Genomic DNA, 144,179 nt, shown 5'->3' with positions numbered 1-144,179 from the left:
GGGTGATAAAAGGCGCGGGAAAGTCTACGAGACGATGGACACGAATGTCTACAATACAGGGTTCTCGGAATTAGGTTACTCGGCTGATATTTTCATTCGAGCGTTTGTTAATTTTGTTGTTGGTTCATTTGTTAGTTCTAGACGCTTCGACGATTTATTTATCGATAGTTTCGGAAGATATACTTTCTGATTGATACCCAAAAGTGACTGATTTCTACCTTTGGGGTTGATTAACTCTTTAAACTCGAGGCTTCTTTGTTATTAGAAATCGTTGCCTTGAGAAAATCCTTTAAGTCGTAAAATTAATCTGAAATGGAACATTTTTATATACTTCGAGTACATGTGTTTATGTACTACAGGAATGGAAGATTTCAATTCCAATTTGAATTCCAAACCGCGAAGTTTTCCTGGATTGAAAATAGTACATTGAATTAGGTGACGACCGAGGATCTTCTATCGAGTCCAAAGGGTTAAAGGGTCAAGAATTTTGGAGCGATTAAAGGAGAGTATATAATTTCCAGGTATAGCTAGGAAATTAGGAATATTTCCTCGTTTGAATTTGGCTCGTGAACAGAGGCGTTTATTCTATATTTTATTTGCTGAAATAACACCTGTTTTTGATGCACAGATGTAGTATTGTTGCAAGACAATAATTGTAGAAACACTTCAAGTAAGCGAAAGAACAGAAAAGATTCGCTGCAGTTACTTACATTAGCGAGAGTCCTGTTTATAAAATTTCACAGGCTATGGATAATTTTACGAAATTCCTTTCGTTTCCAATTTGATGCAAGAATAAATTCCGCGATGTTAAATTAGCAAAAGTTCTATTTAGAGAATTTCAATGACTATAGATAATTCTAAGAAATTTCTCCAATTTCCAATCTGCCATATTTTCGATTCGACGCGATAAAGAGTTATTAAGCGCGATTGTGTCATGATTAGTGAAATAAAAATTCTACTTGAATAATTTCCTAGAGCACGAATAATGTTACAAAATTCCCCCAATTTTCAATTGTTGAGAATTGAAGGTGTCAAAATTAGTGAAAGTTCTATTTGAACAATTTCCTAGAGAACGAATAATGTTACAAATTCCCCAATTTCCAGTTGTTGAAAATAGAAGTTCTATTTAAACAATTTCAGAGACGGTATATAATTTTACAAAATTTCTCCAATGTCATTCACGAAGTTTTCAATTCGATGCGATAAAGAATTATCAGATGTGAAGGTGTCAAGATGAGTACAAATTCTACTACAACAATTTCCTAGAGTCCAAATAACGTTACAAAATTCCCGAATTTCCAATTGTCGAATATTTTTTACAAAATTGCTCCAACCTAATCCACAAAGTTTTCGATTCGACTCTATAAGAAGTTGTCAGGCGCGAATATGTCAAGATTAGTAAAAATTCTACTTCAATAATTCTCTAGAGTACAAATAACGTTACAAAATTCCCCAATTTCAAATTGTTGAAAATTTTGTACAAAATTGCTGCAACCTAATCCACAAAGTTTTCGATTCGACTCTATAAAGAGTCATGAGGCACGAATATGTCAAGATGAGTAAAAATTCTACTTAAATAATTTCCTAGAGCACAAACAACGTTAAAAAATTCTCCAATTTCCAATTGTTAAAAATTTTGTACAAAATTGCTGCAACCTAATCTACAAAGTTTTCGATTCGACTCTATAAAGAGTCATCAGACGCGAATATATCAAGATGAGTAAAAATTCTACTTAAATAATTCCCTAGAGTCCAAATAACGTTACAAAATTCCCGAATTTCCAATTGTTGAAAATTTTGTACAAAATTGCACCAACGTCAACCACTAAGTTTTCGATTCGACTCTCTAGAAACTCGTTCTACGCGGTGTTAAAATCACTTTCGAGATCCATGCTAGCAGGGAGGTAAATCGCACCATGTGCGTGATCGCGCGATCGTTGTCACGATCTAGGCGGGACTATCGTGAACAACGTCCGCGAAGCGCGAGACGAGTCGATCCCGTGGAAGGTTCTTGACAAAAAAAAAAAAAAAAAGACGCGGTTGGGTTGGAAGGAAGGAAACAATACAATTTACCGTCCGCGTAACCGGGCCAGCGGCGCTGAGGGCTGCACTCGCGCGTAGAGGCCGCGGCCGAGAAAGTGTCCCGAGGAAAAAGGCGCGCGGAAGAAGTTACTCGGGGAAAACTTAAAATGCCCGGGCGTCGCCAGACGCGGGACGAAGCCTCGCCGAGTGGTAGGAAAAAGGGCGGAGAGGGTGTCGGTAGGGAGCTGCCCCCTCCCCCTCTCACGACACAGCGTCTCTCGCCTCGCCTCAGCGGCGTTTTCATTCATAATTAGAGAAAAAACAGGAGGCGCCACGGCGGAAGGAGACGCGGCGCGAAATAAGACGGCGGAACGACGGAGAGCCGAAGAGAGAGAAAGAAAGAAAGACAGAGACAGAAAGTGTGTGTGTGTGTGAGAGAGAGAGAGAGAGTGTGTGTGTACGTGTACGCGAGAGCGAGCGAGAGAGAAGCGCGTCGGAGCGAGGGAGCGGGAAACGTAGTACGCTCGCGTAGTGGAAAGAAAGAGTCAATGAAGAAACTTCAGCGACCCCGGTTGCCAGAGGGGAAGGGCGACGGGTGGAAGGGGCCGGGGGAGGTAGGGAGGATGGCGGACGGCTCCTCAATGAATAAGAGAGCAAGAGAGGAAGAACGGTGGAGAAAACGTCGTAGACGACGGGCGAATGGAAGAAGAAAGAGGAAGAACACCGCCGTAGGCGAGGAGGGGGTCGGTGAGCCCACGGTGAGGACCAAAGAGAGGGTGAGAACAGCCGCGCGAACCGGAACGCGGAACCGAGACGCGGCACGGGAGGGGGAACGGAGAAACCGAGTTGCGGAGAATCTTAAAGACTTTCGCCATTCTGTTAATTTTCTTCTTAAAGTGGGTTAAATTATTTTACGACTTCCGCCATTACCCCCGCGAGTCATCCACCCGACACCCCCACGTACCGCCTCGTTCTCCCTCCTCTCTCGTACCGAGGCCGATTCGCGCGTACCCGCCCGCGAAAGGCTTATTTTCCCTCCTTCGTTCGCCCGGTTCTCTCCCTCGGCTGCCACCTGTACCCTCACCCCCTCCCCTTCGCGACCACCGCCACCCTTTTCTTACAGACTTCTCTCTGCAACTCCCGGAGTATCAGCCGCGTCTTTTCTCGCCAACCCACACCCTCCATCTACCCTCCCGTTCACTCCCCACGGCCACCCACCGCCACTCTTTGCGAACTGCACGGAAACTTTCCGCGTCCTCTTCGCCCTCGCCCCGAGACCCTCGCGGTCCCGACCTCGTCTCGTCAGCTGATCATTTCATTTTCTACGCCGCGCTTTCGATATCGGCCCGAGCCCCGCTACCCACACCCCACACCCCACCCCATACCCTCTACTCGGGCTCGTTAATTTCATTCATCCGCGAATTTTATCGCCGCGCACCGTCGTCCTCCCGCTCGATCTTTAAACGAGGGTTTGGATCGCGACGAATCGCGAAACTACAACGCGGGGATTTCATTCGGTTTTATTCGGAGATCGTTGCAGAGTCGATCAGATTCCATCGGTGGAGTTTGGTTCGATGGAACCGTCCAACCCTGTAGATGATTATTATTATTTATTTGTAAACGGACCGAAGTCCTTTACACAAAATGTAGCTGTTGTCTTTCGAAGGTATGGAAAGATCCATGGAAAGAATTATAGGTATAATTATAGAAAGTACGATTATATAGAGGGTTAGAGTCATTAAAGATACAATTAGTGTGTAATTAGTGTGTAAAGATTCACGGAAAAAATCTATACGATTATAGAGGGTTAGAGTCAGTAACGATACGATTAGTATGTAAAGATTCACGGATTATAGAGGGAATTGTAGAGGGATTATAGAGGGAGATTATACGATTGTAGGGGGTTAGAGTCATTAAAGATACAATTAGTGTGATAAGATCCACGGAAAAAATCTATACGATTATAGAAAGTTAGAGTCAGTAACGATACAATTATTATGTAAAGATCCACCGAAAAAATCTATAAAATTATAGAGGGTTAGAGTCAGTAACGATACAATTATTATGTAAAGATCCACCGAAAAAATCTATAAAATTATAGAGGGTTAGAGTCATCAAAGATACAATTATTATGTAAAGATCGATGGAAAAAATCTATGAAATTATAAAGGGTTAGAGTCATCAAAGATACAATTATTATGTAAAGATCTACGGAAAAAATCTATAAAATTATAAAGGGTTAGAGTCAGTAACGATACAATTATTATGTAAAGATCTATGGAAAAAATTTATAAAATTATAGAGGGTTAGAGTCAGTATCGATACTATTGATCGAATTCTTCGATCCATACGCAGATCTGGATTTATACATACAAAAACCAGCTCTAGATCTCGGTACACGTTCTGGTTCATGGAGATTGATTTGTGTATAAAGAGAGGAACAATCGATGCAATTATTGATTAAATTAAAAATAAAACTATACTCAGGTGTTCTTCTACGCGCAGACAACGTATTCAAGTTGATACAATATTTAGTATATTAGTGTAATCACGATCAAGAATAGACATCGGGTACCTTGTATGAATAAAACCGGAAAAATATATGCTGGATTCTCTGTAATACTATATGATTTCGTGATTGGAGGTTTTCGGAGATCGTATAATTGAAACGTATTCTAATAGTGGACGAACAGGGGTAATATGTAGCAATTTTGTAACATGGATTGAACGAAAATCTGAGAAAAAACGTAGAATGAAAAAATAATTCTTTTCGGGTAACCTTGATAAATAGAAACCGATGAAGAAATTATTTTTCGAGGAATCGATTGGTATAAGTATTTCGTTACACTTGGAAGATAAAAATCTCCCCAAAATCGTTCTCGACCCTGTTTTGAGTCGCTCGGAACAAACAATGTTCGGACAAAGATTATTATTCATAACCTTACAATTTCGATCCAGTGTATTTTTCTACCAAAGTTACTCCTTTAATTGCGATTAATTTCTCGCGAAATCGACACGTTCGACGTTTGAACACCGTGTCCCGATTTTTGCTTCAATTTCAAGCGCGACGCGAGCGTTCCGCCTCCTTTTTAACCGAGACGATCGGCGCGGAGAGCTTCTGGTATTTCCGCCCCGTGGAGAAACTTGGCCGATGCTGCAAACTTTACAAAGTTTCCCCATTTACGCGAGGGCAAAACCGAGGAAACTGGCGCGCGAGCAAACAAAATCATGGTTCGAAAAGTACCCTCCGACCTTCGACATCTTTCTGGAGTTAACGGACGCGATTATTGCTTTACACCGCGGCTCTTACTTTTCACTTTCGACGTTGTTCGTTTCCAAACACTTTTACCTAACCGCGGTTTACCCTTCGATTCGCAGTTTCCGCGCGCGGAACAAAGAAAAAGTGTACCGAAGATTTCCTGCCCCGATTTCTCGAAACGGGTTTGTTTCTTGCACCCTCGAAGTACAAGTTACGTCGAAACCCTGCGTAAGATGCTACTAGGAGTTAGTAGCGACACACTGCTAAGGAAAGACTAGAAAAATTCTTGACCAATGATCGAGGAAAAAATATCCTCCACCGATCACCGAGAAAAGTGTACTTTCGAGCAAACATATCCAAACTGGTATCTCTCGAGGTTGCATTTTCCATTGAACGTCAAAGTGGACGCACAAAATGTGGACCGTTCGTTTTTCGATAACGTAATTAAAAATGGAAACAAGAATCGCTGGTAGCGAGTTCTCGATACCTCGAAATCTCGTCTCGGAAAATCGAGAGCCGAATAACTTCGAAACCCCCTGCGTACCAAAAGTACGCAGAACTTTTTTCTTGGAATTCGGTTTCTCCGTTATCCGTTTAGTAGCGACGACCTAATTCGTGTTATCGCGCGATCGAATAATTCTGCAACTTTCCCCGCGACTTTTCCGATTCGATGGAAATCTCGACCGGTGACAGAACCCGGTGAAACAGCGTCCTGGGGAATCCTGCTCCGGAGGAGTAATTATTCTTTCGCGACGCGTCGGCCGTGATAAACAACCCACCTGTAAGTCGTGTCTCCAGATGCAACGGAGGACCGGGGACGGGGTGCTCGGAAAGAAGAGCGAAACAAGGCGTTAGCCGAGAGGAGATCGTCGAGGAAGAATTATCGACCCCTCGGCGTCGCCGCGTGCCACCCTTCGGGCGGGAAGGTCAACCGATTGGCGCGAAACTCGGGAATAACGACTCCAAACGAATTTTTCTCTCTTTCGCTCTCTATTACGTTCACTCTCTCTTTCTGACATGTTCTCTCATTCTCTCTCTCTCTCTGACATACTCATTATCTGTCTCTGACACACTTTCTCATTCTCTCTGACACACTCTCTCTCATTCTCTCTCTGACACAATCTCCCTCATTCTTTGACACAATCTCCATCATTCTTTCTTTGATACACTCTCTCTCATTCTCTCTCTGACACATTCTCTCTTCTTATTCTCTCTCTCTTTCTGACACACTCTCCCTCATTCTCTCTCTGACCCAATCTCTCTCATTCTCTCTCTCTGACACACTCTCCCTCATTCTCTCTCTGACACAATCTCTCTTATTCTCTCTCTCTGACACACTCTCCCTCATTCTCTCTCTAACACACTCTCTTTCATTCTCTCTCTGACACAATCTCTCTCATTCTCTCTCTCTGACATACTCTCCCTCATTCTCTCTCTGACACACTCTCCCTCATTCTCTCTCCGACACAATCTCTCTTATTCTCTCTCCGACACACTCTCTCTCATTCTTTCTCTCTGATACATTCTCTCTCATTCTTTCTCTCTGATACATTCTCTCTTATGCTCTCTCTCCGACACAATCTCTCTTATTCTCTCTCCGACACACTCTCCCTCATTCTTTCCCTCTGATACATTCTCTCTTATTCTCTCTCCGAGCCACTCTCCCTCATTCTCTCACCGACCCACTCTCTCTCGTTCTCTCTCGGAATGTTCCTCTCCGACTCTCTCGATGTCTCTTTTATGTCTCTCTCTCCGTCTCGCGCGGGCGAGAGGGGTCGACAGCCCTGCCGCGAAAGATCGGCGCTGGTCTTAACCGTTGGAAAGAGCGCAAACGACGCGGATGGACACCGGCTAGAGAAAGCGAACTCGAACTCGAACTCAAACGCGAACGCGTTTCGCCCACGGCCGAGAGAATCGGGCTCTCAGGGGGGGGCATACGTAGACGCCGATACAAAGACAGAGACAGGGGTGGGCCGCGATCGGTCGAGACCCTGCGCCGGCCAATGGCGTTTCACCCCCGTGGCGAGGGTGGGTTGCTATGGTAACCCCTCGCCATACACGTACGTGCACGTAAAGGCACGTACACGTGTACGCGTGATGCTCACTCTCGGGGTTCGCCAGCCCGACGGGGGGAAGAGGAGGAGGAGGAGGTGGAGGAGGTGGAGGAGGTGGTGCGACAGCGCGGGGGTAGTGTGGCAGCAGGGGGCAGGTGGGCGCGGAGGGACGAGAAACCGGAGGCTGGGCTGGTCTCGGTGCGCAGCGGGGGGAGGTAAGGCCGAGCGGGCGGTGTGCAGAGGGGAGACGGGATACCTCTTCCACCCTTGGACAAGCCCAATCGATCGAGGTGTGCTTCGGCCGGACGAAACTCACCCTCTGTCAGCCCGCCCTCCGATCTACCAGCCTCGTACCACCGTTACCATCGGCACCACCGCCACCATCGCCACCACCATCCACTGCTCCAAAGCAACGGTGCCTGTTATTTGAATGGGGCGGGGGCCGGGGGTGAAGTAGAGAGGACGAGAACGGGAACGGGAACGGGAACAGGGACGGGCGAGAGACAGGGGAGACAGGGGGTGGCGGACTGACGACGGTGGTCGGGGGTTGAATGTGACAGAGTGCCACCCCCGAGGGCCTCTCCCGTAGAAAGTGCGGCGAGAGGGTCTTCTCCGTCTCTCCGTGTCCCTCCCTTCTCCCTCTCTCTCTCTCGTGCGCGCTCTCTCTCTCTCGCTGGTTGGTTCGTGGCAGCATTCCGTTCCCTCGGTTCGGTTCCCGTGTCTCTCGCGCTCTGTTTCTCCTTGGAGCCCCCACACCTGCTGCCGGCGTTGCCTCCTGCTCGGGCGGTAGGGTGGCTCGCAGGGGTTGTGGAGGCCCGGCGGGGGTGGCGTGGACAGAAATCAATATAAGACGGGCCTCCACGTATTCCTGTCCTCTCGCTCGCACGCGCGGGCGCGCGCGCGGCCACCCTCCCTGTGTTTGTCTCTACGCGCGCGACGGTGGTCCTCCTCGCTCCCTCCGCGTGGTTCGCGCGCGTCTTTGTTCCGCCCGGGCGTTTCTCCACGCGGCTGTCTCGCTCCCCCGTCCTCTCTTCCGCTCTCTATCCGGGTCTGGCCTCCACCCTCCTCTTCCGACGGTTTCCATCCCTCGTCCTCTCTCCCACACCACCGGTTCCCTCGAGGGTGGACTAACTAACACACACGCGCCCGGCCCGCGCGCACATGCAAACGCGTTGCGAAGAGCCGTCCGCCCGTCCGCCCGTCCGCCCGTCCGCCCGTCCGCCCGTCCGCCCGTCCGCCCGCCTCGGCAAACCAAGCGTTTCTGTACAGGGTGTGTTTCGACATGTAACGGGTGGCCCGCGAACACCGCTCGAACCACGCGCGAAATATTCATCGACGAGGGGGGAGATCCGCGAACCGGTTCGCCGATAACGGCTCGCGAGAGAGGAGTCCTCCTCTAAGAGGAGGGGGGGGGGGAGAAAACGAAGGCGAAATTAGCGGGGCTGCGCGGACCAATTACGTACCCAACGGCGCGGATTCGCGCGGGCGCGCCTCCGCGAATCCGCGCGGAGTTCTCGCGCTCCGACGAGGATAAGAAGTTCCCGCGGCGACGAAACTCTCTCCATAAATTCAGCGAAGAAAAAGGAGAACGGAGAAGTTCGAAGTAGAAGAAGAAGAAGAAGAAGAAGAAGAAGAAGAAGAAGAAGAAGAAGAAGAAGCCACCGAGCGAGCCGTGGCACGGTGGTGGGAGAAGGAAAAGCCCCGCGCTTGAGGCAAAGGAGAAAGCGAACTGAAAAATCTGAATTACAAATGCCGCCGTCTCGCTTCCGCTCCTCAATTAACTTTCGCTTTCCGCGTGCCGCGAGATTCCGCGGGCACCGTTCCTCGGCTCCGTGGCACCGGTCCGCGAATTACGAGGTACGCGTGCACCATCCGAAACGGACGCGAACGACGCGGTTACGATACTTCGCGGACACCCGTTTCGTCGCGGTATATAGGATCGATAGAAGGACAGCAAACGTGTGGGGAGAGTGGAGTTCGTATCCTGCGGATAAGGGAACGGCATCCATAAATTACGACGCAACTCTGCAGGGTAAAAGTCCTGTACAAGAGACCTCCTATGTACGGCTCGAGGTCTCTCCTCTACCTACACACCCCCTCGCTCGCCCGTTTGGCCGTCCTCCTCGCTTCGTTTCCTTCCTCCGGATCGTAGCCTCCCCCGCTCGCCCCGCCGACAAAGCCCCGAGAGAGGGCTAAGGGTAGGCGTGCTGTGGAACTATAAATTTTATCGTTAAGTTGTTTAGAATCGCGGTCCGTGAACCGTTCGACTATCCCGCCCCTCCGCGCCCACCACCCCCCGCCCTCTCCGCACCAATACCTCTCTTTCTCGCTCTTCGGTAGCGCGGCGCGTCCCTCGACGGCCTCCGAGCCGCGGGGGTTGATTCCGAGGACTCACTTTCTACCAATTTCTCGCCGTCCCATTCCTCTTCGCCGGATACGGGGCGCGCAACTGGAACGACAGGGAAATCGTATCTGCTCCCCGCCCGCGCGTACGCCATTCCATCGGGCAGGAAGCTTCTCCGCGGAGAGATCCTCGAATTCCTCCACCGATCGCTTGGGGAGAGTCGCGGAAAGGACGAGGGGGACCTCTGGACGCCACCTTATGGATGCCAGTTGATACTACGATGGAAATTAACGTCGAGAACTTCTCGAGATTTTCAATGCGCGGGAATTTTAACGCAGTTTCTTTCCCAAGATGGATAGACACTGTCCAGAATAAGTGGATTGACCAATTTCGGGAGAACTTGGGTGTAGTCTCGTCGCAACGGACCTTCCAGACCTTCTAACTCTGCTTGGACGTTAATGGCTGAGAATTTAGGTGCAAGTTCGTCCCGGGAAGATATCACGAGGGTATAGTAAGCGATCGAGACATCTGGAAGATGGTCGTTGATATTCCCTGGGAATGAAATCGAATCGTGCAGTCGACCAATGCGCGAGAATTTAGGCACAGTGTCGTATCGAGAGGAAACCACGCGCGAAGGTACAACAAAGGTTCCAGACACCAGTTTCTAAGTAGTCGTTGATGCTCTGCGCGGTCGACGAACGTGTAGGTTACGAATCTTCTAGGTCGGGACTCCGTTCTGGGCGTCGATACTCCGTTAGAAATGATAGTCGAGGACCGTTCGAGCAGATAAATCGACAAATGCAACGGAATTCGCGCGTAATTTCGTTCGAGGAGAAACAACGCGCGAGGTGTACAACAGGCTGAACGTTCCAGACGCCACCTTACGGGGACTTGGCAGTCCGGGAATTAAAGCGGAGGATCCCTTGGCTCGTGATTGATAAATCGTGCATGCGCGGGAATTTTCTCCGGATTGGTTCGGTGTTTTTCAAAGTGGAGATCGTGAGGCAGAGGGGGTTTCAAAGTTCACTGGGGTGGTGGGAGAAAATTTTTCAACGAATACGAACAACGAACGACTCGTCGCGGAGGACCCCTCGCTGTTGAACGTTCGAAAATGAATCCAATAAAGGCTCTCGTGTTTACTTTTATTTTTTATTTTCTTCTCAAGAGGAAAATACAATTTATAGCGTTGTTGGAAGTCGAGCCAACGTTACGTCTTGTACTCAACGGCAGCTGGCAATAATGGACTCGGCAATTTCTCTCTTAATAAACGGAACAACGACTGGTGATAATAGTGATTCACGTTAGCAATCTTAGTCAACGATTCTAACGATCGTGCCAATTCCGCGCCGAGCAGCTTATCACTCTCGATATCTTCGAGCAAGGGGGAACGTGGAACCGAGAAACGGATCGTCGTGGCTCGCGATTAATACCTAATCTCGTACAAACAGTAGACGATAGCGATACAAGTCCATGGAGATACTTTATTTCGTTCCTGCGTCTATGGAGTTAATTCTGAAGTTACTAACCATTGTCGTGCAACGTCTGGGTCTTCTCAGACCCGGAGGGACCGTTGCATTATTTATTCATAGCGTTAAAAAATTAGAAACTAAGAAAGATACGACAACGTAACGGAATCTTCCTCCAGTCGAATTACGGGTCCGTTTGGACCCAGGCGTGGTCCCTCCCGTCGTCTCTGAACCGCTGGTATTTCAAGGGTTGATTCTCGGACCATTTACTCGTTGTATCGTTGCACAATCTCGGTTCTTGTTTCCGTTTTTCTATCAAATTTATTCACGCTTAAAATTTGACTCCGATTCGACGCACCCGGTGACATCACGGCTGACATTTTTACACGGTAAAAGTGAACGCGAGGGGAGAGAATTTGCAGCTCGCGCGAGATACGACGACGAAGGACGAGATACTGTTGCGCGCGTTGCCTCGCGTGATTACGTTTTGAAAAATGTATCGTAGCGGAACTTAATTTTTCAAGCAACGGTTACTTTTTACGCCCCGGTCCGTCGTTATCCCGGATGTAACCGGCACCGTGACGTAGTGGATGTCCTGGAAACTTCGGTTCCGCTCGACTTCGCGTTGAAAAATGATCCCAGGGTGTACCGACGCACGGAAAATGGCAACTGGGACCACCTCGGTCTCTCAACATTCTCGTAAATTCGACCCGAAAGGAGAACGGTAGTCACAACTCGGAGTGTTTCCAGATACTGGAAACTCCTTTCGTCGTGTAAATGATTCTGGGAAATATTACCGGGAATCCTCGAGTAGATACGATCCTCTTTCAACGGGAAAGAATGACATTGCGCGTGGTCGTTAACTGGTAAATTTTATGTCCTCAACACGTTTCGTTTCGAGGCCAGTTTCGTAGGAAGTTAACATCGTCTACGAAAAATGAGAGTGGAGTCCACATTAGTAGGTTCGAGTATACTTTCTTGAAAATATTAGAAAGGAACTCTTGCGCAATGTTTTTAAAAACAAATTTTACTTTTATGAGGACAGTGAAGAAGAATGATATCGCGCGTGGTCGTTAACCGGTAAATTTTATATTCTCAAAGGCGTTTTGTTTCGAGCCAGTTTTGTAGGAGGTTAGATTTGAGTTAGGTCTGGGTTAGGTCTAGGTTTGCTCTGGGTTAGGTCTGGGTTAGGTCTAGGTTTGGTCTGGGTTAGGTCTGGGTTAGGTCTGGGTTAGGCCTAGGTTAGGTCTGGGTTAGGTCTGGGTTAGGTGAAAGAACCACGGGTGAAGTTCACATTCGTACATTGGAGTACACTTTCTTGAAAATATTATAAAGAAACTGTTGCACGAGATGAAGAAAAAACCTTTTCTCGAAAAGAAAATTCACCGTTTGCAAGAACAGTGAAAGCTACGAACAATGTTGTTCCTTATCTCGTTACCGTAGCTTAAATCTTAAGAGATTAACTCGTCGACTCGAAATCGTTGCGACAATGTCTCTCGTAGAAACGCTGAAAAGAATTCTCCTCTCGATGACCAGCGTCCTCCTACACATAACACTTGTCGATCCAATGGAATCGGTATCACCTAGATGGTTCACGGACTCGTGATTCGCACCAGGTTCCTCGAACTAACCGATTCCTGGGTTCAGGAGAGGGTTAGGTTGTGGATGTGACTCGCGAGACCCGCGACGACGACGATGACGACGAGGAGGACGACGAGGAGGACGACGAGGAGGACGACGCCTCTTGGAATAAAGGCGCTCCACGTGGCGAGCGTGACAGAATGAAACAAAGAAGCTTCCGTGGTGATCGTCGGTCCTCGAGGGTGGCAAACCGAACCAAGGGGGGTGAGACGAAGCTGGTAGGGGTCAGGTCGAGCGAAGGAGAAGGGCGACTGCGGGTGTATGGACGAAAACGTGGGTGTCGGCGATGCTCTCGACCGTTCGAGGGGTGAAAAGCTGGGAACGGTTCCGAGGAAGGGGGGAAACGAGCACGGGGGAGAGGGGACGGATTCGATTCCTCGAAAAACTGTACGTTTTTCTCGCCGATAGAATGGCCGGGACGTCACCTGAATACATTATGTGTTTTCCACCCCTGGGGCTAGGATATTGAAATTTTTAATATCGAGGGGCTGGGGGCCGAGGGGGTTGGCCGGGTGGCGGACGAGGGCGGATGGATGGAGAGCAGTCGAACGTCTATGGCTTCGCGAAGCATCCCTCGTGTAGCCCACCCTACCCTCCCACGGCGATCCCTTATTTTGCTGTCGATATAGACCCCTACCACCCTCCCCCTGTCCCTGCTCGCCACCCTATCCACCACCGCCACCTCCCCCTCCCCTGGTACCTCTGCGCGACTTCGATGTACGTGCACATATATTTACATCCTGTGCGCGATGTACAAACGCGGGAAAGAGAACGCGGGACCGACCGCGCGTATACTACAACCCGAAACCCCACGGAGCCTGTTACATTATCGTTAGCCGTTACTTCTTCCGTAGAGTTCCGCGGGAAAGATCGATAGTACGCCTTTCTAATTACGGGAAGATTCTACCCGTTCTCGGCTCGGACCCACCGACGACAACGTTCAGCTCGATGCCGATAAATCGACGCGAGAGGGACCGCGTGCTTCGCGACTCGTACCACGAGAGTTTCTTTCTCGTGAATCGGGTCTTCGAGGCGTCTTCGCTCGGTTCTCGAGGCAATTTTAACCAACGTTGTTGCTTCTAAATCCGTTTCGATTGCTTTTCGAGGTGGATCGGTCTTGGAACCGGTGCTCCGGGTCGTTTGTGACCCATAGGGTTTTCGAATTTTCGGTCGATAAAGTATTGCTCGATTTAGAGGAAGGTATAAAGGATTTTATGGAATTAACTCTAGTCGAGAAGTTAGACCTAACCCAAACCTAACGATCTTGAAACGAAGATCCGGGTCGTTTCTGACCCATAGGGTTTTCGAATTTTCGGTCGATAAAGTATTGCTCGATTTGTAGGAAGGTATACAAGATTGTATGGAATTAACTGTAGTCGAGAAGCTATACCTAACCCAAACCTAACGATCTTGAAACGAAGATCCGGGTCGTTTTTGACCCATAGGGTTTTCGAATTTTCAGTCGATAAAGTATTGCTCGATTTGTAGAAAGATACGAAAGATTGTGTGGAATTTAACAGTCGAAAAGTTGGACCTAACGATCTTGAAACCGGTGCTCCGGGTCGTTTGTGACCCATATGATCTTCGAATTTTCGTTCGATGAAATATTGCTCGATTTGTAGGAAGATACGAAGGATTGTATGGAATTTAACAGTCGAAAAGTTAGATCTAACAATTTTTAAACCGGTGCTCCGGGTCGTTTGTGACCCATACGATCTTCGAATTTTCGTTCGATGAAATATTGCTCGATTAATAAAAAGATACGAAGAATTGTATAGAATTTAACAGTCGAGAAGTCGGAACAAAAAAATGAGATCGACAAGAGATTTACACGTATCGCAAAAACAAACAATTCTTGTATTTTTTGTAAAAATGGATAAAAACCATTTTGGGAAAATATTTTCATCGATAATATGAATTTTTCCATATAATCTTCTTTGATATTATTTTCAAGGATTCGAACTACGGATTAAAACGTTAGTTTATGTAGAAATTCGTTTCAACTGGTCCATGGGAAATAATTACCCACTGCTTTCACGATGTAAACTACCAAATGGGAGAATATTCCTTCGGTAGGTCTGTAACAGTTTTAGATTCACTTACGATAAGTGTCTCGATACTTCTGAAGGGGGACGTATATTTAAGTAACGACCAATATCGTGAAAAGATTGCCTGTATTCGAACGAAAGTGAACCACAATGTGTGGATAATTTTGCTTTCGGTTAATTGTTTTCGTATAAAAAAAAAAAAGAAATGTGGTCAGTTAAAGTGAAACTGGATAATCCTGGGAGTCTACCATTATTTTTAAGGGACCAGCGAACCGTAACGCGTTCGTTCGTGAATTTCTTTGAATTTGGTATTGTGAAAAAATATCGAAGAATATATAAACGAGGAATCTCTGAAAAAGAAAAATAGTGAAATATTTGCAAAATTTGTTTTCTCTTTCTGTGATGAAACTTGCCTTTCGATGGTACCGATTGATACATCGCGAATAACCAATAAGGGATGGAAGCGAATAACCAATAAGGTAACCAATAAGGGATGGAAGCATTTCGCTCGTAAGGTGTTCGTACGCGTGCTTCGATCTGCTAATGCAGCTGTAATTGGTAGAGTATTTTTTCTTTTTTCTTTCTTTCGATAGCTATTTCTCGCAAGGTTTGGCGATGGCGTGGAATGCTTTGATATTCTCCGAGCTCCGTTGAACGCTACAAATACCGGGCATGTGCGGAATCGGAACAGGAAAATTGAATTAAACGGCGGATCCAGTTCAACAAAGAGCCGATGTAATCTCGCGACAAGTACGCACGGTACTCCACGGACTTGTAATGGAACTCCGGGAGGAATGAAAGTGGATGCCCTTATTGAAGCAAAGGGCATCGTATATACTTCTTTTCCCTTTCATATTTGTTTTCGTGGCAGTAAATCATCGCGAACAGTCGGAGAGACGCGAGCCTCGGTGACTTTATCGTTAATTGCGCGCACTTTCTTTACATGACACCCCCTTGCGCGGTACTTACGCTTTACTCGCGAATTACACGAACCGAAAAGTCCGCTGCAATTACACGGCTCGTGTATTCACCGGCTGGAAGTTTTCTCAGAGTTTTCAATACTTTCTTCGATCGTTTGAACGTTTGCTTTTCCAACCGGGGAAACATTAATTGTACATATATAACGTTCGATGTATTTTTTAACGTTACGGAGCAAACGGTGGATGAAATTTTTATCGTAATCTAGACGAGAAGGTCGTTTCTGGCGTCTCCCGTTTATTTTATTTTCCACTCCGTGACCGTATCGGGCCGACGGTTTCATAATTCGCGGGTATCACTCGCGCGTCAATTACAGCGAATTGTTAAAACGGCCACGGATCGAAAACGGAAACGTAAATTACCGAGTGTTTCAATTTCGATTCTACTCGAAACGATAATCGCGTTACAGCGTTAATTCGGGGCTCGTGGTAATAGTCTACTTTGAGATGCACCCCGGGAGAATGTAAAATTGTATATCACCGGCAACTGACTGCTCGTTACACACCGATACGGTAACAAGGTTCCTCGATAAGTAGAGGAGGAAAAATAAAAGAACATCGAGATGCAATTTTAATCGGTGGTTCTCGATGCATAATTCCAGCAGGACAGACTTTGTCCCAATTTGTGAATTCGATTATCCTCCCTAAGTAGCTTCTTCGATTCGTCTTCGAACAAGTTCTAACCCTCTCTTATTTCAAATTCTTGCTATTGGCTACCGTTGCCTCTTTCTAGCGATTTGAATTCTCGTAGAAATAGTTCTTTTAAATTTTGCAAAATCATCCGATCCCTGGAATTCAAAATCTAGATTTCCGTTTAGAAGATAATGAAATTGAAGCATGGTCGGTAGGTACGGTTATTAAGAGGACAAGGATCGGAGCTCCCTTTCTGAACTTAAAATCATCGGATCCTGAAATCAAAAATTCATAGTTTTTCAACAATTCGTATGGGTAAAAAATTATATCAGAGAAAGATTACGGTACACGAGTACCTTTTGCATCCACGGTATCCTTTTCTCCAATTTTCTAAAATGATCGGGTCTCCGAAATTAAAAGTCTAAATTTCTCTTTGGAGGGTAATAGGAATGAACAAAATTCAATCAGAACATTTATGAAGGTACTCCTGTCGAAAAGATTAACGATCAACCAGTACCACTCTCCCAAATTTTCCAAAATCGTCAGCTTCTCAAAATAAAAAAACCCAAAAACCTTCTACAACGTAACGAAAAATTAGATCAAAATGCTCGGAAGATATTATCATCGAAAAGATTACCGATCAACCAGTACCACTCTCCCAAATTTTCTAAAATCGTCAGACTCACAAAATAAAAAAACCCAAAAACCTTCTACAACGTAACGAAAAGTTAGATCAAAATACTCGGAAGATACCACCATCCAAAAAACCAACAATGTACATGTATCACTGAACCGGTACTCTTCTCCCGAATTATCCAAAATCGTCAAATTCTCAAAATAAAAAGACCCTAAAACCTTCTACAACGTAACGAAAAATTAGATCAGAATACTCGGAACATACCACCATCCAAAAAACCAACAATGTACATGTATCACCCAACCGGTACCCCTCTCCCGACTGATCCAAAATCGTCGAATCCCCGAAATCCGAAGTCCCCGAAACGTTGTACAAAGTAACGAAAAATTAGGTCGGAACGGTCGGAAGGTATCCCCATTGAAAAAGCAACGATGGATCGTTGCTCAAGGATCGACCTAACCCCCCCTTCGATACTCCTCGGATCCAGTTTCGCGAAATACGGAGCGCAGGTGATGGGGCACGCCACGTTCCGCACTCGACAATGTTCGTGTACCCGTACGGACAAGATCGTTGAAAACGTACTTTCGACCGCGACCCATATTTCAGAAGGCGATGTCCTCGGGGGACACAGTGGGCCGCGGTATACCTGGCCGAGTGGACACTCCGCGTTAATTTGGAGTTCTGTAACCGGTGTGTGCGTGTGCGCGACCCCTGAGCCCCCGAAAGGTCCGTTCCGGTCAGCCAGGGTACGGGCGCGTGCTGCACGGGCCCCGTTACCAGACTCCAGGGTCAAAGGATGGCCCACGGACGGGTCATCCCTGTGAACCTGGGCGTGCTGTCCAGCCTCAACCCCCCTTGGTGGTCAAAACAGGCGGAAACACGGCCCGACCCTCGTAGATCAACTTGGGGCCACCCGAAGCGCCTCTTCCGTCGAGCGTACTCGCTGGACAGGCGTTCGGCCACGCTCGCCAATTAAAAGTAAATTCGTTTCGTCCCCGACGTGCACCAAAGGCGAAAATTATTGAGAAGGGTGACCGGAATAGGGCGGTCGAAACACGTTGGAAGATCGAGCCGTGCCCGTGGATGAAATATTGCTCGCCCGATTAAGCCGTGAATTATTTATCGCGCGATGAGTTGCGTTTACGAGCCGCCTTCGAAGTTACGCGACGAAGAAATAGGTGGACGAGTCTCGGGAAAATTCATTCTTCCGTGGGGGACCAGGCGGGACGGGACGAAGCCATCGAAGGATTAGCGGGGATACCGAAGAAGCGAGACTTTGCCACGAAGCGTGGGTAGTCGCGAAAATCGTACCACTTTAGTGTAATATTTTACCTCGTATTTCAACGGTGGTGATTATCCAGCGTTGGTTTTAAGGTGGATACAATTTTGTTGTAATTTATCATGGTTGCACGCGTAGAGGGAGTGAGAAGTATGGATTTCGAGCGATGAGGAGTTGCAACGAGTCGATAATGAAATGTTTTAACTTTCAATGGTAAAGAATTGGGTAAGTGAGATGTGTAACGAGTTGAGGGTAGTCGCGAAAATCGTACCACTTAAGTGTAATATTTCTTAAGTGAATACATTTTGTTGTAATTTATTATAGTTGCACGTAGAGGAAATGAGAAGCATGGATTCGTTTGATGAAGATTTGCAACGAGTCGATGCTGAAATATATTAACTTTCAGTGATAAAAAGATTGTATAAGTGGGACGTTCAAACGAGTTGGAGACTCACGAAAATCGTACCACTTAAGTATAATATTTCTAGATTGGTGTTTATCCAACATTAATTTAAAAGTAAATATATTTACTTGTAATTTTGTGTAGTTTCACACGCGGAGGGAATGAGAAGTATCGAATCATGCAACGAGAAGTTGCAACGAGTCGACGCTGAAATGTTTTAACTTCCAACGATAAAAGATTGTTGATAAAAAATATGGTAGCCATTAGACAATTGTGTGGAATAGAAATAGGACACACAGACATGAAATTTTGTATCCAATTTCAAGTAACTCCGATAATTTATGTAGAATATTTTTCGCTGTGAATGATTCTATAACGTGTTTATTATTATCAAGATTATAGCGTAACGTGGAAATACGTACTCCAGGACTCTATTTCTTCGGTTGAATGAGTTTATAATATAAGCGACGTGCCGCTATAGCTGTTTGACGATGATATTCCATGTCTTTCGTTCGCTCGAAAACAGCAACAATTCTTCAAAAATTAAATTTCACCCTTAGGGACAGGGAGAATTATAATCGCTCATTATTTATCGCGAGAGTCTAGTACCTCGAGCGGTTTCTATATTTAAATATTCTACATCTGATCCATCTGGGTATTACGAGCTAATGTTTAATGCTGTGTTGAAAATTTTATACTCGTTACTTATATCCATAACTCCTCTTTGAAATAACGATTACGATACTAAACGCGATCCAAGTAAGAAAAAGGTCATCGTCGAAGCTCGATACCTTCAACGATCATTTTTTTTTGCATCACCAATTATCCTCGACTGTAAATGTTTTTTTTTTCTTTTTATATATCTCCACGTCTTTCATTCGATGAAATTTACACCGTGTTACGAGTTGCTTAACATTTACGAACTGCTGTCGTCGTCCGGCGTGTTTCGAGCCGGAAATCGTGAAAATATTATGCGGAAACGGTTGCAGGTATTTTCACGGTTTCGTGTATCGCATAAAGTAATCGATTTTATACCCCGCGAGTGGAAAGTACGTTTCGCATCCACTTGCGTCGACGAGGCATAAAACCGCGGGTAGAAAATTCCGACCATGCTTGTACAATGGCGCCGCCGTACATATGTATATAACCGTACATACTTCAACTTCCTTTTTTTTCCATTTTTTTTTTTTTTTTTCCCCCTCCTTTTTCTTTCTCTTCTTCTTTTTTCGCCACCGCGTCACGTTACCCCGAAACCGGGGAAATTTTTATTCGCGAAACTGGCACAGCGTTGACCTAACTTCGGGCCGAAGCTACTCGTCGCGCTAACCCCACTTTGTCTTGAGTGAAATCCAAGGTAATTTCGAGATCAAGCCGCATAATTCATGACCTCCAGGCAGCTGCATTTAGCAAGGTGGATAAAAATATTTCGATTCTCACGAGTAGCTTATTCGGTGCACCGGCGAAATATTTAGTTCTGGATTTTACTATTCCGCTCGCTTTAATGGTGCAGCGAACGACGTTATTTTATCCGTCTCTGCAGGCACGCATAAGAATTTCATCATTCTCGAAAAATCAACCATTGCTATCGTTTTCGAGCGAGACTTAACGTGCACTCTCGAGCATTACTTTGGATATTTTGTACGGTATAAAAATATTTAAAAATGTATCTTTTTCTCGAGGTTCACGTCGCATAGATACATGGAGTCATTAGACTCTTGAGTCAGTTGCGACTCTTAGATAACTAAGATTGTTTTTAATATTTGTTCTGCAATGTCAATGTTTTCACGATGCTGCGAAACTTTGCTAAATAGAAAATAAAATCAAATCAAATAGACGGTAAATATTGATGACTCTGAGAGACACAGGGTGTAAAAAAGAAAATGAAAAATTCAAGTCAATGTGTATCTTCTCAATGGGATGGAATCCTATTTTACCTACAATAATAAGAGAAAAGGTCTCTGCGATACTACAATATTTTGCAAAATCCAAATAAAATAAACACCTACAACCTACAATAACAATAGAAAACATCTCCACGATACTAAAAAATATTGCAAAATCCAAACAAAATAAAACCGTACACATGTAAAACTTCGATGGCTCCTTAAGACACAAGGAGTCCATCAACAGCCAAAAAACTCTAGTCAACGCATTTCCTCGATGCAATCGAGTCCTCTCGACCTACAATAACAATAGAAAACATCTCCACGATACTAAAAAATATTGCAAAATCCAAACAAAATAAAACCGTACACATGTAAAACTTCGATGGCTCCTTAAGACACAAGGAGTCCACCAACAGCCAAAAAATTCTAGTCAACGCGTTTCCTCGACGCAATTGAACCCTCCTCGACCTACAATAATAATAGAAAAGGTCTCCGCGATACTAAAAAATATTGCAAAATCCAAACAAAACAAAACCGTACATGCGGAAAACTTCGATGGCTCCGAAAGACATAAGGAGTCCATCAACAGCCAAAAAACTCTAATCAACGCGTTTCCTCGACGCAATTGAATCCTCCTCGACCTACAATAACAATAGAAAATATCTCCGCGATACTAAAAAATATTGCAAAATCCAAACAAAATAAAACCGTACACATAGAAAACTTCGATGGCTCCTTAAGACACAAGGAGTCCACCAACAGCCAAAAAATTCTAGTCAACGCGTTTCCTCGACGCAATTGAACCCTCCTCGACCTACAATAATAATAGAAAAGGTCTCCACGATACTAAAAAACTTTGTAAAATCCAAGTAAAATCGAATACTCAGCAAACCTCGATGCCTCCAAGAGACACAAGGAGTCCACCAAAAGCTAAAAACTCGAGCCAACGCGTTTCCTCGACGCAATCGAGTCCTCTCGACCTACAATAACAATAGAAAACATCTCCACGATATGAAAAAATTTTGCAAAATCCAAATAAAATAAAATCGAACGTACAGAAAACTTCGATGGCTCCTTAAGACAGAAGGAGTCCACCGAAAACCCCCAAAAAGCTCTATATCAACGCGTTTCCTGAACGGGATCGTATCCCACCATTCGACCTACGATCCAGGCAGCAAGATTCTCGCGTATCCCGGGCGGTGGTCCCCTCTCTATCACCTGGTGTCTTCGTGGAAGCAGATTATTTGGTTCGCGAGCTGCGTCGCCGAGGGTACAAGGACGTACGTCGGGGTCGGCGGTGCGCTCGTTACAGCGCCTCCACTCTGCGAGATTCAATATTCTAACCAAAATCCCCGGGGCTAGGGGGGGGACCTCGCGGGGGAGGACACGGGCGAGAGGGGGTGTGTGGGTACGGTAGGGAAGGGCGGTACACGGGCAAAAGTTTCCAGGCGTGCGGCCGCGTCTCGACGCGCTCGAGAACCGGCGCATCCGGGGCTGTCTGGTCTAAAGTTTCGCCGTCGACGGAGCCCTCTCGTCGTCTTCGTTCCCGTCGTCGACGGCAAACTCGCAGTCCACACACGAGCTACGCGCGGGGGCAGGACGAGACGAGAGGCGGAGGTAGGGGGACGTTCGCGAGCAGAGTTACTTGACGGACTCGACGTTCCTGACGTCGTACAGTTAGGCTAGGCGCATGCTATCGACTTTCCGTCGCACGACAGTTTGGTCGACGCTGTGAAGGACACTATACGATGGACTATAGCGGACGAGATACCAATGTTTATATTAACGTCTGCACGATCGGTAAATAGCGATGATTTCATCCATGAGTCTTGGTGTATTTTCTTGAGCACCAGAAACGACTCTCAGTTACAGAGATTTCTTTTCTCTGGTCAGAATGAACAGAAAAGTTTGAAAGAACTTTCGGAATTCATTGAGTGTCTTCGTACAGTTAGGCTAGACACCTGCTATCAACTTTTCGTCGCACGACAGTTTGGTCGACGCTGTGAAGGCCACTATACGATGGACTATAGCGGACGAGATACCAATGTTTATATTAACGTCTGCGTGATCGGTAAATAGCGATGATTTCATCCATGAGTCTTGGTGTATTTTCTTGAGCACCAGAAACGACTCTCAGTTACAGAGATTTCTTTTCTCTGGTCAGAATGAACAGGAGAGTTTGAAAGAACTTTCGGAATTCATACTACGTGCCTTGGTACAGTTAGGCTAGACACGTGCTATCAACTTTTTGTCGCACGACAGTTTGGTCGACGCTGTGAAGGGCACTATACGATGGACTATAGCGGACGAGATACCAATGTTTATATTAACGTCTGCACGATCGGTAAAAGATGATTTCATCCATGAGTCTTGGTGTATTTTCTTGAGTTCCAGGAACAACTCTCGCTCAGTTAGAGAGGTCTTTTTTCTCTGGTCAGAGTGAACAGAAGAGTTTGAAAGAACTTTTGGAGTTCATATTGCGTGTCTTCCTACAGTTTAGCTAGATGTATTCTACCGATCTTCCGCCGCAGGACAGTTTGGTCGACGCGGTGAAGGGCACTATAGGATGGACTATAGCGGCCGAGATACCAATGTTTATATTAACGCCTACACGATCGGTAAATAGCGATGATTTCATCCATGAGTCTTGGTGTATTTTCTTGAGTTCCAGGAACGACTCTCGCTCAGTTACACAGATCTTTTTTCTCTGATCAGAACGAACAGAAAAGTTTGGAAGAATTTTCGGAATTCGTATTATGTGTCTTCGTACAGTTAGGCTAGGCACATGCTATTGACTTTCCCCTGCAGGACAGTTTGGTCGACGAGGTGGAGGGCACTATAGTCCATCCAAGGAGACGAGATACCAATGTTTATATTAACGCCTTCGTGATCAGTAAATAGCTCATGACTCTTGATGTATTTTCTTGAGCTCCAGAAACGACCCTCGCTCCGTTATAGAAGCCTTTTTTCTCTGTTCAGAATGAACAAAAAAGTTTGAAAGAACTTTTAGAATTCATTGAGTGTCTTCGTACAGTTAGGCTAGACACATGCTATCAACTTTTCGTGGCACGATAGTTTGGTCAACGAGGTGAAGGGCACTATAATCCATCCAAGGAGACGAGATACCAATGTTTACATTAATGTCTGCATGATCAGTAAATAGCGATGGTTTGATCCATGACTCTTGGTGTATTTTCTTGAGCTCCAGAAACGACTCTCGCTCAGTTACAGAGATCTTGCATCTTGTGAATCTTATGTTTCTTTAAGAAGTGATTGTTCGAAAAAAAGTGTTCTATATAATTATTGGATGCGAGAATTTTGAAGTAGGCTCTGATCTGATCACGCTCTTGTCACGTGCAGTTGTCGTATCTGGTAACTCGTTGGACGAACTATAGACCGAAACGGTGACCAATCCTCTCGACTCGACGAAACACTCAGAGTGGGACTGAACTCTCGAGGAAAGGTTGCACGATATCTACAAACCGATCGATTCTAGATTGTTTCATCTCTTTTGGTAAACTTGGCAAACCATCGAGAAATGTACAGACAGTGGTGTCTACCAAGTTAGATTCTGGAAGGCTAAGTACGAAGCAATAAATAGTACAGAAAACTGCTGTTACAAACATTATTCTTTTTCTAAACTTGGCTATGTTTCAGAAGTTTACAAACACTGGTGCCTAATACTTCCACGAAGTAACAAGGAAAAAGAAGTATAATTTTCAATTCTGCTTGTAAAGTTCTGGAACGTTTATTAAATCCGTGAAATAACGAGTTTTATAAATTTTGTAACACGGTTGCAAAATTTACAAAACGAATAAATCTGACTTTCGCGAGGATTGTACGGAAACACTATCGAGTAAATAATCGAGATACTGTTTTCTTTCGAAGCTGATCTTTAACACGTCTTCGGTGACAATAATCGACAACCTATTGCTGTAAAATTAAATTTCGTAATTTTACTCACTCCTATCGATAGTTTATTGTTTCGACTTGCAAGAATACAGGAAGTGTGTAAATTCAAGGGAAATTTAAACGGAAACAAGCTTCGTGAATTTTTCGGGGGATGATCGTTGCCAGTGACGCGTATCGGGGGATGTTATTCGCGGACGATTGGGGGCCGTTCAATCGGCAGGGGGTAGGGGGTTGGTGGAGGAATCGCGTGACTAGTCGGAGAAGCGCAATTAGATTTGTTTCTGATGATCGACGCGTCGGTTTGTTTGCATTGCGCGCCGGTTTCGAGGTATTTGGGTTATTGGTTTCGGGGTTCGAGCGTGGGAAGTCGATGGTACCGGCGCGGGACAATTCGTCGTTGATATGCTCGCTACGTTCCACTATTTACATTCTCAGCCAACGGGATAAGCGTAACGAAGTGTTTGTTACGGATCGTCGTCTAATCTGAACTACATCCGCGCGAGAATCTTTATTTCTTGTCGTACGCGAAACCTGAAATCTAGCCATCGAAACGGAGAAATTGTAGAATGGTGTAAAATACGATGTGAAATAGAAATTTCAAAGTAACGCTCGCCCATTGAAAACACCAAATTCTTCTTCTTCTTATTTAACGGTATTATTGTTTCAATTCTATAAAAAGGTTTAACTTTTTGACTGAAATGCACTCTAGGAGAGTTGTCAATGCAGATAGTCGCATTTCGGTCGCTGCGACTGGTTGTCCACTGACTGTTCACCAAAACGGTACTTGGAATACGTTTACGATTGATAAAGAAAGTAAAGGTGTTACGGTAAAGAAAAATTTTGAAGGTGTATATATACGCCTTTTGTATATATCGATAGACTTGTTACGACGTAGATATACGCCTTTCGTATATATTGATGAACTTGTAATAGCGTAAATATACGTCCTTCGTATATATATATATATATATATATATATATATATATATATATATATATATATATATATAGACTTGTGAAGCCGTATATATACGCCTTTCGTGTATATTTATAAACTTGTAATAGCGTAAACATACGCCTTTCATGTATATTGATAAACTTGTAATGCCGTAGATATCCGTCTTTCGTATATATAGAGATTTGTGAAAGGATTTATATACGCCGTTCTTATATATTGATAGACTTGAAAAACCGTATATATACGCCTCTTGTATATATCAATGAACTTGCAAAGCCGTAGATATACGTCTTTTGTATATATCTATATATAGACTTGTTAAGGCGTATATATACGTATTTTGTATATGTTGATAGACTTGTAAAGCCGTATATATAAGCATTTCGTATATATCGATAAACTTGCAAAGGCGTAGATATACGTCTTTCGTATATATATATAGACTTATTAAGGTGTATATAACTTCCATACGTCTTTCGTACATATATATAGACTTGTTAAGGTGTATATATACGTCTTTTGTATATGTTGATAGACTCGTAAAGCCGTATATATACGCCTCTCATATATATCGATAAACTTGCAAAGACATAGATATACGTCTTTCGTATATATATAGACTTGTTAAAGCGTATATAACTTCCATACGTCTTTCGTATATATATAGACTTGTAAAGCCGTATATATACGCCTTCCGTATATATCGTTAAACTTGCAAAGACATAGATATACGTCTTTCGTATATACATAGACTTGTTGAGGCATATAATACGTCTTTTGTATATATTGATAGACTTGTCAAGCCGCATATATAAGCCTTTCGTATATATCCATAAACTTGCAAAGGCATAAATATACGTCTTTCGTCTATATATAGACTTGTAAAGCCGTATATATACGTCTTTCGTCTATATATAGACTTGTAAAGCCGTATATATACGTCTTTCCTATACATCGATAAACTTGCAAAGCCGTATATATACACCTTTCCTATACATCGATAACCTTGCAAAACCGTGTACATACGCCTATCGCAACCAAAGTGTTAAGAAACCATCGAATCGCCAACCGACATCATCTGTGTTACCAACGTGTCCAAAACAGTCCTGTCCTCGCTACAAGTTCCAGACTCGTATCTCTCGGTGGTAGACACCCGGGGAAGAATCCGCGCACCGTAGCCAGAGAGAGCGCTTTCGACACTTATCGAGCATGAACCGGGACGCGCTGAAAGTAGCAAAACTCGGGGACGATACCTACAACGTGCTCCCGCGCGCGAACGTAAAGAATTCCTGAACGCCCAGTTATATTTCTCGCGTCGCGAGGGACCGAGGTGTGCCGAGCCACGATAAAAGTCTCCCCACTCCGGTGCTCCGCGTTCCATCCACCGCGGCCCTCTATCCGCGTCTGAGGGTCTCCCCTCGTCCACACGCGCATACGTGTGCGTATTTATACGCGGCTACCCCGGTCGCCTCGGACCAATCGAAGATCCTCGGGTTTTATCGACGGAAACGGGGACCGGGTAGGTGGTGTTATTTTCGTGAACGTAGCCGGTCCTGCGTACCCGAGGCCACGCACCGAGTTTTATCAAACACGCGAGGGTGGTTCGCGAACATTGGGGATGGACGACGTCGATTCCACGGACTGTACGCCCCTCGGTAAAGTACAGGGCGGCTTCCAACGCAGAAGGAAAGGCCGCCGGCTATGGCTTCTCATCTTATCCTTCGTGCAACCACCGTCCCGTACCACCCCGCCTTTAACAACCTACCTTCTTTCTTCGCAACATCGTCGTTCCTCGCTCGACGATGTTCGTCCATCTCCGCGTGTTTGCGCGTGCACAACGCGCGATACGGGTAACAGAGTGCATCGATGATGCCCGTAAACTCGGCTCGTTGTGTATCCAATGACGCGGAGCGAAGCTTTCACCAGCCGAAGGGAACACGACGGCGGTGGACCGGTACCGCTAAACCTACGCAGATTGTACTTTCGGTGCAAGCTTACCGCCTTCGATACCAATCGCTGGAAAAAATTCTGCGAAACGAGTGGTAATTTTCCCCGTTTTTCTCTTGTTTTTTTTTTATCCTTGGACGCGGTGAGAATACAGAGCACTCTTTATGAGAGGTTTTGGTTTAAGTAGTGATTGTAGGGTGAGGGTTTGAACGGTGTGCAATGTAAGGAATTGTAAGAAACGTGCAGTAGAGAATTTTCTTGATTATCGTAGACTGAATCACAAACTGAATCATTGTATCGTAGACTGAATCATTGTAGTCCCTGAACAGATGATCTAAGCGTTGAGAAATTAATATTGTTATTTGCTTAACATTGTGGTCTTAGCGAAGAATCTTTTACTCTAGAGCGATCCATTTCTTGAAGCATTAAAATTCAGAATATCTCATCCATTTTTTATTTTTTTGTTTATCATGGAGATAGTGAGAATAAAGCACACTTTTTGAAAAGTTGTAATTAAAGTAGTGATTGTAACGTGAGGTTTAAACGGTCTGCAATGTAAAGAATTGCAAGAAACACGCAGTAGAGAATTTTCTTGATTATCGTAGAGTAAATCCCAAGAATAATAATCATTGTAATCCCTGAATAGATGATCTAAGCGTTGAGAAGTTAATATTGTTATTTGCTTAACATTGTGGTCTTCTCGAAGAATCTTTTACTCTAGAGGGATCCATTTCTTGAAGCATTAAAATTCAGAATATCTCATCCATTTATAATTTTTCTTTGATCCTAAAAGATGGTGATAATAGAGCACACTTTTTGAAAAGTTGTAATTAAAGTAGTGATTGTAACGTGAGCTTTCGAACGGTGTGCAATGTAACGAATTGCAAGAAACACGCAGTAGAGAATTTCCTTCTTAATTATCGAAACTAGGTTTCATCCTGAATCCCTTAATAATAATCATTGCATTCTTCGAGAAGGGCCAGCAGATGCTCCAAGCGTTGAGAAATAAATATTATTATTCGCGTAACATTGCCCTCTTATCGAAGAATCTTTTACTCCATAGCGTACGATATTTTGCAGAATTAAAATAAAAAATATCTCATCGAGAATCCCGCGAACATTTTCTTCGGTTTTCCGAGAGATCGACTTAAACTGCACGTTTCGTTCGTACGATACCGTAACCAACGTCTAGGGAAATTGAACGATCCGTTGGCGACGATTTCCAATCGGAAATGAATAAAACATTTTTAAAACTCGTATAAAACAACTCGGTCTACTTAATCCGATATTACCGGGGGGAATTAAATTATAACGAGTCCCTCAAAGGCTGACAGCACGGGACACCACATCGTTCCGAGTAAGTCGTCGTTGTCATTCAATACGACGCATCTCGCTCTTTGAGGACCGGAATCAAAGAGACCTCCCTGAATACAAACTACAGCTCGCAACCGCATTTAGCATACTATAGTTTTCACATTTCCGTTTACGATTTTCCAAGACGCGAAAAGACGGCTCGTATTCTTCGTATTCTACGTACACGGTAAATAATTATGAAAATTATATCTCGTAATGGTCTCTCTCGAACGATCACGAGCAACCGTTTACCTCCTCTATTTTTATCAATACGTACCATTCGGTTGTTCGTAAAGTAATTTCGTTTTCCAAAATGGAGAATGTATGATTCAATAAAATGTTTGTACACTCTGAAAAAATCGTGTTTCATTTTCACCAAAAAAGAAATGAAACGACATTCCAAAAAATACAAGGAACTGTTAAGTTCTTAATTCCCTCTAATCTGTTTAATCTCCGCATAATTAAAATTCTTGCAAACTATAATTGTTCCGTTGTACCACCGAATCGGAGCTCCTTCAGCATCTGCGCGTTTATCAGCTCCCAACGATACAATACTCGAGTATTCGTTTCATAAATCTTACGGACCAACACTTCCTAAACAATCTATTCCAGCATACTTTGTTTATTCGTTCGTCTGACGATTACCACAAAAATCCCCCTTCCAAAACCCATCCATACCCAAAAACCTAATCGAATCACCTTCGCGAAATTCAGTTTCCTATCGTCGATCGTCTAAACAGATCTTCGAACGTTCGTGGTTTCAATCTCACCCTTCTTATGTCCGTCCTCCACCATCTTCGGGAATTCCGGAGCGTTTTCCGTATACGCGGGCGACGCGGACTCGCGATAAGCCTCTCGTCTCTAATTCAGCGAGCGGGCGGTCGGGCGGGCGGGTGCGCGGCGTCGCGCGTGTTATTCTCGCGCGCGTACCACCAGCGACACCTTTAGAATCCGTTGTACGTCCAATGACGCGCGAAGGGAGAAAGCTACCCCCGGCGCATCGGATTTAACGTTCAACGCGGCTCTAATGAGGTGCGCCGCGTTCACGATTTCCCCGGCGTTCCTTTTTCTGTTCGCCAGGTAGTCGCGGCGGATTTTTAATGGGGCACCGCGTGCTCTCCTTTTTCTTTTTTCTTTTTTTTTTTTCTCTCTTTTTCCACCGCCTCTGCTCCCCCCGTTACCCACCGTATCGTCGCGCGCGCACACACACCCCAAGCGGCACTCTCCCTCTCCTCCTCGCGGGGAGCAACCCCTTCGGCCGATGGTTACCTGAGAGAATCCGTAGGTAGGCAGATACCGTGTGCCTAGGGCCCACGAGGGGCGGAGTGGGGGCAAGCGCGGGGTGGTGGGGCACGGTTAAGGCGAGGTGAAAGCGTCGAGAGAGGAAAACTGTCCGCGCGAGCGAGATTGAAATTCAAATGAGACCGCGAGGATATTCTAATTCCGTGCGGCAACCCCTTTTTTGCATATCGGGACCCACGCAGCTGCCGCGCCGGGGACCCAAATTATATACATCTTTTCTCTCCCTTTCTCCGGCTCGGTGTTTTCCGTGGCGTTCGATAACGTGACGGTGTCCCTCTCTCTTTTTCTTTCTTTATTTCTCTTTCTCCGCTCGGGTACGTCTGTCTTCGGTGGCTACGAACCGTTCTTTTTGGCAGCGGCGCGCGTGATCCGCAACAATTGAGAATCGACAGTATTCAAATCCGAGGCGATGTACCCAGCTACCTAAGCCCGAGGCTTACCGGCTGCCTTCCACGGATTCGATCGATTTTATGTTCCGGAAAGACGGCCGGGGGAAAGAGGGCGCAAACCGAGCCCCGATACCTCAGTGCTACGCGATTATCGCTAGACTCGATAACGCACGGTTTTGGACTCACCGAGGGTAGGCTGCTCGACCGGCTGCACGACGTTTAAATTACGAACCACATTGGTACACGTTTCGAGACCGTCTGTAAATCGAACCAGACGCGATTCTAGCTATTTGTCGATTGCAATTGATAAATGTTTCTCTATACACTCGCTGAAACTTATCAATTGGGAATTATTTCGATTATTCGTGGTTTCGATGTACTTGGTACGTACACGTGTTTGTTGTTTCGATATTTACAGATATTACAGATCAATGACTCTCACTGCAGATTTATGCAAGTATTTTTTACTTTACAAGTACAATTTATACATTTATACCCACACACACAAACACGTTTCGAGAACGTCTATAAATTGGAGCAGACGTAGTCATTTGTCGGTTGCAATTGATAAGTAGTGTTCTATACCTTCGCTGAAACTTATCAATTGAGAATTATTTCAATTATTTGTAGTTTCGATGTACTTGGCACGTACAGGTATTTGTTGATCCGATATTTACAGATATTACAGATTAATGACTCACACTGCAGATTCACACAAGGCTTTCTTATCCATATATACACACACGTACTCGTATTTTTGTAGATGATACGTAGATAACAAAGACAAAGATGTTATCGACTTATGGTTGATAATTCTAGTTGTGTTTCTTCGTTGCAATAACTCGAGAATAATACAATATGGCGGTATCGTATCGATTACCTCTTCTCGTCTATCGATTCGGATGAAAGTTGTTCTGAATATCGTTCTCTGTAAGACTTCAAAATCATTTAGATACTGTGGTTTTTTTAAAGTTTATGTTTTTTCGTCAAGAAAGTAGCAAAAACACACTTTCTTCGGCAATGTTAAAATACAACCTTTTTTCAAAGAACCGGGAAAAAATAAACAAATTTAAGGCGAAGTTATTGAATCGTAGGAGGATCGACGATACTTTGCGGGAGTCTGCGGATTTTATGCATTTATGGCGCATGTTAATATGAAAACACATGGAAAATGTATGCGGAATATATTTCAGAAATTAATGTATCGCACGAGCACGTGTATTATTCACGCGTCTAGCATTATTTAAAATTTACCGTCTACGTAATATATTTACTTTTACGGTTGTACCTCGCTTAAAGATCGAAAATCGGAATAGTCCGTTATGCCTCGCTTAAAGTTCGAAAATCGGAAAAGTCGGTTGTGCCTCGCTTAAAGATAAAAAATTGGAATAGTCGGTTGTGTCTCGCTTAAAGTTCGAAAATCAAAATGGTCGGTTGTACCTCGCTTAAAGTTCGAAAATCGGAATGGTCGGTTGTGCCTCGCTTAAAGATCGAAAATCGGAATAGTCAATTGTGCCTCGCTTAAAGATAAAAAATCGAAATAGTCGATTGTGCCTCGCTTAAAGTTTGAAAATCGGAATGGTCAGTTGTGCCTCGCTTAAAGATAAAAAATCGAAATAGTCGGTTGTGCCTCGCTTAAAGTTTGAAAATTGGAATGGTCAGTTGTGCTTCGTTTAAAGGTCAGAAATCGAAATAGTTGGTTGTGCCTCGCTTAATGATCGAAAATCGGAATGGTCGGTTGTCTATGGTCAGAGGTCGATGAAAAATTTTTTCACGTTGATGAAAAATCGTCGAACTGAAAAAGGCCGGTGTCAATACAACACCGAGAACGAGAGAGACAGAGCAATCAACGAACGAATGACCGAAACTTCAAGGCGATGCTGAACGCGTATCGGTGTGTCAACACTAATGCGAATTAAGTCGACGGGTCGCTCGAGCCGAAGAAACATAAACAGCGGTGGAGATGATTCCCAATCTGGTATCGTTGAGCAACTTTGATCTTTAAACGAGGTATAACTGTACAACTTTGAACTCGTCCGTATCTTATCTCGCGTACACTGTTTCAGATCGAACTACAAGTACTAGATGAGCAATACTCTTCGACTTTGGAGTGGTCTAGCTAAAAATTGTAAGGCAGTTGGTTTACCGAACCCAGAAAATACTTTTTTGTCGATATATGTTGATATATATACACACATATATACATATAATATATTACAAATAGAAAAAGTATCTTTTTATACTTTGCTTTAGAATAGTGGACCACATTGTCTCTTTACTTTCCAATGTAAATAATCTACTGACTCGAAATACTTTGGTAATGCGTTGATACTTGCATATGAATTAGTTAGAAGATAGAAGCTAGCGCAACAGGCATATTTTTATTAATTATAAATCGATATTTGTCGACCAAGGACTATCAGACTCCTTTAGACCACTCCAGAATTAAGTAATAGATTGTATTCGTCAAATATTTGAATCATCTCGGCAGAGGAGTATCGAACCTCGTCGGAATACTCTAGAGTTAAATAATAGTTATATTCGTTACATATTTGAATCGTTTCGACCGAGAACTATCGGACTCTATCGGACTACTTCAGGTTTAAATAACAGATTGCTTGAATATTTGAATCATGTCGATCAAATACCTTATATCTCAGAATCTCAGAAAGATATCAGACTTTGTTATTTAGGGTTAAATAATATTGTATATTTGAATCACCTTGACCGAGAATTCTCAGATATTGTCAAACTACTCCAGGAATAAAGAACGATACTGAATATTATGTTGAATATTCGAATTACCTCGATAAAGGAACACCAGGCCCATATCGTACTAATTCAAAATTAAAGAATAGATCTTGTTCGTCGAATATTTAAAGTTTTCGAACTTTAACCAAGAACTATCAGACGCCATTAAATTACTCCAGGGTTGGAGTAATCGAATATTCGAATAACCTCGATAAAATACCATCAGGCCCATATCGTACTAGTCCAAAATTAAGGAATAGATCATGTTTGTCGAATATCCAAAGTTTTCGATTCTTAACCGAGAACTATGAAACGCCATTAAATTACTCCAGGGTTGGAGTAGTTGAATATTCGAATCACCTCGATAAAAGACCATCAGGCCCATATCGTACTACTCCAAAATTAAAGAATAGGTCATATTCGTCGAATACCCAAAGTCTTCGAACTTTAACTGAAAACTATCCAACTCCAGGCTCGTAGTAGTCGAATATTCGAATCACCTCGATAAAAGTCCATCAGGCCCAAACCGTACAATCCCGTAGTTAAAAAATAGATCATGTTCGTCGAGTATCCAAAGGTCTTCCAACTTAAATTAAAAACAATCCAACTCCAGGCTCGTAGTAGTCGAATATTCAAATCACCTCGATAAAAGACCATTAGACCCACATCGTACAATCCCTTAATTAAAATATAGATCATGTTCGTCGAGTATCCAAAGTCTTCCAACTTAAATTAAAAACAATCCAACTCCAGGCTCGTAGCAGTCGAATATTCGAATCACCTCGATAAAAGACCATTAGACCCACACCGTACAATCCCGTAGTTAAAAAATAAATCATATTCGTCGAGTATCCAAAGGTCTTCCAACTTAAATTAAAAACGATCCAACTCCAGGCTCGTAGTAGTCGAATATTCGAATCACCTCGATAAAAGACCATTAGACCCACACCGTACAATCCCGTAGTTAAAAAATAGATCGTGTTCATCTGGTATCGAGAGTCTTCGCGCATTCTCGCGCGGAAAAATTTCGTCGAAGCGGTTCCCCCGTTCCCCGGTAGCGAGCCTTCGAGGTAAAGGAGAGCCGGGGACCGCGCAGGTCCGACGTATTCAATTTTCATAAACGGGCGGAATAATCCGAGGGAAAATCCGCAGGTGAGGTGGCCGGGACGCGGTTCCGTCGCGCTGAAAGTCAGCCGAGCTCGATGTGCCGCCTACGTGTCCGGAGCGAGGAAGAAAGGAGCCGCGGTCGCAGGAAAGAGAGGAAGGAGTGCAAACGGCCTAAGGGGGGCCGCCGCTTTGCATAATCAAATCCGGCGACGATGTAGCAGAATGCGAAGTACCCGAATGCCTGGCGAATGGGACGAGATGGTGTGGGTGGGGGCCGAGGTGAGAAAGAGAGAGACAGATAGTAAAAGAGAGACGAATCCCGCGGGCACGCGAGGACTCCGAAAAATGCACTTCCTCCCTTCTGCTGTTGCCTTTCGGCCGGTCATAAGGGGTTCCCGTGTCTCGCAGCCACCCCTCGCGGAATTCCGGGAATAAACCGGAAACACCTACTCGTTTCGCGCGAGGGCCGCGAATTCTTGGGTAAGAAGGGTCGACGCCAATGGGGTGCCTCGCCCCAACGATCGAAATGGAGACTACGGATTGACTGCGCGACATTTTTCGAGCTTCCTCGCGATACTGCACCGCGTACCAGCCAAGGCCAAAGGTTACTTCGGGGGGCGCGCATTGTCGTCGCGGTTTCTTTTTTTTTCTCTCTTTTTCTTCTTTTTCAGGCCCGACGTAGACACGCGCGATCTTTTTCATCAAGACCATCACGATCCTGGGTTTGTTTTCGGTTGTTTTTAATTGGAAAATTTGCAAAGAATATCTCCCGGTGAAACGTCGCGTACGTTCTCGACGAGCCGACAGGTCTCGCTCGATGAGACGTAAAATGTTGAATAGGAAACTTTGGGTACTGGTTTTTTTTCAGTGTAGAATGTTGTCTCGTATGTTTCGAGGGTAAGCGTCGTAATTGCGATTCATTGGTCGAGAGTCCAATCTCGTGGTTAGGGACTATTTTAGACCAGTGTCGGACCAACATGGATACTATGGATGTTCGTATGTGTCTTTCTGTTTCTTTTCGGCTAAAAAGAAAAAAGAACTCGACTCAATTTTCAATGACTGTTCACTTTTGTTCGTTTTATTCCCACGATGGAGGAATTTTAACGAGATTTCTAGGTCGATGTAATTCTGTTATTCGTTGGAATGTCGCAACCGGTTCAGAGTTCGATGGCATTACAAAATCAGCTGTAAGTATTTCAAATCGAATTTCTACATTACTATATTTATTTTCGTTTAATCGTATCTATAATATTTCCAGGTGGATGACAGATGTAATTATGCTTCTCGTTGAAACGACACTGGATACATTATCAAAGCCTACCGATGCCGTGGAGCAACATTGTTCCACGTTCGACATTTCGTTCGTAAGTTGAACTCTGAGCACGTTAAATCGAATCACTACGCGAATTATTTTCATTAATTTTCCTCCATAGATTCTACCGAGAAGTTGTGCTCATTTTCAGGTTGATGTAATTATCTACTTCCTTGGAATTTTACCGGATGAAGTCTAACGTTACCTCGGAGAAACTTGGCGACTTTTGTGCGAGAAAAGTTGAGAAAAATAGTCTACGAATACACCTCGCTTAATTTTGTAAGCGCATTGTACCGATTTATTTCACTTTGTTGTTCAAAGAATTCTATTTATATTCAGGTCGACGATGGACGCATTTATACCTTCCTCTACAATTTCCCCGGACGAATCACTCTTCCAACGTCGCTGAACAAATATTCTTACTTTTTCCACGAGCAAAAGAAAATAACAACGAAGATCCATTTCTCTCGATTTCACGATCTACGGCGTCGTTAAATTATCTCGATCATCGAAACGAACTTACGTACTGTACACGGTTCGCAAGATGACATTCGAGAAGGCAGACGTCTCGTCTTCTAAAAGACACGTGCCTCGTCCAATAACACGCAGCGCTGGAAAACATACACGAGACTGGGCGTGTCCTCCGCATCGGACCAATTGTACCCGCGTTCCTTCCGCCTGACTTCTCGTTGATAGTGCACAGTACATCCGCTTCGTTCGTGAGTCACTTTCTATCCGAATGTTGGATTGTCTGGAAAGTAATTTCTTTTTTTTTTGGTGGAAATGAAACACCGATTTTTTTAGAGCGTAGAAACATTTTATTAAATTATATATTCTCCATTTTGGAAAACGAAATTATATACTCTCCATTTTGAAAAATGAAATTATATATTCCCCATTTCAGAAACCGAAATTATATATTCTCCATTTTGGAAAACAAAATTATATACTCTCCATTTTGAAAAATGAAATTATATATTCTCCATTTTGGAAAACGAAATTACGAAACGACGTTTTCCAAAATGGAGAATATATAATTTAACAAAACGTTTATACGCTCTAAAAAAAATCGTGTTTCATTTTCATCAAAATAAAAAAAACGAAACGACATTCCGAACGACCCAATACAAAAGTTTATCGTCGGAGACACACATAGAGGTCTAATAGTATCGTTCACTGGTATTTAGAAAACGGACAGTGCACGTTCTTTCCGCGTGACTTCTTGTCGATCGTGCACAGTACATTGTCCGCTTCGTCCCATTCTATCCAATTATTGGATTGTTCGGAGAGTCATTTCGTTTTTTTTGGTGAAAATGAAACACGATTTTTTTAGAGCGTATAAACATTTTATTAAATTATATATTCTCCATTTTGGAAAACGAAATTATATACTCTCCATTTTGGAAAACAAAATTACGAAACAACGTTTTCCAAAATGGAGAATTTGATAAAATGTTTGTTAAATTCTCTAAAAAAATCGTGTTTCATTTTCATCAAAAAAAGAACCGAACCAATTTTCCGAACAACCCAATAGAAAAGTTCATCGTCGAAGACAGACACCGAGGTCTACGAGTGACGTTCACCGGTATTTAGAAAACGGGCAGCGGTGCGTCGTTCGTTTGAAAAAAAGCCCCAGGAAATTCCAGAAGAGGTAAAGAAAGAGGGTGGCTGGTTCGCAGGGGTGGCACGTACCCCCTCGTCAAAATGGACGGGCTAAGCCCGTATAAGTCTAACGGGATTTTCGATCGTGGGCGGGCGGGTGAGTGCAGGCCACAGTTCGGGGGTGGCTGGCAGGGGAGAGAGCCACGGGGGTTGAGCGATGGTAAGGGCACGGTGGAAGGGGGTGGTGGCTGGGAGTCCTTCAAGATGGCGGCTATAAGGGATGGTTTAGGGCGCGTGAGGGTTGCGGGCGAGGCAATATATCAGAGTGAGAGAGGGAGGGTTGGTTCGCCCCCGATGGTGGCCGTTACCACCAAACCCATCCCTCCTCGTCCTCCTCCTCCTCCTCCACCCGATTCGCGTCCTTTCCACCCGTCCTATTTCTCTCTCGAGCGGCGTTCCTCATCCAGTTCTCTTTCTTGTCCCACCGGTACGTCCGCGTATCGTCTTTTCCGCCTTTGCTCACCCTCGCGATCAAGACCACCCCCTTAACTCGTCCCCGCGGAGCCCTCGGGTCCGTTCACGAAAGTATAAACGTCGGAGGAGACTGATGGAAATGGACGAGACGACGAGGGTGGAAGAACGGACGATCGGAAAATAGTGGAAAATCGAATGGCTCGGGGTGGAAACTGGAAAGCACGGGGGAGCGACGGGAGTGAACCGGGGGTCGCTCGGAGGACCTAGAGGAAGAGGAGGAGCTGCTGCTGCTGGAGGAGGAGGAGGAGGAGGAGGACAATTCGTTGCTTCCAGGGATTGAAGGCCTTTCGCTACGGCCCGGGGTTTCTCTCTTTACCTTCCGCCGCGGTGATATCGTCGGGGGACGATGGAAATATGCCAACGGAAATTGTCGAAACCGGTGGTCGTTCGATGGTTGTCGATGGATTCGTGTAAACGGGCCGTAAGGCTTCTCGCGGACTGTAGTGGAGAAACGCGAACCTCTCGACGATCGACGTACCAGCCACCGTGAACCCTTTGTTTCGCGGAATCGCGGAAATATCGATGCGGTGAACACCGAGAACGGGCGAGCCGCCCGCTCGTGCGAAACGTTCGCGCTTGGCTTTTAAATAAATTAGTCGCGCGGACAGAGACGACGGGGGGAGGATCGTGGCGATGCCGGGCTCGTCTCTGTTATCCTTTGTTATCGCTTTACCGGTGAACCGTGCGCGCGATCCAAGCTTTTATTTCTCCACTATGTACGCGGGAATTCGCGCAGACGTTACTCGCCTAACGCACGCTGGAACGAACACGCGAACGGAAAACGGTATCTCTGTTGCGGATACGGACCATTCGGACCGGTCGTGCTCTCGTCGGGAGAAATCGGTCAGAGGGAATATCGAGGAACGCGAATTACGCTTATTAATTTCATTTTGTCGTTCGCGAGAACATTCCCCCCGTCTCTCGATATCTCCATTGTTCTTTTCCGATGCGGTCTTCTTTGTTCACGAGCGGAAGGACAAGGGAGAAACGTACGACCAGGGATCGTGTTCTAACGTTGTGATTCGATCGATCGACACGATGGGAATGTGTTTTTCAAATTGTAATTGGTAAGAGAATGTATCTGTATTCTATCGATGGTGATATCTGCGTGTATAGGTAAGAAGCAAAAGACGAAAGAAGGTCTAGACTGTTGTATGGCGAGCATGAGTGTGTCCACGTGCAAAAAGTAACAAAATATAATATACATATAAAACCACACTGCATATTTTCCTTCAATAATATTTAGTTTATTGCAATGCACCGGGATCTCGCGTGGCTAGAAGTATACTAGGTTGTTCGATAAGTTTTGTCGCTCGATAAGATTTATTGAACAGTATAGTATTAGGTTGCTCAATAAGATTCTGTGTACATTTCTCGACTTTATATTCTTGTGTTGACGATTAATAGATTGTTTAATAAGTTTTGTCATTCGATAGATTGTTTAATAAGATTTGTCATTCGATAAAACTTATTGAACAATCTATTAATTGTCACCATAAGAATATAAAATCGAGAAATGTATACAGAAACTTATTGAGCAACCTAATACTATACTGTTATCGAATGACAAAATTTATTGAACAATCAATTAATTGTCAACACAAGAATATAAAATCGAGAAATGTACAGCAATACAATTTAGTACAGACTACGATAGTATCGTGTGGCCTCTCTGAAAAACCTACAGCAAAGATATAAATATTGAAACCTCTGACCGTGTAACAGACGATCCTTCGGCACCGATAAAATAGTAGTCCTTAAAATTAACATCGGCCATTGGTTAAAAACATCTAACACGCTTGAACATCGTCGTTGCGTTCGTTCCAACGAAAAGAAAGAAAGTAATCGAATGAATTACAGTCGTGTCGAGATCGGCAAAGATTCGACATCTCTCGTCCATTTTCATTTTCTCTCGTAATCGGTCGAATTAAGCAACTATTTTCTCGTTGTACGATCCTAATTAGGACACAGCCTCGACGCAGACGCGTGACTTCTCGCCGACCGTACGTTTCTTTTTCTCTTATTCATCCAATCGAACGAACAGAGAGAAAATCAACGTCGACCCTTACCGTGCCCGCGGTACTGGGTGTGCTCGTGACCGAAGAAAAGGTTCGCGCGACGTCAGTTGCGTCCGCAACGTGCCAAATTCGCGCTCACGCGTTTAATCGTCCCCGTTTAAAAGGCGGCCTGATAAATTCGCGTGGAATTTATCGGCCGGTCGGTATCGCGAAGACTCCCACGGCCCCGGCGTAGGAAACGACGGAAAAGAAACCGTGAAAAAGGAACACGAAGGAACGAACGAACACGCGCATAAAGGTTTCGACTCGCATCCAGCGTCCCCTTGGCGTGTCTGAAAAGAGGAGCGGTAATGAGCTTCAAATTTGTTCCCCTTAGCGTGTACTTTAACCGCGTTTCGCTGCGTTTTTCCGCGGCGAAGGTATCGCGGTCGTAGCCGAGCCGCGAAACAGGGGAGAGAAAGTTAAAGGAAAAACAGACCGACCGCGCGGGGCCGGGTACGGTGGGGTGAAAAAAACGGACGGAAACAGAGGAAAGTAGGGAGGGGGAGGGGGTAGAAAGGGGCAAGAACACGCGGATCCGGGTCTCAATGGCTGGCTCGTTAATCGACGTCGGCCTGGAAAACGGCGGGGCGAGGAAATCGTGTGTCTCAAAGTGGCGAGAGAGAAAGAAAGAGAGAGAGAGAGAGGGAGTGCCGTAAGAAATTCTCGATAAAGGGAAAGAAAAACGAGCGGCGTCGAAATCTCGCGGCATGGAATCACCCGGGAGTTTTTCACCTGCCAATCGTTCCTCGTGGCTTATAAGGCCCTCGAGAAATTCGTTCGACTCGGTGATCTCGGTCGTTTTCGAACACGCCCGAATCTTTCGAGAAAGAAACCGCAAACGCGCCAACAGAGCGACACGAGAACGTCCGAGTCGGTGGTTCAATTCACACGTTCGATGACCGTGGAAGGGACAACGATATCGAACCGAATTCTAAGTCCTGGTAAATTTTAATCCGCTATTGAAGCGAGTATCGACCGAATCGATATTCATTCGAGACTTCTGCAAAACTGTACACAGTACGATACTTGACGCTCTCTCTGAGAGAATACAACCCGACCGATCAAAGTATCCAAAGAAGGTCAACGATGAATAAGTTTCCAGTAGTCTAGACCAGTAATTTTCATTGTTGTATTCTCGGAGCGCCGACAAAAGTCTTCAGTTTCCAAAGGTCACTCGAATACCGAAACGCTCGAAAGGTTCTACGATGAATAAATAAACATCGAGTCTACGTAATTTGACATTGTACGCTCATTTCTTCGATTTCCAACGAGCAATCCCCCGAAACTCGCAGGGTTGGAAAGATTTGCGAGAGAGTGGAGACAGTTTCGAAGCGTCGTTCTTTCGATCGTTTATCGTTTCTCGGGTTCGTGGTACGCGATTCGGTGGAGGTCGAGGGTTCGATAAACGCCATCTATCGCGGAGAGAAGGATCGTTTGTCGCGGAACGATCGAGGCCGCGACACTACGTTGGATAGCTAGGCAGCGTTCGCGGCGTAAAAGAAGTCGCGGACCGCCGGTTATTTTCCCGTGGTGTACCGAACGAAGCCAACGACGAGGAGGGTGCGAGCGATCGAGAAGGAGGGACGAAGCGGCGCGAGTGGGGGTAAAAAGGAGAGCGGGACGAATGAAAAGCTTCGAGCTTGCGGTAAACATCGAGCGTGTAATTCGCTCTTTAAAGAACACTTGGACGATAATTAAGCCGGCGTGGGGTGCGCCAGAGACAGGGGGAGGGGACCGGTAGGGAACGGGGTGGGACGGAGACGGAGATCACTGGGAGCGAGAGGGACAGGGTGGAGAGGAACGGTGGGTTTAGGGGCACCGTTGAAAAGATCTTTTTCCGTTTATTTTTCGTGACCATGGCTCGGAAAGACACGTGGTCTGATTTTAATTAGCACCGGGGCGCACTTCCAGCGCGCGCAGCCACGGATGGGAGAATCTCGGGCTTAGAATTCACCTGCCGCCGATCCCCACACCCCCGAACCTCGTTTTGCTTCCTTTTCTCGTGGTCGGTATCCTCCCCGTGTCCCACCCGACCGCAACGTTACCCTTTCTTCGGCTGTATTCTCGCGCTCGGTCAAGAGGGTTAATCCGACAGCGAAATTCTCGTTTCCCAGTCGAGAGAGGGATGCGAGCAGTTTTCGACCGACGTTAATTCGTTCGAGCTCGTCGTTACGGATTACCGACGTTCACGATGGAATCTCCGAATATTTCTTCGAGCAACCAGATTTATTTCAATTGAATACAGATTACACTATTTTTTAAATTGTAGAATATCTAAGATATCCATTCGAGTCAAAAGACATTTCCTCGTTGGTTCTTAGAACACATTTCTTTTTTCTTTTTTTTTTGGAAAATTGTTTCGCGTTAGCCGATGGAATCTCCGAATATTTCTTCGAGCAACGATATTTATTTCGATCGAGTACAGATCGCGTAATTTTTCTGTTTAAATTGTAGAATACTTAAGATAACCATTGGACTCGAAAGACACTTTCTCGTTGGTTCTTAGAAGACATTTCTTTTTTCTTTCTTTGGAAAATTATTTCGCGTTAGCCGATGGAATCTCCGAATATTTCTTCGAGCATCGATATTTATTTCCATCGAGTACAGATTACACCATTTTTGAAATTGTAGAACATCTAAGATGTCTATTGAACTCGAAAGACACTTTTTCATTGGTTCTTAGAACACATTTCTTTTTTCTTTCTTTGGAAAATTGTTTCGCGTTAACAGTGGATACTGGTAAGTATCAGGGTTTAAAAATGTTTGAATCGAGATTTTAGAATGAATTTCACGAGAAATGTCTCGCGTTTTAACCAACCTCCACCCCTTCGGCCGATTAATAAGTAATATTACAGGTTGGCTCGCGACACGCTAAAAGCGATTTGTCTTTGCTACGGAGAACTTGGCACACTTGCCAGCGGAAAGTCGAGGCCAATGGAGAGAAAAAAGCCTCAAATATTGAACTTCCGTTACCCCGTGTGCCCCGGCTGTTCGTGTCTCCCTAAAGAGTTTGCCTCATTAATTAATACCGCGGGGAAATATCGTAATTTCTCGGATCTTGCTCGAAATTTCTCGGTCACTCCGCTACTTTCTGTTCAAAGCGGTGTGCACACTGCTGGAGGAAACATCTTTTTCAGGGAAATCTCTACAAACGGAAACAATTGTAACGATCTTGAATCTCTTCCTCCTCTTGGAAAATTCTTAATATCTGTATCAACTGTATCGATCTCGGGAGATGTACGATAAAAAGGAAAGCGAGAATTTCTATTCGTAGAATTTTCTTAAGAAATCGACTCTCGTTTTACGAATACGTCGAGAAAAATTACCCTGACGATCGAAATAATTTCCATTCATGTGAACGAAATAGCGATTAAACGAATTTAATTGAGAACACTCTATTAAAAGAAAAAAATATATAGGGTTTGGATTAAGTTTAATTCAGGTTCGACAAATATTCTGATAAAACTGATCACGGTGTTAAAAATATCTTGCGTCCACTTCGTCGAGATTGTTAAATAAATTTAACGAAGAATCACCCGTGAAGATCCAAGAAAAAATACAGAGGTCCAGGTTAGATTTGAATTAGAATCTTCGTTAGAATTTTCCATCCACGTAGACGAAATAGCGATTAAACGAATTTAATTGAGAACACTCTATTAAAAGAAAAAAATATACAAGGTTTGGATTAAGTTTAATTCAGGTTCGACAAATATTGTGATAAAACTGATCGCGTTGTAAAAAATATCTTGCGTCCACTTAGTCGAGATGGTTAAATAAATTTAACGAAGAATCACCCGTGAAGATCCAAGAAAAAATACAGAGGTCTAGGTTAGGTCTGGGTTAGAATGTTCGCTCGACAAACATTTCCAGGGACCTCGACGTCTGTCGCGGTTAAATAAATTTAATTAAAAGCACCCCTATCCATCGCGATCAGCCGCGAAGAAAAAAAGAAAAAAGGAAAAAAAAGAAAAAAAAGCACGAAGGCGGGGGTGGGGTGGAAACACCACCGAGAACAGGGATCCGCGAACAGAAATCGACACCGTATTCAGAATCGAATAACGTCGAGTATCAAAGTGCGTGAGTAAATTGCATCCGTCTCGTTCCCTCGGCGAGGTGAAAAGGAAAACAAAAGGGTGACGACTCCCGGTGGCTTTTCTTCCCCCTTTTCCAACCGGGGGTGGCCGTAGTGACGGCAGGGGTTGGAATCGTCGCGCTCACCGACGTTTTATACGTCGTCGGGTTTCATGCGGCGGCGGTAATTTTTTTATTAGCTTGAAAACCACTCGACTCGTCGTCGTCGACGTCGTCGGCGTCGTCGTCGTCGTCGTCGTCGTCGTCGTCGTCGTGGTCGTGGTCGTGGTCGTCGTCGTCGTCGACGACGTCGTCATCGTTGGGTAGTCTGTGAGACTCGCCACCCCCGTAGGGGCTAAAAAAAAAAAATCGTTCATCCCTCTCGGTCCACGTTACGCTTCTCTCTCTCCAATTCTCCCTCTTTCTTCTCTCCCTCTTTCTCTCTCTTTCTCTTTCTCTGGCGTGCGCGCGCTAGTCGTTTTCCGGCGTCCCTTCGCCCTTCAGAACCGACCACCCCCAACCACCGCTCTCAGCCGTCGAACAGTCAAAAGAACCACGCGTTCATTTGCCTTATTAAGTAGTTTTGTACGAATTAAGAGCGTGTCGCTTTGTCGAGGCTCGCCCTCGCCATTGTTCCGTTCTCGCGAGCTTATTCCGCTTGGTTCTGGCAAGAAGTGCCGGTGACGGTCTGAGAAACCTTGGGAAAGTCTCCGACGGGACGGCTTCTTTCTTCAGAGCACCGCTGTACGCGTGCTTCAAGGGTTGCTCGCGAGCTTGATCGTTTGTGCCGGTGACTTTGTTAATGCGGAGGGTGTTCAGGGGCAATATAACGTTGGGCGTTTTAATGGTGCCCGATTAAATGGCGGATGATTAAATATTAGGGCGCACCGAGAGCTCGCGCGTTTCGAAATTTTAATTCGTTATGTTGCGTAACTACGAATTAAGTGATATCGAGAACGGGGATTTCCTCGATTATAGAAAAGTAAGTCTAATTAGTCTAAGTAAGTCTAAAAGTAAATAATATATTGTAGATATGCTATAAAATAAGATTAATTCAATACCGATTCGTTTATCGTTGACGATTTGAGGTAACAGTTCGATGCACGTGGAAAGATTTTTAATTCGTGTTCGTATAATTAAGTAATATCGAGAACGGGGATTTCCTCGATTATAGAAAAGTAAGTTTAATTAGTCTAAGTAAGTCTAAAAGTAAATAATATATTGTAGATCTGCTATAAAATAAGATTAGTTCAATACCGATTCGTTTATCGTTGACGATTTGAGGTAACAGTTCGATGCACGTGGAAAGATTTTTAATTCGTGTTCGTATAATTAAGTAATATCGAGAACAGGGATTTCCTCGATTATGGAAAAGTAAATCTAATTAGTCTAAATAAGTCTAAAAGTAGATAATATATTGTAGATCTGCTATAAAATAAGATTAGTTCAATACCGATTCGTTTATCGTTGACGATTTGAGGTAACGGTTCGATGCACGTGGAAAGATTTTTAATTCGTGTTCGTATAATTAAGTAATATCGAGAACAGGGATTTCCTCGATTATGGAAAAGTAAATCTAATTAGTCTAAATAAGTCTAAAAGTAGATAATATATTGTAGATCTGCTATAAAATAAGATTAGTTCAATACCGATTCGTTTATCGTTGACGATTTGAGGTAACGGTTCGATGCACGTGGAAAGATTTTTAATTCGTGTTCGTATAATTAAGTAATATCGAGAACGGGGATTTCCTCGATTATGGAAAAGTAAATCTAATTAGTCTAAATAAGTCTAAAAGTAAATAATATATTGTAGATCTGTTATAAAATAAGATTAGTTCAATACCGATTCGTTTATCGTTGAAGATTTGAGGTAACAGTTCGATGCACGTGGAAAGATTTTTAATTCGTGTTCGTATAACGTAGAATTGGTATATTTAAATTTTGTAGAATACGTCGGGAAGATTATTCAATCGTTGGTGGAATTTTTTATTTTCGAACGAACGACGTTGCAATCGATTCTTCGCAATGAATGTAAACGCGTTCCATCCGCCGTAATTCCCGCGCGTCGACTTTCGTCGAGTCAAAGTAGAATTGAAATACTTTTACGTACAGGTGACGGCATTAAGAACTTGGAGCAACCCCCTTTCCGGTTCCAGGGGTGCTCGGAAACTCTTAAAGGGCAATAAACTTGTTTCACGTGCACGCGCCGCTCATTATAATGAACTGCGGAAACGCGTGCACTGTAGGCATAGTATTCTTCCCGTTGACAAAGTGCACGGTTATGAATACACGAGAACGGTTAAATCACGGCCGAGCGTATCTCGAAGAAAGGAAATGTGCAAAATGCTGTGCTTTCTGATTAGTATCCCGCATTGTGTATTTACAATCCCGAGCGTTTCGAATTGAAGAGCATTATATTTATCAACAGCTTCCAGAGAACGGATTCGAGCTCGGTGATTCGGTAACCGTGGCTTCGACTTCGTTTGCGAAAGAATTGCAGCGGGAAAGATACAGCTCGCTGATCGAAAGTAAAATAAAAACTAAGATCTAGCAACAAGTGTGACATAAATTTTAGACTCGATCGGTTTCAATGAAATATGTACGTTCAAACTGGCTGTTTCGTAGCCATTGAAAATAAACTTGGCTCTACGAACTTCTAAATTAAACGTTCCGGAATGTTTGAAAACCGAATCTCTCGAAAACGATCAATTAGAAGATTCCACATTGATTAGAATTTTCCACTTTTTCATCTCGAGTTCCATTCATCGGTTATAGTCGATAGAATTTTTGTCGACTTTTTTCGCGTATCTTTTTCAAATTTAAATAATCATCGATTCCACGAAATTTTCCATTTCTCTCTCTCGAGTTACATAGTTTACCGATTAAAGTTTTACGCCAATGGTTTCAAAATAGTCAGAATTTTTATCCCCTCTTTCCGTGTATCTTTTCTAAATTTAAATAATCATGAATTCCACGAAATTTTTCATTTCTCTCTCTCCCGTTACATAGTTTACCAGTGAAAATTTTACGCCAATGGTTTCAAAATAGTCCATAGAATTTTTATCGATTCTCCGTGTATCTTTTCTAAATTTAAATAATCATGAATTCCACGAAATTTTCTATTTCTATCTCTCGAGTTACATAGTTTACCGATTAAGTTTTACGCCAATGGTTTCAAAATAGTCGATACAATTTTTATCAACTCTCCTTGTACCTTTTCTAAATTTAAATAATTATGGATTCCACGAAATTTTCCATTTCTCTCTCTCCCGTTACATAGTTTACCAGTGAAAATTTTACGCCAATGGTTTCAAAATAGTCCATAGAATTTTTATCGATTCTCCGTGTATCTTTTCTAAATTTAAATAATCATGGATTCCACGAAATTTTCCATTTCTCTCTCTCTCTCTCTCAAGTTACATAGTTTACCGATTAAAGTTTTACGCCAATGGTTTCAAAATAGTCAGAATTTTTATCCCCTCTTTCCGTGTATCTTTTCTAAATTTAAATAATCATGAATTCCACGAAATTTTCTATTTCTATCTCTCGAGTTACATAGTTTACCGATTAAAGTTTTACGCCAATGGTTTGAAAATAGTCGACAGAATTTTTATCCACTCCTTCCGTGTATCTTTTTCAAAACTCGGATAATATTTAACGATAAATGAATATCCCCGGAGAAAGAAGCTTCCGTTGGTTTGACTCGATGGAAGGTCGTTGGAAAATTTGTTTAAGCCTCGATATTTAAAGTGAACGATAACGTATCGCCGTATCGGAACGACAGGCACAGAAGCCACCCTCGGGCTCGTTCGGCATTAATGCAAAAGAAGCCCTTACCTCCCGGACTCGCAATCACCGACATAAATAAATCGACTCACCGTCTATTTCTCCCCGTCGGCCCAGAATCCCTGTATTCGATCAGGCATCGAAATACGTCGGCATAAAAAGGAGAAGGAGAGCGATCGAGAAGGACCGATTGTTCCACTCCTGCAGATCGGATCTGTCGTTAAGCCACGCTTACTCTCTGCCAATCCCACGGACGATCTGTAATCAGAACGACGTCCGCGATTTATTCGAGGCGATTCCGTCCCTTGATACACCATCGCGCAATATGGCGAACCGTTATTAACCACACGGAATTTAGACATCTAATTTTTACGATTTAACCCTTGGATCGAACGATCGAAAACGAAACATCGCTTTCGCCTTATTTTAAAATACTTGTACACTTTTGTCGTCCGTTTCGCGTTATTCCAAGACGTGGAACGTAATACGTGGAAAATATTTAATTTGTGGGAGATTCTACGAGTTAAGGTTTCGGAAAATGTTTCTCCAGTACAAGGGAATGTAGAAACAATATTAGAAGGGGTTTATCGAGAAGATGTAATAAAGTTCGAAAGGAAAATATTAGGGGAAGATCGTGATCTGCTTTCGTAGTGAGAATAAACGGGGTGTACGGACATAATCAGCGAGAAGTAGCCATTTTTGTAGTCGTGACGGTTTACTTATTCGGGCAGGATTCTTTAACTGTTTTTCAATTGCACTGAACCATTTGTCTGTATTATTGTTTAGAATTATACTACTTGGAACTAGATTATACACGTATTAAAGTATCGAACAAAAATATACGATCAGGGACGACTTTGGATCACAACAATAAATATTACGACGCGAACTATCGATCGATTGATCGAACGAACGCTTCGCGCCTCTGGTGGCGGTCCTACGAACTACTCTTGATCTCCGCGAGTCGCTACAGTCAGTCAACAAACGAGAAACTTATCTTTCGAGTGTCTGAAAATGTTCATGTAACGATTAGAGAAGTTATTCTTTAGTATACTCGGTTTGTGGTAATCGCTCGATATTTATTTCTAGATCCTATTGGGTGTGTATTGATGTAATGAAAATTGTACAAAAATGAAAAAATAGGTCAGAGAAAAGAATCTTGTACAAAGTGAATTACGAAAGGAACGTTCCGTTTCAAATACATAGATCATACTACGAACCATCGTTCCCCGTATTTCCAAAATGTTGTCCGTTGGACCGGGCGTACGCAGCTGGCCAATAAAATTGTTATCAATTTTCCAACCACCGTTCTTTATTTTCTTTTCAAGGGAGAAGAAAGGGATCGATTGTCCCGCGCGAAAGCGAGAGTATCGGATGGAGCCCGGAGCGATAATTCATCGGAAGGCGCGAGGCCAAAGTAACGAACATAAATTTTTGTCCAAGGGTGCTTCGCGGGGAAAACTTGGCAACTCTTACCAACGGGGGCAGGGGGTGGTTCACGGCGGACGCTTAAACACTGGCTCCGTCGTTAGTCTACGAGCCATTAACTAAATTATGTAAGCCTCTGCGAAGACCTCCGGAGCGGAGGTAGCGTAAACTTTAACCGTCTGCTCTTGAATCAGGGCCGATCAAATTGTTTTTCACCTCTTTCATGGCCTCCGCCATCGAGGAGCACCCTTTCGAACTTTTATTACCGCGCTTTCAATTTTCCCGACGAAACTACGGAACGTGGTGTAACCGGTGGGGTATCGGTGCGTCTAGTGGCACTCGGTACAAACATTCAACGAGGTAAAAAGAGCCTCGATCGAGTCGAATCCGAACCGTAATAGAAAATAAATTATTAATACTCGACGTTTAACACCCAGTACCCGACTGCTAGGTTCGTCCTCGCGAGAACCGGCCGACAGCCAATAGAATTTGGATTCTCGTTGGTATCGAGACGTTGCCTCTTACACGTCTGTCTATCACCGAGGATTCCAAGACACCCTGGTCAACGAACGGACCACCCTCGCGAACACCAGCACCGGGTATCAGGGTCGTTATCGTAGCCTCGCAACTGTAACTCCCGGCAATTAATCTCCCCGGCGCTAATTATTTAGCCGGTTAGCGGGAGTTCCGTGCGGCCGAACGTAGTTCCGTTATCAGATGTAGTAGAGCTGGTTCGAGAGGGATCGCGGAACGGGTCCGGGAGGAAGCTACGAGAGGATGGTAGCTCGACGCGGAATGGGGTGGCGGGAGAGCGCGCGCGGTTGAGGTTCAGTCGTGCTCAGGAGGATACACGAGGGGTTGAGGCTCGCGCAAGAGTAAATTGATTAGAATTAAAGGGTTGGCTGGCAGGTGCTGCTGCCGGGTTACTACGGACCATAAGAGAGAAAGCTCGCGTTTCCTCTCTCTCTCTCTCTCACTCTCTCTCTCTCTCTCTCTCCATCCTTCTCTCTTTCGCGCGACAGAGAGGGTGAGAGCCAGAGGAACCGTACAGAGAACACGAGAACAGAGTGACGAGGGAGGAAGGGAGCGAGGGTACAACGGTGACCACAGCCTCGACGCTGATTGGTCGAGTCAAGTTTGTGGCAAGATGGCTGGCTGCCGCCGCCGCTGCCGCCGCCGCCGCCGCCACCGCCGCCGCCGTTGCCGCTGCCGTTGCCGCTGCTGGTGCCGGTGCTTCTCTACCCCCGTCTCTCTCTCTTTCTCTAACCCTCTCTCGTCCTTCAGCATCCCGTACTCCAGGCTTCTTCTCCAGTTCACCTCAACCTCTTGCCTCGTCCTCAGGCTCTCTCCCGTCGTAGTTCCCTTCTACGCGGTCTCTAAGATGCTTTATCTATGTGCCAAATAGATGTATGTACGTGTACACGCCTGTTCGAAACAATGCCGGGCGTGCAACCACCCTCCACCCACCGCCACCCCACGCCAGCAGCCACCCTTTCTGCGAGCACCGCACCATCTACCTCTTACCTCCCACGGATCGCCTCCCTGCCCTCCCCCCTGGTGCCCCCTGTCCTTCTCCTTGCCCTATCATCCCTTGCGTGCTCTCTCGCCTCAACCCTTACCACCACCTACGTTCCACGTCGACCACCCCACCCCACCCGATCCAACCCAACCCGACTAAAACTCCCCCCGTCGACATCGTCACCGTTTCTGCCAACGTTCTCCGGGCCCATCCTCCCGCTCTACCCCCCGCCCCACCCATCCCGGTTCGCATGTCCCAACATCGTCGTTCGTCTTCGTTCGTTCCTCGCGTACCTTTCGTTCGTCCCTCTTCGTCCAACCCCTGTCACCGTCGCGTCCTATTTCCATCGTCGTCGTCGTTCTCCTCTCGCTTCCACCACCCGCTCCTCCCCTCGGTAACCCGCTGGATGCTCGGCCCGTGTCCCCCCCATTCCAACCACCACCACTACCACCAGCACCACCACCACCACCACCCCGTTCCCCCCTGAAGCCCACGGATACGAGAATACCGGAGCCGGCCTCAAAGAGAATGCGATAATACGAAGAACTTCGACTAATGAGTTAATAGTTGGTGCCTCGCGTTACCGTCACACCGCGAGTACTTTATTCGACGTCGCCCCGAGCAACGAGATTATAACGCGACGCTAGAGGAGGGGAGGTGAGGGACGCGGCGGAGGGACCGTGCGCGTAGGCGGTGGGCCGAGCACGAAGGGTGCGCGCGAGCGCCACGTATACAGGTGTCGGCCACGGCGAACCACCACCCGTGAACATCGCCACCGCACCGCCTAAGAAAAGTAATTTGCCGTGGATAATCGGGAAACCCTATCCCCACCACCGTCACCGCCACCGCGGACGTTTTTACTTTCACCGGGCGCGGAGTGGGGGAAACGAGGGTATCTGCGCGCGGAGCGGTCACTCTTGCTCGTCGCGGCCTCGGTGACGCTTGTCGCTCGACCGAGAGAGAGAGAGAGTGGGGGTTATTCGCTGTTCGCTCCGTTCGTTGAATTTTATCTCCGCTATCGGGAAATTCATTTGCGGCCCGCCGTGGCTCCGAGGTCGATATTAAAATTGAGGTAAGAGAGCCGGATACCCAGCGAGGATTATCTGCCATCGAGTCGTCGTCGCTAGGAGCGTGTTTTATTGGGAAATGGGGATGATTTAACAAGGCTCTCGACGCGGGATGCTTAAGGTTGTTATACCGGAGGTAGGGTTGAATTGGCCGCGAAGCATTTGTATCGTTCCTACCCGGCCCGTATTTGGACGGACGATTTCCTCGACGGATCGGTATTCCTTTCCAGCGTTTCTTGAATTCTTTCTACTCTTCTTTCTCTCTCGTTGACAAGACCATCTTTCGGGACCCTCTCTGTCAGCGATATCGTACCGGCGAGTCTCGCAAGGTTTCCCAACCAGTGGGTCTGAGATACGGAATATTTTCCGGGACATTTTTAACCCTTTCCACTCGAAGCTTTTTTGTTATCGGAAACTGGCACCTCGATGAAATCCTTCACATTTCATTTCAACGTTTCGTATATGTATGTTTACATCTTACAAGAAAGGAGTAATTGAATTTTAATTTCAATTCCAAACCACGATGGTTTTCCGAATCGGAGAAAGTACACCGAATTAAGTAGCGATCGAGGATCGTCTATCGAGTGGAAAGGGTTAAACGCCCGTAAGTATATTATTGGGTTGTTCGGAAGGTTATTTCGTTTTCCACTATGAAGAATAATTGAATAAAATGTTTAGACATTCTAAAAAAATCGTGTCTCATTTTCACCAAAAAGATGAAATGACTTTTCGAACAACTCAATAGCTTTGAAACGGTATCCGGGAAATACGTCAGCTCACAAACGAGGTAGATTAGGGAACATTTATCGAGGAGGACAAAAATTCGTGTATCTTCGTAGCAGTCCTCTATCGATTGTTGACTATTCTGCTATATTAACTAATTTTAAGCTTCTACCTATAGTCGATCAATGTTTGGCTTATGGTTACCCATGAAGTTTCAAACAATACCGTTACCTGCCCTGAAATTGTTTCTTATTTCAATCACTTCGATCTCTCGAACACTCTATTTTACATTAAGAACTTTATGAGACTCTTTATGATGAAATTATTCACATTCACAGAGTTTCTACTTCAAAATTCTTACTTCAAAATTTAAGTCATTCAAGTAAGACTTTTTATACAGACCTAATACATCAGTTTGCAAGAATCGAATCGCATTCTTCAATAAATAGCGATATACACAATCCGCGTATACATTCTACATCAATTTTCCTTTTCTCCCCATATTAAGTTTCTTCTCCGGATACGCGAAACGTTAAAGTACAACATCTTGGCTTTAACGATTCGAAATCGCGACAGTCGCGTAATATAAATTCTCGGAAGCGTGGTTAATAAAAGAGAGAGAGAGAATAAAGTAGAATGGTGGTCGCGCGGCACGTTGAAAGGGCGAAGTTCAGCGAGTTCTGGTTCGCGACTCGATTTAAATATTTATCAATATTCATATTCTATTGTGGCGCCATTGAGCCGTCTTAATACCACCCCGTTGGCTTCGCGACAATTATACATCCACCGTCCGAGGTAGCGATAATTCTTCCCCAAGATGGGCTGGAAGAAAGAAAAAGAAAAGAGAAAAAAGAAAAAAGAAAAAATATTTACAGAAAGCTCGCCACGAAGATACCGATAGCATCCGTGGCCGGGGTGAAAACCGCTCGCGGCCACAAACGAGTTAATCCTCACGGTGGCAGGTTCACTCGGCGGCCCTGTTGGCTCTCAGCTTCCGTTGGCGGTAGGTGACGCGACGCTTTTTAAAACAACTGGCACCGATAGCTGCGCGAAGGGTCGTTCTCGAATTTACATTTCTAATCGCGACTAAGAAACGGCGCGTTATGGAAATTGGAAAAATAAACGGCGCGATATCAGCATATCAAACGGCCTCTTTGAGCGCGGCGCCAGCGGGGTGAGCGTGTCCCCGACAGCCGCGGGCCGCTTTTTAAACGCGCCGCGGAGAAATCACGGGGTTTCAAGTGTGTCGATTCGTTGGCCGCAGCGTCCTCGGCCGTAGCCGCGACCGCGATAAAAAGAACCGCGGAGACCGCCACCGCCGCCGTAGAGCCACCGTCGTCGAGAGAAAAGTGCAACCAATAATTTTATTTTCCGCGATAAAGCACGGCCTCGCCGCTACAGCGTCGAAGGGAACCGCGGGAGGGACTTTAAGGTAGGGGAACGGGGGGTGGTTGGTCGCAGGCCCGCGTATCTTTAGTAAGTAAACAGAGCGCCTTATGAATTTTAAGCAGCGCGACGAGGAAAGTACCCCCTGTTTCTTCCGCTTCTTCTTCTTCTTCTTCCTCTTCTTCCTCCTTCTCTTCTCCTTACCTGACCTCCTTTCCTCTCCTTCTTTTCCCGCCTCTTTCGTCAACGTTGGCCTCCAGTTCAAACCCCCACGCGAGCTCGTTTCCTCTTTCGCGCAGTGCACCGACTAATTCGATGCAGGGGGCGAGAAAAAAAAAAGTGTAAAGTAATTTCGGCGAGTGAATACGCCCGGTGTTTCGCCACCCCGTAACCACGAGCTGAACTCTTTTTTAAATAACCACGGAACGATTTATCGACTACCAGAGCGACGTATCGAGTAGAAAAGTTCGAGGGTGGTTTAAGAATTATTCTTAACTACTCTCGAGAACTATTTCGCGCGTCGAAGAGGACTAATTCGACGCAGAGAAAGGTGTAACGCAATTTCGGAACCCGGTGCACCCGTAAGTGCGATATAATTCTTTTAAAATCGTCTACCTCGCGTACGGAACGTCCGTGAGTCGAAGTCGCTAAAGATACTCGGCTGTCGTCTTCGTTTACGAGCCTTTGGACGTCTCGTGACTAACGGGCTCCCGTTTTAGCGACTTTTGATACGATTTTAAAGAGGTCGGCAACCTCGAACAATGTTTTCGCAAACCGTCCAGCGACCAATTCTTTAGAATTCTTGAGATCGGTGACGCGATCGATGTACCATGTACACGTTATTCCGAGAGGGTGACGGCGTTCCAAGTGCCCCGGTAATTTATTCAAGATCCGGTCCAGGTTCCCCGTAATGAATTTTTCCAGTCAACTTCGCGATTCTCGCGATCCACGAAACGAACTTTCAAATATTACCAAAGCTTTATCCGTCGAGACTTTCGAGAATCGTGGATATCGACAATATTCCCCGGATCGAACGCGAAAGTTTGTATTTTCTCAGATTTCCGATGGATGTGTTTCAAAAATGTCCGTCTTCGAGAATTGTTTACAAATTAACTACCAAAGTTAATACATTCTCTTAAATTTTGCAAACTAGAGACCGAAGCGTTTACATTTCAATAAATTTCCAATAGTGGAATTATTCAATCCCAAAAAAATACCTTCTTTAATAGTCTAAACGTCGTTCTATTTAGTCTAATAGTCTAAACATCGTTCTATTTAATCTAATTGTTGTAAAGTCCAGATCATAATATCTAGTTTATTATAATATGCAGGGATCTCGCGTATCTAGTAGTATAGTTAATGCATATATAAGAATACAAAGTTCGAAGAAATGCGTATAGAGTGATACGTCTTGATATGAACGACGAGACAGTGTGTGGTCTTTCTAACTCTGGATTTGGAACTCGACTAAAAAGAAAAACCAAAAGGAAAACGGCCAAACCATTGACCACATGGCGGACGACCCTTTCGTGCCAATACGGAGACAGTTCTTAAAACTGACATCGACATCTGGCACCCTTAAGATCGTTGTTGCATTCATTCCAACACTAATAGTCTAAACATAATTCTATTTAGTCTAATAATCCAAATAGATCCAAACGTCCCTCCAAATCGAAAGAAAGTTCACTCCCCAGCCATCCTTAATACTTTTTAAATTTCGCGAACTAGGAGAGGTAGAAGAATAAAAAAAAGCAACAAACTTTTCGTACGAGAAACGAAGAGGGAACGTGTAAAAACGTGAGAAAATAGGGGAAAGAATAACAACGCAGGGAATCGAGAAGCAGGCGCAAACGCGGGTTCAGAAATCGTCGTCCGCGCCGAGTCTCCGCGGATTTTCCGTCAGAGTGGGCGGTCATGCGGCGTTGTTTTGATATTGATCTCCGGATACAACACCGTCTAAGCATTCTAATGGCAAGGGACCAGGATTCTGCGCGGTGGATGGCGCACGTGTTTCTAATGATTTTAGTGGTACCGAGGTATACCTCCGCAAGGTATAGTTATAGCCGGCTAGGAACACGTATTACACCCACTATGCCGGGGCACCGTGTAATATGTCGGAATTGCGGAAAGGGGTAACGTGGGGCTTGGAGAGGGCCCGCGAGGACGGTCTTGTGGGATTCTTAATGGCGAGAGGCCTCCGAGGTAACACTACGGCTATTAAACGCAGACCCCGCTAGTCTGTCTTCCGTTCTTCGTCGCGCTTCCGGCGCCTACTATGGCTCGTTCGCTCGCTCTTACCGCCGCTCTTGCGTAAATGGGGTAGTTTCTTACTTTCGCGGTGCGCATTGAAATTTAATGGCGCGCGGTCCGCGAAACGTGTCGATTCCCGCGGTAAATAGATATTTTTACACGCGTACTGGTAAATACCCAGCGTGGACGATAATGTTACAATTGGGAGTTACGAGGAGAATTGTTCTTTGTCTTTTTTTATTTTTTTATTTTTTTTTTTCGATAAACGCGAATCGAAATTATAAGGTGCGATCGTACCGGTGCGAATTTGGTGAAAATTTGTACAATTGCGAGGCTTGGATTTGTAAATGCATTTGGTATGTGGAAGAATGAATAATAGGAAGATTCTAAAGACGATTTAGAAACTACAAATGTATTTCTCGGTGGGAAAATTGGAATGCTTCTTGAACTTTGATCTCAAATTTTATTTACAAACTGGCGCCATTTTTTTGTGATTTAGTGAAAAAATAAAGAATAGAAAGATTCTAAAGACGATTTAGAGACTACAAATGTATTTCTCGGTGAGAAAATTGGAATGCTTCTTGAAATTTTATCTCAAATTTTATTTACAAACTGGCGCCATTTTTTTTTTGATTTAGTGATAAAACAGATACGAGGCTAGAAATTCTAAATACACGTGATATGTGAAAGAATGAAGAATAGAAAGATTCTAAAGACGATTTAGAAACTACAAATGTATTTCTCGATGGAAAAATTGGAGTGTTTCTTGAACGTTAACCTCAAATTTCACCTACAAACTGACCCCACTTTTTTTCAATTTGATAATAGAATGGATACGAGGCTAGAAATTGTAAATGCACGTGATACATGAAAAAATGAATAGTATAAAGATTCTAAAGACGCTTTAAAAATTACAAATGTATTTCTCGGTGGAAAAATTGCAATGTTTCTTGAACGTTAACCTCAAATTTCTTCTACAAATTGACCCCACTTTTTTTCAATTTGGCAATAAAACGAATACGAGGCTAGAAAATATGAATGCACGTGATACATAAAAAAAATGAACAATAGAAAGATCCTAAGGACGCATTAAAAACTACAAATATACTTCTCGATGGAAAAATTCGAATACTTGAACGTTAACCTCAAATTTCACCTGCAAACTGGCCCCACTTTTTTCTAAATCCGGTGATAAAAAAGGAAGGATCGACGTTAAAATTCGCAAAAACACGCTCGCCGGTAATTAATCGCAATTAAAGGGTCGCGTTTAAGAAAAAAATGGGCGGCGTGGCGGGGTTGAGAGAAAAAGAAGCGGTAGGAAAACGTACACGGAAGCGGAAGATCCCGTGCGCGGGATAAGTAACGAAAATGTAAGCCCCGGATCAACCGCGCTCATCCCCTTTGGCGTTGGCGTTTGACGCGACCGCTGAAATTTTTACTTGGTTCGATTTGGTCTTTCGGGGATTCCCCGCCCTCTGATTGGTGGACTCTGGCCACGCCCTGCATATAAGGGTGGCTTGCCCGCCCGAGCACTATCAACCCTTATGTATGCCCGTTGCGAGTACACTTACCCTACGGTACATATGTAACTATGCAGATTTCGCGAGTGCGTATTTACGTATGTATATACATATACGTATATATGCATCTATACGTACGTGAGTGCGTGCGTGTGTGCGTGTGTACGTGCGTGTGTGTCTATATACGTATTATTTTGTGTGTGTGTGCGTGCACGCGCGCTTGTGTGCTTTACACGTATTATTTGTGTGTGTGTGTGTGTGTGTGTGCGCGCGCGCGCGTGTGTGTCTATACACATATTATTGTGTGTGTGTCTATACACGTATTATTGCGTGTGTGTCTATATACGTATTATTGTGTGTGTGTGCGTGTGTGTCTATACACGTATTATTGTGTGTGTGTCTATACACGTATTATTGTGTGTGTGTCTATACACGTATTATTGTGTGTGTGTCTATACACATATTATTGTATGTGTACGTGTGTGTGTCTATACACGTATTATTGTTTATGTGTCTATACACGTATTATTGTGTGTGTCTATACACGTATTATTGTGTGTGTGTCTATACACGTATTATTGTGTGCGTGTGTCTATACACGTATTATTGTGTGCGTGTGTCTATACACGTATTATTGTGTGTGGGTGCGGGTGTGCGTGTGCGCGTATGTGTGCGTGTGTACATATATATGTGTATATATATACTATCAACCCTAATGTATACCCGATGCGAGTACACTTACGCCACGGTACATATATATATATATATATATATATATATATATATATATGTATATAAATGTATATATATGTATGTATATACATCCACGAGGTAGGTGCACATAGGCGTAGAAGCGTGTGTAGCGGGTGGGGCTCGCAGGACCGCGTGAACGCCAGCGTACGAAACCCTCGATACGACACGGTCGATCGAACACCCCCGTCGTAATTTCAGTATCGCCCCGTTGTCCAAAAATGAAAGTCTCGTGTCGTTGTTTCTTTCCGCGTATCCTGTGAAAGATCCACCGAGCCCGGATCGCGTAACCGTGAAAGCGAAACGCACGATTTCGTTACCGCGACTGCTGCTCGTCGAACCCTCCGATCGAGAAACATTCTCCCAACCACGTGGAATTAAAAACGTCACATCTCGATCGAGGTTCGCGAATAATATCACCACCTCGACCACGACACCCGTTGGGAATTCAATCTCGGCACGATGGACGAACGGACCAGCGATATTATCGGATTTCCACGGTACAGAACTCTGTCATCGTTGCAATAAGCATCGTCGCTCGGGGATGACGCGTTTCGAAATATTGCGTAACTCTACTTCCGTTTGTCGGTTACACCGAGTCAGATCTATGAAAGTTACGTGGAACGCGGAAGCTTTCGTTAGCAAATCGTGGGCAATAATCGATACCTATTATAATATTACTACGATAATATTACTATGATAATATTACTACGATTATCCGTAAATAAATGTATAATGTGCGCTGTGTGACTGGAACGTCACGATTCTTTGTCTCTGAACTTTCCAATGTGCACGATGTTGCCAGAACGTGAAACAAAGTGTTTTTATTTTTTTGTATACAACACCGGTGATTGTACAGTGTTTCGAGTTCGTAAACGCATCAGAGCTCGGATAGACGAGGATTGCGTAATCTCTCGACGCTGGACTTGAATAGAGTAACGCGTCACTTCCGAGGGAAGGAATATTTCTATGCGGGGAACATTTCTTACGAAATGCGCGCTTCGGGTTGAAACGCGGAAAGAAACTTACAGCCCGTGTACAGATATTACTATTTTATACTAGAATGGAGTAGAATAAGATGTCACCTAAAATTGTCTCGGTGGTAACTAAAATAGCTTTACGTTACAAACCTTAAAAGCACGATGACGGAGACAGTAACCTGGAAACTACGTGAAATACACACGGGAGCGACGTTACATTAAATTCACATCGTTCGAAACGATACGGGTTTCAGGATTAATTGCGCCCAAGTGCGATCACCTTTCTGGGCATGTCGCGTAGCCCTAGTTCTCCGACTCTGTCTTTGAATTATTCTTAATTAATTACATCGCGCACTGTACTCGACGTCCTATCGTATTACCGAAGGGAAATTTTCTTTGATGTCGTGTACTTACCAGCGTGATCTTGTATCTGGTTTCTCCTCGGTATCCGTCTCTTTCGTTTAATAAATTGCAAACAATTTCGATCGTGTAATTCTGTACGCGATAATTCTTCTTGGGAGTGCGACAGGTTTTTCTCCGATAATGTACGAAATCTATCGTTTGCCAAAGATGATACAGTAGTTGCGCAAAGTCGTTGAATCGTTGTCGTAACGTACAGAGAAAGGATGGAAAGTCGAGGCGTGTTCGGAGCGATTCTTTCTTATTTCACGAGTCGCGTTCAAAACGAATTTCGCGGGTACCGCGACTAGTTCGATACTCGAGCCTTGTCCGTCGATATAGTTGTTTCGATAGTGCGGGAAGCTGTTTGAATTAGTTCCTCGCAAATGCATGCGAGCGGTGGGGCGCTCGCGTCAGTGTCGTGAGAGCTTCAAAACAAAATTGTGTTTGGTGGCAAGTTTCTTGATTTGTGATTGATATGATCGAGGAACACGACGAACGCGAAACAATATGCGACTCAGTGGTAAGTGATACGACGCGCTGAACGTAACGGCGTTAACACTTTTCGAGAATGACGCCAGCAAGTACGATTACGAGAGCATTGTCAAATTCTAACCTCACTTTCAGAATTCATTGGTGGAAGGCTGCCGTTTACCGGTTAGAATGCATAGCACGGACGATTGGCGTAAGTAATGCGTTCGCTTTTGCAATTATTTTACTTTGGACCGAACCATGATTTTTTTTCTCGAAATTACGTATACGATCTTGTACTAGAAAAATCGTCTGATAAGTGTGTCACTGAATCCCATTATTTAACCGTTCTACGGGTGCACAGACTTTTCATTCGAGTAGTATTGTTACGATCACGTTAGAGATACGAAAAATGCAATCTATCGAATATTCTTCTAGCTCATTATCCATGTTTTCTGATCAACTTAGTTTTAGGTTATGCTTAGGTAATTTGGACAGCGATAATATGCGTACATACTTTCTACCCGTGTGTCTCGAGAGTTGATAATGTTTAACGTAGGTATCTAGGAGCGATAAGGGTTTATCAAACGTTTCCTTTTATCATCCACAGCTCTTGCTGAAATCATCAGTGTTAAAGACGTACACGGTGTCAAGTGTTATTATGTTCACTATGTAGATTGTAAGTATATTGCGACTCGCTTCGGAAGAAAGGAGTTATGTACGTACATAAGCACTCATTTAATTAAATGTACAACATTTTAGTCAATAAACGATTAGATGAATGGGTTACGGAAGATTGTTTGGACACTAGGAAGGTCCAGTACCCTCGCCGAGACGGAACCACACCAGGTACTGGTGCAGCCACCCCGAAAAAGCAAGCGCCTAGTAGACCTCCTAGCCCTAGCAGCCTTAGCAATGAACTGGTTAACGGTTCCGCGGTGTTACAAGCGGCGTTACAAAAGAAAATGTCTAGAAAAAGAAAGTCGACGTTTATAGAGAACGAAGACTCTCAGGACGGTCCGCCCCAAACGCCAGGTCCGAGGCCAACCGGCTCGCTGGTGGCGCATCATCACGACGATATCGTTACAAGAATGAAAAATGTCGAGTTGATAGAGTTGGGCCGGCATAGAATAAGACCTTGGTATTTTAGTCCATATCCGCAAGAAATGGTGAACTTACCGTGTATATATATTTGTGAATTTTGCCTAAAGTATAGGAAAAGTCGAAAGTGTTTGGAGAGGCATCTCGTAAAGTGCAATTTGCGACATCCTCCTGGCAACGAAATATATAGAAAAGGATCGATATCGTTTTTCGAAATTGACGGCCGAAAAAACAAAAATTACGCACAAAATCTGTGTCTACTGGCTAAATTATTTTTGGATCATAAAACTCTTTACTACGACACAGACCCTTTTTTATTCTACGTAATGACAGATTTCGATAGTAGAGGGTTTCACATAGTTGGTTACTTTTCAAAAGAGAAGGAATCAACGGAGGATCATAACGTAGCATGCATCCTTACACTGCCACCCTATCAAAGAAGAGGTTACGGGAAACTGTTAATAGAATTTTCTTACGAACTTTCCAAATTCGAGGGTAAAACAGGTTCGCCTGAGAAGCCATTGTCCGATTTGGGATTGCTATCGTATCGAAGTTACTGGGCGCACACGATACTGGACATTTTATTGAATATAAAACCATTAGTAGAAAACGAGAAACCCCAGATCACGATAAGTGAAATATGTGAACTGACGTCGATTAAGAAAGAAGACGTGATATCGACGCTTCAGAATTTGAATCTCATTAATTACTACAAAGGACAATATATTGTGACATTAAATAGGTAATTGGCTAAATAGTCAATGCATCGTTAGGGAACGAATCGAGCAGAATTTATACAGAGATTTAGCTTCTTTCTGTACAAAGGATTTCCTCAGAACCTCACTGACAAACGTATTTATTCACAGGGATATTATCGAGCAACACGCAGCCGCAATGGAAAAGAGGCAGATCAGAATAGATCCTAAGTGTCTTCATTGGACACCAAAAGACTGGAGTGTTAGGGCAAAATGGTGAAGTGACGTTAAAGTTGACAATAAGACGATGCTAATTTGTCTTGAAATTATTTTCAGGAACCCTGGAAGTGACTACGTACGATTAGCGAGTGTACAAAGCTGTACATAATATTTCGACCGTTATGGTCTGCGTTTTAATAAGACTGTGTCGGGCTTTGCACGTAACTGCAATGGTCTAAAAAAAACAAGTTCATGAAAAACACGCGTATCTCGGTTACGCAACGCATCGAAGAACCGTGATTAGCGAGTTTTATGTGAGAATGTATCCGTTACGCTGGCTTACGACTAGAGTCAGAAGCGATGTTTTACTATGGTGACTAGGATTTTTTATTAAGTACGCATACGTCTTTGCGATTAACACGATTTGTACAGGAACTACTAAAAACTACGGTCTTGTAGAATTGTAAATAAATCTGATTTTATAACGTGCGCATCATTCTACGCAAACACGAACGCGATCTAGTTTTAAGATAGTATTCCGACCTCGAGTGACAGCTTGTAAAGATTCGTGTCGTTTTTTTACATTCGACAAAGGTAATCTGACACTTCCGAAAGGAATTAGTACAACGTAGAAGTTGTGTGCACGCAAATGTTCGCACAACTGTGCACACACCTTTACCGCATTAGCCATTATTCAAATTCGCGTGTACGCGTACCGAAAGACGGATTGTAATCGAGAGACATCGGTGAACAGGAACAAAAAAAAAAAAAAAGAAAAAAAAAAGAATCGGAGCAATGGGGGGAAAAAAAAGTATGTTAAAATAATCAGGATATACTTATCATCGCATTAAGAAAAAACACGGAGCTTTCGTTTGGGCGTTCTGTTATCAGCGGCTGTGCTTAATCAAGCTCGAAACGCTCGATAGAAATTAATCCGTCAACCAGATTCACGATTGTTCAACCAAAATGAAGAGTTACCTATGAAACTGCGAAATAAAATTGATATTTTTCTCTGAAAGTGTGTATTTTTGATAGCGCCGCACGTATAATACCGTCAGTATCGCGAGTGTCTCGAGTCTTAACTTGAATCGGGGGAAAAAAAAAGAAAAAGAAAAAAAGAAACAAACAATTACGTACAATTAAGATCTAAAATTCATCGAAATTCCGTTCACGCGTTCTCCTCGCCTCAAGAAGAGATAAATGAAGAAACTCTCGAGACGATTTTCAAATACAGCATCTTTTATGTATATATATATATATATTTTTTTTTTTTTTTATATTCAACAGTAACATCACAGTAGCTTCATATACAATAAATTTTTTTTTTTTTTTTTTTTTTTTCTTCTTTTCCTCTTGTTCATAATTTCATCTGTCTTTTGTATCCGTTGCCACGGGAGCGTGACACGGCGAGTCCCGAATTTCTTCGTTCGTTAATTTACAAAAATTCGCTAGTGTTCACGCGCGTCAGCGGGACGAAGGAGAGAGAGCCGTGCACACGTTGCGCACGAACGTGCACATAGGGTACTCGTGTATCGCCGCGCGCGAATCGGTACCGCGAATATCATTCGGATCCACGCAGGTGTACGCGCGTGTACACTCGCGAACGTTTCCGATATTTTCAAACGGGTACGATCCGCAAATAATGCGAGCGCAGCGAAAATACGTCCGCGTAGCGAGGACAGATTTGCGAGAATGCACGGGCTGGATCCGAACGATATCCGCTGACTCGTCGCGTAGCTGTCGTTGCTCGCGAAACGGCACGCGATTACGCGGACGATCGACCCGACGAAGTTAATCGGGTGCCTCTTTACGACCATATCGAAACACCCACTCGATTCTTTGAGTATTACCTTATCGACGATAACGGTCAACGGTACCGATCGTTAAACTCCGCGAGTTACTTTTCACACGCACACGCACAACACGAGAAACGAAAGAAAGAAAGAAAGAAAGTAAGAAAAAGAAACGAACACGCCTATGCATGCATACACTACGCACATGTACACACAGTGCGGTCACTATCGGCCACTGTTGATTGTATTCGTGTTCCGCAGACACAACGAGTATCCGGGTGCTTGAGAAACACTCGGTGAACATTAGGCGAGGACTCGGATACCACCCGAAAATGGTAGTTGAACCGCAGCTACGAATCGTGAGTATTATATAAATCATGAACGACTTGATACAATACTCGGAACATGTAACGCGAAAAGTATTACGAATAAAGACTGATACCTGATGTTGTGTGTTGGTTGTGATTATTTGAAAACGTTTCTTCGGTTTGGGTGTTCATTATACGGGGCATCTCGAAATACGTAAATCAAAAATAGTTGTTCGATCGTTCGAATAAACGAATCGAATTTATCGAATTTTTCTCGACTCTTTCGAGTATGATAAAGAGATCGAGAGTTCTCGACAATGCGATATTACTCGACAAAATGGAAAATAATTTAAAGATCTCGACGTATAGTCGACATCGATTTTAAAAAAAAAAAAAGAAAAGAATTTGCATCTCATGTTTCCCGTTCACTTCTTCGAGCGGAGTTTATCCTCTTCCCCGTTTCGCCGCGCATTTTGAGGCACCTTGTATAAAGAATAAAAATCGACGAACAATCGCGAACGTTTCGCGGACAGAATTTTGTTCGCGAGTACTCGAGAGCTCGATTGATCTTCGTTGCTCGAGTGTGCACGCTCAAGACCAACGATCGCGAACGGATACCTGCGAACCGATTAACAATAACAACAACAATGACAATGAGAGACCAATGTCGACGAAGGTCGTCGTCGAAGCTGGCCTTAACAGTGATCAACACAGGCGGATGACAGTATGGGCATCGAACGATGATACAAATATTTAACCCTTTTGCACTTTCGACTCTGTTTTTTGTTCGCATTACGCGAGTTTCGAGTTCGAGATCATCGGTGACCTTGAACGGCCGTTTTATTCTCCCCCGACTGTAGAAACGTTCGATACGTACGCCTGACTCGAAGTGAATGGACCAAAACGATTCGCGGGACAGTATAAAAGTATTAACAAATGAAAGTAGACGAGATGAGATTCCGAGTGTAAATAGAGAATAGATTTAATTACAATATCAAAAATATATATACAGATTCTCGATGGCGCGTTATTCGGTGCACCATCGATCACCCATTACTGTTCATCTCTGTTAAATAAATCGGAGAAAGCAACGTGGCTTTACGGGGGCAAATATTTATATTTCTTTTTTTTTCCTTTTTTAGAAAATTCGGTCACGATCGATTTGCAACCAACATTATCGAAACACCGAGAACGTTCGCGAATCGGGAATAATTGTTGGATTATTTTTCTGTACCGAGTCGCAACACAATGGGTTGCAACGTTTTATTTATTTATTTTTTTTCGTAAAACACCCTGTAGAATAAATCCTCTCTCTCTCTCTCTTTCTCTTTCTCTTTTTCTCTCGGGGCAAGTCTTTTACGTTACGGATATGAAAGTGTACCAACATCGAACAAAGCGAGTTTCGATGAACTGCATCTTCGTAGTCGGTCGACTCGAAAATGGAACTTGATATGTCCACGATTTGATATCTCATTTCGACGTAAGAATGGAAAGTGCAAAGGGTTGAAGATTCTTCGTGCCCGCGACGACGCGTACCCCGTATCGATAACCACGCGAGGATATACGATAGGGGCGTTCTACCCTACGTTATTACAAACACGCGCGCCATTAATCGAATTCCACGACACGGAATCCCGCGATGTACACTCTATACTCGCCGCAGTCCGCCCACGTGGCTCCCAATGGTATTCGTTATAATAATCCTCGTCTTTCTGTGTTGCATTAGTTGTGCACGTGGTATGTGTGTGTCTCTCTCTCTCTCTCTGTGTGTGTGTGTTTGTGTTTGTGTGTAATCGTGTTACGTACGCGCGAGTGTGTACGCCATATATATGTATATATATTTATATACACTACCGTTCGTAAATATTCGACAAGCCCACTATATCAAAAATATACAAAACATCGTTGAAGTAAGATTGTCCGATGTAGCTTCTACCGCTACTTTTTATCTCACACCCTCGTATACAAACAATAATTAACAAAATGCGTATAACGTTCAGTACAGATCGATGTGAATGAGAAAATAATAATTAAAGTAGAGGAAAAATCAACGATTGAGAAATTATAAAAAAAAAAATCTAAAAGCAATGATCTAAAAAACAATTCTATACAGAAACAGTATAGTGAAAATATAGACGAACGAAATATTGAATAATTTTCATCCCTTGGTATCGTTACCGATAGTAATAAATAAATAGTCGTTCCACAGGAACTGCTTAAACCGTTTCAATCCGATTCCAGCAAGTGTCAATGTACTTATGCACGAATGGTAGTGTATATACGTTATATATTTTATATATATATATATTTATATAATCATTTTCTCTGTTTTGTCTTTGCCTAAGGTAGGTCTCTTTTTTTTTTGTTTATATCTCTGTGTGAGTACATCTACGGTTGAACAGTAGTCGGCAATGGCTGGACAGAATCGCGTTCGATGAAAGTTCTCTTTTACGTTCTTCCCTCCTCCTGTCGGTGCAAAGGTGTCGCGAGCCTCGCGATTCGTGTCTTCCTTCAATTTCGATCACGCGTTTCGTAATCCATCGTTGTTTCCCTCTTGCTCGCCTCCTTCGGTGTCGAACAACGCAACTGGACTGTCATCGAGCGTGGACAAAAGAACTCGCTTTGTACATCGGTGCGCACGCATCCGACCGCGACGAGGGGCGGGGCGAGGGTTTGGGTGGGGGTGGACACCACAGGCGTAAGTTTGTACTGACTCGTGGCGTTTCTGTGAATTAAAGTACAGGTTCGCCGCGGGCAGCGTGCACTTTGAGATCGTTCTTGGGAAGTCCGAAGAAAGAATCAATTCGAGAACGAGTGATCTCTCGTCAGAGTTTTTCATTCTCGAGAAATAGACGTTGCAATTGAACCGAGGAAAAAATCGACTCGAGAACGAGTGACCTCTGGACAGAGTTTCTCGTTGCGATCGAACTGGAGAAAAAATCGACTCAAGAACGAGTGACCTCTGGACAGAGTTTTTCATTCTCAAAAAATAGACGTTGCGATCGAACCAAAGAAAAAATCGACTCGAGAACGAGTGACCTCTGAACAGAATTTCTCGAACACCCTGTCGATGGTGTAGTAACAGGTTCGAGCGTATCGCGAGTAACAGTGTTCGTGAAATGAAAAAAAACCTCTGAATTTACATACAATCGTAGGAAACAAAAATCGTGAAACCTTCTTGAGTATTCTTTCCATGGATCGAAGTTCGCAGCTCCTCGATATTACAGGATGTATATCCGAACGTGGTTGCGTGGAAAAATAAAAGCGCGTGTAATTTTAAAAATAACTCTATTAGCGATTTGGTGTATATAATTCATATGATAGGTGTCCGACCCGGGTAAAAAGTATTGATTCCCAAAGTACCGGTTATCGAGTTTCAAATTCCATTATAAATGGAATATAATTTCAAAACTGTAATCTTATCGAAATTACTCGTTGAATTTATCGATGATCCATACAAGATTACAAAAAACACTTGAGAAATCATAGAAATCGATGTTGACTTATTTTCGTTAAAATTTATACAATTATTGAAATTACACCTATCGTAAAATAAAATTCATTCGATAAATCGAATTCGATGATCGGTACTTTGGAAATCGACGAACCGCTTAAAATAATTAAAAAATCTTTGTCCGGTGGATCGAGGAACAACGTTGCGATATTTGTCCAGTTTTGTTAAAATTGCACGCGAGCCTCGTACTCGCGATCCTGTACTTAATTACGCCCCTAAGGTTGCAACGCGCTGCGACATATTGTTTCTCCAGCGTTCCACGGAACCCCGGAAGCGTCTTATAAATCGATACAGCGATCAATCGATTACACTTCGATCACACACTAAAAACATCTACGCTTACACACTGAGTTGGTAGAATTTCGTAGCTACACGCGATCCACGAATCCATTCGTTGCGCGAGCGTGTTTTCCGAAGCTCGTGTACGAACCGGCCGCGATGAAGATCGTTTCGACGATCGAGCGATACTCATCGATCTTCGTTGATCGTGGAGAACACGTGTCGCGGGAAATCTACCGTGGTTCGCACTTACGAAGATGAACGACAACGCGAGAGCACAGCGACGAGAAGATCGAACGTTGATCGTGTCGCGTTCGACGCTCGTCGAGCGTTGCGAAACGCGTGACGTTGCATTCTTCGATCTGTCAACGAATAGTATAGCAGAGACGAGCAAACATTTCGTTGGAACAACGAATGAAAGATTTATTTCGATGGAACCGTCGCGTAGATAAATTTTCAAACGATCGATTGAAATTCTAATTTTTTATTCAACTCTTAACAAATATAAAAGACACGAACGAAATAAAATTCATCGATCGTTGCGAAACGCGTGACGTTACTTTCTTCGATCTGTCAACGAATCGTATAGCAGAGACGAGCAAACATTTCGTTGGAACAACGAATGAAAGACACCGTACGGTGATTTATTTCAATGGAACCGTCACGTAGATAAATTTTCAAACGATCGATTGAAATTCTAATTTTTGATTCAACTTTTAACAAATATAAAAGACACGAACGAAATAAAATTCGTCGATCGTTGCGAAACGCGTGACGTTACTTTCTTCGATCTGTCAACGAATCGTATAGCAGAGACGAGCAAACATTTCGTTGGAACAACGAATGAAAGATTTATTTCGATGGAACTGTCACGTAGATAAATTTTCAAACGATCGATTGAAATTCTAATTTTGTATTCAACTCTTAACAAATATAAAAGACACGAACGAAATAAAATTCGTCGATAGTTTCTGGAAGACTCCCCTCTCTTCAACGATGGAAATTCATATTTTATTCTTCGTTGTGAATTTTTACTCGGATAAGAATTTCAGCCCATTTCTACTGCTTTCGACTAACCTCGATAATGCTACTTCCATCGACCAGCGATGAATTATGCGGTGTCTTGACCATAAACTGCGGATCGCACACAAATAGTGTATCTTTTGAAACTTAACGCTAATAGGTTATAGTTCACGTGGAATTGCATGTACCAGAGAAAAAGTCGTTTCGAAGTGACACGTTATCGTGGATCTATATTGAATTCATAGAAGTAAAATTGAAATACTAAGCACATTGGCAAACGATTACTCGATAATAAGAGCGACGAATTTTCGTACAACAATTTCCACGAAAATAAAATTAAAATCGTCATTGCTGGGTACAGTGTTCTCTCTAAAAGCGAGGGTCGGTAGCGTTCACCGAATAGCGCATTAGGATCGGAGCTGGGCAACATTTTTATCCGGATAAAAGATCCAAATAACGAATGTTCGTTCGTCGAACATAAAAAATATTTCACAATACAGACGCGTGAAAATTGAACCGTCTCGAACGTCATTCGTTCGAATAAAATTTTGCCCGATCGAACATTCCACGTTCGAGTCGCGACAGATCATCGTCCAATCGTTCTCGACGCGATTTCTTTACAAACGTTCATATACAACGACATGTTTTTTTGTTTTTTTTTTTTTGTTTTAAATAATTGTTTTGCTTACGTTTCTTTTACAGCTACACACACGGTTGCAATATTTATTTACCTATTTACTTTGTTAGTTTTTTTCTCTCGTCTCGCGACTCTGCTCGTACGTCACACGGTTTTGTACCTCTCGATTCTACAGGTTCTGTAAAAATATTACAAATAGCCTCTCTCTGTGGTTTTCTCGGTCTAAATCGAGTACGTCGATCCGATTTCGAGCGCTGGCCCGCGGATAGAGGCACAAACATGTATCCGGGTTCACGGAGTGGCATCGAGCGTCGATCTTGCGAGCGACGAGTCTCGGTTGGGGCCGAATGGGATATTGGCGGAGGGGTGGGGGTGGAGTCGGTGGAGGGGGGCGCTTTGTTTCGTCGACTGCGAGACAGTGCGAGAAAAGATCTACTTTTTTCGTCCAGCCGCTTGCCTGAACAATAAGACACTTAACAGTTGGACGATTCCCCGCGACGCGCTCGGGGAATCGACGAGTGTATTTTTATTTATTTACTTATTCGTTAATTTATTTTCATTTTTTTTTCTTTTTCTTCTCCTTTCTTTCTTTCCTTTCTTTTTTTTTTTATTCTTAATCGTTTTATTTCCCTTGTCGAGTGGTCGTCTCGCGTTCGCTTGCTGTCCAATGAACGCGCGGCGTCTCCACGACAGGTCCAGCGTGTACAACGGAACGCAAATACGATCGAGGGGTACCGGAAACGCGCGTCGTGTCGCCGATGGACGATCGTGTAAAAAATATCTCTTTATCTTGGAACTTTCGAGAAGAGTCGTTTCGAAGGTGGATTGATGGAGAGGGCCGTAGAGTAAAGACGAGCGACAGTGAAAAGCGACAGAGGGTAAAAGACAGTGGTGGACGAAAATCAGCCTCTTCAGTGTGTGTGTGTTTACGACGAGATCGCGTTAGTATTTCTTTTTTTTTTGTTTCTTCGTTAGTTTTTGGTTTTCGTTCTGTTTTTTTTTTTTTTTTTTTGCCGTGAAAATGCAGTCAATGAAACTCGGGAGCCAGGCCAGTCTGAATCGTCGAGGCGAGCTCGATCGTGTTGCGGAGAGAACGAGCTTGTCCCGATAAAATACGCGTCGATTCCAATTCCGTGCACGATCTACGGGCGTTGAGTTTTGTTTTTTGGTTTTTCTTCTTTCTTTTCTTTTCGTAGAAATTGCAAACACGCCGCGTAGATGCGAGTTCCCGCGGCGAACAGAGGAAACATCAAATCATATCATCCGAATCGATCGAACGAAACTGTTCGCTTCCGTTTGTTCGTTCTCGTTTATGCTCCGTTTATACCTTTCCTTTCGTAATGATCTTTTAAAAACGAGGATACCCCTGTCGGGAGAAAATGTCATCTTCCTTCTTCTTTTTTTTTTGCTTCTTCTTATTCTTCTTCCCTTCGTCGTGACAATAATCCCGTTCCAGCCTGTTCTCGTGAATTTTTAGAATTTCTGCCTTAGAGTATTGAAGATACAAAAACTACGATAGAAAACAGAACAGACTTCGAATACTTATTTTTTTTCATTTTTGTTTGTTTCAGTTTGTCTCGCCCACTTCGTCGTTTAAATTCCACATTCAACATCAACATCATTTTTTGTTATTATTATTACTATCGTTTATTTATTATCCTTACGCGCCTAATTTATTTAGTATTATTGTTATTATTAGCGTCGCCCTTACACGTATATGTATATGTATAGTTAAATTCATTTCAAGCTTACCAAGTAGTTAATCTTTACGTTTATCGTATTTATTATTAGCGTTTCTCTTTCTTCATATTTGTTTTTTTTTTTTCCTTTTTTTTTTTTTACTTTTGTTCTTCTTTATGATACAGATTGTCATGTTCGGCATCTTCGTTGCCGTGAAAATTCCTCAGCCTCGGATACAAGCTACTTCTCCCTCTCTCTTTCTCTTTAGTTTCTCTTAAACGCGACTCACGATGGATCTTCTCTCTCTTTCTCTCTCTTTTTTTCTTTTTTTTCCTCATACTCCTGACCACGACAAAATAACAGCGATTACGCGCCTTCTTTCCGGTGCACCGATTGGTTGGACACTGTTTCAGCATCGACCTGCAATCCTCGATTCGTTCTCTTCGTCCAATCTACTCGAATCCCTTCGAAATCTCGATGTCTCACTTCAGAGAACGATCCACACGTTTCTCCCTCTTATTTTTAGAACGATATGAAATTTGTGCATTACTTTTCCCATGTTGGTGTTCTTCTTACCGACGAACGAAACTAAGAGTCCAATCCCGCGTTCAATACTCTGAAAATCGATACAATTCCCCTGATCGATCGAACCTCTCTTCGTATCTAACTCTCTCTCTCTCTCTTCAATCGTACAGAATCTTCGAAGCATCGAAGTCACCTAAATCCTTCATCTTTTACGTCTTTCAAAGGAAACCGATCACCTTTCTTCTCCACCTGTTTCTCGATCCTCGTCCAGAGTCTCCGGACCGATGTAACCGAGTACAGGTTGCTCTTATCGTAGAGATTCTTCTATCACGAACTAGACGTTTCTATCTCGTGCGAATAGACGTAATTTCTCTCAAAATTTCTCTTGTAAATCAGCGACAGATCCCAGTGGTCTCTTACAGCTCAACATCGTTAGGCTTCGCGACGACGAAACTCGAAACATCCGATCGAATCTCTTCCTCTCATCGAAGAACAGTGTCTGACTCGTCGTACGATCGCTACGAGCGAGTTTTCCGCGGATGGGTGACACCGGTGGGAAATTTCATCTCGCGAGATGGACGATGTGTACAACATCCCCTGCAATCCATCATAATTCTCGACGCGTGTTCCGGGGGTAGTTGATTACACCCTCGAGTTGAGTTTCCCTCCCACTCGATGCTTTAATCGCGGAACACTCCACGAAGTAGCGGGAATATTCGCGTGACGCGATCGACGACAAGATCGTGGCCGAGTTTTGTTGTTTCTATCGTTTGGAAAAGTAGAGTCACCCTCGTTTCACGGTGACCGCGTGATCGGAGAGTCGAATCGCTCTCTTGATACTTTTTTTTTTACGGGCGAAGGGAAACCCTGCACGAAAATCGTTTACATCCCGCAGTCGAAGCTCTCCTGGTTCTGCACTTTCTTCTGGTAAGACTCCAAATAGGTCTCGACGTTCTTGTAGATGCCAGAGTTCGCTTGGTACATCAGCGTCTCGAGGATCCTTTCGTTTCTGATCGCTTTCGATGGTAAAACGATCTGGAAAATAACAACGTAAGAATTTTTCTTTCACGTCCACTGTTGGACGAGGAAACCTTCGAGCAGCTTCGCGGAAGATTGAAATTATCGCTTTCGATTATTTCCGACACATCGAACGCGTCGTGTCGCGAAATATCAACTCGAAATTAATTCCAAAGAATTTGAATATTTTTTTAAACGTTCCAATATTTTCCCCTTAATTACAATTTCTTTCGTGTAATACGTGTCTTCAAGGATAGTACACGCTCGAAGAAACCTAGCTAGCAAACCCATATGCCTCGAGGATCAGTAGGAGGATCAGTAACAAGGTCTGGAAATTTTTAAATAAAATATTTTTAAGTCCGTACGTTCTTAAATTACTTTCAGAAAGTATGAAAAAAAAGAAAGTCCATAGACAAGGTATTTTGGCGGCGGTTTAAAGATGTTTAAGATAGGAGAGAACGGAAATAGGAAAAGGAAGTGGGGATAAGCGTTTCATCCCGGGCCTGCTAGTGGACTCGTCAGTAAGGCATCCTAGCAGGCCCTGCCTTATACGCCGGGACATTGGAAGATCGGTAAGAGGTCGTATATATACCGATCGGAGCAGGTACGGGAACTTGCGGGAAACGGTTGGTGGTGAGTTTCCCTCTGGTGGCAAGCGTGGGTAGTGCCGCCACATAACCCCCTTGCCAGTGGTAAACGATACTTTGAAGTTCCGTCCTGATGTCCCAGTGGCGTAGGTATTTGTTCCGTTGGTCGGTGGCACAACAGGCACAGGAGGAGGTTGTCCAGAGCGGTGGAAGAGAAGAATGCTTCTTTTTCGTAGTAAGGCCCAGCTGCTGTCGATTGCGGAATACGCGTGGCGAGCATCGTTTGCTCAAGCCGCGTTTTCGCTTGTTGTCCGACGTTGATGCGTGCGCGTACCAGTATTTATGAAACGCATCGGTGTGGTCGGTGAATAATGTCGACAAGCTGCCTGCTGTCCTCCTGGGGTTGATCCTGATGGTTAGCCGGGAGTATAGCGTTCGTGTCGTCGCTGGCAGGTCGAGGAGTCAACCCTCGGAGAGGGGGATTTACGAAAAATCGGCCTTTACGTTGCGTTCCTTCCATCGTCTTGTGCTGCACCTGTACTGCTGCTGTGCTGTTGTCCAGAAGGTTGCGTGTTGCTAGACGGGGTCACCACTTTGGCGGCTCTAAATTAAAGTATGTGAGGAAGGAGCGAACGGAAAATATAAGGAAGTGGGGATAAGCGTTTCATCCCGGGCCTGCTAGTGGACTCGTCAGTAAGGCATCCTAGCAGGCCCTGCCTTATACGCCGGGACATTGGAAGATCGGTAAGAGGTCGTATATATACCGATCGGAGCAGGTACGGGAACTTGCGGGAAACGGTTGGTGGTGAGTTTCCCTCTGGTGGCAAGCGTGGGTAGTGCCGCCACAGTATTATCGTCTTCAATAGTAAGAAGTCAATAATCAATCGACTCCATATTGACTTCTTTGGATATATGGAACAATATACTCGTCTCTCGAGCAACAATTTCTTCCTCCGCGTACGTCTCTAAACGCTCACCCGTATGAGCTCCTGTGGCGTTATCCTGTAGAGCTTGAGGTCTCTGCTGAGCCTCTCCATGATGCACTTGAACTCGACCTTGGCGTCCACCTTGGTCGACTTGGTCTTGATCCTGTGCTTCGCCCAGTTGAGCATCGCCTCGAATTTATCGATCTCGCCGACCTCGAGGCCCCTGCACATGATCATCTGCACCATGGACTCGCTCAGGGTGAGGAAACCAGGGTTGTGGAACAATTGATACGCCCGCGTCTCGACGAAGGCGAGGATCATGTTCACCAGCTCGGAGGCGGACGTGTAACGCCAACAGTAGTTCTCCAGGGTGCAGAGCATCACGCAGACGATCTCGATACGGAGGAACTGTTTCGCGTGATGGAAACACGCCTGTAGAAGGTCCGGCAGATCGTAGTGCTCGGCTGCACAGATCAGGCCCGGTATGTTGCTGCAGGTGAGAGAACAGGAGCCTGTGTGGAGGTAATCGAGGAGGATCCTGAACGTCTCTGGGTCGAACTCGATGATGTCGAACTGTGGAGAAAGAGGACACCATTAAACGCAGGAAATGGAATTACAGAGAAGTGGGTTACATTATCTCTTGGGTGGATCAACGAATCGTAGGCGTGCATTTGGTTGTCAAGGTGATGTTCAAGAATTGGTAGATTAGAGAACATTGATGTGGTAATTAGATAGCGTAGAGTAGTCAGAGATTATCGTACTTGGTACGAAACTGTATTTAGGAGCAATTTTGTGGAGTTCTACACTCGTTGTACAAACCTGTTTGTATATGAAAATTAACCAGCGTATTATTTACCTCGGTTTGGGCTAATTTCGCACTGTCAACCTTCTGCGAGTCCGCGAAAACGCTGAGTCTAGGCACCGCCAATTGTTGAGCAGCCTTCTCCTTCTCCTTCGCCTCTTTGTCTACGACAGAAGAATATTTTATTTTTTACTAAAGAATAGCCCGAAAGAAGCATTCACGAAAACGGTTTGCATGTTTTTAAGTAGGACAATCTTTCTTCGTATTTCGTTACAATCGAATCTCCAGTTCTTTAAACTTGGATTTAATGAGTCCAATGAAGAAGAGGTCTTAGACAATGGTGGAGAATAAATAATGTATATAACGTTGTTAAACATCTGTGGAAAATTACGTAGATTTCAGACACTTCTAGAACGTTAATAACAGATCGTGAACAATGACGCAGAATATATTCAATATTTCTGAGAAAGTAAAAATTCTATACAGATCAGAAACCGTGCACCTTATTGGACAACTCGGTATACTAGCTTGCTCGATAAGTTTGTAATTTTGTTCATTATAAAACATACTATTACACTTCATCTGAACAACAGTAATTATACGAACGAGTCGACAGATCTACACGAAACTTCACACACGTTCATCGAACAGTAGTGTAATCTTTCGAAAAATAAAACAACGAAGATAAACTAAAATCCATTTCTTATCGAACGACGAAACTTATCGAGCAACCTGTCACAGACCCTGGAGATCGTCTCGAAACCTCTTCAGGATCTCTTTGTGGCCTCTATTATGAAACTTACTGCTGCAATCCTGCGAGCTGGCCCAGCGTTTTCGGTCCTCGCTCTGCAACGTGTTCCCGCCGCCATGTTTCCTGATGCTTCTGCCCCAGCCAATGGTGATCGTGCCAAGCCTCGAGAACGCGCGTTTCACCATCGGCGACGAGGGCACGCTTTTGGGTCTAAACAGGTCAGAGCCAGTATCTCACAGAAACCGCAGAGCGGCACCTCAAGGTACGGAGGAGGGAGTTGTATTTTATCGAGGGACGGAGCGAGGTTAGGAACGTTCCTTTAACGAGGAGCAGACAGAGAGAGAGTACGGAGCTTCGAGGAATCGGGTTCACACAGGTGGTTAGGTTGTTTTTGGACACTGTACGTATCGAAATGGAGAGACGAATACGAGACAACGACGAAAGCTCCGCCCCCACCCCCCACTCTTGGTTCATGTCGCGTGGATGTATACAGGGTGTTTGTAAATTGTGTTCGAAACAATTATTGATCGTTTCGAACGACATACGTTTACAGACAACCGATATAAAAAAGAATCGATCACGAGTTTCGTGTAAATTGGAACTCGCTTCGAATTAAGTTTGTTGTGTGTTGCTTTGTCGAATCGAAATCGTTGCGACGAGAAGTTTCGATCGAGGGATCGTTCGAGATTGAAAAAGAAGAAAAGAAAAAAAAGAATAGGCAAAGATTAAGAAAAGAAATCGAAATCGACCGTCCGGCCCGCGAAGGCGGGAGATACTCGACACGGTTGGTGTGATTTCGATCGAGCTTGCAGTGTTTCGTTTTGTTCCCCCGCGAGAACGAGAAGAAGAAACGAAAAAAAAAAAAAAAAAAAGAAACAGTGTGCATGCCACATACGTCATTCACAAGAAACGAGACAATCGAGTTACACGGGCGACGGGTCCGTTTGTCGGTAATCGGCGAAAGAAGTTGAACACCGGAAGTCGGTTCTGTGAAAATAATCATGCGGTGCTGTGAGGATAGGAGACATGGAAGTGCCATAAAAGATACACATAATTACGTATAAGTATACAATTATAAAAATACATTCGACAACGACATCGCAGGCAATGAGTCTCACCCGTTAGATCAAGTTCCAACGTTAAATCCACTTGGTTATTTCGTTCAATTTCTTTAACCCATTTACGGCATTCGAGAAGCTCGAGGATTCATCGAACCAAGCTACGCGCTTCTTTTGCGTGAAAATGGTTGCAAAGATTTCTTTTCGTTCGAGAAACGAAAGAAAGGAAAGAGATTGTCGGATGAGTTTGTTCGTAAATTTCGATTGAACCAGTCGTAGAAACGGTACCGTGAGAAATCGATGTTTCGTGACACGAGGTAAGAACGATATCGAGTCACGAAAGATTGACAGCGCCAGAAATGGGTTAACCTATTCGTAGCATTGGCGTAGAAATATTGTTAATCGAATATCGAGCGGGACGTGTTTCGATAATTTCATTTCGCTCGCAAGTCTCGCGATTCGAATTTGAAACTCGCTCTCCGGACGATGATAGATCCACGTTTCCGTCGGTAATAATGATCATCGAGATACGAACCTTGGGGTCTCCATGTCTGGAACTTGAAGGAAGTTGGAGTTTCGCGGTTTTTGCGGGCTCAGCAAGGTGGGCGCTGGTCTGGCGAGTAGTTCAGCGACTGGTACCTGAGGACTTCCGAAACCGGCTTGGATTCCGTACAGCATTTCTTGAAACACTCTGGAACGAGCGAACAGGTCTTTAGAATTGTTTACAATTCGTCTAACGATTACAAACGCGCGAGTATTTACAACAAAAGTGTCTCGAGTATCGTTGCTATCCGAATGGCTCGATTTTGCAAAAGTTTTCGAATCAAATTAATATTTTCGACGCGGTAAAATAATTGAAAAAGGATCCGTATCGGTAGTGAAAAGAAACTCTTGCGTAGGAATCAGGGAATTAGAACGTAATTGAAATTAAACTTACAGAGGATGTTCCTTGAGTTAATTATACGACAGAAAGCAGTGGGAAATAGTTCACTTGAAAAGTTTTCGGTAATGTTCTTTAACCGTTTCAAATTATTCGAATCGAGTTAGCTAAACGTTTCTCTCTTTTGAGCCAGTTTTGGTTGATGAAACGTTAAGTAACTTTAATAGGAAATTACTTAGCGTATAATTTAAACTACGAGTCAAACAAAGAACCGACTTGGTGGGAGAAGTTCCACGAACAAGATCTTCCGCTCTGTTATTTACAGCTGGTATTAAAAACATTCGATCGTTTTTGGCATTCGTGGTTGCACGAAAAAATTGTCGATATTTTACAAATTTTACCATCCAATTACCGTACACTTCGCGTATTAGAAATCTTCGAGAAATGACGATCGAACGAGAGTTGTTCCAATTTCGAGCCTACTCGCGAGACGTTCGTTCCCATCGCTAGTCACCCGAACAGAACAGGGAGGCAAATACTGTCAGGACGAGTGGCGAGGGATCGACCAAGTCGATTCAGTCTTCGTCCAGACGGTAATTCTTTGAATGATCACCTGCTCCTGACCGCCAGGATCGCTCTAACGCCTATGAACCTGACTTTTTGCTTCTGCTGACCGGGTACCAAGAAAGAAACGTCGAACAGGTTCGCGTTCACCGACGCGTTTTCCTGATTGTTCAGGAACACTCTCGTGAAATCCTTGGCAAGCTGATCGTAATCCTCGAATTGATCCCTGACCGAATCCAATAGGGGCGAGGACGGTCTCATGTGACCGATCGGTCTCCAGGAACCGCGTCTGAAAGTGAATATTTAATTTTAATAAAAAATTAATAAATTAAATATTTTTATCTGATAAATATTTAATTACAAATCGTTAATTTACGAAATAAATACCACGAGTGTACACAAACATGAGATGTTTCTCTATCTCGAAAATAGTTTCTTTTCTTTTTTTTTTTTAATAGAGAATCGCTCAATTTCCACGAAACAATTTTCATCGAATAGCAATCGTACGTTTACGATCAACGTTACGTTTATTATACACCGAATCGTGTACGGGAGTAACTTTACCTGTATGGTTTCGGAATCTGTCCTGTCTCGACGTGATTACGTAAATTGCCCACGATCTCTTTCAACATTTGGCCTCTCGTTCTCTCTTGCATCCTTGCGAATTTCGGCGCCGAATAGCTCGCCCTCTCCCCGTTCACGATCTTCGTTAGTATCCATTCGCGAAACATCGGGCCTGTGGACACGTGAACGAGTAAGTACACCTACAGGTTTACGCGAGGAGGCGGAGACTAGAGCGGCCGGAGGGAGGGGCTAGCGGAACGGTGTGGAGGTGGTAGCGTAACACTATGGAGGGGATAGCCCATCGGTGGCCTTCAGCGGTCAATCGAGTTCGCTTCAACCTGTACGTAGGTAGTATGTACATCGTCGAAGATCTCGCACGAATCGAACAACGTTGTTCTTCGTGTATTTGAAAACTTTGGAAGACTCTCCAAAGCTTTTCCACTGACGCTGACAGAGAAAGAATTTACAAGTGATTTTAATTTTATTGAGAAAGAAATACGTTCGATCGTTAGAATTTTTTACAGAGATTTCGCAGGCAAAGATATAAGTCGAAAATAGAAAGATATTCCTGAAAGAACAGTCTGCACTTTTATTATTTTCTCGGTGAATTCTTTTCAGTAATTTTCGTAACAGTTGTCACCTGTTGCGTACCGCGTAAAACGAAACGCTACGTTGAATTACGATAGATTGGAGAGAATTCTCGAAAAAAGGGGGAGGAAACGCGAGGGAAGAAAACTTACGTCAGAACGACGGTGTCGTTACCTTTCTCGAAGACGTTTTGCTCCCAAAGGTAGGGCTTGTAGGCTCCGACTTCGTCCCTCGTAACGACAGACACTTCGTACCTTGTGATTTTCCTTTTTATACGCGGACTGACTCGCACCAAAATGAACGTGTGCAGGAAATGCGATCTTATGCAAGCCGGGCTGAATGCAGTGTTATCGGCTTCCAGGAACACGACGCACACTATGTCGTTGCCGATGTGTCTCTTCCGTTGGACCTGTGTAACGCGAAATTGTTTCTCCTTGTTACATCCGTACATCGTCAAAATGAAACTTTAGACCGTTAATATCGTCGTTTCGTGTCGAATTATGCGATCGAGCACCGATGTATATTATTCGAAATATCCGAGATCGAGGGAGAATTTGATTAAAAAATTTGTTCACTCACAATGTCGACCTTGACATCAATTTATTATCGCACGTTAATGTCCAGTGTTTAATCAGGTAATTAAATTTCACGAGCCGAGTATTCTTTCAACGATGCAAATAATTTACACTTATCGGGATCTACGAAATTGATAGTTTGTTAAAAAGAGATACTCTTGAATGGAGAAATCTTGGAATAGATATTGACAACTCTAAGAACATAGAACTCGAAACAAGAGCCAAAGACACCTTTATTCTCGTTTCGATCGACTTTTCTATAATTCGACGAACGAAACTGGCCACAATAACGGGACGATAATTATCAGTCGTTTCGATCGATTATCGCAACCTTTTGCCAAAAATGTTGCGTGAACTTTACCTTTTGGGAATCGTTCTGCTCGTAAGGCAGCCACGTGGACACGTGGAACATGATCTCGATGCTCCTCCAGATGGTGAAGATCGAGTACAGGCCCGTCAGGTCGTGGATGGTGTCCAAGCCGCCCTTGTACTTGTCGAAGCCCTTCAGTCGGACCTTGTCGCCGAGAATTTGAAGGAATTCCTCGAAGAGAGGCGAGTTCTCGTTGTTGGCGAGTATCTCCTCCTCGGTGTACTGGCCCTCTTGAACGAATATCACTCCGACCTTCACTTCCGACTTTATGAACACCTGATCCAGTTTGAGCAACTCCTCCTGGGTGTCCTGTAGCTGACCCAACGTCAGGGGCGGGCTCACGTTCACTTCTTTACCAAGACTGCGAACAACTTCCTCGCGATTGTATCTAAAACGAAGGATGAAATTGAGGATAATTTTATTTTTCTCCGTTTCAAATAAACAACACGCGTAAAAAGTGTCCACACTCTCTCTCTGTATTTTCACACATTGATCTTCACGATCAACGTACCACTTTTTCCAAGATATTTCCTGCAAGGTGTAAAAGAACTTGGCTCTTTCCTTCGATAAATTAAAGCAAACAATCTTTACCTCGAGAGGATTAAAAGTTCAAAGAAAGCTATAAACTATCGAACGTTCGAACAACCGGACTGCGCAGAGTCTCATTTCGGTACCGAGCGAGAGCGGAGAGGCGTGTCTTCTTCCCCTTCTACTTCAGTCGCGTTCGGTGGGGGAAGCGCTCCGCCCTCGGAACCTTCTCCGCGCAATTCGATTGGCCGAAACTTTGACGATCTTTTACGAGGACGTCTTACATCCGCGATATACGGTTCTTTTTCGACTTTTTATCCTCTGGTCGCGTAGAGCGTGCTAAATACAAAAAAAAAGAAAAAAAAACAAACAAACGTCAATCATCGAGTTCGCGAGAGATTCGAGGCTAAAGGTTTGTAAGAGGCTAATATTTGTTCTAGGTCGTGTGGAACACGAGGGAAATTTCCAAGTACCGGTCAGCGAAGACGCAGCTGGCGGGGATCAGTCCGTGAACGGTGTAGCTGACGGCCCTGACGAGGATCCTAAATTGATCCCGGCCATTCAGCGTTTCCTGTTTAATGCTCAGTATCACCGGCCCGAGGTCCTCGTCCTCGGTGAAGTAGTTCCAGTGCTCCCTCTGGTAAAAGTATTTCTCGTAGGTCTCCTGCTCGACGGACGTGAGCTCGAATCCCTGGTTCTTCTCCCATTGCTCCTCTATGGTGGTCTTCTTGCGCGGCACCTCGTCGATCTCCAGCTCGTTCTCCTCGTAGAAGCAATAATTGTTGTCCTGTGGTCTCAGCACCGGTTCCGGTTGGTCCTCGGCCTGTTCGGGATCGGTCGCGTCACCGCTCTCGCTCTCGTCCCAGATCGTGTCTGACATGATCCTCTGTCTCGAGCACTCGATCCAGTAGCCGGGCGTTGGCACCAGGTTGTGCGGGAACTCGGTGCAGAATTCATCTGCAACGCAAATCGTAACGGAGTGGTTTTAAAGGATACCGTGTCGTCCCCACGTTGACGATTTTCTAGCAAAGAGATAACCTTGAAAACTGAAACAACCTCCGATATCAACTATCAGAAGCTTCCAAGAGTCAAAGGAAAAGTTTCGGTAGCAAGTTGATAGGGAGGAAGGTTCGCGAATTCGAAGATGACGAGTCGAGGACAATCGATCTCGATCCTCGACAATTGTGTTAATTAGAATCCGTTGTATTGTCCATCGAAGTCTAGTCTTTCGTCAAGTGCCCCCTCCCAACCCCGTAAGACAACCCTCGGGATGTTCCACGGGCGCGGAATCATCTTCGCCGCTTTTTTTTTTTTTTTTTTCTTGAAACAAGAACGTCGAGTCGGAAGTGTCCTCGAGTCGAAGCGTTTGTTTGGCCCTGCGTAGAGGTAAGGGGGCAGGGGGACAAATCACTGAAGCCTCCCCCGGTTCTCGAAATCATTAAGGGAGGAATCCGATCCGTCTTGAGGAGGACTCGAGGTCGTCGTCGTGTACGAATCCCGGGTGGTATACGAGAGTCTTTCCAGAGACTTTTTTCTTTCTTTTTCTCTTGTCTCTTTTTTCTCTCTCTTTCTCTCTCGCCGTGCAACGAGACTCTCCGAGGTCCACTTAGGCACGTATCGTCCCCGATAATGCGTTTCGCCCTTGTCCTCGTGCCGTGACAACCACCCCCTCCCCGTCATCGATCCGCCCTTCGACCCTTCGTGTTTTTCTTCAGCCCTCGCGGCCGAGCGTCGACGATACCGCGGTCGATTCACTGTAAGGTAGAACACCAAACTGTTTACAGACAGGCTTGGTATTCGAACTTAAAGTGAACCGGCCGCGGTGCACCCCTGACTCCAAACTCCGTCTTTCCAACCCTCTAATCTCGGCTCCCTCTCGAAGCCGGAACTAATGGCCTATAGTGCTCCGTAAATTCGATCGTCGATATCGAGGGGACGAAGAGGGGACGGAGGTGGCGTTCCAGTTTCCCCTTGGCCCCCTCCAATCCCCGGAAATGCGACCGGGGATCGCGGGATTCCCCTCGTCGCGATAAAATAACGAAGACCGCGTATCCGATTGAGGCCCAACCACGCCATTGGACACCATCGAAGGCCTTCGGTACCATTGGGGATGTCGTGACGCGAGCTTCTACGATTTTCAATCTTTCCACTCGATTTTCTTTTCTTTTTCATTTTTTTTCCTTTTTTTTTTCTTTTTTTTTTTTTGATTTTTCAAAGACTCATGATTGTCTCGTCTTTGGTGCAGAGGGTTTCTTAGCTTCTCTTGTCGGTTGACGTGGTAATTATTACTTCGATGAGATTCTTGGAATTCGTTAAATGAAAGATGACTCGATGGATCGTTGCTACAGTCGGAACATTAATCGCTGGACGTTCAAGGTCACTCGACAATGAGAACTTACTGTGGTAATTTGTTTGTCTGTGTACGACAGAACAGTATTTGTGAAGTTCTCGCAGAAGAGAGGGATACAACGGTGGGTGACCTTGAACGGTCAGATGTTTCTGTTCCGACTATACAATCAGTGATTTACATAGAGAAATGGGGTGCTTGATCGCAGATGAAAGTCTTTGGAAGCGAATTGCACTTCTTTTTACGGTGAGTAGTTTTATTAGACGATCGGTGTACATTTTCCGGAAGATGTTCTGTTGCTTTGGAACAGTGAACATGACTCAAAGTTGTCTCAACGTGGCCACACTGGGAGATCGTTAACGGTTGTGTGAATTATCTTCGGTTCGAATCTGTAGAGCTTCTTAGCGGCAAGGTGAGATCCCATTGTTTTTAAATATTTTACAGATTCGACTCTCGCTCGTATTTGTAATTCGTTTAATCGTTGGGCCACTCTCGTGTTCGCAGACCTTGTCCTCTGACTCGGTTGCCTCGTTCATCGAGGTACAATTTATTCAAACGATCTTCGAATTTTAGATTTTCGTTCCTCGCGTTCAGTTCGGTTTTAGCTTCTTTTTTCTAGGTAACCAATGACGTTCCATCGAATGAAACGAAACATTGCCTACGCGCAATACAGATCTACAGTGCAAACGAATCGAAATGAAAAATTTGGCAATATTTCGTTCAGAAACTCGAAATTCCCATACTACGACAATAATAAAAACTCGAAACTCCGATACTGTGACAACAATAAAAACTCGAAACATGAAATCACTCGAGGACGCATAATTTGTTTATTCGACGGGACGCCCCGGTAACGCAAAACACGTTTTAATTGCTTAAGCGAGTTCGGTGCTGCAAAACATGTTTATTCGATGAAACCCCTCCGTAAAGCAAAACATGTATAATTGCTTAAGTGACTTGAGAATGCGAAACACATTTATTCGTTTCGCGCGCGCCTTCCAGCGATGGCGGGACACTTTGCGATCGCGGCAAGCGGTAAACGCATTAGCCACGGTAAAAGATTTCCTCAAAAGTTGACAAATGTAAAGAGAAATCTCATCTTCCTTTTAACCGTAATTTTGAATCACAAAACCCATTAAATTCGCCAGCTTGACGTTACCTTTCGCGTTAGTTTGAAAATTCTTACTAAAAAGAAAAGAAAAAAAGATTACCTACGCGTTAGAAAAGATTTTTCATCGGTCTCGTTACTCTACACAATGTTTACCGATACGTTTCGCACACCACGATCGAAACAGTTTCTCGTATGGGCCCCTCAGAATGAGAACGACTCGAGAAATTGAATAATCGACTCACCTCTGTCTCTCGTATCGTACAATACGCTTTAAATATTCATTTCTAAACGCAATGGTAAAACATTTTCGTGCAATGCTCTCGTTCTCAGAGACTCGAAAGTCAACGATTCGGTTTCTCTGTCTCGTTTCCAATACGTACGGAGCAAACGCATCGTTGCAACTGTACGTTCAAGTGAACAGAGAGACCAAAGAATCGGAGGAAAATTTCCGTTCGATTCGTAACCGTAGATTCGGATTCGAGGCTAGCAGCAAGGTGGCCATATGCAAAGGCGTATAATCCAAGACAGAGAGAACCACCTGTAGCTTCGGCTCATACATATGCGCGTCTGTGAAAGTTCGAGTTCCTCCTCTCCAGCTGTTCCGAGACGTATCACGAAAGCGGAAATCGCGACGATTCGAGGCAGAAACGGATCCGTAAATGCTCTCGGTGATCCTACCTGAGCACGCTTGCGGCGGCATCGGGAATATCAGGGTAGTCGATGATTTTCTTCTCGCAACTGCGCAGCCTAAACTTTGTGGTTTGAAGCTGCGCAACTGCTGCATGAAGTCCGAGCACTCCATCAGCGCCACGTCAGCGAAGTGTAGATCGCAAAGTATTTGATTTTTGAACCTGCGAAAACGAGAACAGAAGATTCGAGCGTTTCTAGTAGTTTCTACGAGAGTTTAGAGATTTTCTGTAACACCTTCAGGGGATAAATAGAGCTTCCTTTTTTTACTTTAAATACGCGACTTTGGAAATACAGTTCTATTTTATGTGATAAATTGTTAAGAAATAAGTTATAATTATTATAACTTATTATAATAATATACAATATAATATTAAATTGTTATAAATAAATAAATTGTTAATATCCAATTATTAAATTGGAGCTATATTTCTAAAGTCGTGTATGTAAGAAAAGAAATATATATACACGTGAAATAATTTTCAGAAATTTTCTTCAAATTGTAGATGCTTCGTTACTGTCGCAAGAATATTCTAACAATTTTTAGAAAGTTCTATGTCAAAATTGAATTTTTCTTCTGTTTCTTTTTTTTTAGTAAATCGTACCAAAATTGCGTCTTCAACGAACATAGCAAATTAAAATGTTGAAGAATGATCATAAACTGGAATACGAATTGTATCGAGTATCATGAGAAAACAATCGGTGAAGTTTCACGAAAGTCTGAGTCGCTCGATAAAAAGTGAATCCGTGTCGGCGTCCCGACGTCGGTCGTTATTGGATCACGTCGACCCTCTTATCTCGTCTATCATCCTTTATTATCGTGGATTCACGCGATACCAATTAAAATCACAGAGAGGCGCGCCTCGAATCACGATCCGCGTGAAACTGTTGCCCGAGTATTCGAATCCTTCGATGATTTTGCAGCGCAACGATATTTCCCACATCGGACATCATCGTTCTAAATTTTCACACCTCACGTGTACGAACCCCACGGAAATTGAACCGATTCGCGACACGTCCGGAAAATTTCTCACATTTTCAATTTTCACGGCCGATACTTTGCTCCCCTCTGCTCTTTATTCCACCGAGTAACCTCCGATTCGAATATTAAACGCGAAGGGAACATCCGTTGAAAAACTCGATCGATGGCAGCTCGATTGATTTACTCGCGTTTTCGAAACCGAGAATACCGACGTGTGTATTATCCGAATTCATTCGTCGAATTTAGAACAGCGTTCGTGAAATATTCAATTTCAAGAAACTCGATCGATGGCAGCTCGATTGATTTACTCGCGTTTTCGAAACCGAGAATACCGACGTGTGTATTATCCGAATTCGTTGGTCGAATTTAGAACAGCGTTCGTGAAATATTCAATTTCAAGAAACTCGATCGATGGCAGCTCGATTGATTTACTCGCGTTTTCGAAACCGAGAATACCGACGTGTGTATTATCCGAATTCATTCGTCGAATTTAGAACATCGTTCGTGAAATATTCAATTTCAAGAAACTCGATCGATGGCAGCTCGATTGATTTACTCGCGTTTTCGAAACCGAGAATACCGACGTGTGTATTATCCGAATTCATTCGTCGAATTTAGAACAGCGTTCGTGAAATATTCAATTCGAAGAAAGTCGATCGACGACGGCCACGATTCGTTTAGTCGCGTTTTTTCGAATCGTGGACACCGTGATGTACATTGTTCGCGCGCGTTCGTCGAATTCACGAGGTTGTTTTCGTGAAATATTCAATTGGACGAAAGTTTCGGGTGAGATGAATTTTCGATCGTTCGAAACCGTGTGGGCGGTGTCCCTTCGTAAACGATCGGGAGCAACGAGAACGATCTCTCCGTCGATACTCGACACGTGACGTTCTTATTGAAAAAGTCTCGAGCACGTGATAACGGTGAAATGGGGGGGGAGTAATGTAAATGTTACGCTTTCTCCCTGACCATCGAAGGAACGACCACCGTACGCCAAATAACGGAGGAAGGTTTATTGCGGAACCGTGCCCGGTATTTTCTCCATAAATAGGAAATTAAAGCGGCAGCCGGATGAAATTACGGGGCACGGTCATTCCGCGGGAAATATGGCGGGGAACGGGGATTTGGAACGCGTATGCAAATTGGATCGTTGTAATTCACTTTACTCACCGTCTAGCCCGTTTCTGATTGGGTCCCGTGAGATTCAGGCCGCAGCTGTTACATTTTAGGCATTCCTCGTGGTAGTGATTGTTGTCGTACAACGGTGACGGTTCTTGAAACAACAAACGAAAGAGGTGAGGTTCGATTTTCTTACAAGTATGCATCGCGAATGTGTTTACAGCGAGTCCCGGTTATAAGAAACTATATTACCCCGGATAGATGAAACCGAACCTGAACGATTCGAATTATATTCGTAAAAAGGAACTGACTTCTATTTGTAAGTTGCGATAAATTCTTTTCATCGATATTATAATAATAATAATAATAATTTTCTTAGAAGTATACATCGCGAATGCTTTTACAGCGAGTCCCGTTTATAAGAAACAATATTATCCCGGATAGATGAAACCGAACCTGAACGATTCGAATTGTATTCGTAAAAAGGAACTGACTTCTGTTTGTAAGTTGCGATAAATTCTTTTTATCGATATTATAATAATAATAATAATAATTTTCTTTGAAGTATACATCGCGAATGCGTTTACAGCGAGTCCCGTTTATAAGAAACTATATCACCCCGGATAGATGAAACTTAACCTAAACGATTTACGAATACAATTGAAATTATATTTGTGAAGAGGAACCGATTCTGTTTGTAAGTTGCGATCAATTCTTTTTATCGATATAATAATAATAAAAATAATAGTAATAATAATAATAATAATAATAATAGTAATAATAATAATTATAATAATAATAATAATAATAATAATAATTTTCTTCGAAGCATACATCACGAATGCTTTTACAGCGAGTCCCGTTTATAAGAAACAATATTACCCCGGATAGATGAAACTGAACCTAAACGGTTCACGAATATAATTCAAATTGTATTCAAATTAATGTAATTCAAATTATATTCGTGGAAAGGAATCATCTTCTGTTTGTGAAGTAAAATAAATTTAAGTTACAGAAGCTTATTTTTATCGATATAATAATAATAATAATAATAATAATCTTTTCGAATTAAAGTGGAATTGTAATCGTAGAATGTAGATTAATTTAAAACATTGTTTTTAATTAACCGTACGAGAAACTTACGATACGTATGTAAGAAGTACAGTGAAAATTATCTCATCGATGAGTGTATCTCCCGAGAGATAAAATCGTTCCAACGTGGAAAAAACGATCGGGGAATTAATTGTAACTCTTGAAAAAGGTATTCCCATCGTTTAATCGATCGAAGTTCAATGTATAAAGTATTAGGATTATCGGGCTGATTAAATTTCAATCGAGACTTATCTGAATTATTGGGTTCATTAGATCTTAATTATATCGGTAATTTATTCAAATTTGCTGTACACCGGCGCTATAAAGTACTCGGTCGGTGCGGAAGAAATCTATTTTCGCTCCCTTTATCGAGAAAGTGCAACTTCGTTTAGGAATTCTTCCAACACTCGGTTTCGCGCATGCTTTCGCACAGTTGCTCGAAAACAGAGGAGAAATGTAAATACTTTCGCCAGTGGAAAAGTACGATTAATTTATTTCTACGTAAAAAATACTAATCGTTTCTCAATTACACGCAATCTCGATGGATTGAAAAATTTCGATCGGACTATAAACATTCGACGATCGTGTACTCTTCAATAAAATCATACACGGTGTAGTTTCCAGTATCCAAACCCTCATTAACGAAGCTACCAGCATACGACGTAACAATGACAACTAAACGAGAGCGCGTGGCTTTCATTTTGGAACAAAATAGAAAATAATTGGAGACTCGAACGCGACGAAAGTGCAACAAAATTAGCGAGAATACACGGTAAATAAATCTACACTCGCTAGTGTTAAAAAAACGAAAACATTATATCGAAGACCATACGCAACATGTGAGCAACGATGAAGGTGCACTTTAAGAGAAACAAGACTTCGTTGGTTCGGCACACAAAAGAATATGACCCTGCACAGTTACTGTGTAATTTAATAGCGAAAAAGATAAGACTCCAAAGAATATAATTCTGCCCAATCACTGTGTAATTTACTAGTCGTAAAGATACTGCACAAAAGAATGTAATTCTACACAGTAATTGTATAATTTACTAGTCGAAAAAATACAGTTCAAAAGAATATAACTCTACCCAATCGCTGTGCAATTTACTAGTAGAAAAGATACTGCACAAAAGAATGTACCTCTCCGCAGTTACCGTCTAATTTACCGCTCAAAAATAATATAAATCCTTAAACTTTCAGACGAACTCTCTCAATTTTGTTAATTTCTATCGGCGTAAATTCAGTTCGATGTAAAGAGAAGTGATTCGTTATCGGAATGTTCCCCTATCCGGGCACTTTTATCTCCCAATTAGTACGGATACCAGAGGCTGCATCGTGCACATATATCTCCTTGGTGCACCCGAAGGTGCACTCCTGCACTTTCGAAGCAGAACGGTGCAACCCCGTGGAGAATAAATGTATCCGATAAATTCGAGGTGTCTGGAAAGCAAAACCGCAAAACAAGTTTCCCGGTTGGTCCCGTTTTCCATCGACGGTTATCCCGTTGATCAATTTTCGAAGGCGTCGCGACGGACCGGGTCGCGAAGCGTCCCAAGAGTTCGATCCGGGAGTCTTTCGCGCCACCAATCGCCTCTTTTCTCCACTTTTTTTTTCCCCGTGTTTTATACTTAACGACCCCTCGAGCTCGCGTCGTCGTCGAGGGGTGTGGCCCGTCCTCTCTCTCTCTCTCTCTCTCTCTCTCTCTCTCTCTCTCTCTCTCTCTCTCTCTCTTTCTCTCTCCCGTGAGGTCGCCGTGGGGGCCATAAAGAATTCCAGCGCGTGCTGAGCACGGAATTTTGATATCGCGGGCGAGAAAGCCAGGCGTCTCGGCGCCGAGGGAAAACCGTCCACGTCGAGTTTTCGTGACCACCGGAACGTCTAATTGCGTGAACGCACGCACCCGCTCGCGCGTACACGCACGCTCTTGATTCATACGTCCCGGCGCGTATTCCAATCCCACCTCCTTCCAGTCCCTCGGAAACGAATTACTCCACCTTTCGACCGAGCATTAACCGATAAGCTTTTATACCCACTTCACACCCCTCTTGGTAGTCGTCGATCGCGTATACTTTGATCACACAGTGCTTCCAATTAATCCTTGTCTTCATCGCGTGGGTCATTTCGGGCCCGGAGAAATTTTCACTCATTTGCACCTCTTGGTCGTCGTCGATCGCGTAAACTTTAATCGTACGGTGCTTCCAATTAATCCTTGTCTTCATCGCGTGGGTCATTTCGGACCCGGAGAAATTTTCACTCATTTGCACCTCTTGGTCGTCGTCGATCGCGTATACTTTAATCGTACAGTGCTTCCAATTAATCCTTGCCTTCCCCGCGTGGGTCATTTCGGACCCGGAGAAATTTTCACTCATTTACACCGTTAATACGACTCTCCTTATGCATTAAGAAAGATACGATGGAGTAGTTTCTTGTTCGAAATGTTCTTCGAGATTACATTACGGGTCAGTTTCGACCCACGCGTGGTCACCCACGTGGTTTCCCTCGATTAACCTTTGGTGTTGCGAGGGTTAATAGGTGATTTATAAAAAAAGACATTGTACGCTTGAATCGAAAGGTAAGAGCGATACAAATTGGAATTTACGATAAATCCTTGTCTTGCCACGCGTGGGTCATTTCAGACCCGGAGAAATTTTCACTCATTTGCACCGTTAATACGACTCTCCTTAAGCATTAAGAAAGATACGATAGAATTGGTTTCTTATCCGAAATGTTTTTCGAGATTACGTTACGGGTCAGTTTGGACCCACGCGTGGTCTTCCCCGTGGTTTCCATCGTTAAAACCGTTGGTGTTGCGACGGTTAATAGATAATTTATAAAACGAGACATTGCACGTTTGAATGGAAAAGTAAAAACGATAGTTGGAAATTAATTTAAGAAATAAACAGTAAAACCAACGTCGTGCACGATGCATCGACTGTAGCCAAATATGTACGGAATAACACACGGGTAAAAACTCTGTGGAAACTATTTGTTTGCTACGACTGTTATTCGAACGAAAATATGATTCGATTGTGTAATTTTGATCGGACAAACAACTGGTCGAATGTTTGCTCTTTATTCGTTATTCGGAACGTTTATCCGCACAGTCCGTCTCTAACCAGAGTCTATCGGTTCGGTGAAAGAACGAAGAGCGGAGAATCTTTGATTTGGAACGGGGCGCGCGCGAATGTCTCTCTTTCGACGAAAGCAATTACATTACACGGAATCTGAATACGTTTCGCGGAACGCAAGAATTCTTCCGTATCGAGGAGCGCACAATGCTGGGAATAGCTGAGGAAATAACCGAGGAATAAAGTCGGGAGCAGCGCGCTTTGCGCGTCGTTCACGAGGAAAATTCCAGAATGGGATGGATACGAATTTAAAAAAAAAAAAGAAAAGAAAAAAAAGAAAAAGGAAACAGTCGCGCCGAAACGAAGAATCTTTGATTTCGAATAAAGAACGAGCGTTAAATGGAGCGGGAAATTTTGCTCGTCGACCGAGAGCAATTACATTATACGGAATACGGACACCCCGAGCGAAGCAGGAAACGGTTTCGTACTGGAAAAAGCCACGTGGAACAGGAAATTGTTAATGCAAAGCACCGGAGGGATAGGAGACCTCCACTTTAATCGATACAACCATTAGAACAAAATGAAGTACTACGCGAGCACGTCTTCCTCTCGTCTCTCTCGCTTTGGCGTGCATACAAACACACACGCGCGGAGATAGATACACACTCAAACACACTCAAACACACTCAAACACACACATACACACACGGGTGCAAGGGTTAACGCTCTCGTAACCAGGAAGTGAACTTCACGCGCTGATTCGCGACGCGATAAACGAGATAAAATTCGAAGCTGGCAAAGGGCGAGCGACAGACCCCGATTAATTAAGATCCCTCGCGCGGATAATGAAACGCGATTCGACCAAGCAAACCACCTGCGGTGTGGTGGGGGAGATTTTACAACGGTGGCCAGATTAGTGCGATCACTGGCGAAATTAGACGTGGCTCGATATTTTCTTAATCATTGCACGAATTTAGCCCCGAGCTCTCTCGTGCCGTAGAATATTTCATTGCAAGAACATTTTTTAACGTAATCGCGAGAAGAAGACCATAGAAAATTTACGTACGATCGCAAAGTTGAATTTTAAGTACGATCGAGAGAATAGAAATATTAGAAATAAAAGTTCAAGGATAAAAAAATTAATATAAATGTAAATTAGATGGGTAAACATGTAGGATAGATATACATATAAATTAGATGGGTAAGAACGTATGATAGATATAAATATAAATTACACGGCTAAAAATGTAGAATGGATATAAGTATAAATTAGATGGGTGAAAATGTAGGCACTATATTTCAAAACAAGGGCTCGATAATAATTATCGTAACACTCGGTGCAACGTTGTCTTGCGTTCACTTCTCCTCGTTCGTTGCATCGGTTCTAAATCCCTCGCACACGTGTACGTACACAATTTAATCACACTCTGAACACACACACACAAACACACACACACCGTAGAAATAAACACACGCTCTTTTCTGCATAATTCCAAACACGTCCCATCCCGCTCGATACTTTCTATCGAGGTATTATTAATAGTTTAAACGCGCACGCACTGTTCGTTGCTCTTCCCCCAATATTACAAACGGAATAATACGTATAATAAACAATACCCGGCGCGATATTAATTTGACCACCGCTTGTAATATTCGGGCCCGCAGATTCTGAACGTCCGACACGCTCGTAAAGTTTGACTAATATCACGCCGCGCTCGAAACTGCCCTTCCCTAAGCGCCGACCGGCGAGTAAAACAGGGAAAACACGCGTTAAACGCGCGTTTTATCGTCTTCGATCTCGGCCGGGACTCTCATCGCGCGTCGCTGAATGGAGGCGGTACAGAGAACCGGAAAATAATCGTAATTTCCCTCGCCGTGGGTTATTGCGACGCGAACTCTCTGCGGGGTATAAATAACGAAACCGTATCTCGTTACAGCCATCGAAACCCGTGACCCGTGAAAACTCTTCCGAATGGAAACGGAAAAGGGAATTACATCGTGTAAGAGTCGCGATAATGGCACTCTATCGGACACCGCGAAGGGTGATGTTTTCCGATAAATGTTACCGCTCTTGGTAGTTTCGTAAAATTCGCTAATAGTGTGGCATCCCATAACGAACTAATTCGTGTTCGAATACCCTAATACCGTGTTCGTTTATCGAATGCATTGTCACGTATGCGTGTGTGTGTTTATACGTGTTTGAAGGAGTCGTCTCGGTACGAAATGTGTAAAAAATGTACCAAGGTTTACAAATGTACCATAAGGAACTAATTTGATCTAATACCTTGTTCGTTTATCGAATGCATTGTCACGTATGCGTGTGTGTGTTTATACGTGTTTGAAGAAGTCGTCTCGGTACGAAATGGGTAAAAAATGTACCAAGGTTTACAAATGTACCATAAGGAACTAATTCGATCTAATACCTTGTTCGTTTATCGAATGCATTGTCACGTATGCGTGTGTGTGTTTATATGTGTTTGAAGAAGTTCTCGGTACTAAATGGGTAAAAAATGTACCAGAGTGTACAAATGTACCATAACGAACTAATTCCCTCTAATATCTTGTTCGTTTATCGAATGCATTGTCACGTATGCGTGTGTGTGTTTATACGTGTTTGAAGATGTCGTTCTCGGTACGAAATGAGTAAAAAATGTACCAGAGTGTATAAATGTACCATAACGAACTAATTCGATCTAATACCTTGTTCGTTTATCGAATGCATTGTCACGTATGCGAGTGTGTGTTTATATGTGTTTGAAGAAGTTCTCGGTACGAAATGGGTAAAGAATGTACCAGAGTGTACAAATATACCATAACGAACTAATTCGATCTAATACCTTGTTCGTTTATCGAATGCATTGTGACGTATGCGAGTGTGTATTTATATGTGTTTGAAGAAGTTCTCGGTACGAAATGAGTAAAAAAATTACTAGAGTATACAAATGTACTATAAACTTAATTTATTGGACGTTAAGACTATAAAAATGTACGTATTATAAATATAATTTATTGAACTGTAAGAGTGTACAAATGTACGTATTATGAACATAATTTATTGCACCGTAAGAGTATACAAATGTATGTATTATAAACTTAATTTATTGTATTACACAAGTGAACAAATGTACGTATTGTAAGCTTAATTTATCGTAATTTAATTTTATACATAGCATATTACGCGTGTAATGTATTATACATTACACGTATGTGAATTTATTAAAAAAAAAAAATTGTTAAAGAAGTAGAGTAATCCTTGTTTCTATACCTCTTAGGAATCGTCTTATGAAAGGTTCGTTCACTGAATGTCGTTTGAAAAATAAGTCCAACGATGTCTATTTCAACCTGGACTTTTGAACTTTTCAGAAATGGACCATCAACGTGTCATTAAAATGATCGAGTCTCGTTTCAACAGCGGTAATATCTGGATGATATTCTTTCGCGATGTCGGAGAATCTGTATCAGCAGGAAAATAATATTATAGAGTCTTTTTTTGGAACACTGCGACCTTTTCCTTATTCTCACCCACGTTTTTGTTGCAGAAAGCTTTCTGCTTCTTCATCGTGCAGTTCTTCCAGTTCTTTGGTCGTCGACTCGTCTCTGTGGTTATTCACCAACCTTTCCACATTGCCCTCGTTGATTTGAAAACGCACAAAATTACCCAAACTCATAATTTCATATGTAACAAAGTATTTCTCAAACTGTCGAATACCTTCAAAATCTCTCAAAGCTAAAACTTCAACCCCCAATTACTTCCCAGTCCATTTTAAGCACCTAATTCCTCATTTCCAAGCAGCGATAATTACCGATTCGTTCAAATGCTAAATCAAAAGGATAAGTTAGAGCATTATCCATAATTAAAAGAACCTTTGGTGAAAGATTCCTTAGCTCGAGATGATCTTGAACCATGGAACCAAATACTACAATTGATCCATTCGGAGAATAGATTCATTATCGTCAAATCTTCACAATTGGAACGCAACAATATTTCAATACGATTTTTTTCAACGTTTCCAAACACTCCACGATTCTCAGAATGGTGTACGAGAAGTGATTTGATTTTGCAGTCACTCACAGCATTCGCACAAAAGAGTAGCGTAAGACGATTTTTCATAGGCTTATGACCGGGGATTCTGGATCCCTCTTTCGTGATATATGCCCTAGATGAGATTTTCTTCCGAAACAGACCACTTTCGTCCCAACTGAACAACTGCTGTGGAAGGAAACCTAGTCTTCGATTATTTTTTAAATTCCTCGTGTATCTCGGCAACTTCGCGACCGGAACTAGCTGCTTCAACGTGCTTTACGACACCGTGCGATCCACTTCTGTGTCCAAATCTGGTAAATCATCTTTCATCAGCGGAAAACTCCTTCACGGAATCGATACTTGCGCCAAAAGTCTTTGCACCAAGTTCTACGAACAATAGTTCCTCTGTTTCGGGAGTAATCGTTTCATCGACCCTATTAGTGGCCATCGTATTCTTTAATCCATATTAACACGATTCGATTTGTTCCGAGATATTACAACGTTAAGTACTCAATCCACAAAATTTTATAGCGATTACTATATTTTTTATTTCTTCTTTGTCTTTCAAAATTGCACTATACCATATTCTTTGCTTCGATCTACGCTTTCTCTATTTTCTCGCTTTGGAATTATTCCGTTTCCAATATCTAAGTTAATTATTGGGTTGTTCGGAAAGTCATTTCGTTTTTTTTTTTTTTTTATGAAAATGAAATACGATATTTTTAGAGTGTACAAACATTTTATTAAATCATATATTCTCTATTTTGGAAACTGAAAATAATTTCCGAACAACCTAATAATTTTTGTACTCACTTTCCTTCTTCTATATATGTACACCAAAATAGTAATGTAACTATCGAAAGAATTTTAATACTTTTTTACTCTACTTTGCCAATTTACAATTAAAATTATATTTTCGATAAAAAGCACAATTGTGACACTATTAAAAGACAAATAATTAGCTAAATAACCAGAATGTTTTACTCCATTTGGCCAATTTACGATTAAAATTATATCTTCAGTAAAAAGCACAATTGTGACACTATTAAAAGACAAATAATTATCTAAATAACCAGAATGTTTTACTCCATTTGGCCAATTTACGATTAAAATTATATCTTCAGTAAAAAGCACAATTGTGACACTATTAAAAGACAAATAATTATCTAAACAACCAGAATATTTTACTCCATTTGGCCAATTTACGATCAAAATTATATCTTCGATGAAATGCACAATTGCAGCACCATTGGAGGACGAATAATTAAATAAATAACCGGAACGTTATGGGAACTGAAACGATGTCGTGCATATTCTCAAGTGATATGGAAAGACAATTACCGACTGACTCTAATACCGCTGTTCATGACTGCTATTGACGGATTCCGATCGTCAGCTATTTCTCTACTATGGTAACGTGGGCGGAGTGGGGCAACGGTCGATTGTATTTCTCCGCGTTCGTTGTAGACGTTTTGATTCAACGAGGGTGGCTATTCGTTGCAACGTTCGTTCGTTATAAGCTCGTTCGTTTTTAGGATACCACCGATCTGTCTTCGTACGGTACGCGAGCGAGTAGATTGCGTTCGTAGTTATACCGGGTTCCAGTCGTACGGAGTACATCTCCTCGAAGTGCACGGAACGTACACACGCACATCCTTTTCGCGATTGACGAGATTGCCAATGAACGAACAGGACCCGCCATAACTTCGAACGCAATCTCCTTGCGCGCGTACCGTACGTTACGATCGCTGTATACGATTAGCCTCGTCGCTTCAAGGCGCGTGATTCGTTTCACTTTCTTCCAACCCGAAACAATAAAACGTTCTCGTTATTCGAAGAAACGGAAACGATTGTTAACGCGTGGATCGGTGGGTACAGAACCCAGTCTTTTATTTTTATTTCCATTTTGAGGCAATGTTTTTTTTTCTTCTTTTATCAATTGATCTTGGATTTTATCATTGATTTCGGATGAAGTCGAAGAAGTAGATAATATATAATTATATTATTATAGATAATATAGATCGAAAAGATAATTATAGATAATATAGATCGAAAAGATAATTATAGATAATATAGATCGAAAAGATAATTATAGATAATATAGATCGAAAATGTAATTATAGATAATATAGATCGAAAAGATAATTATAGATAATATAGATCGAAAAGATAATTATAGATAATATAGATCGAAAAGATAATTATAGATAATATAGATCGAAAAGGTAATTATAGATAATATAGATCGAAAAGATAATTATAGATAATATAGATTGAAAAGATAATATAGATCGAAAAGATAATTATAGATAATATAGATTGAAAAGATAATATAGATCGAAAAGATAATTATAGATAATATAGATTGAAAAGATAATATAGATCGAAAAGATAATTATACATAATATAGATCGAAAAGATAATTATAGATAATATAGATCGAAAAGATAATTATAGATAATATAGATCGAAAAGATAATTATAGATAATATAGACCAAAAAGGTAATTATAGATAATATAGATCGAAAAGGTAATTATGGAACGAATCCAAGGGTGCGTAAATATCGGTTAATTTTAGGCGAGTACGATGATTGTTCCAAGATGGTAAAATGGAGCAAAGAGAATAATGTTGAAATTTGCTGCTGACTCGGTGAAATTTGCGAAGAAACTCTCGTGGATTTTTTCACGATAGCTCGAAAATAATCATAGACATTGAATAATGCATTCCGGAATGTGTTCCATTCGTTTTGATTATTCTGTCCGCGTTGAAACGATTATTAAGTACAACTGGATCGAAAGTAATCGAAATAGGACGATCTACGTTAAAGAGAAAAATTATTTACCTCGTGTAACGAAGAATTATGAAACTGTGGGAAGATCGAGATTAGTAACGAATTCTTGTGTGGGTGTTTAAATTATTTTGTAGAGAATCAGATGCGGAACGAAGTGTTTCGAATTGTGTAGAAGAGATCGAGCTCGTGTTTGTTTCTAAGGAGTGTTTATTACGTTAATATGTTTGCATATGTGTGTGTGTGTGAGGGATTTAGAACGAATGCAACGAGTGAAAAGTCGTTGGAAAAAACGAGCACGGGATTCGTGTTTTATCTGTTTGAAATGTATCGTCAACCCTAGGTTCCAACCTTGCAACATTTATCTCTATAGAACGAGCTTAGGCTACTCACGGATATCCGATCCAGAGGACCGTTAAACGTCCAATAAAAGTGCACGTTCGGGGCTGTTTCGGTGTTATAGGTTGTGGAACATTATGCGTATTTACGGCCAATTTAAATCCCCGGAAAATGATCGAATCGCACAAAAGGGGTCCCTCAACATCCACGAAGTATCGGTTTAACGATAGTGAGACACCAATGGATCCTTCGAGAGGGCAACGATCCCAAACACCGAAGCCAACTTTGCATCGAATGAAAAGTAAGAAACTATGTTAGAGTAAAAACAGCGTAAGCTTCGAAGAACGTGTAGTTTAATCCTAGAATTACCGAATTATTTATATCGGACCATGTACCTGTCTTCGAAATTGATCAGGAAAAGGTAAATTGATTTACAAGTACCATTGGTTGTCTATTTCAATATACACGAATATTCTAGAGAAAGAGATCGTTGATAATTAAATAAATAATTTTGAAAAGAAGTTCGAAACAGGTCAAATTAACCCCTTATGATAGTTCCAGTGTTAAATCGGCGTTTGTGTGTCGTAAATAAATACTCGATCGTAAATTTGTCCTCGATTTGTATCTTAACGAACAAGTACGTTACGCTTGTTCGTAACGAGTATCGTTAGTTGTCTGTTTTGATAATTGTTCACGAATATTGTAGGCAAAGACACCATTGATAGTTGAGTAATTTTGAAAAGAAGTTTCAAACAAGTTAAATAAACTAGAACTACCGAACTTACTATTTGTATCAGACCACGTACGTATCTTCGAAATTGATCAGGAAAGGGTAAATTAATTTACGAGTATCGTTAGTTGGCTGTTTTGATAATTGTCAACGAATATTGTAGGCAAAGACACCGTTGACAGTTGAGTAATTTTTAAAAGAAGTTTCAAACAAGTTACATTGACCCCTTTGGTAGTTTTACTATAGTGTTAACACTGAAACTCCTTGATCGTTGTGTTCGAAAAATATGGAGGCCTTTGTCTGTTATATATACCAAAAATTTGGTCAAAAGTATACTTAGACATTGTCCAGTAACAATCTAACCTCGTTTAGATATCTCTTTCAGATATATTTTCAATTTGTATAAAATACTCTGCAAAAATAATTTTCACAAAGACATAAAGCTTCGATGCAACGCGAATTATTCTCGATCGTTTCGATCGTTCAAAAAACAATCTCAAATTATACAAACCTACCACCAATGAACCTTGCATTTCTTGGACGTACTCTCTATTACAAATTGACCTCGTTTAGATATCTCTTTCAGATATATTTTCAATTTGCGTAAAATACTCTGCAAAAATAATTTTCACAAAGACATAAAGCTTCTATGCTGCGCGAATTATTCTCGATCGTTTCAATCTTTCAAAAAACAATCTCAAATTACACAAACCCATCACCAATGAACCTCTTGTTTCTTGGACGTACTCAGAATTGGTAGAAAATGTTCACCAAAAATAATTCTCCCCAAGATCACCCGTCTACGATACAGACATCGAGGCTCGGAGTCAGGAGCGTTATTCCCGATCGTTTCAATCGTTAAATACGTTTATCGTCCCGTTAAAAATGTCCTTGTGCTCGACCCTACTCCCACGAAAAAGAAAAGAGCAACCCTCGGTTGCGATGAAACGACCGTGCCCGCCGCTAAGAGCAGTCACCCACCCGAATAGAAATTTCACCGGGCGAACCGCGTTTAAAATAGAAAACCGTACGGTCGTGAAAAATTCCGGAATCCTGCGGAAGAGTGGTCCCGGACTCTCGCGGATTGTGCCCCGAACGAACCGGACCACCTGGTGATTTATTTTCGATAGTATCTCGGGGAACGGAGAACTCGTACGCGAGTCGCTCGGCGAAGAGAAACGTGGAAAAGAAGAAGTTAGACGAACGCGATGGAAAGCACGCTTTTATCGGTGTTTCAACCTCGGTATGGCTCTACCGGCCCTGAATATGGAGGAGGAGATGAGAATGACCACCTGGTCGATCCGTGTTCCCGATTTCCGGTGTTCGAAAACGAGATCGCTCGCGACACGTAAAGAGAAACGCCCCTACGCGCGTGTCGAGCGTAGAATCGATCAGGGATCGAGGGGAAGATGCGGTCAGGGATGGAAAAAAAGGAAAACACGTTTGGATTTTCACGACGGACGACGTCCCTGGGAAATTGAAGCACCGGGGAACGCGGAGCGGGGGCAGATGCAATTAAAACCGTGCCTGCCGCGTGAAACGCAATTAGACGTGAATTCACGCCTGTCTCTCACCCCTTCTACCCCTTCTACCGTGACGATGTGGACGTTCTGCTAATTTTACCACTCGAAGGGTTCCTTCGTGGCTATGGGCGGTGATCGAACGTATTTTTCTAACGAAAATATCGCGAACGAGATTTCTACGCGAAATGTTAATCGGTGGGGGGGGGGGGTAGGATTTCCACTTGGACGTATCAGGCTGGGAGTAGCTTGGTAAATCGAGGGAGAAGGGTGAGCACAACGGTCGGAAATTAATAGCCGGAGCCTGGATATGGAAATACGGATGAAAAGAATAGAAAGAGAGAGAGAGAGAGAGAGAGAGGGGTTATGAAACACGCGCATTTAGCCGTGAAGCGGAGAAACGTAGCGCGGAGAGAGAATTCTAAAAGGAAGTAATTGGCGATAGAATAAATTACAAACGGCTGAGAGAAGAGAAGCGAAAAAGGTGGGAAATTTATCGCCGCGATAAGTTCTAGCCTAAGAAGGTCTTGTAGCGAGCACCTAAGCGCATTAAGTAATCCTGGATATCTGTGAGCGGGAACCGAATCGAATGAACGTCTTTTGAGTTGAGTAAAGTGTCGTTTGAAGAAAAAAGAGTGACCTTGAGACGTCGAAAGTATATCTGAGAACAGTAGAAAATTTTTATGCTCCGATATTGGCGAGCACTTAAGCTAATTGATAATCTAGGATACCTATGAGCGGAAATCGAATCGAATGAACGTCTTTCGAGTTGAGAAAAGTGTCGTTTGAAGAAAAAAGAGTGACCTTGAGACGTCGAAAGTATATTTGAGAACAGTAGAAATTTTTCTGCTCCGATCTTGGACAGCACATAAGCTAATTTAATAATCCAGGATACCTATGAGCGGGAATCGAGTCGAATGAACGTTTTTCGAGTTGAGTAAAGTGTCGTTTGAAGAAAGAAAAGTGACCTTGAAACGTTGAAAGTGTATCTGAGAACAGTAGAAATTTTTCTGCTCCGATCTTGGACAGCACATAAGCTAATTTAATAATCCAGGATACCTATGAGCGGGAATCGAGTCGAATGAACGTTTTTCGAGTTGAGTAAAGTGTCGTTTGAAGAAAGAAAAGTGACCTTGAAACGTTGAAAGTGTATCTGAGAACAGTAGAAATTTTTCTGCTCCGATCTTGGACAGCACATAAGCTAATTTAATAATCCAGGATACCTATGAGCGGGAATCGAGTCGAATGAACGTTTTTCGAGTTGAGTAAAGTGTCGTTTGAAGAAAGAAAAGTGACCTTGAAACGTTGAAAGTGTATCTGAGAACAGTAGAAATTTTTCTGCTCCGATCTTGGACAGCACATAAGCTAATTTAATAATCCAGGATACCTATGAGCGGGAATCGAGTCGAATGAACGTTTTTCGAGTTGAGTAAAGTGTCGTTTGAAGAAAGAAAAGTGACCTTGAAACGTTGAAAGTGTATCTGAGAACAGTAGAAAATTTTTCTGCTCCGATCTTGACGAGCACATAAGCGAATTAAGAATTCTGGACATCTATGAGCGGGAATCGAGTCGAATGAACGTCTTTCGAATTGAGAAGTGTTGTTTGAAGAAAAAAATGTGACCTTGAAACGTCGAAAGTATATCTGAGAACAGTAGAAATTTTATTCGACGTTATACACTCCTCTACAGCGATCGAACAAGTCGTAACGATACATAAACACAAATGATTTCCACGGCCAGCTACCTCCGCTGCCAATTACTCAACGTTCAACTTCAACTTCTTCAAACCTCGAATTCCAATTCCATTCTAAACGGAGCGTGCAGTTTCAAACGCAATTACCCTCCCGGTGTTAACTCTCGTTACCGTTTCGAAGTGAGCTAATGACGCTCGATTAAACGGCCGTGTCGGACGTTTAACGGTAACTTCTTCACGAAGAAAATCCGCGACGACAATCGAGACGTCGAAACGACGACTGGTCGATGAATCGTGCGATCGAATCACAAGGATTCCCTTCTTCGAATAAATTCCCAAGACTCGATAGAGACGAGCTATTCTTCCTCCCACCATCGTAAGTTTCTCCTTATTTTCCTTATTATAAACAACAAAAACAAAAACACGAAAAAATCATACTCTTGCATCGATCCTAAAGAACCTCTCAGATATAGAGGCGAAATTTTCTCGACAATTTCTTCGCATCGATATTAATTTCTCTCGATTCGAATTTGCTGGAAATATTCGATATCGGTCCGCGAGGGATCATTAAATCACCCATGTTGCGTCGAAAAAAAATGAAAAAAAAAGAAAAAACTCCGACAATTAGAACGTTTCCGATGATAACAGAGCGAATCGATCTCACGGCGAATCAAGTTGGCGCGTTGGATCGGAATTAGTAATGAATGCGGCTGCGTTGTCGAGAATTAATGACGGAAGACAGCCGAGGGGCGGTACGGGGGCTGAATTTATCGAAACTAATGAAATTCCTGGAATCGTGGAACGTCGACGATTACGGCCACGTCCCGTGAAAATGATAATTATTCTTGAGGCAGTTATTGCGGCGCGGCGAATTCCTCGGCGACTCGCGCCAACGAAAAAACCGATGAAGTCAATTATTACAGATTTGTCTCGTTCGTCGAATCGACGTTAACCGGATATTTGTCGAGATTCAACATCGACCATACTCTCCCTGTTCGATTTTTTCTTCTCGTACCTCGACGTAATTTATCTTTATTCATCAACCGGTCGAATTTCTTTGATATTCCACGTATCCGTTCCGTGTCCAACTTCTCTTTCCTCGACGATGATAAAGAACACGTGTTTTTGATCTCGCGAGAGGAGGCACGTACCGAAATTACGAAAGTCACGAAATTACCTCTCTGGACGAAGTATTCCATGACGATATTGCGCGTCGACGGAAACGTCACGGGTAATGAAACGGAGCGTCGTTTTTCGATTTATTAAATCGTTCGCCGTCCGATGTACAGAGACGTGTGTCTCTCGAAAAGACACGAGCCCGACCACCGTAACGAAAATCTTTTCACCGACTAGGAACTCCAATTAATAATTACGCTTTACCGTTAATTAATTTGTAACCGTCGGTGCGTTCCGCTTCCTTCTTTCAGCGTTCGTACATTCCGACGAACTACGATATACTGTTGGATTTATTTGTAAATTGTAATCGTACGGTTTCGAATTTTAATTAATACGTTTCCACCGGTTGCGCGTCAACGGGGTTAAAATATAGTACGTAACGCGTCGACGAAAGTTCGCTCCTTCTGGGTGTAAATAAATATTTCAGACGGTCGAAATTACGTAAACGTAATTTACGAATCAATGAACAGAAACAACGATGATACGATATCGTTTGTAATTCTCTTCGTTGAGGTCTCGTACTTTTCGTACAGGATCGTTGTACACGTAGCGTTGAATTTTTACGTCGTAAAATTTCATCCGTTAGAGCCATCGTCCGCGTTAATTAAAATATGCTGATTCTCGGAACGGCGCGTCGCTTTATATTTCACTTTTCGCGTTCAATTGGCAGCGTGCACGAAATTGAACGCGGTTTAAATCGTTGCGCGAGAATTTCAATTCGAATTATATTCACCTCCCCCCGATTTATATATTTATTACGAGTGAGTTAACTCGGAACCGGTAACGTGAAAAAAAAGTGACTTTCCACAGTGACGGGAGCATCGATGTCGTTCATAAATAAATGGCGTAACACGCTCGATGCGTTAAGAGTTTACCTATACACAGTGGTACGAGTCAACGTCTCCCAGTAGTACCACTCGATACTTCGCTCTCCTATCGCATTTCCTTCGCCTCCGTGAAATACATTCCCATAAACAATGGTAAGAGACGACTCCGCCCAAGTATCGGTGTACCGCGATATTTCAAACAAGCATCGCGCCTACGTTCTATTAAAAAGCTGGCTATCCACAGTGGCGTAACAACGCCCCACGGAACGATTCAATATTCGGCGTCTTTATTACGTTTCCCTCGACACCGGGAGAAAAAAAGGAAAAATTCCGATAAACAATGGTAGAACTCGACGTATCCATCGCACCCCTTTTGATCCGTCAAAGACCTACCTATAAACTGTGGAGTAACTTCAGCCAGTGGAACAAGTCGATACTTCTCGTGCCTAACGCGTTTCCATCGGCCTGGTGAAACAAATTTCTACGAACGGTGGTAGAACTTCTATAGCGATAGTATTTCTCGATATCGTGTACGTTCATCGTATACTAAGCTTTATTAAAAAAGTAACCGTAATTGGTAGAGTAACACGGCCCGGTGGAACAACGCGATATTTTAACGTACCGTTTAAACGTTTTAACCGGGAAAATATATTTCCGTAGACGGTAGCGAAACTCGATGCCATCTGGCAGCGTTACTCGATATTCTATACACTCGTTGCATTCAAGATCTATTAAAAAACTATCTACAAGTACTGGAATAACTCCGCCCCGGTGTAAACGACTCGATACTTCTCGCGTTTCGAATTTCCTTCGTATCGATAAAATATTCCCATAAACAGTGGCAAATCTCAATACCACCACCTGGCGAGATTACTGAATATTTCAAACGCGTATCGCGTTTCCTTAGCTGTATTAAAAGTTACCTATAAACGGTGAAATAACTCTCGGAAGAACGACTCGATATTCCCCCCGTACCCTTCGTGTTTTCTTCGCTGTCGTAAAATATTCCTATAAACGTTGAATCTCGACCGGCGATACCGAACGATATATATTTTTTTTTTTTATTAAGTAACGAGATAGACGTATACCGAATAATGCGTCACTCTCGTGAGAAATTCGTTTTCCTCGGCTTCGAAGGTAAACGAAAAAATATTTAACTCTCGTTGAGTATCGAAAACGAGAAGACTATATTCGATGATTTTCGAAAATCTTCCGCTCGCGAGCTCGAGTCGTCTTCGAGTACATGAAGAATATTAACTTCATTCCCTAACTGTAAAAAAACACTAAAAACAATTGCACGACTCGACACTCGAATACTCTATGTATATTTTCCGCTGTCAAACCCGAGTTGATAAAAACTGGTAAAAACAATCCCGAATACTCTATGTATATTTTCTACTGTCAAACTCGAGTTGATAAAAAATGGTAAAAACAATCCCGAATACTCATTGAATATTTTCTGCTGTCAAACTCGAGTCGTCAAAGAATATTTAATTTCCTACGGATAAAAAATAGTCAGAACAATTCCGAACACCCTTCTCCGGAGGAAATGGTTCTTGTTCGCCAAAGGAGGAGAACATTTCCAAGCTTCATGGGGTTCACGTTGCCTCGTACCCTTAAGAAGGTTGGTCGCAGCTCGTGGACGATTTCGCGCGCGCGGGGTCCCGTGTCTTCTTCGGCACGATTAACATTTTTCGATTAAAAGCCCATTAAGTCGGAGCGTTCACGGCGACGCTGCCCGGGAGGAAGAGGTTAGATTAGGGGAATAATGCGATCAGGCCGTTCGATCGAATTTCCATTCACGGCGCGGCGCGGCAATTCCTCCACCTCCGCCCCCCGTCTTCGTCCGGACGCTGCCATTGTACCCCCCGCCGCACCCCGCCCACTCGCCCCTCGCGGTTCTCGAGTCCACAAGTGGTCGAAGGAAACGAACGAAGCCGATCGACCGACCCCGGATGATGATTTTTTTTTCTTCTCTCTCTTTGTCTCTCACCCTCTCACCCTCTCTCTTTTTCACACTCACTTTTTCACTCTCTCGCTCTTTTTCTCTGTCCCACTCACTTTCCTTTTCTCTCTCTCTCTTTCGCATTTACTTTCTTTTTCTCTCTCTTTTACACTCACTTTCTCTGTCACTCACACACACACAAACACGTTCACACTCGCTCGCTCAGTCACATACGCACACATACACATTCACATTCTAAATCAATCACTCACTCACTCACTACCATAAATACACATACACGTTTACGCAATCACTTACATACTCACTCACTCACTCTCATACACACACATACACGTTCGCACAATCACTCACTCACTCTCATAGACACACATACACGTTCACACAATCACTCACTCACTCTCATACACACACATACACGTTCACACAATCACTCACTCACTCCCATACACACACATACACGTTCACACAATCACTCACTCACTCTCATACACACAATATACACGTTCACACAATCCCTCACTCACTCTCATACACACACATACACGTTCACGCAATCACTTACTCCCTCACTCACTCCCATACACACACAAACACGTTCACACATCACTCACTCACTCGCTTTCTTTTTCTCTCTCTCCAACTCTCTCTCTCTTCTTCTCCTTCACATTCTCACTCACTCTCTCTCTCGCGTGCGTCTTCCAGTTTGTTCCAGGTCGCCGGCACGCTCCAGAACACGAGATGAGAGGCACAGCGACGAGAGGGGGGACCGGATAGAATCCGACGAGAGACCCAACGCCGATGACCGTGAACGAGAACGATCCGGATTGAGGGATTGGTCGTCGAAGGGACAGCGATAGCGCGATGGTAGCGTGTGCGGTTAGGTCTGGTATGTGTACGGGTGTACGCGAGTATGTTTCACCGCGTATTATTCCGTGCCCCGAGCACAGAGAATGCGGAAGCAGCCCCGGACGCAATTTCGAAATGGAGTCGCGAACGGAATTGCATTAAGTCTGCGGCTCGCGAATTAAGGCCAATTTCATTTTTCCTTTTTCCTTTCTTCTCGTAACGGAGACCAGACGAACGGGGGACGGGACGGGGGGCCCTCGTGGAATTGGAAAGCAGACCGTGCCCCCTTCCGTCCACCGACCCGGATGGTAGGCGTTCAAGAAAGTGGGGAGCGGTGGCTAACGCGAACGCGCCCCAGGAATAACGATAAGAAGCCGCGATAATGGAAATTATACGGGGCGGTTCGCGGTTGTAATCGAAAAGACGCTCCTGGGGACAGGGGTGGGGGTGAACGTGAAAATCTCGAGGCTGAAATTTCACGGTACGTGTCACCGTTTCCGACGTTTCCACGATCGGCGAAGCCGTATGCGAACGAGAGTCGCGGGATACACGCGAATATTTCCGATGAGTCGTAGTTCCGATCGCTACGGCTCGTTCGAAAATTTTACGACGCTCGCGATTCCAGCGAGAAACGGTGCTTGTCGAAGTGGTGAGGGACGAGGGAAAGTTTCCGGCGCGGGAAACCGACGGATAACTCGATCGATGTAAGTATCTGTACAGGTTTTTTTAGTTTCGTTCGAGGGGCACGTCTCGCGAAATATTTGCGAACCGCTGGTTAGGTTTCCAGGATTTTTGCGAGAAATGTTTGGAGATATGTTCTGCTCTCCTGTGACGGTTATGTGTCATTTTTTTTGTAATTTTGTCTGCTAAAATAAACTGTGAATAAATAAAAGAGTAAACGGAAAATGGGATGGTGTGTATCGGTACATTTTTCTGTTTTATTCGAGGGGGATGTTTTGTTAGATTTTTATAGTCAATGGTTTAGAAATAATGTACTACTCTCTTGTGACAGTTGTGTGTCATTTTTCTGTAATTTTGTTTACCAAAATAACCCGTGAATAAATAAAAGAATAAATGAAAAATGGCTTCGTAAGTATCGGTACATTTTTTTGTTTTATTCAAGGGGGATGTTTTGTGAAATATTTGAAAAGCACTGGTTAAATTTTTGTGGTCAATTTTTTAAAAATAATGTGCTACTCTCCTGTGACAGTTAAGTGTAATTTTTCTGTAATTTTGTCTACCAAAATAACCCGTGAATGAATAAATAAATAAACGAAATATGACTTCGTAAGTGTCGATACATTTTTCTGTTTTATTCGAGGGGGATGTTTTGTGAAATATTTGAGAAACATTAGGTAGATTTTTATAGTCAATATTTTAGAAATAATGTGCTACTCTCCTGTGACAGTTATGTGTCATTTTTCTATAATTTTGTCTACTAAAATAATCTGTGAATAAATAAAAAAGTAAACGAAAAATGGCTTCGTAAGTATCGATACATTTGTCTATTTTATTCGAGGGGGATATTTTGTGAAATATTTGAGAACCGCTGGTTAGTTTTCCAGGGTTTTCGTGGTCAATGTTTTAGAAATAATGTGCTACTCTCCTGTGACGGTTCGGTGTATTTTTTCCGTAGTTTTGTCTACCAAATGAAACGACGAACAAATAAATAAATAAACGAACAATGGCTTCGTTTTCGAAAATCTGTACAACTCGATCGATGTAAATCTATCCATGAATTCTCCAGCTTTGTTTCAGAGTAGTTTTATAAAAATGTTGGAGAGCACCGGGTAGATTTCCAGGGTTTTCGTAACGAATGGAAGTTTCCAACGAGGAGAAAAACAACCCGTGGAAATGATTTTTATTCCCAGCGTGACGGGAACGGACCCTTCGTTTTCGAGAATTTGAAATTACGGTCGAAGAAACGCGATTCTCACCGCGGATGGGAGGAGTTCTCGCCGTGGATAATCGCGAGGGTAGATATTCGCTAAAATTAAAAGTTGGTTACAGGAAACCGGGCAGAACTGCTAGCAGAAGAAACGTTGTAACGACTTCCGGCGCGGAGTTATCCGAACTTTTTCGTAACGAGCGCCTCGCGCCAGAGGGGACACGAATTGTGTAAAAACTTACCCTGTCGCGTAAATTTTGCGAAAAATATCCTCCTATTTACGGAACGACGAGAAGTTTCCCTTTTATTATCGAACCGTGCGAAGAGAACGCGCGCGCGCTACTACGGTACTTGTTTAATGTAATTTAATGAAATCACGGCTAACAGAGACGACGCGTTACGCACAAATCGTTGATTTTTACTGAACTTAAATCGAATCGGGACTAGGAAGATCGAAACGCGCGGGAAATGAATTTTAACGCGTGAAAATAATAAACAACGAACCGACGACGCGATTCAACGTCGCGCGTTTTTAATTCAACGATCGTAGATACGAAATACAATTATCCTCAAACGAATAAACGTTCTTTTAATTCACCGTGTAACGGTGAAACAATTGTTTTCGTTGAACATGAAACGAGAGCCAATCAGTTGATAGATTAACAACGTTATAAAATATACCGTCGAGCGTATTTCGATACCGGTATTGATGAAACAATGTTCTCGGAAGTGCGTAAGAAATGTAAAATAAAACGCGATTATTGCCCAAAGGAATTGTTCATCGTTGTTTCACCGTAACGGAGAATCCTTGCGTGGAACGAATCGAAGAATGTATACTTTAACGAGTCGCGGAGCAAAGGTAACGAGAAAACGGTTGCAAAAATACGGAGTGGATGCGAAGTCGGTTACGCGATGACTCGTAAGAGTATAAATAATGAAATACAATTACGATGAGACCGTTCTCTTTGTTTAACAAAACGGTGAAGGTTTTCCGTATTACCGACTCGTGAAATCCATGCTGTCCACGGGTTGGTAGCCGACGGTAACAATAATAACTGCGCGTGCATATAGTTCCTTTGAATGGTACGGTGCCGCGTTGAAAAACACTCCGCTTCGATAAAAAAGGGCGCGGCATAAATTTACCCTTCGAATTAAGCTACACGATGCGTAGAACGAAACACAATTACGGTCTCGTGGTCGATAATCTCGATATGCAAACAACGGAAATTCGTGAAAAGCGGTTAGAAACATTCTTTACCATGCATATACACATTATCGATCTTTCCTCTGTCTCTATCGAGTCGTTGGTTAACTCTGAAGCTACTTGGCTAACTCCGAAATACTTTTCCCAAAAATCGTGCTCGGTATGCAAACAAGGGAAATTCGTGAAAAGCAGTTAGAAAGATTCTTTACCATGCGTATACACATTATCGATCTTTCCTCTGTCTCTATCGAGTCGTTGGTTAACTCTGAAGCTACTTGGCTAACTCTAAAATACTTTCCCCAAAAATCGTGCTCGATGTGCAAACAAGGAAAATTCGTGAAAAGCAGTTAGAAAAATTCTTTACCATGCATATACACATTATCTTTCCCCTGTCTCTATCGAGTCGTTCGTTAAAGTCTATCTGAAGCTACTTGGCAAACTCCGAAATACTTTCCCCAAAAATCTCTTCGTTTGCTTCTACGCGTGGAAATTAATACCACGTAACGGTGAAAACAATTGTTGTCAAATTTGATTGTTCGTCTATCGTCAGCCAACCGCTGGATACAATTAAATAAATGAAACTTACGCTCCATCGGGACGAGAAGACGGTAAATAAAATCGCGGAATGGTCGTTGACGATCCGTCTGAGATGCAGCACCGCGGCTGGAGGAAAGGCGGCGAGCAGGTCCCGCCGTTCGACGTAGAACGGAATCGTTCGCGGTGTCGACGAGTCCTTTTTCCCCATTGCTCGTAGCGATCGCGCGTGTCGCACGCTACAACGGGGTTTAACCGTCGCGATCCACGGACCGTTGGTAAACGCGCGCACGTAAACGATCCACGAGCGTTCGCGGGCTCGCCGAGAGAGGATCGAACCTCGATCGGCGAGGACACACCGCGCGTAGACGAGGAGACCTTGGCCAGCTTCCAAGTGGCCGGAGTTTTGTTGTTTCGCACGCACGGTCACCCGCCACAAGTGGTTGCGTCCTGTCCGCTGTTGACACCAGGACACGTAGCGATGGTTTCACCCGCCAAGGACACCACCGATCCCGGTTAACACGATCGTTGTATATCAGCCGATCGAGCCGCGCGACGATCCCTCGATCGCGCCACGATGGACACCACCCATGTCTAATGGAAAATCGAACCTGGACGACAGCTGGATCCACCAGCAGGAGGAATCCTCTCGGACAGTGGTCGGCCCAGTTGTTCGTCGCGAGGATCGATTATCACCACCGTGTGCTGGTAAACAGACCGTGGTAGGGAACAGGTGATCCCCTGACAGGACGCGTACCAAGATCCTCGGGACCTCCGCTGGTGCGCAGCTCGTTCACGGTGACAAGGGATTCCGACGATCCGTAGAACGACACCCAGTTGGCTGACACTATCCGGTGGATGCGTGTGACGATTCTACCAGGACGTGACTGGTTCGATCGTCGATCAGGACAACGAGGATGATGATCCACGAGCTACGTCGCCAGGCGGGCTTCGACCGTACGGTTCGCAAGCTCGATACACGGACCGATTCTTGTCCCGAGATGGACGATCGTCCTCGTCAGGATGCGTCGCGATAGGCGTCGAGACACGAGAAGGACACGCACACGCTCGACGGACAGCAAGCTCGTCGGGGCTGGTTTTCTATTTGGCAGGCTATCGACTGCCGTGCACCCCAGTGTCGTCTCGTCGGAACTAACGCCGCTGGCACCACGCCTGCGTCCGCGGTAGACGCTGAACGGCGTCGCGACGCCGGCTGATCGCGACCAACGCCGTTGCCAGGGCGCATGCCGCGCCGGTGGTCAACCCGCGATTCGATTCGAACGCGAGCCGAGAGCCCGAGGGCGCGTAGTTTGACCGGGATCCAACGTTCACGGATGTTTCGGACAGTTTGAACACACCTCGAGCGATCGGTGCGCGATAGAATCGGATCTTTGCGATCAGAGAGCGCGGAGAGCAACCTTTCGAAGGTATTGTTTCGGAAAATTTGCACGTGGAACGAACTCGGAGCGCATGGTTGAAAGATACGGCTGGATACTCGAATGTTTGAACAGGTTTGCGAACCCTTACTGAGATTTACTAATTCGAAGAGGTCCTTCGAAGAATGCGGTTCGTGGCAGAGGAGCTGCTAGGTTCCGGAATGGATAATTGAAAGAAGCGCGTACTATGTAAGCGTATGTTTGATCCGGTTTGAACCCTTAAGGAGTGAGGTATGGTTGGCGAAGTATCTTCTTTGAAGAATTGTTTACGGTACGAACTGTGAACTTCGAGAACGCTTTATTGAAAGAAATGGGTATGATGTAGGTGAATGTTTGATCCGGTTTGAACTCTTAAGAAGTGAGGTATGCTTGGCGAAGTATCTTCTTTGAGGAATTATTTATGGTACGAACTGTGAACTTCGAGAACGTGTAATTGAAAAAAGCGTATACGATGTAAGCGTATGTTTGATCCGGTTTGAACCCTTGAGGAGTGAGATACGCTTGGCGAAGTATCTTCTCTGAGAAATTATTTATGCTACGAACTGTGAACTTCGAGAACGCCTAATTGAAAGAAACGAATATAATGTAGATGAATGTTTGATCTAGTTTGAATGACCGGTTGAGACCTGCTCGGTGAACTCGAATTAACGCAACGCAGAAACGTGGAAAGTAACTGTTTCATATTTGAGTGGAAAAATAAGTTTCCGAAGTAGGGGAAACTTATTTAGGTTAGACAAGTACTCGATAGTTTACGTAACCGAAATTCGTTGGAGGATTAACTTACTGAACGTACCGACTATAATTATACATAATATTATCGTTGGAAATTTATCGAACCTGCCTCGTCCGGAAATATTGTCAGATAAAATCCGACGAAGACGAAGTATAATAATTTTCGAAGATTTCTCGAACGATTTGGATACTCGAACGTATAAAATCGAAGTGGTATTGTCGCGACGAGTGAAGGGAATAACTCGATAAAGATGGGCGACTGTGAAGGCGTTGCTTCCAGGCCGTGAAAGTGACAGCAGTTTGTAAAGTGTGGTGAACGATGCAATAATGGAGATAAAATCCAATTCCAATCGGCGAAAGTGAGCATCGAACGTCGCGCACGACGTTTGCGCCATTCGGTGGAACGTGTACGCGTTTGGCGCGACATTCGAACGAGGTCCGACCATCGACAGGTTATACTACTGGCGCCGCGGCGGGAGATTCGAAATTCGTTGAAATCCACGTGGTTCACTTTCTCGTACATTGCACGCGAGGATACGTTTCCTATCGTACAATGGGTGAAACGTAAAGTGCGAACTGTCTTTAAATTAAAACAAAAAAAAAAGAGAACTCGTTTAGAACGTAATCGCAAAGTCGCTCGATTTCGTACGGTAAAAATGAAAACTGAGTGGTGTATAAATGGTTTCTTTTCACGCTCCCTAATTGTAATTGTGAAACGTGATCGTGAAATGAGTGACTCACCGGTTTGCGTACTGCTGTCGAAAAAGGTACTCGATGTCTCCACGGTCATCGAAGCGAACGTACCGTCTGTGATCTGAGCGGAACTGTCTCTGCGTCCTCGGTATCTCTGAACCTGATGGACACAAGAGGAAAATATAGAAAGGACAACGTTGTTGCGAATTCAATGTGTGCGAATAATTCTCTCGAGTATCGTTTCTCTTTTTTTTTTTAAATATACTTCTATCGGGTTGTTCGGAAAGTGATTTCGTTTTCCAAAATGGAGAATGTATAATTTAACGAAATGTTTGTACACTCTAAAAGAATCGTGTTTCATTTTCACAAAAAAAAAAAAAAGAAAACGAAGTGACTTTCCGAACAACCCAATATTCAAGGTATCGAAACTGACCGCCTCGTCGCTTTGGGAACTTTGCTTTCGAAAATTTCGACATCTGATCATTTCTTCCGTGGTGCTCTGTCGTCGAAAACCACGAGCTATGAAGATCTCCTCGGTGGTCGACTGTCTTCTTATCGGAGCGTGTTGGGTGTTTCCTGGTGCACGCGCGCAAGGACTCGGGTCTCTCGAGGAGCACGTAGAGCTATCCGGTGACCTAAAAATCCACAATGTACAATTAATTCGTGAATATCGATCCAGAATGGTCGATCGTTTGAAAATATTAAACAGAGTCCGTAACTTGAATTTTCGAAAGTGTATAATTCCTATTACATCGCGTTCTATTAACATTTATTAACTTCTCCATTTATTGTACGCTCTGAAAGTGATCTCTAGGTGAAATCTTGTTGTCAGTATCGATAACGAGTACGCTAATAACGATTGTGTAGCTAACTGTCAAGTTACGCGAGGTTGTTATCAGTGAAGAGATATTATCAGCAGACACAGCACTGTGAAAATCGATACAGAGCAGATACCTCGGTGGCCGACCGGCCATTGACATTGACTGCCTTCTGAGCTGGTGCTTTCGTTGCCTGGTAGGACTGATATCCCTTTTATCGACGGTCCTGTCCGTGCTCAGATGGCTCCTGGAATCGCGACGCCTCGGGTAAGAGGCGGAATCAGGACTCAGCGAGTCCCTGCGAGCTTTACGACCTGCAAAACGTCCACAAAAAATACTATTCGGGAAGTACAATTCCGTGAAATATACATTTCACGATAATCGACGTTTAGAACGAGCTGTTCTATTCGTACGGAATAATTTTCTACGAACAAATACGAACGTCTGTAGCGAAAGACACGAAAAACAAAACAGAGAACGAAACGCTGTTATTGCAAGTAGATGTCGTTTAGAAAAATTGATGAATAATCAATTGGTGAATAAATTTCGCTTTTTCTTTCGAATTTGGTATTTGTAAGTAGTAAATTTGTATCGTGTGTATTATCGTAATCGAAGTTCGTTGATTGTACCTCCGTCGTCAGGATCTGGTGATAAGGTCGGCTGACTTCCTCGACGTCCTGCAGGTGGCATCGATTCGTCTATTGCAGCAGCTTGTCGCGTTAATCTTGACAACTTGTTCGACGACGGTTCCTTTCCCTTATAGTAACACTGCAACGAAATCGTTGGACACTGTTGCAATTAGTACGACCTTTGATGTGGTTGCCGCTCGCGTGTCTGACCGTGCACAGACTACTACTACTTCCAACTACGTCCAACGCAACTTTCGACGTGTGGTTAAATTCGTCACGTACAAATGGAGGTAGTCATTCGCAAATAATATGTGTCACAGTGAACGTAACGAATTCGTCTCGATAACGGATTTACAGATTTACGATCATTGTACTTTTCTTTTTAGTGTCCGGTAAATAACAGAACAGAAATACTGTGAGATTTCACGTATAAGAAAAATTGAAAATGATTTTCAAATCTATAGAAAATAACCAAAAGTATAAAAAATCTAATTTTTTGAAGGACCTTTCAAACCGTATCACTCGTGACAAAATTTAATCTATTCACTAAGAACAAAAATAATAAGGTATACTACGTACATTGAATTTAACGGCTTGTTTCGATAGATTCGAGTACTGTTGGGAGTCGAAGAAAATGTCCGTGAAGGTCACAGTATAATTGGATTCAATCGTTTCTTTCTCCTTGAGAAACTTTACGTAGCAACTTTGATCAATAGACTCCACATTCTTTCCAGAAGCATTCTTTTCTGTTCCCAACAGTACATCTATGATTCTGACGACTGTGCTTGATTCTTGTCTCGTTTAGAAACGAAGTTCGTTCAAAAGTATTATATTATATACATAAAACAAGTCAAGTACTGTTAGGATTCAAAGAAAATGTCTCTGAAGGTCACGAAACAGTTGAACTCAATCGTTTTTTTCTCCTTGAGATACTTTACGTAGGAGCCTTGATCGATAGATCCCACATTCCTTCCAGAAGCATTCTTTTCAGTTCGCAACAGTACATTGACGATTCTGACGACTGTACTCGATTCTTGTCTCGTTTAGAAACGAAGTTCGTTCAAGAGTATTACACTATATACATAAAACAAATCAAGTACTGTTGGGATTCAAAGAAAATGTCTCTGAAGGTCACGAAAAGGTTGGACTCAATCGTTTTTTTCTCCTTGAGATACTTTACGTAGGAGCCTTGATCGATAGATCCCACATTCCTTCCAGGAGCATTCTTTTCATTTCCCAACAGTACATAATTCGACAACTCTAGAGACTGTTCGATTCTTGTCTCGTTTAGAAACGAAGTTCGTTCATAAGTATACTATATACCTAAAACGAATCAAGTACTGTTGGAACTCAAAGAAAATGTCCTTGAAAGTCACGTCACAATCAATCTCAACCGTTTCTTTCGCCTTAAGAAACTTCACGTATCAACTTTGATCAATACACTCCACAATCCTTCCAGAAGCATTCTTTTCACTTTCCAACAGTACATCGACAATTCTAACGACTGTGCTCGATTCTTGTCTCGTTTAGAAACGAAGTTCGTTAAAAAGTATACTATATACCTAAAACAAATGAAGTACTGTTGGAATTCAAAGAAAATGTCCTTGAAAGTCACGTCACAATCAATCTCAACCGTTTCTTTCGCCTTAAGAAACTTCACGTATCAACTTTGATCAATACACTCCACAATCCTTCCAGAAGCATTCTTTTCAGTTCCCAACAGTACATCGACGATTCTGACAACTGTGCTCGATTTTTGTCTCGTTTAGAAACAGAGTTCGTTCAAAAGTATTATATTATATACATAAAACAAGTCAAGAACTATTGGGATTCAAAGAAAATGTCCTCGAAGGTCACGACACCATCGATCTCAACCATTTCTTTCCCCTTAAGAAACTTCACCTATCAATTTTGATCAATACACTCCACAATCCTTCCAGAAGCATTCTTTTCACTTCCCAACAGTACATAGACAAATCTGACGACCGCGTTCGATTCTCGTCTCGTTCAAAAACGAAGTTTGCCCCACCTGAGTGGTCGAATCTCTTCTGGTGGTGAGCAGAGGATGCGTAGGCGTGTTAACGTTCGGCGAACCAACGGGACTGGAGCTACCGGAAGTGGATGTACCGGGTAACGGAAGGCTGCTGCCAATCGTCGGCGAGACCGATGGCGGTGTCACCGACGACATGATGATAGTTGGTGGCGTAATCGGCGCCTCAAGAGTTAGGTTCTTCGTCTCCAGAACGGCCTTCGTTTCCACGGTCACGGTGGAGGTTGTTGTCATCGTCGTCGACGTCTTCGAGTCCACGGTCGTCACGACGGGCGTCTTGGTGTCGATGATGGACGTCGTGATGGTGGTGGTGGTCGTCGTGGCTGTCTTGGCCTCGATCGTCTTCGCCTCGATGCTGCTCGATCGTTCGGTCTTCTCCATTGAGTTCCGGGTCTCCAGATGGTCTCTGCAACGGAAATTGGTTCGTTACGAATTCCGCGAAAGGAGATGAACCAGATTTACGACCCACTCGAGCCTTTAACTCGGTTCCCGCCAGATGTTAGCCCCAGTGCCTCCTTTTTGCTCCGAAGTATCGCAGGTCAATGAAAAGCAATTATCAAACGGTAACGGAGGAGTGAGTTAAATTGTCGCGGAACTGTTGCAAACAATTTTCACCTTTTCGACTAACTATGTATAATACCAATTCCGAGTCCAGTGAATAAAATATTGACAAATTTTATTATTCGTAAGTAGCGAGCAGTGCCTCCTTTTTGCTCCAAAGTATCTCAGGTCAATGAAAAGCAATTATTAAATGGTAACGGAGGAGTGAGTTAAATTGTCGCGGAACTGTTGCAAACAATTTTCACCTTCTCGACGTATAATACCAATTCCGAGTCCAGTGAATGAAATATTGAAAAATTTGTGAAATTTTATCATTTGTAAATAGCAAGCAGTGCCTCCTTTTTACTCCAAAGCATTGCAGGTCAATGAAAAGCAATTATTAAACGGTAACGGAGGAGAGAGTTAAATTGTCACGGAACTGTTGCAAACAATTTTCACCTTCTCGACTAACGATGTATAATACCAATTCCGAGTCCATTGAAAAATTTGTGACATTTTATCATTCGTAAGTAGCGAGTGGATGTATCTTATTTTATATCGTGCGACAATTTTATTTTACAATCGACTCTTAACGCGATTTCGAAGAACATTCAAGATGATGACATTTGGTTTTTTTATATATCTTTTTATGCAAGTTTCCAAGGTCGTCTTCAACATTTCTCGTTACAAACTCGTACATTTTGTTTACCTCTCAATTGGAAGTTACCGGACGAAATTAACCAGCTATAAAACAAGCACCTTTTATCTAAAATAATAAAATAGAAAGTAACTTTCCAACTTGCACCAAAAAAGCACCCAAAAAATCAAAAACGTCATCGTCTCGAATTCCCTTCAAAATCGTATCATCCCTGCCAACAAAATTTTCAAATGACGATAAAATTGTCATTGATTGCAAAAAAAATTCAATCTGCCGAATTATATATACCATCCTGTACATCTAAAATAACAACTCGACCGTAATATTGCACGTTCTTGTCTCTCGATCCGAAAGCAATAAATTTACAAATTTTTTTACAGCATCTCTCAGACACGATTTGCGTCCAAGATGTCCGCAGGAGCGACAAATAAATAACTTTCTCAATTTCGACAACATCGTGCCACGTGACTCCCCGGCTGCGAGAGCTCGAGAGGCTGGTCGAAAATTAGCGACAAGAGGGTCGAGTTCCTCTGGAAACGAGTCTCGAAACAACCGGTGACGCACGATGAACCTGCTTGAAATTACAAGCCTGCGTCCAATTACCATTCAGCCATTATATACCTGACAGCGTTGCTGGTGGCGCTATCGGTGCTGGAGGCGCTCGGTCTTTGATCGTTCCTGTAATATTTTGCAGCCGCTGGACTGGTACCACTGTCCATGGACTGCTGCGACTGTCTGCGTCTGTGATGACGACAATTGTGCTTCCGTTCACCTGGACTGGGTGTCTGTCCAGCGACCATCGAGTCCCTCCTGGACCTCGCGCTCTCGGCGGAACCGCGGCGAAAATTCTTCAAGTCCCCCGAGCCTGTAAGAAACGTAAATGTAAGCTAGTTATTGTAAAGTTCAGATTATAATATCTAGTTTATTATAATATGCAGGGATCTCGCGTATCTAGTAGTATAGTTAATGTATATATAAGAATACGAAGTTCGAAGAAATGCGTATACAGTGATACGTCTTCATGTGAACGACGACAGAGTCTTTCTGACTCTGGACTTGGACTCGACTAAAAAGAAAAGCTTAAGATCATTGTTGCATTCACTCCAATACTAGTGATAGACCATCGAACGATTAAACGAGTTAAATAACAAATTACTCCACGAAACGTTGATACTAAACGCACTTGGTCTCGAGGCAAGTTGCAGTCAATAACAGGAAAATTTGTTCTGCAGTGTAACGATCGTAAAATTTATTTCAGTTTATTTTATCGATGTACGTTATCTTAGAAGCTATCAATTGGAATCATACTTTGTCGGTTGTCGAAGCAAGTCAGCTCTGATTGTTGACAACTGTTATTGACTTACTGCTTCAAATGTTTGTAGATACTTGAGCTAAAACGCTATCCATTTTCGAACTGCTGTACGTAACTTATATATTGAAAATACTCATTGGAATCAATCTTCGTGACTCTCTTACGGTATCAGTAACAATCTGACGTTTCAATTACTATTTACTACACGTTTCACAAGTGTCCAGACCCTATCGACACCAACCTGTATTACTACTAGACACTTTTCAAAGTTGAAAATTCAAAGTGAAACAACACGGTGAAAAAACTTCGTACGCCAATTTCTAAGGGGTCATTTCAAAGAAAAAACTTCAATCTTCGAACTTGGTAATCTCAACCGCGTGAAAAATTTTGGAAACAATCAAAAAAAGTTTGAAACTTTCCAATTTCCTCCAAAGACCCACCTTCGGTTTTTTCAATCTCTTCTAGATACACAAAAATTATCAGTAGAATCGAATTCAATCGCACAAAAGTAGAGAGTTCGAGCTTTAAATTAACCCCTCGAATAGTATCGTACGATTATTTATCGCGAAGGTGCAACGATTCGAAGATCGCTCGACTGGTTCATTTCGAGTATTGCATTCTTCCAACGTACCTCGACGTGGTGTTGGAGAGATTACAGTCGGCGGTGGTTGTTGTTGAGGCGTGGTGTCCCTCTTGTTCCATAATTTGGCCAGGTCGTTCCTGAACTCGCTGATGGTCGAATCCCGTCTCGATTTCGTCGACGGTTGGCTCCTGATCCCGCTGTCCACCGAGCTCTCGCGTCGTTTACGGAGTCTCTCCAGGTGGCTGGCGTCGGTCGTTTGTCTGGACCAAGGCATGGATTTCGCTATATCGGCCAGGGTTTCACGCCGACAGAGCTTGTTCCCGCGTCCCGATTTCCCGGAACCGCCACCACCGCTCCACTCCCTCAGGATGTCCGTCAATTGAGCCAGACTGGACCTTCGACGGCGACGATTCGTCGGCGACGACTCCTGGGGCTCGTTCGGTGGCGAGATCTGAGTCGCGGAGTCGCGTCTTCCGGTTCCTGATCGAAATCAATAGAAGTGGTTTCTTAGGTATCTGTTCCATTTTTTTATAACACTCGCAGGATTAGAGATTTTATCGATAATGGGAGAGATCAATCTTGGGTCTGAACTGACCCGTAATTTGACCTTGCTTGGACAAATCTTTCGAATACAAATTTGTTTACTTTATCGTACGGTTCTCAGTTTCTATGAAATATTCTACGATGCAATGGAATAATAGAAAAATAAGGGTTAATTATTTGCACTCGAGGCTTCTTTGGTATCAGATTACTTTATCGTACGGTTCTCAATTTTTATGAAAAATTCTACGATGCAATGGAATAATACAAAAATAAGGGTTAACCCTTTGCACTCGAGGCTTCTTCGCCATTAGATTATTTTATCGTACGGTTCTCAATTTTTATGAAATATTCTACGATGCAATGGAATAATACAAAAATAAGGGTTAACCCTTTGCACTCGAGGCTTCTTCGCCATTAGATTATTTTATCGTATGATTCTCAATTTCTATGAAAAATTCTACGATGCAATGGAATAATAGAAAAATAAGGGTTAACCCTTTGCACTCGAGGCTTTTTTGCTACCAGATTACTTTATCGTACGGTTTTCAATTTCTATGAAAAATTCTACGATTCAATCGAATAATAGAAAAATAAGGGTTAACCCTTTGCACTCGATCCTTTTTTGCTATCAGAAACCGACGCCTCGAGAAAATTCTTTAAGTCGTAAAATTTCTCTGGAATGTAATATTTTTATATATGCTTCGCATACATGCGTTTACATGCATTTTCTCTACAAGAACGATATATTTCAATTTCAATTTGAATTCCAAATCACGAAATTTTCTCGGATCGAAAATAGTACATTGAATTAAATGGCGAGGGAGGATCTCCTTTCGAGTCCAAGGGGTTAATCTGTTCGAATTGTTCGACGAGGAGAGTTCGTCGAAATAATTATTATATTTTTCGTTATACTATTGATTTTATGGAAAAAGTATATTTACTTTCTACCACTTAGGAGAGAAATACCCCAAATTTTCAATCACCATTATGAGTGTCAAAGAATATGACTCTGTATGTATCTAACTGTTCCATAAATTTCAAGTATTAAAACACATTGACTGCTATTTGAAGATTATTATTACCGTTAAACGCTTTTATTATTCATGGATAAAAATATACAAGGTGTTGTTGGATGGATAGCACCATCGGGCAGGTGATTCTATGAGCGAAAACAAGTCGAGAAAAAGCAATAAAATCTTTCCATTCGAAGCTTCGTTTACGAGGAAAGTTTACACTTTCGTTTTCGTTGTCCTTCGTAATATTTACATTCTATCTTCGGTCTGATATTGACTACTCTTATTGTTAGTATATTCTCAGCGGTAGAATTCTAATAGTGTCTCGCTATAGCCCATCACGAATACATCAACACAATAAAAACGTTCGATGCTCGTAATAGGAGTGCGTTTGCAGCAGCTAAGTATTATCCGATAATAAAAAAAATGTATTACTATATCTACTAATTTTCAAACTCGGCGGTTGAGTGTTATCCGATAACAATTAAAAATATATTATCTAGAAATGTTCAAACTCGCCGGCTAAGTATTACCCGATAATAATTAAAAATATATTATCTAGAAATGTTCAAACTCGGCGGCTAAGTATTACCCGATAACAATTAAAAATATATTATCTATAAATGTTCAAACTGGGCAGGTACCATCTAATAATAATTAAAAATATATTATCTACAAATTTTCAAACTCGGCGTCTAAATATTACCTAATAATAATTAAAACTATATTATCTACAAATGTTCAAACTTGGCGGTTGAGTGTTATCCGATAATAATTAAAAATATATTACTCACAAATTTTCAAACTTGACGACTAAGTATTACTCGATAACAATTAAAAATATATTACCTACAAATGTCCAAACTCAGCAACTAAGTATCACCCAATAATAATTAAGAATATATTACCCACAAATTCTCAAACTCGGCAGCTAAATATTCCCTAATAATAATTAAAACTATATTATCTAGAAATGTTCAAACTCCTCGGCCAAGTGTCACCTAAACCTAACAAACGCCTCGTTTCCAAACATTCGAGCTCGATTTCCTCGTAAAGGAAGCTTCGAACCAAAAACGTTGTTCCTTCTCTTGAACATATTTTCGCACATTGAACCCTGCGATGTTACCACTCGTCCGGTAACACCGTGTACACTCTCGTTCGAACGGTTCTGGTCGATTCTATTCCATAGTTTCGCGTTGCTCTTATCGATCGGGCGTTGAAAGATTTGTAAACTCCTCGTGCGAAGAAATCTCATTACCCGGCGCGGTCGAATATTAAAAAATTATCGACTCGCGGTTTCGGTGAGTGTCCTTACCGAGGCGTTGCTTCAAAGTGGACTCCTCCACCTGCTCCCGCACGAGGTCGTCCCAGCCGTTTCCTCCCTGCCATATCAGCCCTACCTGATGGCTCAGGATCGGCAGGTTGCAGACGAAGCAGATCGCTGTCATGGTCCTGAAACGGAAACCCTCGGTCTCGGCTTAAACGGGCCAAGGGAGGACGAAACGGGAGCGGGTCGGGTGTTTCGGTGGTACCAAGGTACTCTCGATACGTCATCGTCCACCGTTGCCGGGCGTGTGGTAAACTCGAGGAGAAATACGGGTGCACGTTTCGAGCGACAGAGTTACGGTGAAACCAGGCCATGCCAAACACTACGCTTGAAAATAGCCGCGCCGAAATTACGCGCGGCACTCGTCGAGAACTAACTACCCTCTACTGCGCCGCCAGGACTGTTTTCCATGCTCGATCGGCTGCATAACTCGCGTTACACGGGCAAGAGAAGATTGTTAGGAGTGTCAAGCAGAAATCGTGTCTCAGTCCCAAAACAAAACTACGTATACGTTTCTACGATTAATTCGCACGCATCTGTGTTGCACGTACGGCTCGTCGATGCTTGTCGTGGACGTTACGCAGGATCTGTTTCACGCAGGAAAGTATTTTTTATTTCAACAATGACGAAAGATTCTTTGGACGTGCGCGAGTAGCTTGAAAATTTGGATAACAAGGTCGTTCCAAGGTCACGGTACCGTTCAAACCCTCGCGTAAGGGAATCGTGATCAATTTTCTGTCCCAATTGAGTTTACCGTGATCGATGCAAAGTTCAACCCTCGCGATTCCTGTGGTTCGGACGCTCATCGAAGAGACCACGCGTGGGTCTAAATAGACCCGTAAATTAACTTCACAGGAACGTTCCCAGAAAAAATTGGATTATATTTTCGTACCATTCCAAAAAATTGTGTTATATTTTTCAAATTTCTACGGAAAGTTTGAACGTTCACCGAAGAGACCACGCGTGGGTCTAAATAGACCCGTAAATTAACTTCACAGGAACGTTCCCAGAAAAAATTGGATTATATTTTCGTACCATTCCAAAAAATTGTGTTATATTTTTCAAATTTCTACGGAAAGTTTGAACGTTCACCGAAGAGACCACGCGTGGGTCTAAATAGACCCGTAAAATAACTTTACAGGAACGTTCCCAGAAAAAAATTCTATTATATTTTGGTACCTTTCCAAAAAATGGTATTGTATTTTCAAAATTTCTACGGAAAGTTCGGACGTTCATCGAAGAGACCACGCGTGGGTCTAAATAGACCCCTAAAATAACTTTACAGGAACGTTCCCAGTAAAAATTGTATTATATTTTCGTACCATTTCAAAAAATTGTATTATATTTTCCAAATTTTTGAAAGTTCGGACGTTCACCGAAGAGACCACGCGTGGGTCTAAATAGACCCGTAAAATAACTTCGCAGGAACGTTCCCAATAAAAATTCTATTACATTTTCATATCATTCCAAAAAATTGTATTACATTTTCGTACCTTTTCGAAAAATTATATTACATTTTCGTACTTTTTCAAATTTTTACGAAAAGTAGTACCGACTATATAATTGAGTAAGGCGAAAGTGAGGGTCTGAAAAGACCCAGCGTGGCAAGATTCGAACACCTTTCGTACAAATTAACACGAAATGCCTCTTTGTCTCTTTACAAACTTTCTTAACCCTTTACAAAGGACTTCGAGAACTCTTTTTCTCTTCGCGAAGAATGATCAAGATACTCTCACTTTGCAAAGAACTTTCATCACTATTCGTCCCTTCGTAAAAAAATTCTACTCGTCAAATCGCTTCTCGTGTTCTCGTGAAATGATTACCGAGCGTTGTCGAACTTGAAATTCACGAAACAAGGTATCGAGGATCCTGCGTGAACGCCTCGGGGCAGCATCGACTCGCCTTGAGCAGTGATCGTTGAAAACATTACTCTACGACCTACGAGTAACAATGTGTCGTGAAGCGCGAAGCGGAAACTCGGAGGAACGTTGTCCTACGTAAAGGTCGCGTTGCAACGTTCCTCGTGCGTTTACCGAACAGACGAAATCACGGTTAGCTACGCTCACGGTGAGCGGTCGTGTTCGCGAAACGATCGCTAAACGGAGCAACACTCTGACAACGTATGCACTAAAGATGCAGCGACGCAGGTGCGGTTACAGAGGTTTGCCGAAACGTGTGTTCGATCAGCGTCGATCAGCGTCATTCCAGAAAAATAAAAGAAAAAAGCGTGGATGCAGTGAAACGACTCGAGAGATTTATCGTACGTGTACACGCGTGTACCGGTGTATCTACTCGTGGCGTGTACGTGGTGGTGGGAGCCGAATCGAGACGATACCGCGCGCGGAAAATAAATCGTAGATCGATGTTTCGCGCGCGAGGCTTTGTCCTCGCGAGAATGGGGGAAAAAAAAAATAAGAAAAAATAGAACGATCGTTAGGAAGAATCACGAGACAAGTGTTCCGTAACGAGAGCTTCCGCGATCTCGTCGATCGAATTTATTATATCTCGTGCGATTTATTAATACGCAAACCCGTTTAATTATCGACGTCTGTCCAGAGTGGATTCAATTATCGCAAACCTGCATCGCGATTGTAACGGATTTTCCGCGTACATAGGCGCACGGATCGTTGATTAATTTCAATCGTAATCGTTTCGGTACGGATCTTTCCCGGAATTGATTGAAAATTAATGAAACTTTATCTCTCCGCCGAAGTCTCGAATCAAGTTCAACGATTTCATCGTTCTTCGAAGTAACGCGACCGGCCGATACCATCGAACACGTGTCTTTGCTAAGAATCTATTTACCCGAAAATTGAAACACAATTGCGAGAGTAAGTGAACACACGACGTTGAGAAACTTATCGATCTTACTAAGACGTGTACACGTGTACACTTCGCGTTTCTTTTTTCAATTTTCATTCGAAAAAGATTCACGACCCCAGTTTCCTGGACAGTTCCACCCCATCCCTGGTGTATTGTAAATAAAAACACGGGCGAAAGTACGGTTATAAATAACAAAAGAGCCACCGAATGGAATCCATACGCGTCGATGATGATTTTCAATGTCGAATTTCCTTTTTCTTCTTCTGTTGAACGAATCCTCGCGCGCGAAAAAAGAAAAAAAAGAATAAATAAAAGACAAACAAACACACACACACTCGTTCCACGATTCGTGGTTATTTCTGCACGCGTGTTCGAGCTCACCCACCCTGTACACGTTCACCAGAGAGCGAGAAAGAAGGATAGATAGAAATAGAGCCGCATGTCTGCCCTCGTATTCAGCGTATAACGAAACTCTCTTTGTATATCTGATTTGGCGTTTCGACCTGTAATGTCGAAGTCTGGGGCTCTGCAACGACATCGCATGGCAAGGGCCTGGCCGACCTGCAAAAGATACACACAGACAAAACTTTTTCCATGTTCCTCGTCGCACGCCTCGAACCCGGCCGATGAATGGCGAGTTCTTGCGGAGGGTGACACCGTCGCCTGAAAATTGCATCGCGGGGGTGGTGGTTTTTAAAACGAATTCGTTTTTCGAAGAATACTCGATCGACGAGAAATGAAAAATCGCGTCAATTTCGATCCGCGGGTGTTTCAATCGAACCGTGTATCTTTGACCAGCTTTCGTTTCTTCGCGAACGTTATCAAAATTAATGATTCGAATTTGAACCGTCCCCTGTAAAGATAGAATCATGAACCAATAGTAAATTACTATTGGCGGGTGATTTAATCGAACCGTGTATCTTTGACCAGCTTTCGTCTCTTCGCGAACGTTATCAAAATTAATGATTCGAATTTGAACCATCCCCTGTATAGATAAGTAAAGATAGAATCATGAACCAATGGTAAATTACTGTTTTGGATTATTCTGATCTAAAATATAAAAATACGTGACTCTTTTGTTTTAATTTAGAACATTTATTTTTTGGTTAAGGAAATTTTAGTATTAAATGGAATTTTGCACGGATATTTGTTTCGTTGTTGATCCACTGTGTATCGAATTGTTCTAAAGTTACTTTTTAATATATTTTAATTACAAATAACGTAATATGAAGATTCTTTTGCTTGAATATATTTTTGTTTGTTTTGAAGCAAAGTGATATTTATGATTCTATCGAGTTAGGAATTACGGTCGAAGAGTTTGCGAAGAAATTACGTTTAAAGGTACATATGAGATTGCTCGATTTTTGGAGCACGTCGAGAATTAAGAGTTACGCGTTCGAAATTCTTGATACACGACAGAATCGGATGACCGTGGTTCTCGTGAGTTTCACGTTTTACGAAGTTCAACGCCCCGTGAGGAACAATGCTTGAATTCGCAACTTTTGCAACCCCCGACGGGAACGAGTAACAACCGTTACGTAAACTCGGTAAATATTTGCGCGGTTAAACGCCGGCAACGTTTCACCGTGCTCGTAATTTTTCTAATCTCGCTGTCGATGAATACTCGGGACGTTCGCGATCCGATGAATCCGTGGGAAAAAAAAAAAAAATAAATGACGCAAATGCGGGGTGAAAGGATCGACGACTCTATTCACAATTTTGCAGGGAAATATTTCTGAATTTTTCCACCGGCGAATTTCGTACTTGGGAACCGTTTTTCGGGAATTTGATCTTTTCAGTAATTGTATAATTTTTGGGGAGAGTCATTTATTTAGAAATTGTAACATTTTTAAGTGTCGCTCGTTTGATGATTGTACGATTTTTGAAAGAACGATTTCTTTAGTAGTTGTAGAATTTTTAAAAGGATTATTATTTTAGTAATTGTATAATTTTTGAGAAGAGTCGTTTATTTGGAAATCGTACATTTTTTTAGGTATTATTCCTTTAATAATTGTACAGTCTTTAGAAGGATTATTATTTTAGTAATTGTACAATTTTTGGGAAGAATCATTTATTTATAAATTGCAACATTTTTAGAAGGATGATTTCTTTAGTAATTGTACAATTTTTAGAGGGATAATTTCTTGAATAATTGTACAATTTTTAAAAGGATGATTTCTTTAGTAATTGTACAATTTTTAGAAAGATTGTTATTTTAGTAATTGTACAATTTTTAGAAAGATTGTTATTTTAGTAATTGTATAACTTCTAGAGGAAATTTGTTTAGTAATTCTACGATTTTTGCGAAGTTTATTACATTGCTACCTGTACAATTTTAGCAGTAACTTTCGTATACACGACCCAAACCTAAAAACATCCTATCGATCTTGAAGAATACTAAACAATTTCCTCCACTATACGATCATAAAAATACCTATTTAAAATTCAACGTAAAATATATCAGACTGTAAAACTCGTTTGAAAATTGGACGTACATTGCAGAAAATTCAAGTAAATTGAAATAAATTCTCAACCGGTACGTTTCAATCGCAAAGTGTAAAAGTTACAAAAGCAAGACTACAACTCGGATGCAAAATCGGTGAAGGTAACTATTTACCAACGAATAATATTTCATATCCCGACGCGGGAAAAATTTGAAATTCCAACGAAGACTCGCTTCGCGGAGTGAAAAATTGATTACGAACGATCCGGGAAGAAAAGTCGCGAAACGTCGCGCGAGTAAAGTTCTATTTTTCAACGAACGATTTCCATATTTAGTTACCGTGTTACGATAATACCGGTTACATTGTTCGCGGGCCATTTCCAACGCTCGATACAATACGTCGCGAGGTTACGAACGTGCGTTTAGGCAGCGCGCTGGTATTGATAACGCAAACATTAATTGCGATAACGTTACCATTGTTAATACCGTACGCGATTAAACATCAACGATGTGAACGCACGAAACGGTGACGTGCCGCGACGAACGTTCGCGGATCACACGCGCGCGTAATCTTCGCGAATATTAATTTAACGCGAGTCGCGTAACGACGTTTAATCGCCGGCGAACTTGACGTGTCCACGGAATATGAAATTCAGCCTGTAAAATTTGCACAGTTATGCGTGTGTGCGTGTGTATTCGTGGTGAACAACGCCGGTCGGCTTGTTTCGAATCCATTCGTATGGTAATTCGAGCCACCGCGTGTGCGAGTGCACGTACACGATGGCAAACAAGCAACTACAAAGTAACCGGACGGAGTTAATTTGATAATTGATCTCGTGGATCTCGGATGAATCTTCGCAACGCGCGAGTACGGACCGTTACGGTGCCCGTTGTGTAGCTTTGGTAATCACGGTGAAAATACATTTGCAAATTAAACGTCCCCGGGAACCTCGCGTTTAGAAAGTTTCAAGGGGTGGTGTACCGACGAAAATTCGGATTAATGAAAATTTCGATCGTTCCTCGCGTCAGGGTCCACACGGTAGAAGATTTTCGAAACTTTCTCTCGGCAACCACGACATCCAGAAACCATAAGTCTTAATCTACGAGTTTCACCCGTGTGCCGCCATCTCGACAACAATTGGACACCGCGAAAAAAAAGTTTCCAAACACGAACCGTTCCACGTCTTCCGTGAGGAATTTCTACAAAGCTCGTACACGGAGAGACGAGTGAATACGGAATTCGAGGAATTGTTTCTTCCCACCTTGCGTTTCGCAACGATATTGACAACTATGTGAATCACGCTTGTCGATTGCACCAATGCGCTTGTCGATCGCACCAATGCACCTGTCCGATCGGTATACAGACCCGTACGCCTAGAAACGTACAGCGATTCACTCGTCCGATATCAGACAATGTTATTTTACTTTCGAGGACTTCGATGCAGCTTTTTCTACACGTCTGGTATGCGACAGGTTTTATTCTACTTATCAGTGGGAAATAATATCGCAGAGGTACGATTATCGACGAGTACCACGCGTGATCACCGATCGACACTTTTGCAACGTTCGACCTTACGAACGCGATCACCGATCGACCCTTTTGCAACGTTCGACCTTACGAACGCGATCACCGATCGACCCTTTTGCAACGTTCGACCTTACGAGCGCGACTCCATTTGTCTGATCACGGACCAATCGCATTCCACTCGTTCGCTCGTCTTATTCTACTCTCGTGGTCGACGACAACGTGTATTTTATTCGTCTGGTCGATAACGAGCCCAATTCCACTTGTCTGACCGGTGCCGATATAAGTTTTACTTGTCTGATCAGTGACGAGTCTTATTCTACTCTCACGGTCGACGACAACGTCTATTTTATTCGTCTGATCGATCGCGAGTCCTATTCCACTTGTCTGACCGGTGCCGATATCTGTTCTACTTGTCTGATCAGCGACGAGTCTTATTCTACTCGACGACAAGGTGTATTTTGTTCGTCTGATCGATCGCGAGCCCTATTCCACTTGTCTGATCAGCGACGAGACTTATTCTACTCGCGTGGTCGACGACAACGTGTATTTTATTTGTCTGATCGATCGCGAGTCCTATTCCACTTGTCTGACCGGTGCCGATATCTGTTCTACTTGTCTGATCAGCGACGAGTCTTATTCTACTCTCACGGTCGACGACAACGTGTATTTTATTCGTCTGATCGATCGCGAGTCCTATTCAACTTGTCTGATCAACGACGAGTCTTATTCTACTCTCGTGGTCGACGACAACGTGTATTTTATTCGTCTGATCGATCACGAGCCCTATTCCACTTGTCTGACCGGTGCCGATATCTGTTCTACTTGTCTGATCAGCGACGAGTCTTATTCTACTCGACGACAAGGTGTATTTTATTCGTCTGATCGATCGCGAGCCCCATTCCACTTGTCTGACCGGTGCCGATATCTGTTCTACTTGTCTGATCAACGACGAGTCTTATTCTACTCCCCTGGTCGACGACAACGTGTATTTTATTCGTCTGATCGATCGCGAGCCGTATTCCACTTGTCTGACCTGTGCCGATATCTGTTCTACTTGTCTGATCAGCGACGAGTCTTATTCTACTCTCACGGTCGAAGACAACGTGTATTTTATTCGTCTGATCGATAACGAGCCCAATTCCACTTGTCTGACCGGTGCCGATATAAGTTTTACTTGTCTGATCAGCGACGAGTCTTATTCTACTCTCACGGTCGACGACAACGTGTATTTTATTCGTCTGATCGATCGCGAGTCCTATTCCACTTGTCTGATCAGCGACGAGTCTTATTCTACTCTCGTGGTCGACGACAACGTGTATTTTATTTGTCTGATCGATCGCGAGTCCTATTCCACTTGTCTGACCGGTGCCGATATCTGTTCTACTTGTCTGATCAGCGACGAGTCTTATTCTACTCGACGACAAGGTGTATTTTGTTCGTCTGATCGATCGCGAGCCCTATTCCACTTGTCTGATCAGCGACGAGTCTTATTCTACTCTCGTGATCGATGACAACGTTTATTTTATTCGTCTGATCGATCGCGAGTCCTATTCCACTTGTCTGACCGGTGCCGATATCTGTTCTACTTGTCTGATCAGCGACGAGTCTTATTCTACTCTCGTGGTCGACGACAACGTCTATTTTATTCGTCTGATCGATCGTGAGTCCTATTCCACTTGTCTGATCAGCGACGAGACTTATTCTACTCTCACGGTTAACGACAACGTGTATTTTATTCGTCTGATCGATAACGAGCCCTATTCCACTTGTCTGACCGGTGCCAATATCTGTTCTACTTGTCTGATCAGCGACGAGTCTTATTCTACTCTCACGGTCGACGACAACGTCTATTTTATTCGTCTGATCGATCGCGAGTCCTATTCCACTTGTCTGATCAACGACGAGTCTTATTCTACTCTCGTGGTCAACGACAACGTGTATTTTATTTGTCTGATCGATCGCGAGTCCTATTCCACTTGTCTGATCAGCGACGAGTCTTATTCTACTCGACGACAACGTCTATTTTATTCGTCTGATCGATCGCGAGTCCTATTCCACTTGTCTGACCGGTGCCGATATCTGTTCTACTTGTCTGATCAGCGACGAGTCTTATTCTACTCGACGACAACGTGTATTTTATTCGTCTGATCGATCACGAGCCGTATTCCACTTGTCTGACCGGTGCCGATATCTGTTCTACTTGTCTGATCAGCGACGAGTCTTATTCTACTCGACGACAAGGTGTATTTTGTTCGTCTGATCGATCGCGAGCCCTATTCCACTTGTCTGACCAGTGCCGATATCTGTTCTACTTGTCTGATCAGTCTTCGACGAGTCTTATTCCACTTGTTCGGACAATTACGGTTCTCTTCTACTTGTCGACAAGGAGATTTTACTTGTTCGATTGCGGACAACTATTCTACTTCATCGACACGGAGCGTAGAATGTTAGCGATCGTATTACGAGTAACAACGTATCGTGATTTGTAAATTATCATAAATTAATCAACGCGCGCCAAACGAACCAGACCGATGCTCGAGAACGGTCGCAGCGCGAGCCGAAATATATTTACAAATATATTATCTACAAATTTTCAAACTCGGCGGACAAATATTGCCTAATGATAATTAAAACTCACAGGTGATACCTGTGATATAGTCAGCTTGGGGAAATAAACTCTAATCCTTTCACTTTTATCGATATTACAAATTTATTATATTTTGTAATAAGTAACAGTTTCAAAATTATATTGCACGAATATGTCCGATATATTGTCCAATATGCGATATATTTGTTTCCGTAACCAGTATTTCCCAAAAGTTGTTATCAATTATAATAAAAAATAGATCTAATATTCTCGAGTTCTCGTTTAAATTACTTAAAACAGACACTTTTGTTCCACGATGTTTAGAATACGTTCAAACTATTGGTGTGTTTTTTACTTTCTACCAAAACGACGATTGTTGTATCGTACCTTCATCTTCACTACTCTAATTTATAATCATACGCAATTGTGATTGACACAAACACTTCACTATCACTGAATTCGTTACCATTGTTTTCACTCAACACTTTTGTACAATATTTTCCATTTGTATAACTTTCTTAAATTCCAATAACTAAACTTTGTAACAACAATTACAAGAATCACGATTAACTCTCGAAATAACTCTCATGGTGCACTGATAGATACTAACAATCAATTACTGGCAAAAAATCATTCTACGAGCTCGACTTATTATATTTATATTTTTCCCGATCATCTGTTCGCGAATCTGACTCGTGATATTTATATTCGGACCAAAATCTTCATCACGAACCACTCGTGATTAAAATACGGGAAGGGGTTAAATAAGCGTGGAAACGCGTGGGATACGCATTAGTATTACCGATCACGTACACTAATCGCGACCCGTTTGATATTTAACGTATATTCAACGCCCTCGATGCAATTCGCACCGCCTGTTATTCATCGTTGTCGAGCAAAGGGTCGTTTTTCGTTCTATCTTGCGAATAGTCTATTTTTAACCACGACTCGAGAGCTCGTGATTTACGAGCTGCATAATACGGTGCATCTTGTTCACAAGTTATTTTACTGTTCCACCGCGAAGGGCTCCCCGAGACAGTCGAATCACGCCCTTCGTTCTCGAGCGAAAGAATTTCCGCGATCGCGGCACCACGAGCGTTTATTTCGCCAAATGCTCGCACCGTGCGACAAAATTTCAGCCCGGTTTCTATAAATAAAATCGATTACAGCCTTCGCGTTGCAGCTATAACCGTAGCCGTGTAATTTATTCTGTTTATACGAACGACGCTGTTCGCTAATAATTATTCTAATTAAATTCATTTCGTTGGGAGCGCGTTGCTGAAATTAATAGCGATTAAAATTTGATGAGGTGCTGCACGTATAATTTGTCCGCGGAATATTCGAACGTATTGTAAAATATCACGCGAGCTTGGCCCGGGAGTAATTTATACGCGTATTAAGTATTTATATACATGATTTTACAGCTTCATGGAATGGAAAATAGGGAATAAAAGTGAAATATTCTTACTCGTTTTGTTACTCGAAATATTGTTATTCGTTTTGTGCGATCGTGCCGCGATAAATAATTTTTTTTCCTCCCCTCACCACCCTTGGAAAGGAAATCTTTAAATCTTTCGGGAGGAGGTCCTTCTTGGAAAGAAGTTCTTTGTCTCGTATATGTTCAACGTGACGAGATATTGTGAAAGAAACGGGAGAAAAATTCCGAAAGTTTTAAGGCACGTTTTGTAAGCGTAAGAAAAAAAAAAGAAACCTAGGTGTTATCGCGGGAACGAGGCCAAGTGAACAACGTTGCTTCTCGCAGAAAAAAAATGAAGAATATTCCGAGTTAGGGGAAATGTTTGCAAAATTCATACCACGTCCGCTACACTTTCGCAACTTCGTGGAATTCCTCGACTTCAAACAAAACTAAGTCCCGGCCGAGTTCCTTCTCATTTGGGAGTTCCAACGACCTTGAGAACAGGCTCGACGTTGATCCCGCAAAGCTGGATAAATCGCTACCATTGCAGCTGCCTGACGTGACGTTAAACGACAGTTCGAGTCGCTGTGCTCGATGACTTATCAACGAGTCGAATAGACTTAAACCTCGATTATTCAACGGATACTCTAAATCGCGTGCAACTTATTTCTATCCGACTGGTCTCATTGGAACGGTTCAAGTAGCTTTGAAACATCCATTCAGACATTTCCTTAACGTTTTCGTTTCAAATTGCATTCATTAGGACGTAAGCCTATTTCTCGTTGTTCGTTGTGAATTCAAATTTAGTAATAAATACGAACGTTAGGTATGAGCACTATTTAACGAAAAAAATCATACGTGAAATATTCTTCAGGATACTGGGGTCGAATGAATATTTCCAGCGAGTAAATATTCGCCTTGGCAAGATTCAGTTATTAATTTCTCGTTGTTCGTTGTGAATTCAAATTTAGTAATAAATACGAACGTTAGGTATGAGCACTATTTAACGAAAAAAATCATACGTGAAATATTCTTCACGATATTGGGGTCGAATGAATATTTCCAGCGAGTAAATATTTGCCTTGGCAAGGTTCAGTTATTAATTTCTCGTTGTTCGTTACGAATTCAAATTTAGTAATAAATACGAATGTTAGGTATGAGCACTATTTAACGAAAAAAATTATACGCAACATATTCTTTACACTATTCGAGTCGAATGAATATTTTCAACAATTAAACATCCATCTTGGCAACGTTCAGTTATTAATTTCTTATTGATCGTTGTGAATTCAAAGCTAATAATAAATACGAACGTTAGATATGAGCACGAATAACCAAAAAAAATCATACGTGAAATATTCTTCGCGATATTGAGGTCGAATAAATATTTTCAGCGAGTAAACATTCATCTTGGCAACGTTCAGTTATTAATTTCTTATTGATCGTTGTGAATTCAAAGCTATTAATAAATACGAACGTTAGGTATGAGCACGAATAACCGAAAAAAATCAGACGTGAAATATTCTTTACACTATTTGGGTCGAATGAATATTTCCAGCGAATAAACATTCACCTTGGCAACGTTCAGTTATTAATTTCCTTTTTTGGGTGACGCGATATACAAAACCGAACTACCATTCGTTGGAATATTCACAAATATTCGATCACCGCGATTCTTGTTCTTTTTAAATTTATACACGCTACTTTAACGTAGGTGGTTTTTTTCTCGCGTCAAAGATGGCGGAGCTAGGGACAAATTTCCACGCTACAGGTATTACCACATGTTGCAATAATGCGATGGGACATGACGATCATATTGCGGTGTTGTATTAACCCGCAATGAAACGTCCACTTGTCATCGATAGAATATTATTCGACATTTCGCGGCGCGACATTCATTTTCCAAATGACGCTCGGTGATCAGGGCACTGCATAAACTCGTCATTTCGAGCATGTAACTAGCACGGCGCGAGTACGAATCAACGGATGAACTGCAATTACAAATATTGATTCGATTCATGATACAATTGTGGAACAACGACGAACATTAGAAGAAGGTTCGAGTCCTCTTCGAGCGAAGAAAATTAATTATTCAATTTTTGTTTTTTTTTTATTTGAAATGGAAGGGTCTGCAAAAATATAGTTCAGAATTTGACAAATATGGATGTTCCATGACTTATCTTGACACGAGGCAAAATTTCGTACAAATTAAAAAATATTTTCTTCGTAAAATTCGAGAAAACTTTTTTCGATACATTTGCCAAACAAGGGACAAGCATTTTGCAAGGAGGGAGTAATCGAACCCTGCTTGAGCAAAGAAAATAAATTATTTAAACGAAACAAGCTCGAAGCTTCGAGGAATATGAATTTTTTACGACCTACGAGTCAAAATTTCGTAAAAATTAAAAAACATTTTCTCCGTAAAATTCGAGAAAACTTTTCCCCATACAATTATCAAACAAGGGACAAGCATTTTGCAAGGAGTGAGTATTCGAACCCTGCTTGAGCAAAGAAAATAAATTATTTAAACGAAACAAGCTCGAAGCTTCGAAGAATATGAATTTTTTACGACCTACGAGTCAAAATTTCGTAAAAATTAAAAAACATTTGCTCAGTAAAATTCGAGAAAACTTTTCCCCATACAATTATCAAACAAGGGACAAGCATTTTGCAAAGAGTGAGTATTCGAACCCTGTTGAAGCAAAGAAAATAAATTATTTAAACGAAACAAGCTCAAATCTTCGAAGAATATGTATGTTTTACGATTCACTTGGACACGAGTCAAAATTTCATCAAAATTTAAGAATATCTTCTTCGTAAAATTCGAGAGAACTTTGCCAGAGTTTGTGAAAAAAAATAGATCGACGAAGGTAAAGTATGTAGGATTAATGAGACTCTCCTCCCCTTTAGTGAACTCCGAAAGTTAAACGACGAATATTGTCCAAGTGGAGGTAAGAGGCACGGACAATATTTCGTTAAAGGAAAAAGGAAGTTTTAGTCCGTTAAGCCGCAACTTTTAATAACTGTCAATTACGCTGCACTGCCGAGCATTATTATACCGCGTCGATAATTGATTTTCCACGATGTTTAAAATTAAGTCCCGTCCCGGTTGCTCGTCTCTGTGTCACTACACGCTCGTCCAAGAGTTCAAGAACAATTATCCGCCGAGGCTGCGGTACGTGCAGTTCGACAAGTAGGTTGTTGCACACGAAATGGCGAATCCTTGGGGTAAGTAGTTAAATTACTACAATTTCATCAAAATGAAACTTACTCGTCGAATTAGTCTCCGTTGCGTTCGATACGTTTCTGCCAGCGATACTCAAACGAATTTAATCCTCGTTTGAAACGATCTATATATCTAGAGTTAAAATATTCGTCGAATGCATTTTCGACGTCTATTAAGAAGTTTAAACACCGAGAGGATTATTCTCAATTATTCCACGCGATCCATTTTTACGTTACGATACTGTGCGAGCAAAGATCTCTTCGTTACTCTTATTTAGAAATTTCAAACAATAATCTTACGCTTCTCGGTTAACTCAACACTGCGACTAGTACTTGCTCGAAGTTTGGTCAAGAATGAATTATTATAGAAAATGCAGTTAGTTCGTAGGAAAGTCTTGCGAATATTTCAAAGCTCTTGCAATAAAAAAATGTGTATACGTTAATACTTAGTCAGGTTACTTTTTTCATCTATGATATCTGAACATATTATATATTTTTTTTATTTTTACTGTAAATTTTAAACTTTTTTTTTAAAAGCTTTCAAATAATTGAAAGATATTCTTACAAACATAACAATACATTTTGTTAGAAACGAAAGTATCGTTGTAAAGGCATTTTCAATTCACTTCAGATAAATAATAATTTCAAAGTGTAATATAATATGATCCCATTGTAATATAATATGATGATCTCTGATGGAGTAATTTCTATAGAAGTAGTAAAGATTGGGCCTTCTCTTTATTTTTACTGTAAACTTTAAACTGTCTTTTAAAAGCTTTTAAATAATTGCAAGACATTCTTACAAATATAACAATACATTTTATTAGAAACGAAAGTATCGTTGTAAAGGCATTTTCCATTCACTTCAGATAAATAATAATTTCAAAGTGTAATATAATATGATCCCATTGTAATATAATATGATGATCTCTGATGGAGTAATTTCTATAGAAGTAGTAAAGATTGGGCCTTCTCTTTATTTTTACTGTAAACTTTAAACTTTCTTTTAAAAGCTTTTAAATAATTGCAAGACATTCTTACAAATATAACAATACATTTTGTTAAAAACGAAAGTATCGTTGTAAAAGCATTTTCAGTTCCATTCTTAACCAAACTTTACATAAGTAATAATTTCAAAGTGTAATATAATATGATCCCATTGTAATATAATATTATGATCTCTGAAGGAGTAATTTCTGGAGAAGTAGTAAAGGTTGAGCCTACGTTGGACTACAGTTTGAACCTACAGTCTCGTCAAAATCAAAAGAAACGAGATCTGATGCACCTTGTCGAGCTATGCGCTTGTGGCGGCACTACCCACGCTTGCCACCAGAGGGAAACTCACCACCAACCGTTTCCCGCAAGTTCCCGTACCTGCTCCGATCGCTATATATACGACCTCTTACCGATCTTCCAATGTCCCGGCGTATAAGGCAGGGCCTGCTAGGATGCCTTACTGACGAGTCCACTAGCAGGCCCGGGATGAAACGCTTATCCCCACTCCTTTTCCTATTTCCGTTCACTCCTACCTTAAACATCTTTAAAGCGCCGCCAAAGTGGTGACCCCGTCTAAGAACAACGCAACCTTCTGGACAACAGCACAGCAGCAGTAGAGGTGCAGCACAAGACGATGGAAGGAACGCAACGTCGTAAAGGCCGATTTTCGTTAATCCCCCTCTCCGAGGGTTGACTCCTCAACCTGCCAGCGACGACACGACGCTATACTCCCGGCTAACCATCAGGATCAACCCCAGGAGGACAGCAGGCAGCTTTAGTCGACATTATTCACCGACCACACGGATGCGTTTCATAAGTACCGGTACGCTCACGCATCAACGTCGGACAACAAGTAAAATCGCGGCTTGAGCATACAAGGCTCGCCATGCGTATTTCGTAATCGACAGCAGCTGGGCCTTACTACGAAAAAGAAGAACCATTCCTCTCGTCCACTACTCTAGACAACCTCCTCCTGTGCCTTGTTGTGCCACCGAACAACGGAATAAATACCTACGCCACTGGGACATCAGGACGGAACTTCAAAGTATCGTTTACCACTGGCAAGGGGGTTATGTGGCGGCACTACCCACGCTTGCCACCAGAGGGAAACTCACCACCAACCGTTTCCCGCAAGTTCCCGTACCTTCTCCGATCGCTATATATACGACCTCTTACCGATCTTCCAATGTCCCGGCGTATAAGGCAGGGCCTGCTAGGATGCCTTACTGACGAGTCCACTAGCAGGCCCGGGATGAAACGCTTATCCCCACTTCCTTATATTTCCGTTCTTACCTCCTCTTAAACAATTATTAGCGCCGCCAAACGCTATTTATCGTAGTCGTTGATCCACGAACAGAAAAATTGGCCTCGAATGTCCACGCAGGCGCAGTCGGAGCTGATTGTTCGCGCGAAACCCGTTCCGAATGGTCGACAACAAAGCAAATTACGAGCATTTGCCACGGTAGCCGGGTTTCTGGGAAAACTGTTTCACTGTTTCGCGTTTTGTCCCACGCTGGGGACCGGGCGTCGTGAAAACGTGATTATTTGTCGCGGGGCGCGCAGTTTTCGCGAAATTATGAACGGCTCGCCGCGGTCCCCGTAGTTTGCATAATTAAAATCATTATCCCGGACGCGGCGTGTCGACAAATCGCGCGTCCATTTAACGAACCAACATGGAATTGCTCCCGCGATAAATCTCCCGGATGAAATTAACGTTCTCGGAGAATTGCCGCGTAATTTTCAAAGATACAAACATTCTCGTCGGAATGTTCAATCTTAATGCATCTCCATCGTGCACGATGCGTTTCTCACTGGAAAGTATAATAGAAACTGAAAGGAAATAATAGAAACCACCGACCGTTTTCTACCGCGGTGAATATTAAATTAAAAAACGCGAACTGTCGAGATGGTGCGTGTTTCATCGCGTTACTTCGAAATTTCAATCGCGAGCGAAACGAAACGATCGTTAACGTAAAATTGATATAAAAATCTATGAAAAACGTAGAGTACAATTTTCTCGTACGTGGAATCGTTTTCGAGAAAATTAATTTCAAAGATTCGCGGGGCTCCATCGTTCTTGGCTGGTCTGACCATCGCTCGTTGTTTCTACTTCTACTTAGAACCATTGCTTCTATCACAGTATTCTACCATCAGATTTACCAGTAACTGGTCAAAGTATAGTAATATCGACGATAGAAGAACCATAATATAAAGAAATGATAATACAAACACGCGCCCCAAAAACACTCCAATTGAATTTTCCTCGAAAACTAAGCCCCCTGCGAAGAAACTTCATTCCACATTTTCGATGTATTTTTGCACGTAGAATCCTCCATGATCGCGTTACGTACTATATACCACCCTTGTGTTTCAAATCTAATACACGAGGCTCGGTGCAATGGAATTGCGAACGATGCAGCACAAAGATTCGTTAGTTTCTTGCCGATTCGTTGATGCACAATTTAAAATTCACGAATGACGGTTCCGTTGTTTCCAAAGGTACGGAATATTAAATTCCAGCGCGATTCGGCTCGGTGATTACGATCTCTTCGGTGAAACCTCGCTCTGACCTCGTTCCGTTGAAATACAATGTTTCGCGGAACACGGAGCCCGCGATTTCGAGCTCGCAAACGTAAATAATATTGTCGCGGGAATCGTCGCGTTTACGAGCGGAGAGACAGTTACCACCGGAAATTCGTTCGCGTTACCGTTGACTGGAACTCGACTTAATCGGATCCAGCCTCGAAAGTAATCTGGCAAAAAAAAAAAAGAAACTCATCCGGCGTCATTCTGGAAACTCATTTCTGGCCGATGGGAAACGACGAGTTTCAACGGACGGAACGATTCCACCGAAGCTCGATCATCGAACACGCAAAGTTCTGTTTTCTCGACGAGATATAAATAAAAGTTTGCGACTCGTGAAACGTGGAACCAATTTCATAATTTTTTAATCGCGGTGAGAACTGCTCGTACGAGTTCGAGGGTCGTGCACGAGTCTCGATGTTTGAACGTTCGTTGCGTCAGAACGTAGAAATTAACGTTAGTATTTTTATTAGATGATGTGTATTGTCCTGGTAATATTGGAGCCTGGTTATTAGTTCAAAATGTTTGTTTTTTCTCGTGTCAACAGTGATGGCGTATCTTCCTTGCATCTTGTGTATTTTGTATTTGTATACAATTGTGTGAAACAGTAATTTGTGAATAAGTATTGACCATTCGATGAGTTTAATTTGTACTGAACGTAACTACGTAGTATACGACCACTTTTGAATTATTTATACTCAAACGCGTTGAACCAACGAAGCACTCGTTACTCCATAGTAAGTCTCCCATTTTCGAGGCACGAAACTACTTTCAGCGTCTTATTAATTGAAAATCAAACCGGTTGAAGGTATATTTAAAAACAGAGTACACTTCTATCGTTCGAACATCCGCTAAATTCGTTACAGTATTTTTTCAACGCGCCAGAGAACCGAAACGCGCGTAATGAAATGTCCCGCGATTCTTTTCAAAAATTTGCAACTTCCAAACGCTCGAAATGCACGTGAAAAAAAAACATTGTTTGTAATCTCCGGACAATATTTGTCGCGATAAATAACCGTCGCTATGAACACTACGACCGATGACATTTAAATACGAAATCTCTCCTCTTTTTACGGACACGGTTTCCACTATTTTCGGGGACAGAAGAGCGTCGAATGAAATAAAAAAAAAAAAAAAAAAAGAAAAAAAAAATGTTTCGTAACGAAAACCGTGGCCTGCAATCCGCTGAAACACGATTCCAAGGGAATACGCTCCCGAGCCGAATTTGCGGAGATTTGCAACACGGCTCGACCGTTATCGACCACGATTTTTCGACTTGGTACGATTCCTGGCCGAGAACAATGGCGTACATCGAATCGAATCGCTCGTACCAGCGCAAGCCATTAAATTCGCTTCGACGCAACGGTTCGTTCGTAAAGCGTCACGGGAAGACGATTTTTCAGGATAGTCGCTCGAACATCGATCGTACCAACGAAGATCGTGACAACTTGAAACACCGTGGAGCAACAGTCGGACGTTCGCGAAACCATTGATCCACAGGTGGCTCCTAAATGCGCGCAATGGACGCAATGAAACTACGCTTTCGAAACCGTAAAATTATTCCACGACACGGTTTATTCGTGACACTCGATGAATCACGACCAAGAACGGGCCAGAATTCGTAACCACCGTCGATCTTTGTCTACTTAACGAGTCTCGTTTCGTTATTCGACGAAAAAACTTTTCGATATGTCGTCGTGACTTTCGACAATGTTTTTTTTTTCTTTCGATATCTCACTGTCGAATTTTCGAGACGAGAACGATCAGAACTTCTTACATCTTTCTACGAGCTTTTTCTTTCTCGATCGTCCACAGTTACATTATAGTTATTATTACATTATAGAAATAGATTATAGAAATTTCATGACACCTTCCACGGTCCCGTGATTGACAAATGTTGCGCGATTAAATCGAATCGTCCGTATCGCGTTCCAGTGTCTGCAAACGGGTACAAATTTCTTAACGCGGGAACGTTCTCCAACGATCTGGATTCCCTCGAATCCACGAATTCCCGCGTTCTTCACCTGCGTCTGAACGCAAATGCAATTGCGGCGGAACAATTCGACCGATCCCCACGTGCGTGCGATCAAACGAAATTATTGAAAACGGAAATGGGGATTTCGGAATCGTTGTAACGGACGATCGGTGAAAATATTGAAAACAAACGGGTGAAATCTCTACGGTGAGGTGGTCCAGATTAAAACTGTGCTCCGTGTGTAATAATATTCGTTGAATTTTTTTTTGCAATTTTTTATCTTCCAGCAAGATTGTAAAAAAATTTCCTAAATGGAACGAATTCCACATTTCGAAATCGAAATGCGTACTGTCGGTGCGAGTATTCGAAAAACGTGATCATTAACGAGAGTTTCGGTCGTGGAATTTTAACAGTCGTCCTTCTTTTTCATTCCCGATCAATTCGACGTTTTCGCGGGAAATTGTTAAAAATATTCGAAACGAAATCGCTTCCCCCGCCTGCGCTGTAACGTTACTTTCATTTGTGTATTCGAACAGTGCAGTCGACATTGATTGACGTTGATCACCCAGGAGATTGGCCACGCTGTGACGTCAATTGACAGCACCGGGATTAACCAATCGCCTGGCAACACTCCATTTTTGGTACACGCGATAAATTCTCAGTTTCGTGAAAAGCTGCGCGTTGTCTCGAATAGATAGACTCGATACGACGACACGTGAAACATTTCCGCCATCGTTCACACGATCTTCCCAACGTTGAAAACGTTCGATCCGCTCTAAAAATTCTAATGTTCGTGTTCGAAGAATTATTAACAATTCCCACGGATGGTGAAACGATCGAAAACTCGACGAACGATATTTAATAACGGAGATATTCACTTTGTATTTTCGTACTTTATTGACATTTTTGATGTTCAACGTGGTCACAGTGAAAAGCATGAAACTTGAATCTCGCGCTACAATTCCGTAAACAACAACACGCGAAGAAATTTCAATCTTCGTTCGGGTTAATGTTAAAATATACCGATAAAACGTGTTTCGTATTTCTGTTTATTTTTCTACCGACCTGAGAGAATATTCTTGATTGTGACTCGTGTGTTTCGCAGGAATAACA

General features: G+C 42.9%; 2 protein-coding genes and 3 long non-coding RNA genes across 6 annotated transcripts; 3 read left to right on the top strand and 2 right to left on the bottom strand.

Moving 5' to 3' along the window:
- Window positions 1-35,489: 35,489 nt before the first annotated feature.
- Window positions 35,490-36,089, top strand: LOC143152983 (uncharacterized). Its single transcript, XR_012993684.1, has 4 exons — window positions 35,490-35,555; window positions 35,627-35,732; window positions 35,832-35,959; window positions 36,020-36,089. It is a non-coding gene; the product is annotated as an uncharacterized LOC143152983 (long non-coding RNA).
- A 24,085-nt stretch (window positions 36,090-60,174) lies between these two features.
- Tip60 (Histone acetyltransferase Tip60) lies at window positions 60,175-63,439 on the top strand. The gene is made up of 5 exons (XM_076324410.1): window positions 60,175-60,280; window positions 60,385-60,442; window positions 60,839-60,907; window positions 60,991-62,071; window positions 62,196-63,439. The coding sequence occupies exons 1-5, from the start codon at window positions 60,236-60,238 to the stop codon at window positions 62,302-62,304; spliced, it is 1,362 nt and encodes a 453-aa protein (XP_076180525.1). The 5' UTR covers window positions 60,175-60,235; the 3' UTR covers window positions 62,305-63,439.
- Window positions 63,440-63,596: 157 nt separating this feature from the next.
- Window positions 63,597-67,547, bottom strand: LOC143153344 (uncharacterized). The gene is made up of 2 exons (XR_012993773.1): window positions 67,519-67,547; window positions 63,597-66,935 (listed from the first exon to the last, which is right to left on the bottom strand). It is a non-coding gene; the product is annotated as an uncharacterized LOC143153344 (long non-coding RNA).
- A 5,237-nt stretch (window positions 67,548-72,784) lies between these two features.
- Window positions 72,785-126,858, bottom strand: Rsh (Rap GTPase activating protein radish). Of its 2 annotated transcripts, none has more exons than XM_076324390.1 (21): window positions 126,816-126,858; window positions 123,478-123,614; window positions 120,655-121,086; window positions 119,333-119,576; window positions 117,493-117,919; window positions 115,464-115,602; window positions 114,971-115,148; window positions 114,450-114,651; window positions 114,065-114,176; window positions 87,510-87,612; window positions 85,349-85,521; window positions 81,686-82,169; window positions 80,676-81,072; window positions 79,914-80,148; window positions 79,152-79,323; window positions 78,637-78,876; window positions 77,679-77,834; window positions 76,138-76,295; window positions 75,389-75,498; window positions 74,584-75,105; window positions 72,785-73,037 (listed from the first exon to the last, which is right to left on the bottom strand). In XM_076324390.1, the coding sequence occupies exons 1-21, from the start codon at window positions 126,848-126,850 to the stop codon at window positions 72,885-72,887; spliced, it is 4,809 nt and encodes a 1,602-aa protein (XP_076180505.1). In that variant the 5' UTR covers window positions 126,851-126,858; the 3' UTR covers window positions 72,785-72,884. The 2 variants fall into 2 exon arrangements, with proteins under 2 accessions (XP_076180505.1, XP_076180512.1); XM_076324397.1 differs by lacking the exon at window positions 126,816-126,858 and adding an exon at window positions 126,698-126,703.
- On the top strand, window positions 86,435-94,632 carry LOC143153349 (uncharacterized). The gene is made up of 3 exons (XR_012993777.1): window positions 86,435-87,960; window positions 88,048-88,155; window positions 89,168-94,632. It is a non-coding gene; the product is annotated as an uncharacterized LOC143153349 (long non-coding RNA).
- Window positions 126,859-144,179: the final 17,321 nt, after the last annotated feature.

This window comes from Ptiloglossa arizonensis, chromosome 1 (genome assembly GCF_051014685.1).
Source record: "Ptiloglossa arizonensis isolate GNS036 chromosome 1, iyPtiAriz1_principal, whole genome shotgun sequence".
Lineage (NCBI taxonomy): Eukaryota > Metazoa > Arthropoda > Insecta > Hymenoptera > Colletidae > Ptiloglossa > Ptiloglossa arizonensis.
The sequence above is the reverse complement of the archived record's forward strand: the minus strand, read 5'-3'. Positions and strand labels throughout refer to the sequence as shown.

What these genes read in the sequence shown, in the direction of transcription:
- Tip60 (XM_076324410.1), top strand. Translation starts at nt 60,236, where the DNA reads ATGATCGAGGAACACGACGAACGCGAAACAATATGCGACTCAGTG. An exon ending in TTATGTTCACTATGTAGATT is followed by an intron (nt 60,908 to 60,990) that starts GTAAGTATATTG and finishes ACAACATTTTAG; the next exon opens with TCAATAAACGATTAGATGAA. An exon ending in TATATTGTGACATTAAATAG is followed by an intron (nt 62,072 to 62,195) that starts GTAATTGGCTAA and finishes ATTTATTCACAG; the next exon opens with GGATATTATCGAGCAACACG.
- Rsh (XM_076324390.1), bottom strand. Translation starts at nt 126,850, where the DNA reads ATGTCGTTGCAGAGCCCCAGACTTCGACATTACAG. An exon ending in ACCAGATCCTGACGACGGAG is followed by an intron (nt 115,149 to 115,463) that starts GTACAATCAACG and finishes GACGTTTTGCAG; the next exon opens with GTCGTAAAGCTCGCAGGGAC. An exon ending in CGACAGCAGTACGCAAACCG is followed by an intron (nt 87,613 to 114,064) that starts GTGAGTCACTCA and finishes TGTTGTTTCAAG; the next exon opens with AACCGTCACCGTTGTACGAC.